Below are 138,685 nucleotides of genomic sequence, written 5' to 3'. Positions count from 1 at the left end.
AAGAGATAGATAGATAGGTAGATAGATATAGATAGATACGTAGGTAAATAGATACTCTATGAATAAAACAGTTCTGTACAGTTAGGGGGCAAGGAAGAGGGAGATGTCAAGTACGAAATGTATCTCCAGCCTGATAATAACTGGCAATCCTTGGGAGTGTGGTTTATAAATATAGGTACCCAATGACTAGAAATGCCTCTGAACATAGAGGTTCCTCAATACATATTTTTTGTTTGACTGAATGATCTTGTATAGCAGCGGTCCCCAACCTTTTTGGCGCCAGGGACCGGTTTCGTGTAAGAGAATTTTTCCACGGACGCGGTGGGCGGGGGGGCGGGGGTGATGGTTTCGGATGATTCAAGCGCATTACATTTATTGTGCCCTTTATTTCTATTATTATTACATTGTAATATATAATGAAATAATTATACAACTCACCGTAATGCTGACAGGAGGCGGAGCTCAGGCGGTAATGCGAGCGACGGGAAGCCGCTGTAAATACAGATGAAGCTATGCACGCTCACCTGCCGCTCACCTCCTGCTGTGCGGCCCGGTTCCTAACAAGCCGATGGCTGGTACTGGGAGGTTGGGGATCCCTGTCGTATAGGACACATTTTAATTGTTTCACTTACTCTCCATCCATCTTTTTACTCCAGCTATTACTGTGGCAACCAACTGCTTGTCCATGTCACCTGACAGTACCTACTCACAGGCACAGTTCCTACCTTTTTGGCCTCTTGCCCAGGGGCTTCTTTGCTGCAGCCTTGTGCGACACCTACCGTTTTCTGACCCTTGTGTAAAACTGGAAGAGTGAGGGAATTAACACACAAGGGGCAACTCTTGACAATTGGGGGTGAGGGCAAGTAGGCAAATATCCCATCTCTTGAATCACATTCTGTATGGCTCCACAGAAGGTGCCCAGGGGGACAATGTTCCAGTTGCTCAGGGTGGTAACCAGCTCCACATCACACCCTTGGATGGCTTTCCTTCTTTCCCATTTCACTCTTTCCAGTCCCCCACTTTTGCCCCTTGTGATTGCTCTCCGCAATAAACTACCTGCATCTCATTCTTTTTTCAGGCTCTGATTTTTGGGGGAAAGCCCACCCTAAGACAGATTCCTACGTATAATGTGGTATAGTGGAATTAGTACTGGACAAGGACCCAGGAAACCTGTGTTGCAGACCTAGCTCTGTCACTAACCTCAAATAAAGAGATGGACACTTTTATTACTATTTTCAGATGCACATGTATTGACAGGAAAAGCTCTCCAAGCCATTTGTTAACTGAGAAAAAACCAAAAAGCAAGTCAAGAAATATGCTTGCAGCATGGTCTGCAGTACACAGAAAGAGCAGGGATATGTACATATATAGGTTAACAAATTTGTACAAAATGGCGGAGTAGCAATCGAAGCTTACTATATATTTTTGTATGACTTGAATCGTTTACAAGGAGAGTGTATTTTGTGTAACTGAAAAGAAAAAAAAAACAAATAAAAAGAAAGTCCACCTCCAAGGCGTTGTTCAATCATCCTTGTGAAAGTGGAGAGCATAAGTCAAAGCGCTCCACAAACACAAGGTGAGAAAGAGGAGCTGTGTTCAGGTGTGTGCGCTAGGGGGCAGCCGAGTGAGGACGACGGCTTGGCCGGCGAGAAATCGGACCTGCGGGAGGGAGGGCGGCTGAGTCTTTGTGGTCGCCAGAGGGCAGATGTGTAGGGCAACCTAAACTTACAACTAATCCACTCTTCCCCTGGCAGGACGTTGCAGAAGTCATAAATTCCATCCCTCTGCTGCAGCCGAGACAGATACGAGGGTTTTCAGAGTCGAGGGGATCCCCCTTCCACTCCCCACCGAGGGAAGCTTGGCGCTCTGAGCAGCCTGCAAGCTCTTTGATACCACATTTACGCTCAACAACTCTTTTCTCCGCCCGCACCCCCTGGCCCCCACCGGCAGAGGGGAAATTGAGTCACTGGAAGGCGAGGCCAGAGTCGCCAGGGGAATGTGCGCCAACGCCAGCCTTCAGGGCCTTCCAGATGCTGGGAGGACGGGGAGGGACCTCCAGGAAAATACACAAAGTGGGGTGAGAGGGGGGAGCGGCAGGCTGGGCAGGAGCTGAGCCAGACACATGGAGAAACGCTGCCCAGGATCAAAGGAAATATGACATTTGAAAAGAATGTGCACGTCTGCTTGTGCTGCGGAGGCGGGCAGGGCGGGGGCGGTGTGTGTGGGATCAGGGGCTGGAGCGGGGTCGAGGTCTCTACCCCTGCCCTTCTCGCCTCCGCTTCCCAAGTTCCTCTGCCCGCCTTTTAGGTGGAGGCTGGCCGGACGTTTCAGGATGTTCCTCGCTCTCCCTCCCCGTGGGTCTCTCCTTCCTTTATTTCCGAGATGAAGCTGGAAGGGAAATGTAACCTGAGGAGACCAACCGAGAGGGAAAAAAAAGAAAAGAAAAAAAAAAAATCAAACCAGGCCGCCTCCCCGCTCGGCCTCGGAACATTCTTCCCTCCCCGCCCGCCTGGCTTCTTCTCCCCTCCCCTCCGGCGTCTGGGCCCTGGGCTCGCCGCCGGGGCAGCTCCGCACGTCACTGGGGTCCCCCGGGGCTGGGGGGGTCCCCAGGGCGGGCCAGAGGAAGGGTGGGAGGGGTGGGAGGGAAGGGAGGGAAGGGAGGGGAGCCGCATCGGCCGCAGCGGAGCTCGGGCCGGCCGGGCCGGGCCAGCCCTCCCCTCTTTCCCGGCCCCGCCGAGCCTGTTTCTCATTAGAGTAACGGGCGCGGTCCCACCCCGGCTGCGGAGTGTTTGTAAACGTCTGACCCGAGGGCCGTCGCTTAACCCTTTAGATGCGGGGCTGGGGGCGCGGCCCTGAGCCGGAGGGATTTAGATTAAAGATAGCTGCGGCTTGTTAGACAGGTTTGTAGCCTACGGTCTGCTAGGGGGAATGGTACCCGCCTCCCACCTCCCACCCCCCACTCCAGTCTGGCGTCCAAGTAACTAATCTCGATCTAAATCCCTCTCACACGACAGGGCCCCACCATGCCTGCCCTTCCTAGAAACTCCAGCCCGAGTCTTTCTTCCTCCTCCCGCACAGGTGACAGGTGTCCAACTCTGGGGCCCACAAGGTCGCTGGGCTGCGGGGCTCTGGTAAACCTGGTCAGGATTATCAGGAGAGCTGGAGCGGGTTGCCATCGGATCTGAGATTCACTCCAGACTAAGGTTCTAGGGAGGAGGGAGCCGACTTTCCTAAGGGGCTAATTAATGGCCCCTCTGGGCGGCTGAGACTAGGGCAGCGGTAAAGTCCGGCCTGGATCCTCGCCCATCAGGAGCCGTGGACCTTTGAACAGTGACCCGAGACCGCTAAATGTTCTTCATTTTGGGGGGAGGGGGAGAGATGACCGGTGGAGGGCCTGATTCGGCAGGTCAAAGGCTTCCAGAAGGCCTCGGCAGAGCGGCCTTAGGCTAGGGTCTTCAAAGGAATGGCTTTCTCCTCTTCAGAGCAGCCTGGAGCCATTCTCTAACCCCAGAGCCTGGCTGGCCTTAGGCTTGGAGGAAAAGGGGAGAAGAGGTGGTCCTTCCTTGCTAGTTGCTGGCTGCACAATTCTTCAGAAAGTGTCTTCCCCGGGCCCTCTACACTGTGGGCCCAGGATGTGGCCCCTTTAAGGCGCTCGGACCCGGAGCCCCTGAACTTAGACTAAGTTGGGGATTGTGGTGGTAGTGCTCCCTGCGGGGAAATGATTGTCACAACTGAGGGCCAATAGGCATCATTATGGTCCTACCACGCTTGAGAGACCGTTTTCCAATTCAGTTTTGTTCTTTTTTTTTTTTTTTTTTGAGGGGGAGGGACTGGAGAGAGGAGAGAGAGAGAGAGAGAGAGAGGGAGGGAGGGAGGGAGGGAGGGACGGGGGGGACAAGGGGCGCGTGGTTTTCCCATCTCATCCCTGGAGGAGGGGCTGGAGCATCCCGGGCAGCCAATCAGAGAGAGGCTGGGGGGGCACTTTGAAGAAGTTTGGGGAAAAAAGTTTGGAAAAGTTTCTATAATAACGAGGGGGCGTCCGGAGGGAGGCGGCGGCGGCGGAGGAGGGGGCGTCTCAGAGAAGGGAGGGCGGGAGCCACGGGTCAAGATACTGCAGCCTCCTGAGATCCCCCCTCCCACCCAGACCGGGACCTGGGGGCTCTGGCCGGATCCATGGGGGCGGCAAGCTGCGAGGATGAGGAGCTGGAATTTAAGCTGGTGTTCGGGGAGGAAAAGGAGGCCCCCCCGCTGGGCGCGGGGGGGTCGGGGGAAGGTCAGTGCGGGGCTGGGGAGGGGTCTTGGGGTCCGTGAGGGAAGGGCGCAGGGATCCTGAGTCTGGGGACTTTCGGGCAGAGAGCCTGGGGTGAGAGATGAGGGGCTCAGAGGTTGAGGGGAGGTGCGGGGCTCGGGGGTCTGCGGAGGTGAGGCTGGGGACCCGGCACCACTTTCTCCTTTTTAGGTCGTGACTGGGGTGGGGGTGGGGGGTGCCGTTGGCTGCGCGCCGCCTCTCGGCTGGGCTGTCACTGGGATGCGGGGCGGGCGGGAACAGCGGTCCCGAGAGCCCCGGGCGCTGCCAGGGAAAGGGGAGATTGGGCTCCGGAGCTTGCCCCTTGGGGACCGAGCCCTGGGCCCGCAGACGGGACGCCAGGGGCTGGGGGCGCTCTCAGGCCCAGCCGGGGCGCCCCTCCCCCTCCCCCGTCTGGCCGCAATGAGAGGCAGATGGCGGGGATTGAGCCGGGGGCGGCGGCCGCCGCTCGCACGGAATCCGCGCAGCCCGCGCCACCCCCTCCCTCGCCCGGCCGGCGCGCGGCACCCCTCCGCTGCACCCCCACCCCCAGATTGGGGGGAGTGAGGGAGGAGCCACCTTCCCTTGTCATCACAGCCCTGGAGCCCCCCTTCCCCTGGCCACCGTTGCGATGGCAACTGGGGCTCCTGCCAGCGCCGTTTGGGGGTTTGGGAACCGCTGCTAATTGGGTTCATGTGTGAGTCGCCCCCAGCTCAGCCCAATGCTTCCTTAAACACGCCTCCAGGCCCAGCTCCAGCCCCTCTCGACCCGCCTCCCTTACCTTGAGACCCGCCCCGTCTGGTACCCCAGGTCCCAGGGCCAGGAGCTCAGAGTGTGATGTTCTCTGCGTAGGAAAAGACCTGACACGTCTGGCTCCATCCATCTCCTCCACCTTCCCAAGGCCAACTTTGCTTTTGTCTTTGTGGCTCTGAAGGGCATCTCAGAGACCTCTCTTTACTGAGGAGGGGGCAGCATACCAGACTTGGGAGGCTGCCCGCTCAAGGAACCTAGACATCTCACCTGCTTCTCTCTCTCCCCATCTCCTGTGACGTCCCTCTCTCTGTCTCCTTCCCTTCCCATTTTGACAGAACTGGACTCAGAGGACACCCCACCATGCTGCCGTCTGGGCCTGGGGGAGCCCCCTCCCTATGGTGCTGCCCCTATTGGCATTCCCCGGCCCCCACCCCCTCGGCCTGGCATGCACTCCCCACCACCCCGCCCGGCCTCCTCACCTGGCACTTGGGAGAGCCAGCCAGCCCGGTCAGTGAGGCTGGGGGGGCCGGGAGGGGGCTCCGGGGGGGCTGGGGGAGGCCGTGTTCTTGAGTGTCCCAGCATCCGCATCACCTCTATCTCTCCCACTCCCGACCCGCCAGCTACGCTGGAGGACAACCCAGATGCCTGGGGGGAAGGATCCCCCAGGGATTACCCCCCACCAGAAGGCTTTGGAGGCTACCGAGAGGCGGGGGGCCAGGGCGGGGGTCCCTTCTTCAGCCCGAGCCCTGGCAGCAGCAGCCTGTCTTCCTGGAGCTTCTTCTCAGATGCCTCTGACGAGGCAGCCTTGTACGCAGCCTGTGACGAGGTGGAGTCTGAGCTAAATGAGGCGGCCTCCCGTTTTGGCCTAGGCTCCCCACTGCCCTCACCCCGGGCCTCCCCTAGGCCGTGGACCCCCGATGACCCCTGGAGCCTGTATGGTCCGAGCCCTGGAGGCCGGGGTCCAGACGATAGCTGGCTACTCCTCAGCGCTCCTGGGCCCACCCCAGCTTCCCCACGACCTGCCTCTCCATGTGGCAAGCGGCGCTATTCCAGCTCAGGAACCCCATCTTCGGCCTCCCCAGCTCTGTCCCGCCGAGGCAGCCTAGGGGAGGAGGGGCCTGAGCCACCTCCAGCACCCCCATTGCCTCTGGTCCGGGACCCGGGCTCCCCTGGCCCCTTTGACTACACGGGGGCCCCACCAGCCGAGAGCATCCCTCAGAAGACCCGGAGGACTTCCAGCGAGCAGGCGGTGGCCCTGCCTCGGTCTGAGGAGCCTGCCCCGTGCAATGGGAAGCTGCCTTCGGGAGTAGAGGAGGCTGGGGCTCCTCCCGGGGGTCCTCGGAAGGAGGTTGCCGGCATGGACTACCTGGCGGTGCCTTCCCCACTGGCTTGGTCCAAGGCCCGGACTGGGGGACACAGCCCCATCTTCAGGTGAGGGTTGTGTCTGACACCACTGCAGTCTCCAGTCATCTCACCCAGGAAGCAGGAGGGCCAAGGGATGGGTTTGAAGAAAGGTCCTAGTTCTGTGTCCTTGGCATTTCAAAAGAGAATCTGCTACCAGCTTGGCTGCTGGTAAACTACTCAGTTTTAGGGAGAATTTAAAAAACGCACCCCCTTTGGACAGATGATTTGCAAAAGGACAGTCACTCCCTGTGGATCAATTAGAAAAAGCGCCTCCAGCCCCAGAAGGACCATGTGGGTAAAGGAGGAATTCCTCTAGGGTGTCCTCCACCCCCAGCTCGGTGCTGGAACGTGGGCTGGATTTCAGCCCTACATTGGGCAGCAGCAAGTCTCCCTTCTCTAACTCAGTTTCTAGGGCCTGACTTGTGGCTTAAAAGTGTACCTGCTAGATTTGAATAAAGTAGCATGTATTTGCAAGTCAAAGGATTCATATTAAACCAAGCAGTTCTTGCTGTTCTTCTACACCTTCCACCCTCAAAGAACCTTGTCCATTTCAATAATCCTAAACCTTTGATGTCAGATCAAGCTGGCTCCATCCAGAAAAGTTTCCCTTAGTTGTTTCCAGACATTGCCAAGTATCACCTGGGGGCAATTACCGGTTGAGACTCCCTGGCCTAGGGTATCTGGGCGCTCACTACAGGAAAGTTGCAGATCCGTAACCCCCAGCTTTCTGGAACCCACCTGTCCAGCCCCAGCTAGTGGAAAGGGCGCTGGCCTGGGAACGGATGTGCTCAGTCCCGGCTCTGTCAGTTGCTGGCTTGCTTAGCCCTCTACGTTCCACCCTCAGTTTCTTTATTTGGGCTTAACAAATTAACAAAGGGGTTAATTTCTGAGACCTTTTCTGGTCTGAAGTTGTGCTTCTTTTTTTTTTAAATGTGGGATCTTAGTTCCCCGACCAGGGATCAAACCCATGACCCCTGCAGTGGAAGGGCAGAGTCCGAACCACTGGACCACCAGGGAAGTCCCTGAAGTTGTGCTTCTTTACTTGACTCTTCCTATCCAGGCTTGGGGGTTAAACTGGGCTTGGGGTTCCTCTGTATCCAGACCCTGTGTTCAGAGCTGGGAAGAAGGGGGTCTCAGTCCTGGTGGCCATTTACATACCCTCAACTCAAGGGGCTCTGAGGGGTCTGTCCCCCATCTCCCCTGCTTCTGGACTTGTGGACTGTTTTACTTCGGCTATAATTTTCTTTCTCCCATACCCACTGCCGCTTCCTCCTTCACATCCTGGGGAGCTGGGACCCAGGGCTGCCCTGATTGGGGTGTGAGGCTGCGGATGATCAGTGCTCTTCTCTCTGTCTCTGTCCAGGACCTCTGCCCTCCCCCCGCTGGACTGGCCTCTGCCCAGCCAGTATGAGCAGCTGGAGCTGAGGATCGAGGTGCAGCCCAGAGCCCACCACCGGGCCCACTATGAGACAGAGGGCAGCCGGGGAGCTGTCAAAGCTGCCCCTGGTGGTCACCCCATTGTCAAGGTAAGGGGCAGAAGCCAGGCCTGGTAGCCTTTCTCCTCTCCAGTCCCAGATCCCTGCAGATGGGCTCCAGCTGTGCAGACCCATGGCACTGCCCTTTCCCACACTCCCTCTCAGCAATGACCCTGCAGGCGGCCTGGGGGAGGGACTGGTGTTAGGGGAGGAAGGGTGCACTTCAAGGACCCGGATGTACTTTCTACTCCTCTGTCCCTCCACCCCCGCTCCACGCATCCCATGGGACACCAGCCTTATGTCTACTCTGGAAAATGGTGGCCTGCCAGATGTGGGGGAGGGGTCAGGCTGAGGCCAAAGTTCACTGGGAGTTAGGTTGTCTCTGTTGAGTTGAGCCAGTCTCCCTTGGAAGATTTTCCCCTTTGCCCAGCCCAGTTTGGGCCTCATTCCAAGAATAACACTGAACTCCAGGCCACGTTTTCGCCACAACTGGTGGAGAAACTAGTGCCCAATCTCCCCCTGGAAATCCCTTCCAGGATATCCTTTATCTTTCACTCCTCTCCAGGGGTGGACTGAAAACTTAGGGATGGATGAAGGATGAGACAGTGGGGATTTCAACTGGGTGGCCTTTGTCTCCCTCTGCCAGCTCCTAGGCTACAGTGAGAAGCCACTGACCCTACAGATGTTCATCGGCACCGCAGATGAGAGGAACCTGCGACCTCACGCTTTCTATCAGGTGCACCGTATCACAGGCAAGATGGTGGCCACGGCCAGCTACGAAGCTGTAGTCAGTGGTACCAAGGTGTTGGAGATGACTCTGCTCCCTGAGAACAACATGGCAGCCAAGTAGGTTCCAGATCCCCTTCCCTTTATTCTGCGGGCTTGAGGACTAGCCTTTTCCATGGGGTCTAAGCTAGGTCCACTCTTCCTCTCTCCAGAAGAGTTAGACGTCATCCCTAGGAGGTGTCAGGCATTCTCACCATCTAGAAGAGGACTTTGGGGCTGGGGAGAGGCCACCTCTGGGTTCTGATAGCCCCCCATCGTCTCCCAGAGAAGGTCATTTAGGGCTTTGGATGGAGGGTGATTCTGGCATCAGCTGGGAGGGCTTGCCTTCCGTTCTTGGCTTCAGCATTGACTGTGCCGGAATCCTGAAGCTTCGGAATTCAGACATTGAGCTGCGGAAGGGTGAGACTGACATCGGGCGCAAGAACACACGCGTGCGGCTGGTATTCAGGGTACACGTGCCCCAAGGCAGCGGGAAGGTCATCTCGGTGCAGACAGCATCGGTGCCCATCGAGTGCTGTGAGCAAAGAAGCCCTGTAGCATCTCTCTGTCTCTGGCTAACTTCTTGTCTGTGTGTCTGTCTGCCCATCTCCTCTGCAGAATGTGCGGTGCCCTGCTGGTCCTGGGGACACCTGTAAAGGACCCAGCCCTTATTTCTATCATGGATGGGCTGGGGGAAGTGTTCTACTTTGCCCCTGCTCCAGATTGTGCCTCTGGGTTGGACCAGAGCAACCCTGTCCTCCATCTGCCCCTGGGTATCCCCCATGTATTTGTTTGCATAGCTCTTAGGCCTACCCTGTTCATCTCTGTCTTTCTGCCCAGGAGTGGTTCCTTACATGGTCTGTGTGACCCCAGAGAGACCATTGTTTTTCTTGTGTGTCTGCTTCTGAGGAGGGCTCCTCCAGGGCCCTGTGACAGTTATTCTAGGGAGGGTTGGGGCACAGGAGGCTGTCCTCTCCATACCAGCCAGCCAGGCCTTTCCTGCACTGCTCTGCAGCCCAGCGCTCAGCTCAGGAGCTGCCCCAGGTGGAGGCCTACAGCCCCAGTGCCTGCTCCGTGACGGGAGGGGAGGAACTAGTGCTGACTGGCTCCAACTTCCTGCCTGACTCCAAGGTGGTGTTCATCGAGAGGGGCCCTGGTGAGTATCTATGGGGAGGCGGGGAGGGCAGGCAGGAAGAGCTTGGAACGGGAGGGTGAATGATTTCTGGCACTGTCTCTAAACTAGCAAGTTGAGCCTCAATTTCCTTATCTGTAAAATGGGGCAGATAGACTGCCCGTCCTGTTATACTGTCTCTTCCCCATGTGTACTCTAGGCATCTGAAATGCTCAGGATGGCAAATAAATGTAAGAAATACACATTCTTTTATTGAGGAGTCAGCTTTGAGCTAATTTACCCCCATGTGGCTGGGGAAGATGAGAAGGAAAGAGGTGACTTGGACCCTGAGCCCCTCCTGAGTTATGGGACTGGCAGCACAGCTGTGATTACAGGAGGCTCTGAGGTGCCCCAGAATAGAGCTGCCGGGGTGGAGAAGGGAAGACTGAGGGGCCCAGGTATACTCACCAACCTGAGGCCTCTGCTCTCCCCAACCCTGCCCACCCAAAGCCCCAGCCCTATCCTCAAGTTTAGCGCCCTAGGACCATATCAGAGCAGAGTCAGAGGTTCTGGGTCATGAGACTTGGGGTCTCATAGCCTCCCTTCAAGCTGAGACCCTTTCCTACCCTTGAACTTCTTTCCGGCTCTGTCATGGGAGGGGATGTTTAGAGCTGCATGAGAGGGTTCCAGAGTTGTTTCTGGTCCCTGGACTGGCCCTGCCATTTCTCTTGGCCCCAGCTTGTGGCTCTAGATCTTGGAGACCGCTTTAAACCCTGCCTGTCCTATTGGGTTGAGTAAACATGCAGCGGGCTCCCTGTGAGCTAGGCCTTGTCAGGACCTTCTGAGTCTGGCCGTGGCTGCAGCAGGAGGGGAAATGGCGGAGGCCTGGGCACGGGGCAAGGGGTAGGGGCCGTGCGGCTGGGCTGGAGCTCCCTGTTCTTCCTGCACAGACGGAAAGCTGCAATGGGAGGAGGAGGCCACAGTGAACCGGTTGCAGAGCAATGAGGTACGCGTGTTACTAGGGTCCCCCCTGTGGGTGGGAGTAGGGTGGGAGAAGTCAGGAGATTCTCAGCCGGCTCCCTTGTGCTTGGGAGTGGACTCCAGCAGCTACCTGTCCTTTTCTAGAGGAAGCAACCTGGCCACTCTGGAAGCAGGGACACCTCTAGGGAATGAACTTTGCTCCTTTGTAAATGGAAAAAGCCAGGAGTTAGGGAGTTAGGGTACTTGGAAGGGCTGGGCTGAGCCTAGATCCCTGAGGGCCCCCTGCCTCATCCTCTGCTCTTCCCCAGGTGACGCTGACCCTGACCATCCCTGAGTACAGCAACAAGCGGGTGTCCCGGCCAGTCCAGGTCTACTTTTACGTCTCCAACGGGCGGAGGAAGCGCAGTCCTACCCAGAGTTTCAAGTTCCTGCCTGGTGCGCTCCGGAACAGCCCATGGTGGGGGGATGCGGACGTGGGGACTGATGCAGGGGCACAGGGATGCAGTGAGGGGTCAAGGGAGGGATGAGACCTAGGGATAGAAGAGACCTAGGGTTGGAGAGTGCGCTTCGGGGAGACTGCCAGCCCTCTCACCAGCGTGTCCTCCTTCCCATCCATCCAGTGATCTTCAAGGAGGAGCCTCTACCGGACGCATCTCTCCGGGGCTTCCCTTCAGCATCGGGCCCCCACTTTGGCTCTGACATGGACTTCTCACCACCCAGGCCCCCCTACCCCTCCTATCCCCATGAAGACCCTGCTTATGAAACTCCTTACCTGTCAGAAGGCTTCAGCTATGGCACGCCCCCTCTGTACCCCCAGACGGGGCCCCCGCCATCCTACAGACCTGGCCCGCGGATGTTCCCTGAGACTGGGGGTACCACAGGTTGCGCCCGCCCACCTCCAGTCTCATTCCTTCCCCGGCCCTTCCCTAGCGACCCCTATGGAGGACGGGGCTCCCCCTTTCCCCTGGGGCTGCCGTTCCCTCCTCCAGCCCCCTTCCGGCCTCCACTACCTGCATCCCCACCACTTGAAGGCCCCTTCGCTCCCCAGAGCAGTGTTCACCCCCCACCTGCTGAGGGTTACAGTGAGGTAGGGCCGAGCTATGGCCCTGGGGAGGGGGCTCCGGAGCAGGAGAAGTCCAGGGGTGGCTACGGCGGCAGCTTCCGAGACAGTGTCCCTATCCAGGGTATCACGCTGGAGGAAGGTGGGTGTGGGACCAGGGGCTGCGAGTGTGAGTGTGTGCAAGAGATTGCTCTGCATGTTTGCTGAGGGCTGGAGCTTGGCCTCGCAGAGGCTGGGCCTCCGTGGTCCCTCAGGGCCAGCTGGAGGGCCTCAGGAGGCCAGTGCGTGGTGCGTGTGGCCAGTTGAATCCAGTTGAATTCTGAGGGGGGCACGGAGTACCTGCCTAACCTTTCTGCTGCCTCGGCCCTTGGCCCCAGATCACTGAATCTCAGGGCTAGAAGTACTTGCAAGATCATTCAGTCTAGCTCCCTCATCTGCAGACCCAGGCAGTGAATTTCAGAGAGGGGCAGTGGCTTGCTGGTGCCCCAGCCGAGCACGTTTTCCCTTGCCTCAGCTTCTCCCCCTAAACCTGGTGACAGTGGTCTGGATTGGTGATGAGGGGCCTTCCTATTTCGCCTCTCTTTCCTCCCACTGGCTACACCCACCTCCGGCCCTGCTGACAGCGACTGCCCTGACGCTGCAGGCCAAGCCAGCAGGAAGGGGGCCTGAGAACCCACGTGGATGGAGTTCAGCAAGATTTGATTGAGAGCAGGGGTCAGGACACAGTGGGGAAACTGAGGCCCAGTGGTAGAGAAGCCAGTGCAGGAGGAGCCTGGAGGCGTCCTAGACGGAGGCCTGCCTGGAATGGATTGGGGGTCTCTGGAAAAGGAGGCGACCTGACCCTTGCCCAGTCTCTCAACTGCCCCTCCTTTACAGTGAGTGAGATCATTGGCCGAGACCTGAGTGGCTTCCCTGCACCTCCTGGAGAAGAGCCTCCCGCCTGAACCATCGCCTGGCCCCCGCTCCCCCCTGCCCTGCCCACTTTCCCTTCATCCTGGGATGGCGGTTCCAGAGGCTTGGGGGCCAATCTGGTTCCTCTTTCCCCAGTTTCTTGCCTGCTCTCCCCTACCCTCCCTTCCCTCCCCTAGCTGAGGTGTGGCCCCCGGGGCCTGGTGCTGCCTTGGAGGGCTGGGGGCGGGGGAATGTGGAGGCCTGGGATGGGGGTGGACCCTGGGGGGGTACTGGGAGCGAGGACTGGAGGACTGCCAGGAGTGAAGGCCGTGTCTAGATTGTGTACAGCCCACGGTGCTGGGAGGCTGGGGCCAGGTTGATGGGTAATAAACTGCTCGCTGACTAGTGTTTCAGGCTCCAAAACTCTTTGGAGAGAGACATGGGGCAGCTTACTCTAGCCCTGGCCAGAGGAGGCTTAGAACCTGGGAAGGGATGGGATGTGGCTGGGAAGATTGCATCCCAAAGAGTATCAGTGCGAGGGGGTGGGGAGGGTTTGAAGGGTCGCAGAGGCTCCCTAACCCGGGTGAGGTCGGGAGCCAGGGTTTGTAGACCTCTCCTCCCTGGGGATTCAGTTTCCTTTAGGAGCTTTGGGAAGATCTGTGTATTTTCAAGTTACTTTCTCTTGCTACCACCGAGATGATTCTGATTCATAGTCAAGGTCAGGAAACACCAGTCTAGTCCCTCTCCCTCATTTACAAAGGAGGCGTCTATGGCTCAGAGAGGGAAGGGGGCTTGCCCTATGTCACACAGCTAATCAATAGCAGGTTGAACGCTGCACTTCTGGGCTCCTGCCCCCAGCCCACCCTCAGATATCCTAACCCATGGAGGTCAGGCCCCTGAAGCTTATCTCCTTGGAGCAGGGTAGGAGATGAGGGAGGGCTGGCATGGGTCCATCCACACTCTGGATTCTCCACCCTTTGGGGTCTGTGAAGACATTCTGGAAAGATCTATGTTTCAGAGGTAGACTGCAGGAAGCCAAGCAGCTCCCCAGATGCCCTGACATTGCCTGAGCTCCGGCCTTTCCCACAGGTATACCCACATATCACCACTGACAGGCCCGGCCTGGAAACCTGGTTTGCCCCATGTCTTGACAGCCTAGGGGGCCAAGTCCCCAGTGGGTTGGGGAGAGCCTGGCATACAGGAGGCACTGAGGACCACTGGCCCAGCTGCAGGGGGCCGTACCCCAAAGATATTCCGGGTGTTAGCACTCGGGAGACTTGCCTCCCCTCAAGGCTGGTATGTCCAGTGCGTCTAGACAGGCCTGGCAAGTGCCCATGTGTTCAGCTGTGGGTGTGACAGAAGCTGGCTCTGGAATGGAGGACAGGAGAACGAGGATGACCCCTGGTCTTGTCACTGCTGCTTTGCAATGAATTTCCTTTATCTTCCTGAACACAAACTGCTGCGAACCAGACTGATATCAGGTGATTGGCTCACTGGGCCATGGCTGCTTCTCAAAGGTACCCTCCAGCAGGACTAGAGTCATCACCCACAGCAGGAGGGACCCAGGGCACACATGTCCTGGCCAGCACCCTTCAGCTCCCCCTCCAAGATCTCTGACAGGCGGCGAGTCAGCCTCCGTGAATGAAAAGCTATAGTGATGGGGACTCGCTGCCTCCCAGGGCAGACCGTTTCACTCTCTGCAATAGCACTGCCACTCATTCATTGCCAGGCATTTATTGAGCAGCTACTAAGTGCCAGCCAATGCGTCCTGGAGGACCTCATAGCCTCATGGGGCGACAGTAAGTAAACACACATTATAACTCAACACTTCAACTCAGTAAATGTTTCTTGTACAGAAAATATGTCAGGTCTTGGGCGGGGGGAGTAAACAATTTTAATATGGGGAAGGAGCAGAGCACAGGGGCACTCCATCCAGCTGTGGGGGTCAGAGGGAACTTCAGGGGTGACTTCTAGACTGGGATCTGAAGCATGACTGGGAACTGACTGGGCTGAGAGTAGGGGAAGGGCAGGCCAGGCAGAGCCACCAGATGGGCCATGTCTTGGAGGAGAGAGGCAAACAGGGAGGGCCAGCAGATGGAGGGCTTGGCACGCTCGTGGGACTGGTGAAGTTCTGGAAGTGGGGGCGCTGTGAGTGGGGACCAGAGAGGGAAGCAGGGGCTGGGTTCTGCGGAGCCTTGTAGCCATGCTAGGAAGCTTAGTTATCCAAGGATAATGGGCGCTTTCCCACTAGATGGTAGGGCTTAAGCTGGGGTTGATACAATAGATTTGCCTCACAGCTCTTCCTTGGGTAGAGCTTCCATCTGCTTCCCTGTGACTGCTCTTCCAGCACAGTGTTCTGCCCTGTGGGCCCATACTTCACACGCCTAATCCCTCTTCCCATTAGAATCCTGAGGTGGGCAGGTCAACTCCCAAGGTCATTGTCTCTTCCCAGGTTCCTACAGACATCCAGCTCCCTGAGGCTGGAGTTGGGAGAGGGAAGAGAAGGAGGCTGGATCTTCGGTCGGTGCCAGAAAAGACTTTCTTGGCCACGGTTTCTCAAAGTGTGGTCTGAAGATAACTTGCATTTGAGTCATTAGGGAGGTTTTTTGGTTTTATTTTATTTTATTGTTTGTTTTTGTTTTTAATACAGATTTCTAGGCAACCCCTGACCCACTCAATTGTATTCTCTGGGGGCAGGCATAGGTTTCTGCATTTTAAACAGCACCCTAGGTCAGGGGTCCCCAACCCCCGGGCCGTGGACCGCTACCAGTTCATGTCCTATTAGGAACCAGGCCACACAGCAGGAGGTGAGCAGTGGGCGGGCGGGCGAGCGAGCGAAGCTTCAGCTGCCGCTCCCCATTGCTCCCCATCACTTGCTCACTGCCTGAACCACCCGCTTCCGCCCCCAGCCATTGAAAAATTGTCTTCCATGAAACTGGTCCCTGGTGCCAAAAAGGTTGCGAACCGCTGCCTTAGGTGATTCTCCGGCACAGGAAAGTTTGAGAACTAGAGTCATCTGTCAATTAAGGGTCTTTCCTTCCCACTCCAGACTCTAAAACAGCTCCCTGCCCCCTTCTCATAGATCTAGTCTGGGCTGCTCTGGGTGGAAGGTCACCTGCAAAAGTGCACTTAAGGGAGGGGAAAGGCACACACATTCCTGACATTGCAGCTCACCTCTCCCCTCTCCTTGGCTCGGTCTTGCTCCATGGACAATCTGAGATGGTCTCGGGGCAGCCTGGAGCTCTGGTGCAGCAGCAGCTGCCCCAGAACTTTTGAGTCTCCTTCTCTGGCTGGGTCTCTGACCTCTGAGACACCTGGGGAGGGCACACTGGGTAGCCTTCCAGGTGAATCTGGGCTCTGCCTGGAGCAGTTCTGTGATGCCTTGGTGCACCCCCTGCCAGACTTTCTAAGTGTCGGGAAGAAGGCTGCAGAGGAGTGGCATCTCACGGACCTCCTGGAAACTCCAGATGTGGGAAGCGCGCAGGGGTTTGGTGTTTTTTTGGGAGCTGGTTTTAGTGGCCTCAGCATCTGGTTGCTTCCACAAAACATCCCAAGAAAAGAAAAGGGGAAAAAAAAGGAGATGGGGAAGGAACCTCTAAACTATAAGAGACTTAAGGACATATCAACAGTTTGGCTATTCCTTACCACATTAAGCATAGACTTGCCATGTGATACCACCAGCAATCTCTCCCCTACGTATTGACCCTGGTGAATAAAAAATTATGTCCACACAAAAACCTGTTCCCAAATGTTTATAGCAGTTTTATTCATAATCAACCCAAACTGGAAACAACCAAGATGTTCTTCAGTAGGTGAACAGATTAACTGTAGTACATCCAAGCAGTGGAATACTACATAGCAATAAAAATTAATGAAATATTGATGCATGCAAAAATATAAATAAATATGAAATGCACTTTGTTAAGTGAAAGAAGCTAGACTCAAGTGGCTACATTTTGTGTGATTCTATTTACATGACATTCTGGAAGAGGCACTGTGGTAGAGACGCAAAACAGATCAGTGGCTGCGGGGGGAATGCTTAGAGAACAAGGAGTAGTTGACTGCAAAGGGATAGCACATGGGAATGTTCAGGGTGACGGGACTGTTTTGTGTGATCTCACGGTGGTGAACACGTGACTCTGTGACACTGTCAAAATCTATAGAACTCTACACAGATGGAAATTAATTATATACAAAAATTTAAAGAGTCATTCAATCCTAGGATAGAATGTAAAGTGTGATATATGAATCTAAATGTATTATGAATATATATGGAAAAGGTGGTGGTGGGTGGGAAGGAGCTAAAATCAGTAATTTGGGGAAACAATGTTTTGACTGGGTACTGTAAGGCTAAAGACAAAAGGAATCATACGTACAGATTATAGTTGGTAAATTTGTTACAGGTTAATGATTCTGAAGCTACTTAACCTATATACTAGTGTTGAACAGTAAGTAAATACATTGTAGTGAGGTAGGTTTCTCACTGTCAGAGAAAGCAGGGGTTGGTTATCATGGTGTGGGCTGGAAGGCTAGGAGAAACCCTGTGGTGCCGGATTCAGATTGGAGATCAGTATGAACTCATGCTCGTTTTACATATATCTATATCCATGTCTATATCTACATAATATTATATATAGAATATTATAGAATATATACTAGAGCTATATAAATATCTATATAGATAGATCTATAATCCATAGATATCTGTTTTATATAAGTATATATAAAATACATGCACATACACACAAATAGATACAGAGACAAATATAGATATGGTGTGTATAGGGGTTAATATACATACATATATTTGTTAATATACATACATATACATATATTTGGCATATATTTGCTTTTTCTACTAAGAGAGCCTAAAATGAGTGGCACCCCATTATCAATGAAGACACCTAGCATCCAGATGTTGGCTTCTAAAAACCATTCTCCAATAAAAAGAACCAGGGTTCCTTGGAAAAATGGCTAATTCTAGAGCTAGGGCAGGGAAAATACAAGGTAATCCTGGAGCAACTTGCATTACCAGAAAGTAAGTGCAAAAAAAGGGGAGGGGTGCATATCAAAAAGACACAAGAGACAACTCAAAAGATGTTCCAATGGCCAAAGCTGAAACAATATGAGCAATGTAATAAATAATGATAATATTAGACTGTAATTCAAAGAATAAAATAAATCTCTGTTAAGTCCACACTGCTGCAAATAAATGATTGAATAAATAACTAACTGGGGGAGAAGGACAGATCTTTACAGAAGAATTCCTGTTAATAAATGTAGAAGGAATGAGGGAACTAGAAAATCTACTATGGTAGATGGTCTACTATAAGACCATCATAGTAATAATTGCTACAGGCAAGATGCATTGATGAATGCTAAAATCAGTAGGTAAAACTTTAAGGAAGAACAGGATATTTGCAAAGCCTCAAAGTATCTGCTCCAAAATTAGCCCTACTAATTACTGCGAGGGTTTTAATGAACTGTCCCAAATTCTTTGCTACCCCTTGCTCTAGAAGATGGAGGGAGCTTAATTCCTTTTGTCTTGAATGTGGTCTGGACTTAGAGACTTGCTTCTAACAAATGGAGTACGGAAACGGGAAAATTAGCAACTTTACAGTAGAGAAACAGGCAAACACCACCTTAACCAAGCGATCAAGGTTAACATCACCAGCAATAAGTCATTTGCTATCAGGTGTTCCCTGATATGGTGCATTAAGAATCTCACATAAGCTCTGTGATATTCTTCCCCCAAACCCATAACCTCAGTTTATTCATAAGAAAGCAACAAACAACACTTGGCAAACATTCTACAAAATACAGACCACGAATCTTGAAAAGGGTTGAGGTGTTTATTTTTGTTATAAGGAAAAACACAAGCAAATTTAGGTACTGATGCCAGTGAGGGAGTGAAGCTGAAGCTAGTAGGGGGAGGGGCAATCCGTGCTAAAGCTCCGTGATCTTGTAACTTTTGGAGACACAGCCTCTGCATCTGCTGCTCTCAGGCCCTGCATCCATTTGGATGTGTCACAGGCACTTTGGATGCACTTTCCACCGTACAATAAATTCCTGGTTTTTTCCCTTCCTTCCATCTAGGCAGTTGCTGTTTGTGTCCTTGTCCAGGCTGCAGAATCTGAAGAAAAGAGACCCCTTCCTTCCCAGCAGGACCTAGCTGAGTTTCAATCACGCTTGGCAGTGTCCTGGGGTAGGTGGGAGCCCCTCCCTCCAGAGTGCCCCAGGAGTGAACAGCGCCTGGGTTATCACCCAGGAGTGCTAGGAAGGTGACAGACACCAGGGGGCAGCAGTAACAAGGTGAAGGGTGGGGTGGGCAGGTGGGAGGAGGAAGAAGGTTAAGAAAAGCAAGACCCTGTTCCTGCTCCTGTGAGCTGTACATCCCATATCCTCTTCTGCAATTTCACACACCACCCCTTGAAGATCAGTTCCCCCTTCTCAGGATTATCAGTCATGTGGCCTCTAGTAATCATAGATTTATTTTTAGGGAGCTTTCCCTGTCTCCTCTACTAGATTCTAAGATCCTAAAGACAAGGGTCAGTGTTTATAACTCTTTGTCTCTCCTTGTGCAGTGAATGATAAAAGCTGCCAGTTTTTTGTGTGATGTGTATTAGGGGCATGCTTTATGTGTTTTAACTCCAAGTTTTCTGCAACCCCAAACCAAGGCTCAGAAATATGTGCTAAGAACAGCAGCAACAGAAGTAGATAACACTTGGGTCCAGCTCACCTTGATCCAAGCGCCTCATCAAGCCCTTCGCAAAGCCCATCTCATTTAATCCTCTCCCGACAATCCTGGGAAATTGTTCCTGTTACTCTTTCCCTTTTCATAGATGAGGAAACTGAAGCACAGAGGGCTTAAGTAATGCCAGGAGTCACACAGCTCCCCAGGGACAGAGCTGGGATTCTAAGGCTATCTCCTAACTCCAGGTCAAGCAATCTTTTCCACGGTACTGCAGCCAATTCCTTATCACATGGGTGAAATCAGACAAAAAGTAAACATGCAGGGTTGCCTTCAAATGAGGCAGAGAGACAGTCCGGAGATTGAACTTCAGACTTGGAATCGAAGGCCCTGGGATTCATGCTCCCGTTTGGATATCGCTCACTTCTTAAGTAGTAAAATGCAGGGGTTGGGCTGGTCCAAACAGTGTCTGAGGTCGCTTCCAATTCTAACGTGCCAGGGGGTTATGTAACAAATGGCAGCATAAAGAGGAGACTGCAGAAGGTGACCTTCCTTCTCAAGGTTGCTAGATAAAATACGGGATACAAGGGTCCAAGCCCTCAGTCCCTCCCTGATAGGGTGGCGTGGAGATGCGATACGGGCTGGGTGTCTGTACAGACTAGGGGTAGAACTTGTTTTGAGCTCCCACTGTGCCCCCTCCCCCTCCATTCTTAGGCCCTTTAAGGACGTTGCTCAGTCTCAGAGAAGTCTCCTTTGTACCTTGTCCCTCATGGTGGCAACAGACAGAGGAAGAAGGCTGGCCAAGGCCTTGGCCTGCCCTCGTACTTGGCCAGCCCCCCATGCCCTGGCTGTGCAGAAGAAGCCATAGTACTTAGATTCAACCAGGCGCTGAAACGTTTTATTACCCTTGACGTGAGTCAAGATATAGAGCATGAAATGTTTTTCCAAGGCAGAGGAGATTAAGTTCCAATTCCATTTTGGGTTGTTTTGGTATTATTTTCTCCATCCTGAAAATTTTAGCCCTTCCTAACTTAGCATCCCATTGGCTACTGACCACAGTCTCACCTGGTTTTGGGGTCTCCCAGTTTTGGGTGGCTCTGGCTATGCTCCATCTCCTGTCTCCATCAAGACTCCTCATTTTTTTCTCTAAGGTTGTAGTCGGTCAGGGTGACCTCTTGTTGTCCCATATGTAACACTGTCACCAAAATCTGCTCTGGCTTCATTGCTCATCAGCCATCCCAAATTCCATTCTATTATGCAATTTGCATTACTAATTCATTATCTAACAATCACTCTTTTTGTAAGGAATATAGAACTGCAGGGGAAAGTGTTGGTCTCTGCTGGGATTGAAAAAGCATGTACAGGGACTTCCCTGGTGGCGCAGTGGTTGAGAGTTCGCCTGCCGATGCAGGGGACACGGGTTCGTGCCCCGGTCCGGGAAGATCCCACATGCCGCAGAGCGGCTGGGCCCATGAGCCATGGCCACTGAACCTGCGCGTCCGGAGCCTGTGCTCCGCAACGGGAGAGGCCACAACAGTGACAGGCCCGCGTACCTCAAGGAAGAAGGAAAAAAAAAGAAAAGGCATGTACAGCAAAGACCTATCCTCACAGATACTGCAGCTGTGCAGGAGTTTGCCACATAGCTGTATTTATTGTTCTCAAAGCAGTGATTAAATAGTATCAGGTAATGGTAGGCACTGAGGACATCGAGATGGTTAAGATACGATTTCTGTCTTCCACGGGTTCACGTTTAAGAGATCATTAACTGGTGACGGAGGTATTTGTTTGGTTGGCATGGTGCTTTAATAATCCTGCCTGTTTAATATAGGGATGAGAGGAATGTGTGGCCATTGCAGTCTACCAGAGTTGCCAAAATAAAAAAAATTCTATTTCACATAAAGATCAGCTTTACTATTTTTTTTTTCTTGAAAAATAGGCAGATTTGGGCTTCCCTGGTGGTCCAGTGGTTAAGACTCTGCCCTTCCACTGCAGGGGATGCGGGTTCGATCCTTGGTCAGGGAACTAAGATCCCACACGCCGCACGGCAAAAAGGGGAGATTTGGCAGCAAGCCGCGAGAGCTGAGTACCTACTGGCCCATTTAGACTAGACATTCCATCTCCAGCTCATCAGAGCCCCCACCACTCTCTATTGCTTATCCCAGCCTCTGCTCAGCCAGTAGGTCTCCTGCTGACCACTGTTTGTGACTGCTGTCTTCTAGAATTTTAGGCGATAACCCTGGAAGACGGTATGTGATGAGGTCAAATGCATCCTATAGATCATTCGACCACTTGCCACGGTGGGGAGACCTGAGGCCTTATAAAGGGGCACACAAATTTTTTTTTTTACTAAAAGTAGTTTAAATGTTGAAGCTAGTTGCATTAGTTAGTTCCCTGTGGCTGCCTTGACAAATTACCACCAACCGAGTGGCTTAAAACAACACAGATGTATTCTTTTACAGTTCTGGAGGCCAGAATTTCAGGGTGTCAGCAGGGCCATGCTCTTCTGAAGGCTCTAGGGAAGAATCTTCTCCTCCACGTGTCTCCTCTGTGTCTCTGTGTGTCCTCTCCTCTTCTTACAAGGACACCAGCCGTTGGATTCAGAGCCCACTCTAATCCAGTAAGACCTCATCTTAATTGATGATGTCTGCAAATAATTTCAGACGTCATTTCCAAATAATATCATATTCTGAGGCTCCAGGTAGGCATGAATTTTGGTGGGACACTATTCAACCCACTACACGAGTGAATAATGCTTCTTGATGAAACAGAGCATCTTTACGTGTATGCCTGTAAAAACTGCCACTCCCACTCACTTGCATTCTAATATACCTTACTGAGTGAGAGACCAGTAGCAGTGAGAGACCAGTGAGAGACCAGACCATTCCTATCGTAACTAGGAATTTTGCACAACTGTGGTCATACTCAGAGTGTATATCTGGCATGTGAATTCTCCAGGGTGGGAGGAAGAAGAACAAGAAGGGAAAGGTTGGAAACAGCTGGTGAAGATAGTGAGTGCTACTTGGTCAAAGAAGAGGTTGGAATGGCCAAGAGAGTCTTCAGAAGGAAGTGGGAAGTAGTATTTGATTGAGACCTCAGATTGTAGATAGGGTTTTGATGGGTAGAGAGGAAGTGAAAGAACAGCATGGACCAAAGTTCAAAGAGTCTATGACATAACTGTGCAAAGTGAATGGATCAGTATGGTATGAATGTTGTAAAGGCGAACAGTGAATTTGGGGGTGGAGGGGTATCAGACTGGGCTGAGAGATTAGTCCTGCAGGCTGGGTAGAACCATGGTGTTCAAATCATATGCACCGATTTTTATATCTCATATTTTAGACTTCCTTTAAGATTTCCTATGAGCAATAGTAATAACAACAACACTAAGAGCTAATATTATCAAGTGTTTATTTCATACTGTAGTAAGCACTTTGTGTTTTTTTTTTTTTTTTTTTTTTTGCGGTATGTGGGCCTCACTGTTGTGGCCTCTCCCGTTGCGGAGCACAGGCTCCGGACGCGCAGGCTCAGCGGCCATGGCTCATGGGCCCAGCCGCTCCGCGGCATGTGGGATCTTCCCGGACCGGGGCACGAACCCGTGTCCCCTGCATCGGCAGGCGGACTCTCAACCACTGCGCCACCAGGGAAGCCCACTTTGCGTGTTTTATCTCACTTAATGCCCCACAATCTCCCCTCTCCTTGACCAGGTAGTATTATAATCCTCTCTTTAAAGATGAAGAAATTGGGATTCTTCAAGCTAGAATGTCATCTCTGGGCTACAGATATCAGAGCCTAGGCTTTTAATCACTATATTCTACTGTCACCGCCAAATGGGTTCCACAGATAAGAATATTGGAAAACCACTGGTAAAGAGTTATTGAAAACGTCTGAGCAAACTCACGCCACACAGAAAGTGGTATTCTTCTGTTACCTGGGGAATCTGGATTCTGAGTCAAATCAGGGGTGAAGGTCGGGGGGATGGTCTGGTGACCGGCGGACTACTTTAAAAGTCCTTGCAGTAGCCTGGGCAAATGTAGTCTGCGGCATCTAAACCAAATAAATCTCAGAAGATAAGGACACATTCATGGGTGAGACAAGAAGAAGCAGTGAAAGAATTGTTCGTGCAAAACAGTAATCTAAGCATACCACTTCCTTCTTAGAAAGTGCTTAGGCTTCCTACTGCCTGCAGCTGTGAGTCTCAGTGTTATTGCATTGTTATATATATATTTTAAAATAGGGCCCTAATGTAAACTATGGACTTTGGTTGGCAGTGATGTGTCCATGTTGATTCATCTATTGTTACAAAAGAACCATGTGGGATGTTGACAGTGAGGCAGGCAGTGCCTATGTGAAGAGAGGTGACGTGGGAACTCTGTACTTTCCACTCAACTTTGCTGAGAGCCTAAAACTGCTCTAAAAATAAAGTCTATATGTACAAAATAAGGGGAAGTGGTAATTTCTGAGGTCAGTTTAGGAAACACAGGCAAATAAGTTAATTAAAGAAAACCTGCAGGACTTTTAGTACTCCTTTAGTTTCATAACACTTTATACAGTTACAATGAAATCATTATGTCTTTTTGTTGTTGTTGTTGTTCATCTCTAGAAACAGGTTCCATGAGAGCAGGGACCACGACCACTGATGTACCTCTAGCACCCAGAACACAGTTTGGCACACGGTAGGCACTCAATACTTACTGGTTGAAGAAAAGAGAAATCAATCTACAAGACTTGATGATTGATTGGTTGGGAGAGGCCAGGGACTGGGAGGTGGTCATAGCTTCAGAGTGGTTTTAATTAGTCATAGCCTTGTTAGAGACCCTGCCTCAAAGCTCCCCACAGCCTATCCTGTTTTGCTTGACTTGTGATGGCCTCTGACCACTGGAGTCCCACTTGACCAGCTGTGCCCCCCGCCATCAGTGGCCTCCAGGCAAGTCTGCATTTGCCCCAGCACGCACTGTGCTGTTTCCCCCGCCAGACCTCCAGCCTCTCTATAGCTGCTCACCCTAAAAATCCTTCCACCCAGCCTCAAAGCCATAGCCTCACACCCACAGAGCTCTTGGTATTTTGCAACAATTACCAAAAGTGCACCAGTGTCTCATGGCCATAAATATGGGGAAAACGTGGTAGCCACCAGGGTCCACCCGTGTCCCTGGGAAGCTAGGGAGCAGATCCCCAGGAGCCCCGCCCCGACCTTGTTGTAGGAAGGGCTGGAAACATGCCAGGATCGAGGCAGGCCGAAATTGCCGTATCTGGAATGATGTCGGGGACAGAGACTCTCTTTGCCAGCTCAAGCCAAGATAAACAGTAATCCTAAAATCTTAAGGATGATCTCTGTTTCAGAAGTGAGTTTGAGAGCGAGATGTCCTTTAGAACATTCTTAATAACAGAAGGAAGATTCTCCTCCTTAGGGAGTGATATATTTATATAACAACAGATATGCCTTCATCCAGTTAATATTTTAAAAATTATAAAGGCAGTACCTGCTCATTAAAAAATATTTTAAAATATTGAAAAGAGGTAATGGACTCTGAAGCAGAAAGTGGACATTTTCTGCCTGCCTGCCCTCACCCACCCTCATTTTAAAATCATGCTCTATGTTTTGTTTCGCAGCCTGTGCCCTGCTTCCCGACTTTGAGGAATTGGTCAATCATCTACCTCATTATTTTTCTTGGCCACATAATTTTCCATGGTTTGAGTGCACCATAATTCTGGAGAACAATGTAAGCAAGCACAGCCTTTAGTGTAGCAATTCTGTTTCTAGGAATCTGTCCCACAGAAATACCAGCACCCGCTGAAGGGTTGTATTACCTGAGTGTTTGCCAACAGTGAAACACGGGAGATAGTCTGTTAATTTGTAATGTAATTGAGGAGAGACAGGGAGCAAATGCTTTAGGTATGAGAAGCTTGGCTTTGGGGAATCTGCAGGGGAGACAAAGGGCTGTTATCAAATAGAGGACATATGTTTCCTGCTGATAGAAGTTTCCTTTTGGGGGGTCCAAACAGGTGGTATCAGGCTACCTGGACTCCTGAGGTCTAAGCCAATAGAAAGGACACTCCGGACAGTAGACTTTTTCCCCCTAAAAATAGAGGTTAGCAAGGGATTCAGCATTTTGTTTTTAATTTTGGTACAAAACATAGAAAAATCAAGCTAAATTGCACATTTTAAAAAACATAAATATCACAGATGCTGTAATATTCAGAAAAATATGGTATTTTAAAATTCTTACTAATTGCTTGATGTGCAGTTTGTGTGACCTATACCTTGGTGTGACCATCCTAGATGAGGTGACATAGCGGGAAATAGGAATACTTCTGGAGGCCATTTCAACACAGGGACAGCAAGCAATAACTTGACTCTGTGGGGAAGTTACTGCAAGCCACATAAATCTGTCCCATCAACCTGAAATTAATGTGTCTCCAGCCGACATTCCCCTTAGCCAGATCCCCCAAATACGCTTGGCTGTACCAATGTCACCTGACTCAAGGGGAAGTGTGACAGAGGGAAGTGTGAAAGGAAAGACACAGTGGTCTTATCAGCTTGGGTTAAAATATTTTTGCAGGTTTTACAAAAACACAGAACTGTGTGAGCACGTGGCCAGGGCCCCTCCCAGGGCCTTGGCAGGGGCCTACGTGAGGGAAGAGCCCAGAAGCCTCAGCTTCCTTAGGGACACGGTGAATGTACGTCTGGGTGTGGGTGCTGGCTGGTAGACTGGGGCAGCCAGCATCTGATGGTTCCCTCAGCCCTCCTTCCCTTGCACTTGGCTTTATAAGTTCACCCTTATACGTCTTAGACATAGTTCCATATTAGGACAAATAGAGGAACTTAATTCTACCCCCTGCTTTTTCTGAATGACAGTATTCCATTGTGTGAGTCCACATTTAGATTATTTCTGATCTGCCATGACACTGCTGCAAAGAGTATCTTTGCACATATATATATTTTTAAGCACATGTGAGCGTATATTTGTAAAATACGATCTTAGAGTGCGATTGTTTGGCCACAGAGTATAAAATATTGCCAATTGGGCTTCCCTGGTGGCGCAGTGGTTGAGAGTCCGCCTGCCGATGCAGGGGACATGGGTTCGTGCCCTGGTCTGGGAAGATCCCACATGCTGTGGAGCGGCTGGGCCCGTGAGCCATGGCCGCTGAGCCTGCGTGTCCGGAGCCTGTGCTCCACAACGGGAGAGGCCACAACAGTGAGAGGCCCGCACACCGCAAAAAAAAAAAAAAAAATTGCCAATTGATGGATTTTACCAATTGTTCTCTCTGGGGGTTGCGTGGACATGCCAGCAGGATAAGAGAGTGGCTAACACCGCGTGTTAGCAAACACTGCTGATCCTTGCCACCCTGTATGTGAAAAATGCTGTCTTGCTATAGTTTTAATTTGCATTTCTCTTGTTAAGAGTGAAGAGAAGCATCTTTTTATATGTTTAAGAACCATTTATATTTCCTCTTTTGTGAACTGTTTACAGCCTTTTCCACTTTTCTGTTGAATTAGTCTTTTTCTTATTAATTTGTGGGAGCTGTTTTAATATTAAGGGAATTAGCTCTTGGTCTGTGATATAATTGACAGATATATTATCCCAGCTTCTCATTTGTCTGTTGATTCTGCTTATGGTGTTTATTTTCCCATGGGAAAAAAAATTCTATATTTATGTAACTGAACATATTAAGCAAGTTTTTAATGACTTCTGCTATGGTGTCATTCTTAGAAAGGCCTGCCTCTCCCAAATATAACAATAAAAAATTCTCCCATGGTTTGTTGTAGTAGTTTCACGATGTCATTTTTAATATTTAAATATTTGATTCTTCAGGAATTTGTTTTGCCATATGGGGTGAAATATGCATATTTTATTTTATCCCAGAAGGCTGTCCCATTGTCTCAAGATTATTTATTGAAAAATACACGGTATTCTCCACTGACTGAGAGGCTATCTTTGTCATATACTAAATTCCAGTATATGCAGCTGCTCTTCTTTTCTAGGTTTTTAGTCTGTTCCATTGAACAGCTTGTCTTTTCATACACCAGTTACATATAGTCAGTTGCATATAGTAGCTTTGTGTATATATATATATATATATATATATATATATATATATATATATATTTTTTTTTTTTTTTTTTGCGGTACGCGGGTCTCGCGATGTTGTGGCCTCTCGCGTTGCAGAGCACAGACTCCGGACGCGCAGGCTCAGCAGCCATGGCTCACGGGCCCAGCTGCTCCGCGGCATCGGCAGGCGGACTCTCAACCACTGCGCCACCAGGGAAGCCCAGCTTTGTATATTTTGATTCGAGACTTCTAGCTTACAGAACTTTTTTCTTTTTTTAAAATATTTATTTATTTATTTGGCCTCACCGGGTCTTAGGTGTGGCATGTGGGATCTTCGTCGTGCCCGCGGGATCTAGCTAACGGACCAGGGATCGAACCCTGGCCCCTTGCATTGGGAGCGGGGAGTCTTAACCACTGGACCACCAGGGAAGTCCCTAGCTTCCAGAACTTTGAGAGAATACATTTCTGTTGTTTTAAGCCTGCAGGTGGTGTAACTTGTAACAGCAGCCCCCCAGAAACTGATGCAGTGACAGACCTGGGGTTTGCATTTTAGTCTTTGTAAGTCCTGTGTTCTGAATAGGAGTGCAAGGATATTCATCCCTGTTCCCGAGAGAGAAAGTGTTGGTGGGGAGAAGAGTAGGGGAGATTAGTATCATTGCAGTTTCCTGACACCTCATCAGCCTGTGGTTGCTAAGAGACGAAGGGGTATGCCGACTATTCTGTGTCCCTTCCAGTCTCCCTCTTCGCTCTTCTCCACGCTGCCCTGTGTCCTGGAGGCTGACCTCAGTGGCTGGCCTTGACCCCACTGCCCTTTGGCTTCTGATGGGGTTTGGCCAGGGCTAGGCACTGACAGGAAGTTGGAAGGCAGCTCCCTCCCACTGGCCCAGCTTGTCAGTGGTTGTGCATCTTTCCCTAAGGCCTTCGACAGCTCCAGCTCTGGCCCATTGGTTGGCTCCAGTAACCACTTCCTCCCTGTTCCCTTTTCGGCTTCCAGGTGTTAACAGCTTCCCCTAAACTAGCCCGAGAGTACTACATCAGTCTCTTATAGGTTTTCCTTAATCCTGCTCACATCCCCATAAAAGATCCATTCTTTTTTTTTTTTTAATTTATTTATTTTTGGCTGTGTTGGGTCTTTGTTGCAGCGCGCGGGCTTTCTCTAGTTGCGGTGAGTGGGGGCTACTCTTCCTTGCGGTGCGCGGGCTTCTCATTGCGGTGGCTTCTCTTGTTGTGGAGCACAGGCTCTAGGCGTGCGGGCTTCAGTAGCTGCAGCGCGTGGGCTCAGTAGTTGTGGCTTGCGGGCTCTAGAGCGCAGGCTCAGTAGTTGTGGTGCATGGGCTTAGCTGCTCCACAGCATGTGGGATCTTCCCAGACCAGGGCTTGAACCCGTGTCCCCTGCATTGGCAGGCGGATTCTTAACCACTGCGCCATCAGGGAAGCCCTAAAAGATCCATTCTTTAAACTTCCTTGAGCCACCACTTTTGAGAGGATCGTGTGTTTCCTACCCAGATCCTGACCAATGTGGGGAGTCCCCCGCTTAACTTCAGTTTCCTTGGCTGTTGTCTCCACCTGCTCATTTGTACCACCTTAAGTCCTGACCATTTCATGTGCCTTTGGGAAGCCATTTCTGCTCTGATGGGAGCCTTCCAGGAATGCAAGCTGCTCAGGCACTCTGGCAAAGTCAAGGAGAAGTCTGTCTCCCCTCTGGGTCACTCCCTCACAAAGGTCCCAAGCAGTCCAGCTGGGTACCAGGGCTCCCCACTCTCTATCCCAGGAACTGGGCTAGTTGTGTATCTGGGCTAGGCGGGGAGGTATTTGAGAGACAAAACCTCCTCTTCCAGTAGAGCCTTGGAGGGATAAGAATCTATTACTCTGTCAGTCTCACAGGGAAGGCCCCTCCTTTAATGAAGATGAGCTTTCTCCTTGGAGGCTTCTCATTCCTTAGACAAACAGGCTCCTGGCAGGGTGTGCTACCCTGTTGCCAGACATGCCTAGACAGATCTAATTCTACTTAGACTTGAGCTGGGATCCTTTTGTACAAGGTTGAGAAGGTAGATTAGGACCTGGGAGAGGAAGGCCTCCAACACAAGTTTTAACCTAATATTCCAGGCAAGGATTCACTAAATGTATCTGAGTTGGGGAGAGAGTTGGATAAAAAATTGTGAAGAGCTTAGTGCGTTGCCATCTCAGTGGCCATGTTCTTGCGCTCCCTCTAGCTGAAATATCACCTCACCAGAGAGGCCCCCTCAGGGAACTCTCCATCACCACACCTTGTTTTATTTCCAGCAGAGAATTTCTCATTCCCTGAAATCAGAGCTGTTTTCTTCTTTCTTCACCCATTCCATGAGGGCAGGGAGATATCTTTCTTAGTCAGTGCTATACTCCCAGGGCCTGGGTCATAGTAGACACTCAATAAATATGTGTTGAATTTGTTGAGTGAGTAAATGAATTTGGCCCTATGAATGAATTTAGATGAGGAAGACTGGAGAGGTCAAGGGAATTAGTTACCTGCTTAGGGCACACAACTCATCAGGGGCAAAGCTGGGACTGGAACCAGGGTATCTAACTAAATCTGCTATATCCCGGTGAGAGGAAGGAGTAGGGGGGATGGGTTAGCAGGAAGGGTGAGGAGAGGCTGATCTAGGAGCTGGGCTGGTGACAGTGAGATGTAAAAGGATGGGAAAGAGGGGATCTCTGGGAAGGTATTGTGATGTACTGGCCAGAGGTGAGGTGGGGAGAAGAGACAAGATCAAGGAAGGGAAAATGAAATGAATTGGGTGCCTACTCTGTTCCACGTGGTGTGCCAGGTGTGATACCTGGGTGGTCTGATTTGTAACCTGTGTTATAGGCACCATCATCCCCATTTTTATGAGCTAAGGAAATGGAGGCACAAGAGTTCAAATAAATTACCCTCTTTTGCCCACTTACCAAGTACCTGATGCCTAAGCTTGACCTCTTCCCACCCTCCACGCTGCCTCTTTGAACATAGGGTTAAACCTGAGAGTTTTCAAGATGCCACTGCACATGGAGTCCACCGTCAGTTGGAAGAGGGCAACAAGACATAAGTGCTTATTCAGGGAAGGAGTGGGGAGCACAGGTACGAGACTCTCATTTGCTTCAGAGGAGAAACTGAGGCACAATAAGGCAATAAGGAAAGAGCTTCTTCTGATAAAGGGAGAACAGCTAGATGTGGGAAGACTGGAGACAGATGGAAGCTCCTCCAGAGGGTCGTCTTCTTCAAGGCGCTATGGAGGGGCAGCACAGGGACACCAGAGTGGGCAGACCTTGGAGCCAGAGGTGACACAGATACCCTTTTCTTTTTCTGGACTTCAATCTATGGAGAAGAAGCAGGAGTGGAGGTGGGTGGCACAGGAGGGGCTGAGTCCAGGCCAGACTAGGACTCAGTGTGAGCCCCTCTCCCCTGCCCCAGTTGGACCCTTTCCTTGCAGTGGGGTGCTCCTGGCTTTCTGCCTGCACCTGCACACAAACATGCCACGGCCCCTGCAGCCCAGAGGTGCCAGGGCGGAACGAATTTGAAGTCCACTGCCCTTTGTCCCCATAGGTACACTTGTCCCTGTCAGACAGCAGCTCTGGGTTTGGGTTTGGAAAAGAAAGCTCACCGAGGCCCAGGATGCAGACTCTGCCCTCCACAGAGCCAGGTTCTGTTCAGGCCACAGGGCTGCAAAACGTGTTCTTTGTGCTGGGGATGCCTCCAGGGCAGGGTGTTGGAGGCGGTCCCCCAGTCCAGGGCTGGTGTCTGACCACCGATGCCAAGCAGCGGACTGGCTGTGGGTCGGGGGTTGAGGGAACCCTTATAGGTTGTCACCAACCAGACCCTTACTCCTATCCTAAAGCTTTCCCTCTTGGCTTAGCTCAAACTTGCTCAAAAAGGCTTTCATAAACAACGCAAGTCTGAAAACTCGGGCGCTCTCCCCGCCCCTCCAGCCCTGGGGGCTTCGGGAGGGTCTGGGCAGCCTGCCAGCCCCGGGCTGTCCCCAGACTTGGGGATGGGGAGTGGGGAGGCGGTGCTGTTACCCTCTCCTTCCTGCTCGGTCTCCGGCCCAGAGTTTCAACAGGCCCCAGCCTCCCAGGCTCCCCACCCTGCTCTCCCTTAACCCTTTCCTCAGAGGGAAGGAGGGGCGCAGGTCTCTGTTCTCCAGGGAGGCCTGGGAGGCGTCAGGGTGGGCAGGAGGAACGGAGAGAAAGGCCGGGTCCCTGAAACCATACCCCCTCTCCCCCCACCCGACTGCCCCTCCTTCCCTTTCCCTCCCACTGGGGAAAGGGGAATGTGGAAGGAGATTAACTTTGACCCCCGGATTCTGGCTCTGGGCCCAAAACTCGACTGGGAGGCAGAGGTTTCCAAGACCCTCCCCACCCCCATCCCCGCCGCCTCCCTCCTCCTTCCGCGCCCCTTGAAGCTACCCAGCCGACTCAGCTAAAGTTCATCCTGGAGGGGCTGGCGCAGTGGTGAAGGGGGAAGGCTGGGGGCGGAGGGAAGGGAGCCCGACTGGTCCCACCCCCGGCTGTAACCCCTGGCAGGAAGAGATTGTAGCGGGAGCCGCCGCTGAAAGGCTCGGAGCGCTGGAGGAAGGGCGCCCGAGCCGCGGCGGGTGGGTCCGCGAGCCGGGAGGACCCGCGCCAAGGCGGGGGCGCGCCGCCGGGAGGCGGGGGCGTGGCCTAGGCGCCTTCGGCCGGGGGACCCCGGTGGCACTGTCGGCTCCCTCCTTCCTGGGGCGGGCGAGCCAGCCATGCTCCTGTCCGGGGGCGACCCTCCGGCGCAGGAATGGTTCATGGTGCAGACCAAGTCGAAGCCCCGGGTGCAGCGGCAGCGGCTGCAAGTGCAGCGCATCTTCAGGGTCAAGCTGAACGCTTTCCAGAGCCGCCCGGACACCCCCTACTTCTGGCTGCAGCTCGAGGGGCCCAGGGAGAACATGGGCAGAGCCAAGGTAAACAGCTTCTCCCCACCTATCGCTTCCAGCCAGACCCTTCTCTCGCTCCTCGCCCCCCCGCCCCCTCAGGGGTCCCCTGAGGTCCCCCGACCTGGATTCGGCAGTATGGCGGGCAGGTACTGGGCCATCCTCTTGCCTTTACAGATCTGCAGCCTTGGGTCCTTCCCTCTGGTTCCTTCTTTCTTTTCTGCCCCACCCCTCTCCTGCGTGTCACTTCTGTCCCTCAAGTGCGCTGAGAGAGGCTCGGCGTCGTGTGACACCCACCCCCCCCCACCCCCCCGCCCCGTGAGCCTTCCCTGGCCAGGGCCCCGCACTTACAGCCTGCTCCTCCATCTGGGGAGCAACTTAAGGTCCTGTATTTCTGTAGTCTGTGCAACATACCTCTTTGTTCTCCACCAAGAGCCTGGAAGGCCCAGGTCTTTCTGCCGCCTTTTAAGTCTTCTTAAATCCTGGGCTGCCCCTTGGAGCCTCTCAGAGTGCTGGGACTGGAAGGGCCATTAAAGATGCTTCTAGGTTAATGCGGGCACTTTACAGATGAGGAATTGGGGGCTGGAGAGGGTAAGGGGCCTCCCTGAGCACTCAGGGTCGGGTAGGTGGGGCGTGGCAGGGGCTGGGACCAGAACCCAGGGCTCTGGGCTCCGCACCCCCCACTCTTGATGCTCTAGGCAGCCTCTTGCAGGGGCTCAGAGGTGGGGCTGCAGCAGCCCTGGAAGGCAGCAACCCTAGGGGATGGGTGGGAGTCTGGGAGGAGGGCTGTGGGCTTTCAGATGAAAGGGCTTGCTGTGTGGGGCTGGACGCTGGACAGGCCAGGTCACAGTGTGCCTCTATCGCATGTGCCCTCGCTTCTCTCATAAGCTTCTCCTCCGCTTGGGCCTCTCAGGTTCCCTCTGACTCCCCAGTCATGGCCAAGGTCTCCCTCTTCCCCTAGATTCCCTTATCTTATCATTTCCTGGTAGGAATGCTATAGCCTCCCTCAGCCCCAGACCACCTGCTCCCCCATGCACCCACCCACCCCAACACACACCCCTTCCCTAGCGGGGTCTCTATCAATCTCCTAATTTTGGTCAAGGCCATGGGTGGGGGAGGCCCAGAACACGCTGGCCAGTGGGCAGGCAGGCTGGAAAGTTCCTCCCTCAGCCCCTCTGTTAGGCTGCTTCGTCAGCAGTTTTTCCAGTTCTGACAGAGGTACTGGGGGAGGGGAGGGGTTCCTGCCTGGAGAGCAGATGTGCAGGAACCCTTGAGATGGAGACTTTTCAGTAGCTGGCATAGGGTAGGTTAACAAGAGGAGCCTTTGGATTGTTTTGGGTTCTTAATCTTTTTTTTTTTTTAAGTAAGAGTGATTTTGTTTATTATTTATTTATTTATTTTTGGCTGCGTTGGGTCTTTGTTGCTGCACGCGGGCTTTCTCTAGTTGTGGCGAGCGGGGGCTGCTCTTCGTTGTGGTGCACGTACTTCTCACTGCAGTGGCTTCTCTTGTTGCGGAGCATGGGCTCTAGGCATGAGGGCTTCAGTAGTTGTGGCACACAGGCTCAGTAGTTGTGGCGCACGGGCTTAGTTGCTCCGCGGCATGTGGGATCTTCCCGGACCAGGGATTGAACCCATGTGCCCTGCGTTGGCAGGCGGATTCTTAACCACCGCACCACCAGGGAAGTCCCGGGTTCTTAATCTTTTTGTTAATTTGAAATACACCTGCTCACCCTTTTATGGGACTGGTGCTTTCTGAAGTGTCTAGCTCGCCTGTGCCCCGCTTACATCCTCCATCAGCTTCTCCAGGCTTGGCTACTCCTGCTACCACTGCTGCCTCAGAGTTCCTGGGCCCACCGGCTTTCCCTCACACCTCAGGCCCTGCTAGTGTAACCAGTGGCTTTCTCCATTCCCTCCATCTTTTTTTTTTTTTTTTTTCCGGTACACGGGCCTCTCACTGTTGTGGCCTCTCCCGTTGTGGAGCACAGGCTCCGGACGCACAGGCTCAGCGGCCATGGCTCACGGGCCCAGCCGCTCTGCGGCATGTGGGATCCTCCCGGACCAGGGCACGAACCCATGTCCCCTGCATCGGCAGGCGGACTCTCAACCACTGCGCCACCAGGGAAGCCCCATTCCCCCCATCTTATCATCTCTTTCCCCTCTGTCTTCCCCCGGGGAAAAGCATGATTTAAGATGGAAACAACATGAGGGGTTCTGGGTAACTCCCTCCCTTATTGCACAGAATGAGCAGAAAGAAGAGATTTTTGGAGCTTTGGAGCAGGAGAGCAGGGAAGGTGGGGAGGATCAGGTTTTGTTCCAGAAGTTAGGAGATCTGGGTGCAATTTGCTGTCACCAAGTTACTGCTGGGACAGAGGGTTGTGGTGGAGAGAGTTGGAGGTTGGGGTTTGCTACCTTCTAACTGGCTGACCTTGGTCAAATCATTGACCTTCTCTTAAGCCTATTTCCTCATCTATAAAACAATATAATAATACCCACTTCATGGCAGAGTTGTGAGAGTCAATTGAAATAAGGCGTTCTTATGGACTTGCACAAACGTGGAGAGTTACGGAGTAGAGATATCAGTTATTGTTTCTGTAACTAGCTGTATAACTTAGAATGAGCTCTTTTCCCTCTCTGAGTCTTGGTCTCCTTGTTTGCAAAGTGAGAAGCTTGGATTAAATGCTTTCTAAGGCCCAACAATCTGATACAGGAAAATTTCCCATGTATAAGGATGTCTTGTGGTTTCCATGTGGAGGTGCTGTGGCTGACCCCAATCCCAGCTGTAGGGGCACAGAATCACACACCTGGATAATGGCCTAATATACACAGGCCAGCTGGCAGAGGGGGCTCAGTGAGACTGGAGGTTGTAGGATGGGGAAGGGGTGATGGATGGGGGGAGGAGGGGTCAAGAAGGATACAGGCTTCTCTGGAGAAGAGCCTGGGTGTTTTCTACATTATATGCACTGGTTTTCCAGGAAAAACTCTGTAGAACTCGGAAGTGCCTTTAAGTAGTTTTCTTGTGGTGGGATTTAAAAAATAATGAGGACATTGCTGGAAATCACATTCCTAGGCAGCAAAAAGAAACACTGGGGAGGCCTGGCCTTTCTGAGGTGAAATCAGCCCCATCTCAGGGTGGAAAGGAGGGTTTTTACTAATGATCAAAGTTGCCCAGAGACGAGCCCTGCTCAGCTCTTCTGTCCTCCTTGGCAACGATGTAAAGAATGGTCCGGTGCAGAGAGGACAGGTGACAGCTTGATTCTCCCCTTTTTGGACACGATGGAGGGAGGGAGGTGATGGGGAGCCAGAGGTTGGGGTGGGGAGCTGTGGGACAGGGTGTGGTTTGCTGACTTTGGGCTTTGCTGTCAGGTGGAAGTTGATCTGTCCCTGGCCCACAATGACTGAGCAGTACCACGGAAGCTGGTAGTGGCCAGGGTTGTGCAGGAACCAACTCCTGCTGACCCATCGTTGAAAATTCAGGAAGTTTTTGAGCCAATGGAGTCCTGTTGGTAGTTTGAAATCAACCATGGAAGGAGTATTTACACCACAGAAATTGGCAAATGCTACAAATCGGGACTATTTCCCCCATAACTGGATGATTGTTAAACACTTACCAGCACATCTAATTGTGTTGTGGGCACCTTATACTTCTCCTTTATTTTAAACTTAATTTTTCTTTTATCAAAATAATACATAATTTAAAAGTCCAATAATTTTTAAAAAGCTTACAGTATAACGCAGTGATTCCTTGCCTTGCCCCTGCCAACTCCCTCTTCAGTGCTCTTCCCCGTAGAAAATATCTGCTCTGGCATTTCTACACCTCCACATTCCTAAAAAAATATGTAGCTACTATATCTTTTGATTAATCAATTTTAGATATCATTTTACTTTCTATTAATTATAGATGAGGATTTATCTCCCTTATATTGCCATCCCTTTTTTCTTCCCAGTATAGTTATATTTCATTTTTCTGTTAAATCTGTATTTAGTATTTGCAACATTATGCCCTTGCAAATATCATTTACATCTAAGTGTTGAAGTGCACTATGATTAGGTCTTTTTTTTTGTTGTTTTTTTTTTTGCGGTGCGCGGGCCTCTCACCGTTGTGGCCTCTCCCGTTGTAGAGCACAGGCTCCAGACGTGCAGGCTTAGCGGCCATGGCTCACTGGCCCAGCCGCTCCGCGGCATGTGGGATCTTCCTGGACCGGGGCACGAACCCGCGTCCCCTGCATTGGCAGGCGGACCCTCAACCACTGTGCCACCGGGGAAGCCCCTATGATTAGGTTTTCTCTCTTACTTTTCGAGTTCCCTGAGGTAAAGAACTCAACTCCTTTCCAGTTTGCTTGTTTTCCTTCGTACCCATTGCTAATTCTTATAACTTTCAGTAGCTTCTCACTACAGTTTTCTACAAGGACAATCTATCGATTCAAGATGGTCTGTGAGTTCCAGATTTTTTCCTGGGGGCAGCCTTCTTTCTGTCTGGTCAGGACTGCACAGCTGTCATCCCGAGACTCCCGTTTGCTGTCATTCTTGGCATCCTCTTGCCTTTTTTCCGTGTTAGATACCTCGTTTCCTGGACCCTGTGTCTTTGTCTTGAGTTGGTGGAGCACGTCCTTCAGTAGCGTCATCAAGTTAGAAAGATGGTGCCGAAACAAGCATGTTGCTTCTGGAGTCCCACTCTCCAATCTGAACTAGTCGTCCTCTGTGCCTCCTAGAACAGTGCCTGACAGGTAGTAGGTGCTCAGTAGTGTTTATTGAATGGATGAGTACATTCTGAGATTTTTCTCCACAGTCTTCCTGGAGATTGTCTTTGCTTTTTTTTTTATGTTGGGTCTCCTTTCTTGGTTTCTTTCATTGATTTGCTGGAAAATGCTCTCTGGTAGCTTCCTGAGAAAGGTTTTATAGGAGGTAAACTCTTGGGGTTGCATACATGCATATCTACATTGCATATCTGATGGTCATTTGATTGACAATTTGGCTGGTATCAAATTATACATGGAAAATTATTTTCCTTCAGAAATGAGAAGGCATTGGGCTTCCCTGGTGGCGCAGTGGTTGGGCGTCCGCCTGCCGATGCAGGGGACGCGGGTTCGTGCCCCGGTCCGGGAGGGTCCCACGTGCCGCAGAACGGCTGGGCCGGTGAGCCATGGCCGCTGGGCCTGTGCGTCCGGTGAGAGGCCCGCGTACCACAAAAAAAAAAAAAAAAAAAAAAAAGAAATGAGAAGGCATGAATCCATTGACTTCTTGCTTTAGGGATATCTGAAGCTATTCTTGGTCCCTGGTCCTTTGTATGAGAAGTTTTTTTTCTCTCTGGAAGCTTGTAGTTTCCCCCACTGCTCTGAGGTGCCCCAGTGAGCCCCCTCTGTGTGAGTATCTGTCTTCATCCATCATCAGTTACTATTGCGGAGTCTCTATATGGGAAGAATGAGTTTCTCTGCACTCAGCACTCACTGTAGACCTCACTACTGGCCTTCCTCTCTTCCTTCATGATTTTTATGGTACCCACACCCTCAGGTATGCTGATCAACCTCTGATCCTAAGACCTTGTCTTTTACTTTCTACAGAACAGACTCCAGTGGGTAGGGAGGTACTTGCTCAGCCTTTGTGTAGAGGGGTGGGTGGGCTCCCAGATCTAACTGCTCCTCAAACAACTTTATCTTAGTTCACCTTTTAAAAAATGTTCTCTTTCATTCCCAATTCCAGAGTTTCTTGGTGCTGCCGTTTTTTTGAGCTTTTTGAGTATTCTGCAGGTGGTTCTGGAAAGCAGACTATGTATAGCAACCGACTTATGAGAAGGGAGAATCCTAAGTCAGGATTGATCGAGTATAGAGCAGTAGTAAACCACCTGGTGGTATTTTTTTATTTAACTTACAAGTTGAAAAATGACTTGCGGGACATTGGGCAACATATTTTAACAAATGCACATTCTTCTGTGCTTATTTTGTTCCTGCCTCTTCTCTATTTTTTCTCCTTTTGGAGAAAAAGGTCTGGGTGGGCTTTAAGCAGGAAAATGGCTTCAGATATTTTCTGGATGTAAATGCCTGTTGTTTCCATATCGGTTTTTGCTCTAAAGTATAGACAGCATCATGGTTAAGACCCCAGACTTCGGAGTCAGAGGGCCTAAGTGTCCCAGCCTACGACCTGTGTGACCTCGGACATGTGCCCTCCCTTGCTCACCTAAAATGGGGATAATAGTAATTTCCTTATAGGGCTGAGAGAGGAATCAATGAGCTGATGTATGTAAAGAGCCTGGCACATAGTAAGTATTCAATAAATAGCAGTTTTGAAAATTATCTCATTTCCAATATATCCTTTTGTTTAAAAATATGGACGGTTCATGGAGCAATGAATATTTTAAGGTCTTTGCAGAAGGAGAAAGAAACCACCCACCATCTTCTTCCCGAGCACATCTCTTCATTTTTACATATTGTTTTCATGTAGTTAGAACGTGGGGTGCATGGGGTGGGGGAGTTTGTTCAGGTCTATGAGAGTTATTCCACCTGGTCAGTTCACCCTTGCCAGGCAGTGCAGACCAGCTGAGGTTCTGGGTGAGAGGGGTGGGCTTGGGATGTCTATCAGGGTTTGAGCTGATTTTGGACTGACTGAAAAGGGGTTAGACATGGGCCTAAGTGCCTGGGTGTACCTTAGCCCCTTTGGGGAAGGTGTTGGAGGTCCATAGCCTGGCCGTGTGGCAGAGATGAGCTTAAGCCTGAGTAGGGAGGGATGGTCTGGGTACCGAGCAGAGGGGCCAGAACGGTCTTTGGGCTGGCTGCTGGAGATCCAAAATGGAGCATTTGTTCCATAATGGAACTGTCATGGGGAAGCGGGAAGAGGGATGACTATCACTGACACAGGCATGAGGAGGGACTTGAGGGCTAATACAGTCATCAAGTGTTGGCTGATTAAGAGGCAGTGCCCATGGCTCCTTGGAGCTCATGGGGTCATGCTGGTGGAACTCAGCCATAGGGTGGAGGAACCCAACCTCTCCTGTCCCAGTGACTGCTAAAGACTGAGTGTGTGAGCCCTGGAAACACAAGGACCTGGTGCCCAGAGGGCCAGAGGCTTCCCTTCTGGTTCAGCCATTGTGCGTATCTGTGGGGATCCCCTGGATACTGGCCCAGCGACTTACCTTTTCCTCTGTCCCCTCCGGGCAGCAGAGTTACCATGGTTACAGGTACAGGTTGTGCTGGAGACCTTCTGCAGGGGGATTAACCAGAATCTCAGTGGATTACCCTGGAGTCACTGTGTAGTCAGCCCAAGGACGTGCAAAGAGCTCTGCTTTCAGAGTCAGATGGATGTGGGCTCTGGTCCTTACCCAGTCACCCTAGCTGTGTGTCCTTGGGTCAGCAAGAGAGCCTTTCTGAGCCTGCAAAATGGGAATAGGCTGTGCCAGGCATAAGCTAAGCACTTCTTTTGTATTATCTCACTGAAGCTTCATAATAGCCTAATGAGGTGGGAACCATTATCCCCATTTTACAGATGAGGAAACATAGGCATAAGGACGGTAGATAACCTGCTCCAGGTCACATAAGCTCCTGGCACGTGGAGGGTACTCAGTAATGTGCCACCCCCCTCCCCCCAGCTAGTTCACAATTCTAGAACGCCAGGGTAGGACTGGACCTTAGGAGTATCTAATTTAATCCGTCATCTTATAGGTGAGGAGACTGAGGCCCTGAGAAGATGACAAATTTCCCACAGTAACCTTAACGTACTGAGGTCAGGTTGGAACTAGAACCAGGGCCCTTGACTCTAAGCCCAGGTGCTCGCCCTCCCTCCGGCCCCCCACACCTGTCAGAGCTCCCTGGAAAGAGATGAGTGTGTGAGGAGTCAGGACCAGGGAGAGAGTGTCGGGCCGGGCCGGGGGCGTCATTTGGCTTATGGTGGGCGGGGGCAGGGCATGTGCTTGTGAGGGGAGTGAGTGCCAGTGGCAGGCCCGTAACGGCTGGCTTCCTTTGTGCTCTCCCCACCGGCTTCAGGAGTATCTGAAGGGCCTGTGCAGCCCGGAGCTGTGGAAGGAGGTCCGCTACCCGGCGGCCCTGCACTGCGCCTTCCTTGGGGCCCAGGGCCTCTTCTTGGACTGCCTGTGCTGGAGCACGCTGGCCTACCTGGTGCCTGGTCCGCCGGGCTCCCTGATGGTGGGCGGGCTGACCGAGTCTTTCATCATGACCCAGAACTGGCTGGAGGAGCTGGTAGGGCGGCTGCGCTGGGGCCCTGCCCCTCTGCTCACCCCCCGGGGCATCTGGGAAGCCGAGGTGACCCGGGCTTTTGGGGCTCTGGTCTGGATCCGTGGTGACCAGTATGCAGGGGACCTGCTGCAGCTGCCCGCGGCAGTCCAGGAACTGCTGCTGAGCCTGGTGCGGGACGCTGCGGGCAAGGAGGACATCATCCAGTGGCTTGGCGGCATTGGCACCTCCGACTCCCGCTCGGACCCCGAGCTCCTGATCTGCCCAGCCCACCAGCAGAAGGAAGGTCCAGCCATGGTGTCCATGGGAGACGGTCCCGGGCCTTTTCTGGAGATGGGGAGCCCAGAAAATTCAAAGAGGTTAACCAGCCTAGGCGCCATGGGGGCCCTCATCCCAGGCCAGAACGCTCAGCTGGAGACAGCAAACCAGCTGGTACGGTAAGTTCTGGAGAATCCGTTTGGCTTCTCTGCCCAACCCCAGGGAAAGAGTTTGGGACCTAACTGGCCTTACCACCTTTCCAACAAACTTGGGTTTCCTCCAGGGTTGGTTCCAACAACCAAGGTGGTACGGACAGTGCTTGTGAGGAAGGGTCAGTACAAGCCAGCGGCAGCCAGGACCCTGCGGACCGCACACAAGCCTCGTCCCAGCAGCGGCAGGCCCGGAGTGGGGAAGACAAGCTCCCTCTCCAGCCTCCAGTGTCAGCCCTGAGTGTGTGCTCGCCCTGGAAGTCCTGGACCCCGGGGCCAGCCTTCGGGCCCTTGTGGCCGGGGACTATTGCTGCAACCTTCTGGAGGATCAATGAACTGCATTCTCTCCACCTGGCCTGGCTCCTGTCCCAGGCTTGCTTCAGTTTCCCTTTCTGGCAGAGGCCACTGGGCCCCATTCAGTTCAAGCTGCCAGGGCAGAATCCTTTGCCCTTAAATCTGGGATGGAAACAGAAGGAGCTGGTTCCTTTGCCCAGTGTGGAAAGCCCAGATTGTAGACCAGATGGGGGGCCAGGAGGAGAGGCAGCCCTACGGAATTGCCCAAGGCCAGAGACCCCTAAAAAAGTAATGAGTTTATTGGTGGTCTCAGGAGGCTCAGGGGTAACGGACAAGGCTAGCCCAGGACTTCCACAGATAGGGCCACCTTTGACCTCTACACCCCAACTCCAAGCTGGAAGTGAGCCGGGGGATCGAGGAAATATGCAGTGGAATTGTAAGGAACCCGAAGAGAGGCCGTTTCCAGGGCCCTCCACAGGGCAAGGGGTGCCTACTGCTCAGGGGAGGCCCGCCACTCAAGGGGGGCTGACAGCTCCTTCAGGACCTGAACCTCAAACAGTGCCTGAAACTCTCAAAGTGCCCATGGCTGCAGCAGTGCCCACAGCTCAAACCCCACCCACAAATCCCGTGCTGCCTGAAGCCCGCAAAGTGCCTGAAACCCAGATTATGCCGGCAGTCCGTGAAGAACCTGCAGCCCCCAAAGTGCCTTTGGCTCCCACAAAGCCAGCCGCTCAGATGGGGCCTGCAGCTCCCCAAACTCCCACAACTCAGAAAAGGCATGCAGCAAAAACATCGCCTGCAGGTCCCCAAACGCCCAGAGCCCAGACCGGGACTACAGCTAAAACAGGGTCTACAGCTCCCAGAACTTGCCGAGCTCCGAAGATGCCTGCAGCTCAGAAGGCACCCACAGATCCAGGGCCAGCCCCGGACGCAGCCAAATTCCCAAGTGAGGGCCAGCCTTCGTCAAGGGGCAGTGCTTCCCTCCTGAAGGGCCAGGGGGAAGCTGGAAGGCAGGGGCCCCAGTCCAGCGGCACTTTGGCTCCCAGTCGTAAGCGCCAACCTCAGGTGGAGGGGCTCCTAGGGGCTCGGGAGGGGGTTCCGAGGCAGCCGCCTCGTCACCCACAGGCGAACAGCACAGTAACCAGCTTCCAGAGGTACCACGAGGCCCTGAATACACCCTTTGAGCTGAACCTGTCAGAAGAACCGGGGAACCAGGGGTTGAGGCGAGTGGTCATTGACGGCAGCAGCGTGGCCATGGTGTGAGTAGCCACGGACGTGGGGTGGGGTGGGGATACTGGGGGGCTCGGGCAGGGTGTCCCTGAGGTGATAGACTGTGGGCGTCCTTTCTTGATCGCTGTATACAGGTGACATGGGGTTCAAATGGGGGAAAGATGGGAGGGAAGTTGTACATGTTGAGGGGCTACTGCATGCTGGGTGGTGGTCATGGCATCATCCCAGCAGCCTTCAAAAGTAGGTTTCTGTTCTCCTTCCCTCATAGAAGCAGAAACAGGCTCAGAGAAACGATTAATCTTGACCAAGGTCCCAGAGCCAGTAAGGGGCCCAGCTGGCCTTTGGGTTCAGATCTGCTCACTGCCCAGGCCCATGCTCTTCCCATTTCAGCCTGCCTCACATAGCATGGGGTCTGTCAACCTCAGGCCAGTTTTCAAATGTTTAGCCCAACCCTTAAGGTCCAGCACTGATCTCCCCTGTGAAGCTTTTCCCAACCATGCCAACTCTCAGAGATCACTCTCTCTGCACAGCACTTACTGCTGTATATGTGCTAGCAGAAATACATGCAGGATGTCTTCATTTGCCCACACAGTAGAATAGTTATCTGTGCTGAGCACACTCCCAGCACACAGTTGGTCAGCAAATGTTTGTTTGCTTCCAGTCCTAAACTGAGCTCTTCTCCTTCCTTTTGCCCCGGAGGCCCCTACACACACACACACACGCTCACACACACACACGCACACACACACACATGCACACAGCAGGTGAGTGGACCCAGTAGGTGCTCACTGTTTGATGATGGTGAGAGGGGAGGGGGCATTGTTGGTGCCCGTGGTGCTGATGCCCTGACATTGCCAGATGTGCTGCCCTAGGCTGGCTCTGAGGGAGGGGTAGAGAGGCAGGGCCATTCCTAGGGCAGAAAATTGCTACCTCACTAATTCCCCCCATCTCCCCACCCACCACCCCCCAACCCCAGGCATGGCCTCCAGCACTTCTTCTCCTGCCGGGGCATTGCCATGGCAGTGCAGTACTTCTGGAACCGGGGACACCGAGAGGTCACTGTGTTTGTACCCACCTGGCAGCTTAAGAAGAACCGGAGGGTGAGAGGTGAGCTGTCCCCAGCTGCCCAGCCCCTCCAGTGGGCTTACTCTCTATGCCTTACTTTTCCTTGCCTTTCTGTCCCCACCATGGCCTTTTCCACTTAGCCCTTCCTCTGACCGTCGCTGTCTTCTGCCTTTCACCTCCAGAGAGCCACTTCCTGACAAAGCTACACTCCCTCAAGATGCTTTCAATCACCCCGTCTCAGCTCGAGAACGGCAAGAAGATCACTACCTACGATTATAGGTGTGCTGGCCTGCAGGCCTTCTCTTGTGGGTCCCTGGGGCTTGGGCTGGGCTGGTGTGTCAGGTGGAGTCTTGCCGCATTTGCTCTGGGGAGATGGAAGCAAATAAGTCAGAGGGTCATGTCAGAGAGGGTGGTGTGGTGCACCGGCCCTCTGTAGGCAGAGGGAGAGACACAGAGAGGAGAGGGCTCCAAGGTCGGCTCTGTTCAAACCCAAGAGGTGTTCCTGAATTTGGGACTCCGCAGCCCAATTTACCTGAGCTAAGAGGCTTTCTCCCCCATGAAGTATGGGGTGCTCTGCTTTCTTTGGATGGGACTAGCCCAGGTGACTCCTGGTGCTTCAAGCGAGCTGCTTCCCCCAGCAGCTGATTTGGGTGCCAGTTTGGGTTGAAGCTCAGGTTTTCTCAAGGAATTGCTGCAGTCTTTTCCTCCCACCCGCCCTGGCCCTGGGAGGAGGTATGTGTGTGGCTGTATGTGACTGGAGCCCTGGCTGGGCTCTGAAAATGGAGTCAGATTGGCCCTGTCTCCTAGCTAAAGCCTGAATGCCTCCCTACTTGCCAGTGCTCAGCACCCACTCCCCAGCGTGGCTGCAGGACCAGTGCGCATACGGGTGCCTGTGATGCTGCCTCTGATGGGGCCGAGAAGGCCCTGTCCAGGTCACTGACCCTGTGCTGGACTCGATGTCCAGCAGGCCAGGTCTTGCCTCCACTTAGGCACCTCCCATGCCAGGCAGGGAGAAGTTCTGTTCCTCCCCAAGACCTGGCGCCCACTCAGCCTTCAAGCCTGGGAAGGTCTGGGCAGGGCAGCTCAGGCATCCTTCCTTCAAGAGCTGGCCCCCCTGGGTAAGGTCTTTCAGAGCCTTTAAATTCAGGCCTGGGTTTGAGGGAAGGTAGCTTTCCTGCAGAAGGCCCCTCTGCTGGTCACTTGTGGAATTGCATGCTCGTGGCTGCCAGAATGGCACTCTGCAGGGAATGCCGAGAAGTGGGTGGCCTTTGCTTTCTTTCCTGGTCACAGCCCTCTTTCGAGAAGTGATCCTTGGAAAAATGGATTTGTTTATTCAGGTATGTGTTTTTATACGTGTATACACATATCCATATGTATGTATGTGTGTCTTGGCATGTACCTGAATGTTGTGCATTGGTGAAGAGTAATCATGGAATGCTTGATACACGCTGTGTGGCAGGCACTGAACTAGACTCTTCAGTGTCTAGTGTACTGTCTCATTCAGTTTAATCCTCACAGCAATAGAGGGTAGGTATTTTATGTTAGTTTGACAGATGTGGAAACCGAAGAAGTAAAAATGCATGTATGGATGTGGACAAGTGCATGGCTTTCTGTGTGCGTGTCTGAGCCTGTGTATGTGAATGCCTATGTGTAAAATAGTGGTCTGTGTTTGCATATACGGTTGGGGGATGTGCATCCCAGTTCACCCTCCCAGGGGAGAGTGGACATCCCAGTCGGCTGCATAGACGAGGATGGGCTCTAGAGTCTTGGCTCCCCGGCTATCGAGGGCAGCGTTTTTGTCCAACACACCTCAACAGGAAGCTGCAAGTTCATTTTCTCAGAGGACTGGGGAGGTGAGGGTCTGGGTACTGGGTCGTTAGCGACTTCCCCTCTCCCTGCAGGTTCATGGTAAAGCTGGCAGAAGAGACAGATGGCATCATCGTCACCAACGAGCAGCTCCATGTCCTGATGAATAATTCCAAGAAACTTATGGTCAAAGATCGGTGAGGCAGCTCCCAGGGGATTGGGCTGTTCCTTCCTCTCGGGTGCTGGGCAGTCCCTGGCAGCAGGGGTTTGGGCAGGGGGAAGGGCCTTGGAGCGGTGCTCATCAGCACCTGCTGGGAGGAGATGTGGGTCTCAGCCCCTGTGGAGCTACCAGGTGGCAGTGGGGTGTGGGTGGGTCAAGGGCCCCTCTGTGACGTTTCCTCCTCCATCCCGGGTCCAGCCTGCTGCCCTTCACTTTTGCGGGGAATCTCTTCATGGTGCCCGACGATCCTCTGGGCCGTGATGGCCCCACTCTGGATGAGTTTCTGAAGAAGCCAAACAGGTAATGGGCCAGGCACCCCCCTCCATACCCCGCCTCCCAGCCGCTCCTGGGGCTGACTGGAAGCTTCCCCTTGGTGCTAGCCAACGTTTGTCTCGTGCTTAATAGTGAGCAGAGTGATTTGAGTTTTTCAGGTCTTTGTACTTCCACCCACATCTGCACATCCGTAAACCACTTACAATATGGTTTTACAGTTTCACAGTCTTGCACACATGCTTCAATACTATATGTAACATTCCACAACTGGCATTTGTCGCCATGTTTTTCCCAGATGTATGCCATGTTAGTTCCTGTGGCTGGCTTTAATGTCCATGCTCTGTTCCATTATGTGAGTACCCAACAGGTTTATGGGGTCTTTTGTGGAGGGCCATTCGACAGTTTCCATGTTATGCTGTTGGTACCAGTGCTGCGGTGAACCGCCTTGTTCTTGTTTCATTGTGTGCAGGGGGAGCTGTGTCTGGAGTATATACCAAGCAGAACTTTTTCCACATTTCTTACCCACTTTGATCCTCACAGCTCGAGTTAGACATACGTGACCACTGTCCTCGTTTTACAAATGAGGAATCTGAGACTCAAGTACTTTCCCAAGGTCATTGTGCTGCTGCCGGCAGAACTGATTTGCAGTAACTCAGTTCCTCTGGCTTCCACTTACTCTGGGCCGCCTTGCTGCTCACCTCCCAGTTCCCTGGGCCTGGCAGGGACCTTCTGGGCAGGGCACTGCTTCCCGGGCCAGGTCCCCCAGTCCCATCTCTCCAATTCGAAGAAAAGTGATGTGGCCGAGGTTTGTGTGCTGTGTGCTCCCAAGCCCCATGTCAGGCCTCCTTTCCTCTCTGGACCTCCCCTGGCTGGCTCATCCTGGAGTCCGACTGGAAGTACCAGTCATCTAATTCTTATCAAACCATTGGCTTAAAACTGGTTGGACATGTCACTTGGTCAATGAGGTTTTGATTGGATAAGCCTTCAAAGCCCAGATTAACCTCTAACACTGCCGTCCGGCACATGCTGGGAGTGGAGGGAATATCTGCGGGCAGGTCCTCTCTGAGGCTGTGCCGTGTTGGAGGCGGGCCCTCGGCCCAGCCTCAGGGAAACTCAGCAATGGGGTGAGGCTCTGTGGGCTTCCACAGATGTGGTTTCGCCTTGGATGGCCTCTGGGGGCGGGCTGTCCCCCACCTCCTCCATCAGACTCCTCTGTCCTGCTGTTTTGGTGTAGGTTGGACACTGACATTGGCAACTTCCTGAAGGTGTGGAAGACCCTTCCTCCCAGCTCTGCCAGTGTCTCTGAGCTGAGTGAGGAGGCTGACCCTGGGCCCCCGGAGAGTCTGCAGAATGTGGAAGAAGTCAGGGAGGAGAAGGAGGAGAGGCAGGGAGAAGAGCAGGAGATGCAGAAGCCGGCCGAGAAGGAGGAGGACCTGGACTCTTCGCTGATGTCTGTGTTCAGGGCTGAGTGCTCTTCCCTCTCAGAGGAAATACTCCGGTGCCTCAGCCTGCACGACCCCCAGGATGAAGCCCTCGACATCGATCTCCTGCCGGCGGTACCTTCTCCCTCCCTGGGCATCCCCTGGGATGGGAAGGCTCCCTGCCAGCAGGTTCTTGCCCAGCTGGCCCAGCTCACCATCCCCAGCAACTTCACCGCGCTCTCCTTCTTTGTGGGATTCATGGACTCCCACCGGGACGTCATCCCTGACTATGAAGCCCTTGTGGGGCCCCTGCACAGGCTCCTCAAGCAGAAGCCGGACTGGCAGTGGGACTGGGAGCATGAGAAGGCCTTTCTGGCCCTGAAGCGAGGTCTGGTGTCCGCCCTCTGCCTGACGGCCCCCAACCCCCAGCTGCCCTTCCGCCTGGAGGTGACGGTGAGCCAAGTGGCCCTGACGGCTGTCGTGTACCAGGAGCGCTCAGGGAGAAAGCACCCCGTAGCCTATACCTCGAAACCCCTCCTCCCCGACGAGGAGAGCGAGGGCCCGCAGTCAGGGGGAGACAGTCCCTATGCCATGGCCTGGGCCCTCAAGCATTTTTCCCGCTGCATTGGAGACACCCCAGTGGTCCTGGGCCTTTCCTATGCCTCCCGGACCACTGTAGACCCTGGGGCAGGGGACGGCCGCAGGGTTGCCAAAGCATGGTTGATCAGATGGTCCCTCTTGGTACAGGACAAGGGTAAGAGAGCACTGGAATTGACCCTCCTCCAGGGCCTGCTGGGGGAGAACCGGCTGCTGACTCCTGCGGCTTCCATGCCTCGTTTTTTCCAGGTTCTGCCTCCTTTCTCCGACCTGTCCACTTTTGTCTGCATCCACATGTCGGGGTATTGCTTTTACCGGGAGGATGAGTGGTGTGCTGGCTTCGGTCTCTACATTCTATCTCCCACCAGCCCCCCTGTCTCCCTTTCCTTCTCTTGCTCCCCTTACACCCCGACCTATGCCCACCTGGCGGCCGTGGCCTGTGGCCTGGAGCGCTTTGGCCAGTCCCACCTGCCCGTGGTTTTCCTCACGCACTGCAACTGGATCTTCAGCCTCCTCTGGGAGCTCCTTCCCCTCTGGAGGGCTCGGGGCTTCCTCTCCTCCGACGGGGCTCCGCTACCTCACCCAAGCCTGCTCTCCTACATCATAGCCCTCACCTCCGGCCTCTCATCCCTTCCGTTCATCTACCGAACCTCCTACCGGGGCTCCCTGTTTGCTGTGACGGTGGACACCCTGGCCAAGCAGGGAGCCCAGGGGGGCGGCCAGTGGTGGAATTTGCCAAATGATGTGCCAGTCCCTGTGGTGTCTCCCCGTACCACGGGCAAGAGGCTCAACTTGCTGGCGTTACAGCTGAGCGACGGCACCCTGGCTGATATCATTGCCAAGCTGCAGGCCGGGCAGAAATTATCCAGCTCCTCACCCTTCAGTTCTGCCTTTAACTCCCTCAGTCTCGACAAAGAGAGTGGCTTGCTTATGTTCAAGGGAGACAAGAGGCCCCGGGTCTGGGTAGTCCCGAGGCAGCTCCGGAGGGATCTGATTTTTGCTGTGCACGACCTCCCCATGGGGGCCCACCAGAGGCCCGAGGAGACCTACAAGAAGCTGCGGTTGCTGGGATGGTGGCCGGGCATGCAGGAGCACGTGAGAGATTACTGTAGGAGCTGCTTGTTCTGTATCCCCCGGAATCTCACAGGCAGTGAGTTGAAGGTTATTGAGTCCCTGTGGCCGCTCAGGTCCACCGCTCCCTGGTCCAACCTGCAGATAGAGGTGGTGGGCCCGGTCACTGTCAGCGAGGAGGGCCACAAGCACGTGCTGATTGTGGCGGACCCCAACACCAGGTGGGTAGAGGCATTCCCGCTGAAGCCCTACACACACATGGCTGTGGCCCAGGTGCTGCTTCAGCACTTGTTCGCGAGGTGGGGTGTTCCGGTGAGGCTGGAGGCCGCCCAGGGCCCCCAGTTTGCCCGCCATGTCCTGGTAAGCTGTGGGCTGGCCCTGGGAGCCCAGGTGGCCTCCTTGAGTAGGGACCTCCAGTTCCCCTGCCTGACGAGCTCCGGGGCCTACTGGGAATTCAAGAGGGCCCTCAAGGAGTTCATCTTCCTGCATGGCAAGAAGTGGGCAGCTTCCCTGCCCTTGCTGCATCTGGCCTTCAGGGCCTCCTCCAGCCAGGCCACGCCGTTCCAGATCCTGACGGGGGGCGAGGAGAGGCTGACCGAGCCCCTGTGGTGGGAGATGAGCAGTGCAAACATCGAAGGGCTCAAGATGGATGTCTTCCTGCTACAGCTGATGGGGGAGCTGCTGGAGCTCCACTGGAGGGTGGCTGAGAAGACGAGTGAAAAGGCTGAGAATAGGCGTTTCAAGCGGGAGAGCCAGGAGAAGGAGTGGAATGTGGGTGACCAGGTCCTCTTGCTGTCCCTCCCCAGGAACGGCAGCAGCGCCAAGTGGGTGGGTCCCTTCTATATCGGGGACCGGCTAAGCCTGTCCCTCTACAGGGTCTGGGGCTTCCCCACCCCAGAGAAGCTTGGGTGCATCTATCCTAGCAGTCTGATGAAGACCTTTGCCAAGAGTGGCACCCCGCTGTCCTTCAAGGTCTTGGAGCAGTGAGCTGGAGCTGTGGGGGAGCCCCCCGCCCCAGGGTCCTGGGCTTCTGCTGCTAGGCCTCCCCTTAACCCCAGCAATGCTCTCACAGCCCCCTGGGGGCCCTTCATTGTGCCTTTTGTAGAGAAGTTACTTCATAAAGCTTTGCTGAACTGTCTTGAACTGGGGACCAGCGTCCCTATGGAAACATGCCCAGTATGGGGTATTGGGAGAATCTGCTAAAGGCTGTCAGATGTGGGCCTCTGACAATTTTACCCTGGCAGGTATCCCTTCCTGGGGCAGGCCAGGTTCAATGTCTCTCCCCAGGTGAAAGTGTACATATACACACGTAGCCCAGAATCTTATTTCTGGCTGTCTTTACCATGAAATAGTGTGGCTCTGGACCTCAGAATCAAAACCACATTCCCCTCTCAAACAGAAACCTCGATTGTGGGCTCCTCCCCCGATTGCTGTCCCTGACTGGGGACCCTTTGCCCGTGAATCTGTCACAGCTGACCCAAATCCACGCGGGCTGCGGAGAGGCAGCCCGTCCCTTATCTCATGGTTCGCTTTCTCAGGCCAGGCTAGGCCTGCCCAGCTGTTAAGGAAAGGCTGGCAGTCCTGGGCCTCAAGACTCGGAACCGGGGTGGGAGGACGGCCGGCCAGCCATCCTGTAGGTGCATCCTGCCCGTCAGCATGGGAGGGGCAAGGGGGAGACGGAGTCAGCCTACCTCATTTGACTCCAGCCAATGGAGATGCTCCCTGACCCCGGCTTCGATGATCTCGAGCCCACAGGAGTCAAGGATCTCGATGCCAAGTGTGGCATCTCTACCTGAAGAGCTGCTTCGACTAGACCGAGGGGCCCAGGCCTCGGCTTCAGGGGGAGGGTGACTGAAATGAGTGGTCTGGCACCGGGTGAGGTGCTGGCATGACTCTACCTCCCAATCCCACCCCGCAGCCCGCAGCCCGCTCCTCTCACTGCCACTGTACCCTGCATCCCCAGACCCTATAGTGTACGACTGCTCTGTTTGGATTCCCCAGACCCCACCCTATAGTCCCCTGGACCCTGCCTTCTGGGTAGAGAGAATCCCGGCCTCCCCCAGAGCCGCTCTGCAAAGATCACTCGCTGCAAGAGTGCGTTTCTCACGGGTGTGTGTTCCTTCACTCTCCCTCCGAATGGCTGCTGCCGCCGACAGAGGGGGGTCCAGGTGGAGACCAGCACTGGGTCACTCTGGCTGGGCCTCTAAGTAGTTTTATTTCTCCAAAACTGAGCCAGTCTCCTGGCCTAGCTCCAGTTGCAAAAACGTTTGACATGGCTAGAGCCAGAGTAGAGCCTGCCACTGAGTCCAATTAGCTTGTTTTACAGCCGAGGAAAGAGGCCCAGAGAGGGCAAGTGACTTGCCCGAAGTCACAGAGATAGTTGGTGGCTGAGCTGGGACCAGGATTAAGCTTCCTGATTCTCTGTTCACCACAGATGGGGTTCAAGTGAGAGAAGGTCTCAAAATCTTATACCCATCTTCCCTCCAGCTCATCTCCCAGATCTTGCAGATAAACCACTTAGGTGTTGCCCTCAAACCATTTCTAGCTGTTAATTCTGTCCAGGAAAGAATGATTGGGTGACAGCTGACAAATTGAAAGGTGAGTGTGGGGTTTTTAGCAGATACCTCTTTCCCCCTCCTCCCTCTGATGGTCTGTTCAACCTCATTCTCCCTCCTCAGTGCTGTATCCATTCCCCGTTAACCACATTTATGACCTTATACCCCTTTTGGTGACCTTTTTCCCCCATTTGATTTGTCAATAAACGGATCAAAATGGAGCTAATATCCAGTTTAAAAAAATTTTTTTTTTTCTTTTAGCTGTAGCCTCAATTATGAGGAGGGTGGGAGGCAGTTGTGGGGCACAGGTGCTGCATGTTTTCCAAGCAGGCTTGCAGATTTGACAGCCTGGATAGTAACTTTCCAAGTACATCTGACCTGAGCTCTTATTTATTTTTATTATTATTTTTTTGCGGTACGCGGGCTTCTCTCGTTGCGGAGCACAGGCTCCGGACTCGCAGGCTCAGCGGCCATGGCTCATGGGCCCAGCCGCTCCGCGGCATGTGGGATCTTCCCGGACCGGGGCACGAACCCGCGTCCCCCGCATCGGCAGGCGGACTCTCAACCACTGCGCCACCAGGGAAGCCCCTGAGCTCTTATTTTACCGAGGAGACCAGCGCCCAGGTAGTGATACAGCTCAACCTCTCTCTCCCTACTGGTTCATGGCAGGGCTGTGAGGAGAGCCCAGGCTGAGGGCTTCCATGCTAGTGCTCTTTCCGTTCACGCCTTAGAAGTGGGCAGGGTGGGAATGAAGATGAATGAAGGCTGGTGTAAGAATGGCATCAGTGCTGGACCAGCTTGGCTGTATCGGAAACACAATAGAACTAGGTTTGAATACTGAATCCATGGCTGCTACCTATGAAGCCTTTTCCTGGGGCCTTGGTCTCCCCACCTATCAGGTGCAGGGTAACAATTCGCGCCAAGAGGCTACTGTGGTGCCGGCTATGGAGTAAGCCTTCATCACTGTGATGGACTGCATGTTTGTGTCCTTCCAAATTCATACGTTGAAACCCTACCCCCTAGTGGGATGGTATTAGGAGGTGGGGCTTTGGGGGGGGTTAATCAGTTTAGGTAAGGTCGTGAGGGTGGAGCATCTAAGATGAGATTAGTGTCCTTATAAGAGAAAGAAACTAGAGCTGCCTCTCTCTCCACCACTTGAGGGTACAATGAGAAGATGGCCATCTGCAAGTGAGGAAGTGGGCTCTTAACAGACACTTGATTTGCTGGTACCTTGATCTTGAATGCCCAGCCTCCGGAACTAAGTTTCTGTTGTTTAAGCCACCCAATCTATGGGGTTTTTGTTACAGCAGCCCGAACCGATAAAGACCATCACATACTAGCTAATGTTGCTTTTCTTCCTGCCCCTGGAGTGCTTGCTGTTATTGCCCCCTAGGCTCAGAAACCTTCCTAACCCTGGCCAAGCTTCCAGACTTCGGGTGTCTGCTACTTGCTGTTTTCTTACCTGACGGAATGTCTGTTCAGCACTGGCAGGGAGATGGAGTGGCGGGAAGGAACTGTCCTTCCTGAGAACTCCCCGGCTCACGTGCACATGGTCACTTAGTATTTATAGAGCACCTACTGTGTGCCAGGCCCTGTCTAGTGTGGAGTGGATGGCAGGTAATGGGAATGGCATGGTGCCGCTCTGGGGCCCACTGTTAGGTGAGGGAGGCAATTCAACAAGCAAATACAGTGCAGGGTGGTAAGGGAAGGAACACGGCATAGGAGCCCACAGCACAGGGGTCTGAAGCCTCCGCTCACGTGCAGTCCAGCGAGGTCTGTCTTCCTGACCCCCTTCACTGAAAACAATGCACATGCTCTTAGGACAGGGCAGCAAGTGAAAGGTTCGGAACTCCTAAGTGAAAGATTGATCAGGAAGGTGGCTTAGCAAAACCTCTACTTTCTACTCAAGAGAACTTTAAGCAATACTCAGAATTTATCCACATTGGCTTCTGAGCCCTCTGTTGGTGAGATTTCTCTTCTTCACGGCTGAACAATTTACAAGGTCTGATTTGACATATTTTTAGCGGAGTGAATAAAGATGTGTCCACAGTTGAGCACCATGGGCAGTGCAGCCTACTAGTCACTGCTTCTCTCCTTTATACCATCACGATTTCCCCTTCTCATTTGGGGCACTGGCAGGTGAGCTTCCCAAGTCTCTGACAGAGAAATTATAAAGTCACCAGTAGGCAGACAGTCCCAGACATAAGCAAAAATATTATATAAAGAACGTCCTGCAGTGTATCTCATTCTCATGTTAAAAAGTACATAAACTACTAACACAATCTTGTAAATCAACTACGCTCAAATAAAAATTTAAAAAAAATGTACATTAACTATCTGGTGAGATGGGGACCCCCTAAGCTTTGCTATATCATGTTTTCCTAGGGACCGTTTATGATGTCCTTGTGTTTCTGGGTAGAAGTGAACACACCTGAAAGAAAGCAGCATTATAACAGGTAAATGGCTACAATAAAACAAAAAAATCCTACTCACTTTTTTTTTTAACATCTTTATTGGAGTACAATTGCTTTGCAGTGTTATGTTAGTTACTGCTGTATAACAAAGTGAATCAGCTATATGCATATATATATATATATATATATATATATCTCCCCATATCCCCTCCCTCTTGTGTCTCCCTCCCACCCTCCCTATCCCACCACTCTAGGTGGTTGCAAAACACCGAGCTGATCTCCCTGTGCTATGCAGCTGCTTCCCACGAGCTATTTTACATTTGGTAGTGTATATGTCCATGTTACTCTCTCACTTCGTCCCAGGTTACCCTTCCCCCTCCCCGTGTCCTCAAGTTAGAGGTGATACAAACAGATGGAGAGATATACCATGTCCTTGGGTTGGAAGAATCAACATTGTGAAAATGACTATACTACCCAAAGCAATCTACAGATTCAATGCAATCCCTATCAAACTACCACTGGCATTTTTCACAGAACTAGAACAAAAAATTGTACAATTTGTATGGAAACACAAAAGACCCCGAATAGCCAGAGCAATCTTGAGAAAGAAAAACGGAGCTGGTGGAATCAGGCTCCCGGACTTCAGACTATACTACCAAGCTACAGTAATCAAGACAGTATGGTACTGACACAGGAACAGAAATATAGATCAATGGAACAGGATAGAAAGCCCAGAGATAAACCCATGCACATATGGTCACTTTATCTTTGATAAAGGAGGCAAGAGTATACAGTGGAGAAAAGACAGCCTCTTCAATAGTGGTGCCGGGAAAACTGGACAGCTGCATGTAAAAGAATGAAATTAGAACACTTCCTAGCACCATACACAAAAATAAACTCAAAATGGATTAAAGACCTACCCACGTTTTAAAGATTGTCCAAGAATCCTTGGGACATGTACCAGTTTTAACTTGTTTCCTAATTCATATGGTAACAGTAACTTACATATAGTGGGTACTTGCTCTGTGCTTTCCAACGCTGTGGGATATATACCATGTTTCTCTTCATTGTCTAGAGGAAGAAAATGAGGCAGGGGGAGTTTGAGTTATTTGCTGAAGGTCACGTGCAGCTACTAAGTGAGAGGCTCCAGTGCCCACCACCTTCACCGCTATGCTCACTCCTTCTCATGCAAGTATATTCACTTTGTTGCTAGAGTTACTTTCTCCCCACTAATCTATGGCCTCTCTATCCTTTATTAATGTATGATATTAATATACATTAGTATACTGTATATTAAGATTTCTCCATTTCAGCTTGGTCCAGATTAAGATGATTTACAAACTAAAACAGAGCCTGGTTTACCTCAGTTGGGTCCAAGAACAATTCTGTTGGCCCTGATAAATTTTGACGCGAATGCCATGCCCTCGTTTTCTGAGCTATAATGAGAAAATCTCTATTTTGAGTTGCCGCTTAGGCATTTTACAGTACAATGACCCTGCTCACACCCAGAGTCTGGACATTTAGATAAGGACCTGAGTTTAGGACTCCTGCCCCAAATTCTCACTTGCTTTTCCTGGGGCGCCCTTTGAAATGACCACGTATAGTTGAGTCCGGGTAAAGTTAGTGACCTGCACCCCAACTACCTTACACATAATAGGTTCTTGCTATCCTGCTCACACGTGAACTGGGACAGAGGACTGCCCTTCTCCTGGCTCACTGCTTCCCTTTCCCCCCTTCTGGTTTCTGGGGTCTGTAAGTAATAAATCTTTAAACTTTACTTCCTTTGTGTGAGTGTGCTACACCTTCAATCAAAATGACTACAGGGTTCTTACTTCCCCAGATGGGGAACCGACGGAGCTACCTCCTGACCCCATGTGGTGGCCTGTGCTTCCGCATTCAGCAGATCATAATCTGCATATCCTTAAGTTAATACACCAGCTATGGGTCCCGCAACACACAAGGGGGTACCATTTTCCCTCAGCTAATAAATAGTGCTATTTTGTAAGTTTTCATGTTCCCATAGATGGTGAAAAATGAATCAGGGGAGATCTCAGCAGCTGGATTGCAAAGGACCTAAAAAAAAAAACCACGTTAAGCCATACGGATTTAATCCTAGACCCTCTGCCTTCCCCACAATACCCTAAAGGGCTTTAGGCAGTGAAGTTGCCACTCTGGCAACCCCTGTGTGGAGAATGGACTCAGAGAAGCAAAACTGGAGGCCAAGGGGCCAATTAGGAAGCTTTCGTAGAACTCTGAGATATTGGCAGCCAGATGGGTGGAAAACAATGGATGGAACTGATTTATGGGGGTTATGGGAGAGGGAGGAATCGAGGAACATGGCTGGTGTTTGGTTAGGGCAACAGGGACGTTCCACTTTTAGACACAGAGAATAAGGGAGAAAAGAGATTTCGGGAGGAAAGACTCTAATTATTTAGCAGGTTGACTTTAAGGTGGGCTAGGCAAAGTAGGAATCTGACATTTGGGAGGGAGGTCCTGGATAGAGATAAAAAATGTGGAAGTTGTCAGCATATGGATGGAGATTCAGGCTTTTGAGAGTGTGTCAGGATGAAAGGAATCCTAGGGCAGAACCTTGAGGGAAACTGACATTTAGGAGATGGGCAGAGGTACAGGAGGCTGAAAAAGAAAGTGGCCTCAGCAGACAGGTGGAAGCAGAGCCCAGAGCATGTGCACAGTCAGGGAAATGAGGGCAGGGAGGGCTTCTAGAAGGAGGGTGTGGCCGACAGGGTCAAATGTTAGGGAGAGCCTGAGTGACAGAGAACTAGATGATAGTGACATTAGTGACGAAGAAGTTGTGAGTGATTAGCTTGAGGGCAGTTTAGGTGGGGTAGCAGAGGCTGCAGTTGACTTAAGGGGTGAGCAACTGGTAAGCATAGATATTTGGCTCTAAAGGGGAGGAGAGGTGACGCTAACTAGCATATAAAGCTGAGGGTAACCATATATCTACCACTGTTTCCATATCCATCTGTTTTTTGTTTTAGACGTAAGAGACTTGAGTCTATTTAACTGCTAAACAGAAGGAGTGAGTAGGGAGGGAGACACTGAACATACAGGAGGGAGGAGAGGCAAAGAAAAGAGTATGTTTCCAGGAAATGGAATCCAAGACTGGTGGATGAAGATAGCTGCCTTGACAGAAAGAAGGACACGACTTCTACTGAGCCAGACAGGAAGGAGAGATAAGGAAGGTGAGTTTTTGGATGCGCTGGTGGGAAGGGTTCCTCCTGGGGTTTCTGCTTTCTCAGTGAAGTAGAAGGTGAAGAGTCTGCTGCTGGCAGCGGGGGGCAGTTGGAGGAGTAAAAGTTTTAAGGAGAGAACAGAAGCCTTCAGTTGGATTCGGGGGAAGATGAGGAAAGAAGCTGACAAAGGAAACCACAGAATTGCTTGGAGAACTGCTCCAGGGGTGGCTGGAGACCCTGGATTTAGACGCACGGCATATCCTTCAGCAGGACTTTTCTCTGTAGCAATCAGCTACCAGGGCGTGGGTGTAGGGAAGGCAGACAGTTGGATTCTATTCTTAGGATCCTTAGAGTCCTAGGAGATTTTCGTGCCTGAAGAGGAACACTAGCCACCATCTGTGCTTTATTTATTGTTTAATTTATTTACTTCATAAATCTACTTAAGCAAAAAACTGTCTCAACGTTTAAACACTCTATAACCAAGTCAAAATCTACACATTTTACAAATCAGATTATTTAAACATTGATTGCAAACTTAAATCTTCCTATACATTTCAATCAAATCATGAGTATCATATGTCAGCTCCTCTAAAAGCATCAAGCATTTTGGTAAAGCACACATGTCTTACAAGGATTATAAAATTTTTCACACACGTCTTACAAGGATTATAAAATTTTTTACACCTACTCTTATACTCATTATAAAAATGGGTTTGTAGACCCAAGAGAAGGACACTATCTCAGTTCAGACCAATTTTTGAATTTGGATATCCAAAAGAAGAATATATCTCAGTGCAGATGACGTTTTGAATTATTAATCAATGAATTCTTGGTTGGGACCTGGGAAATACTTTACCTTCTAAGATGATGAAAATCTGAGCCAGTGCTTACCTTACATATCACTGGAACTTTTCAAGTCCACACTTTTCCCATGGATTAGTGTATTGTAACTGGATGCCTTTTCTTTAAACGATGTCATCTTTAAGTTTAATGACTATGATATGCAGATGTCCCAGAGATATCCATGCCCAAACCTTTTATGTTTAACGGTAAAGGGACATTTTCTACGTAATTAAAGTTATGGGCCCTAAAATAGAGAGCTTATCCTGGATTATCTGTGTGGGCCCAATCTAATCACAAGAACCCTTAAAATCAGAGAATTTTTAAGGTCAGAGACGTGACAGAAGGGTAGGTCAGAGAGGTTCAAACTGTGAGAAGGACTTGGCCTGACGTTTTTGGCCCGGAGATTGATGGCAAGGAACCTCAGTCCTACAACCATAAGGAACTGAATTCTGAATGAGCTTGGGAGTGGATTCTTCTACTTCAGTAAGGAAGGCAGCCCTTCCTACACCTTTCTTTTGACCTAATGAAACCCTGAGGAGAGAATCCAGTCATGCTCTGCTGGACTTCAGACCTACAGAAACTGAGATAATAAATAGGTCAAAGTTGTGTTAAGACACTACTTTGTGGTAATTATTACACAGCAATAGAAAAACTAATACAATAATTTTACTGACATTATTTACACATTTATCTAGCTCATTTTCATTTTTACAAACTTCCCCAATATCCCCAATATTGTTGTTTTCCCCAGTATCCTCTTCTTCCTTATTATATAACTCCTGACTTTTAGCTGGGCATAGCTGCCTGGAATAAAGACTCTATTTCCTAGCCTCTCTCCCTTGCCTGGTGTGGCTAGATATGACTAAATTCTAGCCAATGAGATGCAAACAGAACTGTTGGAGGTGCCTCTCAGAAAGCTTCTTTAAAAGGAAATGGGTGTGCCCTTCCTTCCTCCTTCCTGGGACTGTAAGGGTGAAGTAATGGCTGGAGCTCAAGGAGCTATCTTGGGTCAGGAGGTGATATGCTAAAGGTGGTAGAACAGCAAGAAAGAAAACTGGGCTGTGGCGATCATAAAACTGCCATCCAACCCTGCAGTCTTTATTTGCAGATTCTTCTATGTGAGACAGAAATAATCTGCCACCTTGTTTAAGCCATTATTATTTTGGGTTTTACTGTTCCTGTAATCTCATTATAATTAGTAGGGTAGTAGAGGGGCCCCCTTTCCCAAGAAATGAAGGATCATGTTTGAGCAGTGAGCAGTTATCTTTTGGACGTTTGCCTAATTCATGTTCATGTAACACACTGTGGGAGCTTCTTTCTTCCTAGTTGTAATATATGACCAGATGGTGCCAATCAGTCTCTTTCATTTTTGGTACAGTTCCAACGTTTTCTGGAATTACTGAGAGCTCTCTGGATCCACCCCTCCCTACTTATGCAGATAAAGAAAAATAAATGCACCTTATGAATAGATATAATATCTGCTCTACTTATACTCTTCTACTTATCAAAATTACCTAAAAATATCCTATTATAGTCATACTTCTTCGCTCAGTAGACTAACTACATTTTTGTACATTGTATAGTTACTTCTTCCTTTTTGAAAATCACAACAGAGTTGTGGATTTTAAAAATTCACCTTGTTCCAATTAACAATATTATTTTCCTTCTGATTATCAAATTGTCACAGAATGTCAATTTGTGGAAGCCTATTAAGATTGGTTCCTTTGCCTTCTCAGCTCTACCCTACATTTAAGAAAGCACCTTTGCTTTTTGTCTTCACCAATAGGTTCCAGGCCTAGAGTTATTTATGACATGGAGCTATTCTCAAGGGACCTTGAGTCCTTTTAAAGGAGAATAATATCTGAGGCAAAGCTTCAGGTGCTAAGAATGCATATCAGATTTTTTCCTGATGTTGTTTCTATGCCGCTTTAGTGACAAAATTTGAAAAAGTTATTTCTTTTGAAAACCACAAATTCACAACTGGTATTTCCTATTTAACTCAGGCACTACCAAATTCTTTTTTATTTGACTCTGACATACAGTTTTACATTTATTTTCCCTACAGCATACCTGCTTGTATCCTGTAACCCCTGAACCCAGTTGTAATGTCGTGTTCTCTCTTTAGTGATCCTATAGGGTCTCACTGAGCATCATTCTCTAATTACTTTATTGATAGATTCATCCATGCTGGGCCAATGGGGCAGAGAGGTGAGACACAGTTTATAATACTGGCAGGAGAGTGGTTGAAAGGATGAATTATGGAATCCAAGGAATTTTAAGGAGGAGGATAAGACAGCACAAATCAGGAGAAAGAAGAGAGGTTGTGGGATAGTGTGGGACAGGTACAGTGAAGGTCCCTGAGAGAGCTGGGAGGAAGGAGGTGGTGGTCAGAGCATGAAGTGATTGAACTTGAGACTACAAAGGTGGAGCAGTTCTAGGAGGGGGCCACGGTCATTGATGTGTTCCATGCCTGGAGATCTACAATTGCCCACATGTGACCTACCTCCACCTCCAGCTGCCAAAGGAACCTTTGTATACCCACTTTCGGCCAAAGCAAACATACACACCCATGTCTTGGGTGGGGAGATGAGGGCCAGAGTCCATCTGGGATCTTCCACAAATAGATGCTGGGTTCACCGTCGGCTGGCTGCCCCAATGTACGTGAAAAATGTATACCGTGTTCAGGTGGGTGCATGCCCCCTTCCTGCCGCACCAGCCACAGGCTCTGGGCTGCTCTGTGGCCCTCCCCACAGTTCTGCTACTGGCTGAGTCTCCCTCCTGCTCTAGTCCACACAGTGCTGGCTCAGCTTCTGACTGTGCTGGCCGAGATCTGTGATGCTGGCACTCCTCACAGGAAGGAGCCTGCTGGGTATGCTGAGGCTGGTCCATCTGGTCCCCTGTAGGGGCCTGTCAGGCTCACCTGTACCACCTGTTCCCCAATAGCACTGAGCAGGAAGCTGGGTTGGAGTTGGGGGGACAGGAGGAGCAGAGTCTGCAAAGTAGCACAGGCCTCCCTACCTGCCAAACCCTGCCCTGATCCTAGGGCTGCAGGCAGAAAGAGATGCAGTGAGAGGCAACTGTGAGGGGCAGGTTAAGAGGGGCAGGTCCCGAGACACCAGAGCTCTACTCTTCACCTTGGATGTTTGGTACAGGGTCCCATGCAAGGACGTGGAATAATAAAGGCAGCCAGAGGGAGTCTCTCTCCTGCCCTGAAGATGCTACTTCTGGGGCAGGAGAGGGCAGAGGGCAGGGGTCAGGGGCTAGATTTCCTTCCTTGAAAGGCTTGAGTCCTCAGAGTGGGAAAATGAGGAAGCCAGAGAAGCTTGAATATTTCCAGCCACCCAGCAGGTTCCCTCGACGCAGGCGCAGAGATACCCGGTCCCCAGGGTCCAGGGGCAGTAGCACAGAGCTGGTGGCTGCCTCCCGGGTCACGTCTGGGTCGTTGGCAAAGGCCGAGATGACAGGCCATGTGTTCAGCATCAGGCTTACCTGGGAAGGGGAGCCCAGTTAGCACCTCTCCCTAGTCCTTGTCCCGGGACCCCCACTTTCCTGAGGGCTTCCTTCCTTCTCTGCAGCCCCAGAGGGACACTCTGGAACCTGGGAACCTGAGGCTCAGAGCACCCTCCTGGGAGGGCTGAGAGGTGGCCGGTGTTGCACTCTGTGCCTCCTTCACAGTCTCTGCTAGGCGGGCCCTTTCCCGCCTTGCTCCTGGCCCCCCAGGATGCAGGCCAATGGAGGTCTGCCTGCGGATCCCCTGGGCTCCACTTATTTCCCCCTTCCCTTCCCCTCCTGAGCTGGGGATGGGACAGGGCCTAGGGTTCAGGTCACCTGGACAGTCTGGCGGTTGTACACCTTCACCACATGGAACCGGAAGCTGTAGACGCCCCGGACAGGGGCCACGAAGGAGCCTGAGGCCCGGTCAAAGCCACCGCCCTCGTTCACCAGGACCTGTGAGAAGCGACCCTACTGAGTGGGGCTTGGGGATGCCTGGGGCTAGGGGAAACCAGGATTGGGGGGAAGGGGCAGTGAGTAAGGAAAGGAAGGGGTGGCAAGTAGACCAAACAGGAGGGATGCACGGATTCAAAAGCAATGGTGAGAAAGGGCAAGGAGGGTGTGGTGGGAATGAAGGGAAGGGAGACGGGAAGAAGGCTTGGGGGCAACTGGCCACAGCAGGGCTGTTTCCTTAGCAGCAGAGTGGGTTTGGACAGTGATTCCAGGTCTTTGCAGGGTAGAGGGATTACCTGGTCGAAGTATATGGCTCCACTGGTGCCATTGCCGATCTCTCCTGCTGGCTCGTGGTGGTGGCTTCGGACTGCAGCAAATGCCACTCTTCCAGGGGGTGCCTCTCCCAGGGCTGCTCCCCCTGGCCCCCCTGCCGCAGCTCGGCTGGGCTCACAGACCACCAGGCACTCACCTTCCAGGAGGACTGGCTCTGTCCCCTCCTGGGCCCACCCTGTCCTCAGGGCCATAAGTGTCAGGGCCAAGGTCAGCCAAGGGCTGAGTGAGGGACCTGGTGGCCAGTGTCGCTTTGCTCCCAGCATGGTTGAGTGGCTCTGTGACCCACAAGCCTTCTCTGTTTGCTCCTTGGTTTTGTCCACCTCTCCTCCAGGCTCTCACCACCCCTCACGCTGCTTCTCAGCCCTCTCTGGGACTCATGGTCACCTGGTCTTGGCATCTCCCTCTCCATCCCTCTCTGTGCCCCACGACTCTGTCCTGCCTCTCACTCCTGCTGTCACTGCAGTTCCTGCCTCCTACTTATGCTGTCACTGCAGTTCCTGCCTCCTCGGCAGGGCACAAAATGACAGCAGCTGGGCTCTGGGAGGGAGAGGAGAAATGAGGCAGCCATACAGGAGGGCTACAGCCAAAACCCCAGGGCAGCCCCTCCCGAGAGCACTGAAGGCTGGAACTGGGACGACAGAGAACATGGGTGTCTGTGTGAGACTGTGAATTCTTGTATGTGTATGTGTGTGAGTGTGTGCGTATGTGTGAGACAGCTCCTACAGCTCCTCCCCTCACTCCTCCCCTCTTCAAAATCCGTCGCAAGTCAGCAGCCCTCTTAGCAGCATCTTTTCCACCGTTGGAAAAAAGGGAGTGTCCTTGTGTTTTCCCTGCAATTGTTTTGGTGGAAAGTGCTTGGCCCAACAGTGTCACTGTCCTGTGACCCTGGGCCCGTCTCTTTCTTTCCTTGGTCTTCTATATCTTCATCCGAAGGGACTGCATTAGTCCGTTTAAGGCGCTCTTCACCTCCATCTCTCCATGAAGTGGTTCCTCATTCCTGAGAAACAACTGTGTGGAGCGATTGAAAACTCAGAAGAGCGCGGAGACGTGACCCACAGGCTTGGAGCAAGAGCGGGCGAGAGGGCGGGGGCGGGGTGGGGGGACGAGTAGGCTGTGGGCGGGGCCGGGGGCGGGGACCCGGCTGGGGCCTGGGCCCGGGCCGAGGCTCCGGCCGCCGGCGGAGAGCAGCCTGCAGCTGGCGGGGGCGGGCGCGCGCCGGGGCTCGGTGCAGGCCCAGCCCCGGGAGGGGCCCAGCTGACTCCGCCCCCGGCCAGGAAGTGACTCAAAAAACTGTTCGTGATGTGGGGAAGAGAGGTCCCCGTTGGGTGAGGAATCGGGAAGGCCCGCCCAGATTCGGGCCCCCCGCCTTTCTTCCCTGGGCCGGGGGCGCGGGCGAAGCTGGGGCCGGCGGGCACCGAGCGGCGCCGGCGGGACTGAGGCCGCAGCGGGCGGCGAGGCGGGTAGGCGCGCTCTCCCCCGCGCCCGGGCCGCGGGAGCCAGAGGCCGCAGTGCAGAGCGCAGTCGGAGGGCGGCAGCCGCCAGCGGCTATGGGCGGGGCCCGGTCCGACCCCTGGGCCCCGCGTGGGGCTCGTGGCCCGACCGAGGGGTGTAGCAGACTGCGGAGGAAGGGGGAGGGGTGGGAGTGGCTAGAACCTTGGAAATGGCTGACAAGGGACCCAGAGGACAGCCCAGTTCAAGCCCTGGTGAGGATTCATCTTTAAGAGGCCGTCTTGGACTCGGAGATTGCAGAGACCCGGAGGAGAGGGACTCTTTCGTCACCTGTCCCCTCCTTCTGGCCTCCAGACCCAGCTGGATCTCCCCCCCCCCCGCCGCCCCGCCCCCGCTTCCTGCTCAGGGCTGTGGTCATTTTCCAAAGGCCACACACCCATCCCAGAGAGACAGCCTTCCTTGTTTATCCATGACTTGTCTCCGGAGAGAAGGCCCTTGTGTCCAGATAATCTGACATTCCCTCCCTATCCCCAGGCTGGACTGAAGTGCTGGTTACCTCTTGGGTTTACCAGTTTGGTAACTAGGTGCGACCTGTTGATAGCTGGTGTAGGCCAGGAGACCAAATTTGGGTTGAGGGGACATTGAGGCTCTGAACTGCTTTCCCTCCTTCCAGGGCTGGGCGGCCAAGGAGCCATGCCTACCTGGGGGGCTGGCTCCCCGTCCCCTGACCGTTTTGCGGTGTCTGCGGAGGCTGAGGACAAGGTGCGGGAACAGCAACCCTATGTGGAGCGCATCTTCAGGGTGGGGATGAGCGTCCTCCCGAAGGACTGTCCTGAGAACCCTCACATCTGGCTGCAGCTGGAGGGCCCCAAGGAGAACGCCAGCAGAGCCAAGGTGAACACCTCTCCCTGACCCTTCTGGGAAAACAATGACTCCCTCCCCCGAGGAGGCAGAAGAGAGGAGGGGCTGGGGAGGATCTCCACTCTTTGCTTGTCTCACTGGCCCTGAGCTTTGAGGAACTTCCAAACTCTCTATTTGTCAAGAGTTTTGGTTTCATTTCTGCTGCGATGACCCAGATTCTGCCAGGGCTTGGAGATTAGTGACTCAGTTCAAATCAGTTTTTACTCTTTGGGGGAGAAGAGATAATTTGGTTGGGCAGGCAGGCTCCACCAAGGAATTCACTGTGGGGTGGGAGGCCACACTGATTCCTTTGGAGTTAGTCAGGACTTACAGTAAGGCACGACCAAATACCATCCTTGTGGTCCTAGTTTGTTTCCTTATCTATAAAATGTGAATAATAACAGTACCCACCTCACTGAACTTATTGTGACTTAGATAAAGCATGTAAAGCGTGAGTTCGGTAAAAGTTGTCAATGATGATTGTTATGATGGAAATATACAACACGCATACACACACATAAATGTTTAGAAGAGACAGCCTTTTAACCAATTAATTATAACAGTTTCTTAAGTTGAGGCAAGTTCTAAATGGAAATTCAGCCACGGGCTGTCAACTGAAAAGGCAAAGAAGTGAGTTTCTCGCTCCCCTCTTAACCACCACGTTTTTCAGGATCTGTAGGGCTCCATAGCTCTCCTCAGGCATCCTGGAGCTCAGAGGAGAGCAGCGGCCCCGAAGGAGCTATTGGGCCACTTAGGATTCCAGCAGTCTCTTTTTTTTTTTCCTACCTCCCCTCCCCACCTTTTCCCCCAGGAGTACCTGAAGGGTCTCTGCAGCCCAGAGCTACAGAATGAAATTCATTACCCACCCAAACTGCACTGCATCTTTCTGGGAGCCCAGGGCTTCTTCCTTGATTGCCTGACTTGGAGCACATCAGCCCACCTGGTGCCGGGGGCGCCCGGCTCGCTGATGGTCAGCGGCCTGACCGAGGCCTTTGTCATGGTCCAGAGCCGAGTGGAGGAGCTGGTGGAGCGGCTGAGCTGGGACTTTCGGCTGGGGCCATCCCCTGGAGCCTCCCAGTGTGCTGGAGTGCTGAGAGAATTCTCTTCTCTGCTGCAGTCCCGGGGGGATGCCCACACAGAGGCCCTGCTGCAGCTGCCCCTTGCTGTCCAGGAAGAACTGCTGAGCCTGGTGCAAGAGGCATCCAGGGGGCAGGGGCCCCAAGCATTCCCGTCCTGGGAGTGGGGGAGCCCAGGTCTGCTGGGTGCTCAGCACCAGGGAGTCAGGAGTCCCCTGAGTGACAGCAGGGAGTCTCTGGACACAGGACCTGCAGGGTGGCAGGAGTCACGGGGAGAGAGATGTGCTATGGAGAAGGAGGGGACAAAGCACGGTGGTCCCAGGGAGATGGATTTGGGGTGGAAGGAGTGGCCCGGGGAAGAGGCCTCGGAGAGACAAGTGGCCTTCAGGCCACAGTCAGGAGGAGGAGAGGCAGGGCAGGCAGTGCCTCTGAAAGGGAAGGCCCTGGGGAAGGAGGGGGTGCCTCAGGAAAGAGGAAGGTTCTGGGTCCAGGGCGCCCCTCCTGGCACCCAGGGCCCCTGTCAGAAGGCAGCCCAGCCCCGGGGAGCCTCCCTCCTGCAGCGGCTCCATAATGGGGAAGCCTCACCTCCAAGAGTGCCCAGCCCCCCACCGGCGCCTGAACCCCCTTGGCACTGCGGAGATCGAGGGGACAGAGGAGACAGGGCAGACAAGCAGCAGGTCGTGGCTCGAGGTCGGGGGTCTCCGTGGAAACGAGGCACCCGGGGGGGTAATTTGGTGACTGGCACACAGCGTTTCCAGGAGGCCCTCCAGGACCCTTTCACCCTGTGCCTTGCCAATGTGCCAGGCAAGCCAGACCTTCGCCATATTGTCATCGATGGCAGCAACGTGGCCATGGTGTGAGTACCTGGTGGGGCTGAGCGTCCTGGGGAGGGGGATGAGACGACGAGATGGGCAGTTGCATTCACCTTGGGGATATGTGCGAAGTGGGGGGCAGTACAGCCAGGCTGCCAGGCCCCCCTGGGGGTCCCAGAATGCTGACCCCTTTCCACTGCAGGCATGGCCTCCAGCACTACTTCTCCAGCCGGGGCATTGCCATTGCTGTGCAGTACTTCTGGGACCGTGGCCACCGCGACATAACTGTCTTTGTGCCTCAGTGGCGTTTCAGTAGGGACTCCAAGGTCAGAGGTGAGTTGGGACTGGTCTTTTGTGTCCGGGGATGGGCCCTGCTTCCACCTTGAGGATAACCCCATTCTGCTCCTCTTTCTCTAGAGAGTCACTTCCTGCACAAGCTGCATTCCCTCAGCCTGCTCTCCCTCACTCCCTCCCGGGTCTTGGATGGCAAGAGGATCTCTTCCTATGACGACAGGTATTTGCTTCTTTCTTGGTCACAGGCTGGACATTCAAGGAGCCAAGTGGGAGACTGAGGGAGAGACAGAAGCTCCTGACCCTTCACACTGTCTGTAAGCCTGAGTCGTGGGACAAGGGTCAGTTCTCCTCCGCGTGCCCCTATGACTGGGGAGGTAAACCTGCCCCGCAGGCAGGATGAGATGGATGGTGGACAGCTCTGTTTGTCCACTCATCCTTCACTTTTCACTCATCAAACTAAAGGATGCCTCATATTTATACAGTGCCTTACTGTCTAGAAAATACTGGTTTAATGGAAAGATGGGAAAGCCAATGACGTGAATAGCTGACAAATGCCTCTTACAACCTAGATGTCCAAACACATAGAGAAATTCCCCAACCTTCTGGAAAAACCAGAATCAATGTTCAAAATAACGATAAATGAAAAAACACATTCCATGCATAGTAAGACTGTACAAAACATGGTATAATAAAAGACAGTGAAAGATCACTGGTCTTAGAATTTGCAGGTCTGGATTTGAGTCCCAGGTTGCACAGTCATTGACTGTGGAGTCTCTTAGTGGATTAATCTCTTTGTCTCAAGGTCCTCTTCCATTTATTCATCCTCCTTGTGAATGTCAAAAAAAGCTAAGGTATGTGTTTGTCTCACTCAAGGTGCTGGGCAGGAGGGCAGTGATGTTCCTTAGTTTTTCATGGATCCAATCAAGTGTGGCAGAGGGCCTACCTCTTGTACAGAAGTGGAGACGGAGGGTCAGAGTAGTTAATTTTCTTGGCAAAGGCTATGAAGTAGCAAAGGGAAAATGAGAACTTAAAGCTGCTAGCTGGTTTAACTGAAAAACACGGGGCACATTCCCTCCCCAGTGTGCACACAGTGTGGGAGATGGGCGGATTTTAAAAGCTAACTAACCGATTTAAAAAAACTAGTGACAAGTTCTTTATTCTCTAGGATTTTCGGTTTTAAATTAAAAACAAGTTTCCAAACTGAAGTGATTATATATTTTGTTTTTTCAAATACTTAGCTCTTACTCCCTAACAGGAAAATGGTATTCTACAAAAAGTTCACGTTCTCCCGATGCTATTCTGTTTTATGTCTAGATTTCACAGGTTATCTGCGCTATGGAATCTTCTTTACACGCCAGCACTGACACAGTTAAAACTGAAGGTTGAGTCAGTTGTAATAAATTTTGAAGGCACATGTCTGTACAGTGGTGTACGTCCTGATAGGCAGACAGCACAATATGAATTTGGAATTTTGCCTAGTTACAGTGAAAAACACAGTGGCACGTAGCACAGGCCTACTGAATACTGCGGAACAACGTATGATGTAATGTGATAATAGTAAAATATGCTTAACTTGAAAATACCTTTTGTACCTTATATGATACCATATACATTTTTATGTCATCTTCTTAATTTGTTTCCCGGACAGAAATTCAGAACCAGACACCTGTCACACCGAATCCTGATTACTAGTCCCCTCTATACCACAATGTCTTTCAAATACTGACTGCCTGCTTAGTACTAGGTGCGTGGCCTGCCGAAGGAAGCAGGAATGCAGGGAATCAGGGAAGACCTGATTCTCGACTTCAAAGAGCCCAAAGAAAATGTAAACCAACAGTACAGAATGGAGAGGAAAGGGATCCCCCTTCTGGCTGGGGTTTTGTGGGAAGAGAAAGCTTTGAGAGCTTCTGTTGATTGATCGACAAGGACATGGGATGCGTTGGAGCTCTAGATTTTAAACCTGTTAAAAAGGACTCACCTCATGAGTCCTACCCCAGTCCTGTGGAATCAGAATTACTAAAGTGGGGCCCAGGCATCTATTTTTTTAAAGTTCCCCTGGTGGTTCCGTTCATCAGTGAGGTTGGGGAAGCACCTTCCAGATGGAAGGAAAAATTTGAGAAAGATGGAAGTCGGACAGCACGGGGCATGTTTGAAGAACAGGGTGTAATCTGATCATTGATTTTGGCAGGAGCTGAGTACAGCAGGGAGTATGGGGTGAGATAAGGCCATAAGAGTGGCTTGGAGCTGGGTTCTAGATGGCCTTGGCTGCCAGGCCTGGGCATGTGGAAATATTCGGTAGATAAAGGGCAAGTTTGGAAGACTTTTGTGTAGGAAGAGCATATTCTCTTGGGGGAGGTCAGGAGAGACTGGAGGGTGGTAAGTGGCTTGGGGCAGGGGACCCCCTCATCAGGAGGCTATGCAGTAGTACCATGCTTGTAATGTCCAGGTAGCTCAGATGGTAATGGTGGGACTGGAAAAGAAGGAAGCAGAGTGGAAAGCCTTTCAGAGGAGAAGCATGATGGATCTGTGACTGATTCATGGGGGCACGGTGGAAGAAGACAGAGCCAGAGCCAGATCTTTCTATTTCACGCTAATGAGGCACAAAGTGTTGAGTGGAGGATTGTGGTGACTTGAGGGGATGCTATTGGGGAACCACGATGGATTCATCTTTCATGAGTTTCCTTTCTAACCCGTGGCACCTATATGCAGTCAGTCACATGGGGGCTGGATCAAGGTGAGGGGGCCAGAACTCCATCACCGGAAGTGGGTCACGGGAGTCGATAACGCTCTTTGGGGTTGGGACCTTGGAGAGTCCCAATATGGCGGCCGTGGTTTTCGTGACAGGTTCATGGTGAAGCTGGCTGAAGAGACCGATGGGATCATTGTCTCCAATGACCAGTTCCGGGACCTGGCAGAGGAGTCTGAGAAGTGGATGGCAATCATTAGAGAGCGGTGAGGGAGCCCTCCCCTGAGCACAGGGCACGGACTCAGACCTTTCTCTAAAACCAGCTCTGCTCTGCCACCGGGTGAGGACTCTGGGAAGGGGCTGACGTTGCTTTGCGAAGGATGGTAGCTGGCAGCTTCTGATGGTGTTGGTCTTAACTGTCCGGGAGGTGGGCAAAGGCCCCTCTGTGACCACACATTCTCTGTGCCCATCCAGCCTGCTGCCCTTCACCTTCGTGGGAAACCTCTTCATGGTGCCTGATGACCCACTGGGGCGAAATGGCCCTACACTGGATGAGTTCCTGAAGAAGCCGGTCAGGTAATGCCTCAGACTCTCCTAGGCAGCCCTAGCTTTTGCTCTGCAGGAGCCTTGCAGGCCTGGAGAATTGGGGGAAGAATGACCTCAATCTGGGCCAGCTTTATTCTGTAGTAGTTCAAGTTGCCTTGGGCTTGGCCCAAGGAATCCTGACTCAGACCCTCCTGGCTGGGAGGGAAGCTCCTGTTTCCTGTTTTCCCTAATCAGTGTGTTGGACGGAGTTATTTGGAAGGTGCTTGCTTTTACTTATAGCCAGCTGCATTGAGCATGCCCTCTGTTGGACATAAAGTGATTAATTTATTAGACTAGAAGTAGATAGTGGCAGGTTCACCTTCCAGGTTCCAAAGGAACAGGCCATCTTCCCTTCAGAAGTGGGTTGATACTGCCCCTCAGTGGTCAGTTTCTGGAACTTCAGGGTCACTCCCCAGAGCCCAGACTAGGCAGGGCAGTTGACTGGGAGCGGAGAGCAGGGAGGCCCACTGGGCTCTCACCTCCCTCGAGGATGCTCATCAGTTCTTCCTGTTCCCTCTGCTTCTTCCCAGGGCACAGGGGTCTTCTAAGGCGCAGCATTCTGCCAGGGGCTTCACAGAACACAGTAATCAGCAGCAGGGGAGAAAAGAAGAGGAGAAAGGCAGTGGTGGCATTCGGAAGACGCGGGAGACAGAGCGGCTCCGGCGCCAACTGCTGGAGGTGTTTTGGGGCCAGGATCACAAGGTGGACTTCATCCTGCAGCGGGAGCCGTACTGCCGGGACATCAACCAGCTCTCTGAGGCCCTGCTCAGTCTCAACTTTTGAGCCTCACCTGTCTGAGTGACAGCCACCCCGTCAGCTCCAGCCTCATCCAGCTCAGCTCATTCTGTGAGGGTCCCTCTGCTGCTCAGACCCTGACCCAGTCTCACCCTGAGTTGGTGCTTTGTGTCAGGGAAGCACCAAGGAAGTGCATTCGTGTGTGGGGAATGCTCTTGCCTGGGGCACTTTGGGGACAGGTCTGTAAGGTGACCTGATCTCACCTTGAGTCAGGACCTCAACCAGCTCTCAGGAGGTTCTGCTCAGCCTTAACTTCTTAACCTTGCTTTATGCAGGGTTTCTGTAGGGAATGGGGGCTGCTGGGAAGGGTGGGTCACGGAGATGGGGACTGTCGGCCCCTCCTCCACGCTGAGCTGGGGATGGAGGCTAGGGTGGGTGGGAGGGGAATGTAGAACAGGTGGCCAGGAAGCTAAGCCTTTCCTCCTCCTGGCTGCTGCTCTGATGGCCAGAGGACAGGACGAGTCCCAGGCCTGGCTGGGCTCCTGGGCGCATCAAAGGGAATGCTGGGCCCTGGAAAGGCTAATGTTATGGGGTCTGGGTCACAGTGGGGCAGCGGGGAGCTGGTGGAGAAGGCAGAGGGAGACTTGGCTTCTGGTCTCAGCTATGCCTGCCTGTGACCTTGATTGATCTTGGTCTTTACTTCCGCCTACAAGTCAGGGGTAAAAAAGCCTGTTGGGAGGAGAGATGAGAACGTGGAGGAAAGCTCCTTGGAGGAAAGGTACTTGGACCAAGCCTCAGGTGTGTCTGTCTGTGGTTGCACAGGCTTCCTAACCAAAACCTCACTTTTAGAGAGCTGAGGGTCCTCTGTCCCCAGGACCTGTGCCCTAGATGTTTTAACACTGCATCCTCAGTATAATGAGCCCTATAATGGCTGCGTCCCTTTTGGGCAACCCCCCTCCCCCGCCAAATCCACATTTACAAAACGGTTAATTAGGGGTGACTGTTTGCATTACCAGAAAACTCTCAGGGTTCCTTCCTATCAATGGCAGCTCTCCTGTTGCATTCAGGTGTTTGTTTACAGTTGAACGAATGTGTCAGAAAGTCCGCAGTCCCCAGTTGATGCACTTGCTCGAGCGTTGAGTAGTCACCAAACCAGTGAAGCCATGTTCTGCGAGCAAAACGTTCATGTGACCTGACCCTAGCATCTTCTTTACAGAACATATATGTTGCATAAAGCGAGACCCACTTCTGCTCCGTGTGTGCGTGTATGCGGATGGGAGGGTTTATAGAGTTTGTATCTAGAGGAACCAATCTGGAAAACGAAAATTGAAGAATCAGAGTCAGAAGGTACTTGACTGGCCACCAGACCAGCTGCTGTCACCTCAGGACATTCTCTTTCCTCCTTGATTCCTACACGTCATTGTCCTGTGTCTGCTTGAAATCCTCCTGTACCAGGGAATTTACTACCTCCGAGGCAGCACATCCATCCGTGGACAGTACTAGGCAGTCCTTCCTTTAGTGCATCCCCAAATATGCTTTTCTGTTACTTCTACCTTTGAGGCCAGTCATTCCATCGGGAACAGTACAGAGCCAGTCAACTTCCTAAAGAGTCCAAAACCAGATAAAGAAGTGAGAGAGGTGTTCCTGGATTCTGTGCTGTCTGGGCCCTGCAGCAAGTCCCTGGACATGGCCCTCTTTTTAGGCTGACTTCTGTTCCCTGAGTGGCACAGGGAGTTGAAATCACCCCAGATCCTTGTATCAGCAACTAGCACGTGGAGCTGAATGATGATGGAGAGGGTCCTAGGGTCCCAGGGTCTTTGCCCCTCCCCATTGGTGAGGTCCACCACTACACTGCACTGAGCTGGGCTGGGGGCAGGCGGGTTGGAGAGGCTAGTCGGGGTGGTAACAGTGATTCAAGGACAACCCGTAGTCTCCTCAGGAGAAAGGAGATTGGTTAATATGGCCTGAATTGGGGGCTAGGGGAACTGCTTCTGGTTAAACTGTGGCAGAAACCAGGGTCGAGAAAAAGGGGGAGGCTCCTTGATGAATACTTGGGACGCTTTTTCCCTGAAAGGATTGAGTTTGTAACTTTTGATAGGTTCCTTGTACCTTTCACTTTCAATGCTGGTGGGTATGCAGTGGGCTCGAGGTATCTTCTGCCCTTTTGTGCTAGGGATCCTGGTTGACTTAAGTGGTCCCAGTCAGATGAGAGGCAAGTCCTTATCTTTTGACAGTCCTAAGCTTTGCACAGCTTTGTCCTGCTGCAGCCTGATGAACTGGGGCCAGTGTGTGATTGCTTTATCAATTCACTGCTGTTCAGTGACAGACTGAAGGCTGTCCTGGACTTGGACCTTGTCCCTTCCTCTGCTGGCATCCTGATGGCACTGCGTGAAACAAGTATGCAGGGTGACCACAGAGCCCACTGGAAATGGATCACCATTCTTCTTGCCTCTACCTTTGTCATAACCTCGTGCCTCAAATTTGTTGCCAACTCTTTTGGCAATGGAGGGACCAAGAAGGGAGATGTTGCACATTATAACTTTCAAAACCCCATGTAAAGTAAAGGGTCTCCTAGGATGGCACTCCTTGAAATAAATTTCAGAACCTAGGCCAAAGAGATGAGCTGAAGCTAGTGAGATAATTTACCTTTATTGCCTAAGCTGCGGAACATTCTCTACACAGCAAAAAGGAGAAATGGGCCAGGAACAGGACATGCAGGGAAACCAAACTTGGGAATTTATTTAGGAGCAGTTGAAGAGGTTAAGGTCCCAACTCGATGAGACTGCAGCCTTGAAACAGCGGACAGTCTCTCAGTTAAATAAGGTGAGGCAACAGGACAATGAGAAAGAAAGAGGACTCCCTAAGAACCAGATGGTTCAGGTTTTAAGCAGAGGAGAACCTGAGCTCATAGTTTCTCATTAGGAAAGCCCCCCGCTGAGGGACAGGCCTCAGGCCCTTCCTTGAGCCTCCCCCACCTAGGCTATGACTTCCTTCAAGGCGGCCCCCAGCTCTGGGAAGGAATACTGGTAGCCAGCAGCCAGTGTCCGCCTTGGGACTACCTTCTGGCCCTCCAGCAGCATGACGGCACGTTCTCGCCCAAAGACAGCTTGTACCACCGTGCTGGGGAGAGGGATGAGGGCTGGGCGGCCCAGGGCTGCGCCCAAGGCCCGGGCAAACTCAGCGTTGGTAGTGGAGGAGGCTGGAGCCACTCCGTTCAGGACCCCTTGCACATGGCTTGCTTCAAGGGCGTGGGCTAGGATTCCTGCCAAGTCTCTGATGTGAATCCAGGGGAAGAACTGGTGGCCTGAGCCGATGGGGCCCCCCAGGCCCAGGCGGAAGGGCAGCAGCATGTGACCAATGGCACCGCCTCCACGGCCCAGCACAACCCCTAGAGCGGGCAAGAAGGACGGTACAGGAAGGCCCCTTAGCCTCCAGGCAGTCCCACTGTTCCTCCCTGCTTCCCCTTCCTCACCTTTTCCCCATGCTGACTGCTCTGTGGCAGGCAAGGGGTGTGGCTCTCTTTGGGATGTCCCGCCCTCCCACCTGTAGGTTAGCTAGAAGTGGAGGCATCCTCTGTAAGCCCAGCTCCCCTTATCCCCCCACCCTCCCAGCCCAGAGAAGGCATTCCAACCCTGTCTGATACCCAGGGCCCTGGTTCTCACCGGAGCGCACCACCACTTGGCGTGTAGAATCTCCAGGAAGCCTCGCTGCAGCTTCCCATTTGGTTACAAGGTTGGAGAAAAAGTCAAAATCCCCTCCTGGGCTGTCCTCATCGTACTCGGCAGTCAGGCTGGGCTGGTAGTAAGCTGCCGGTGGAACAGCACTTGTTTGCTCTGCGTGTCCTTGGTCCTGTCTGGCCCTTTGCAGTCAAGGCTCCCCTTGGCCTCACCCTCCTTGGCCCTTGGGATCTCCCCACGGGAACTCAGAGCCATGGATATTTTCCCCTTGATCTTCTCCATGAGCTGACCTGTTCCGGCCCTGGAGTCATTCTTATTTTTCGTTATGGGGCTAAGCTGAGGTGCTAGAGTGAGAAGCTAAGAATAAAGACTTGGGTGCCAGACTGCCTGAGTTTTAATCTCAGCTCCACCATTTATTAACTCTGACTAAAGGCAAGTTACATAACGTCTCTGTGCAGAATTTTTGCATCTTTAAAATGGGAATAATAGTACCTACTGCATAGGTTTCTTGTAAGGATTAAATGTAATATGTGCAAATCACTTAGAATAGTGGCGTGTGTGTGTGTGTGTATTTGTTATTTGGTCCCAAAGGTAAAATACAAGAATCAAGAATTCTGTTCCTAAAGAACTGTGCTATAAGAAATAAGGGACCTGGAAGTAGGTGGGACTTTCCCTGGCACTGGGAGCAGTGCCACTGCCTTCACTTTCTCTGAGGTCCCCATTTCTCAGTGAAAGTACACAAAAGTCAGGAGAAATATGCATGGAATGAGGGCCTAGGTAGATCCCGTGCTTGGAAAAGACCAGCACTCTGGGGCCTGAGCTGCTCCTCACTGTGCTCCCTCCTTTCCCTGGCTAGTCTAAGGGTTGGTGGTGTGGGACATACCTACACCTGTGACTAAGACCCAGACCTGGGGGGATTGTGGGGCTTTGGCAATGGCTCTAGCCAGCATTTGGGTGGTCTCCAGGCGGCTGCTGAGAACCTCTTTTTGGAAGGCTTCATTCCACCTGCAGGAGAAACGGGGGAAATAAAATGCCACTAAATACATGTACATACCCTTCCTTTCCTCTCTTTCCCTGGGGCCCATCCATATCCGTTTCTAATAAAACCCTGCATTGCAGCTTAGAGGAATGGTCCATCTCTTCTGTAGAAGGAAAAGGCACATCTACTTTGGGCACCCTGAGTGGGGAGCAAGGTCCACCAGCTGAGCGGGAAGAAGGGCAAGTGGCTGTGGAGGAGTGGGGGTGGGGGAACGAGCAGTCCGGTATACGGGCTGAGTTCTCAATCTGGCAGTCCCATTCTCCACAGCTCACAGTAATCCTCAGAGTCGGCCCTTTCCTCCCTCTGCTCTGAAGGATGTCAGCTTCAGGGCCCGGCTGACCTGCGGAGAGGGTTGAGGATGTTCTCTCCCGCCAGATTGACGGCGGCATCGCAGCGGGGCAGCCCCGACGTAGCGAGCTCATCCTGTTGGAGAAAGCACACAGTGCCCGCGAGCCCTCGCCCTGCGCCACCAAACTAGGCCCCACCCCCACCCCCCATGCTTCCAGAATTTGGACATACCCACGTGATCCGACCGGCCCCTGGCTTTCGGGAGACCAGCGTCACTTCGTGGCCCCTGGCCTTCAGCAGCTGGGTTAGGGCTGTCCCAATGAAGCCCGTTCCGCCACCTGATCAGAAAATGAGAGGTGTTTATCCTCCCGGGGGCGCCTTCCGTCCCCACGTGGCCCCCTCTTCCGGTGCCCTCCCATCTGACGCCAGACTTCTCCCCTCCTCGCCCCCTCCCCGCGTTGCAGAGGTGACACAGGTCACAGAGTTTAGGGAGATTCGGCTTCTAGGGCTCTGAGGCCAAGGCCAGGTTGCCTGTGCACGAGACGGTGCCCTCTCTCAGAAACGGCCTCCTAGCCCTCAATTTCTGGCTATGTTTTCTTCGTATAAACCGGCCTCCTCCCACTCCCCCTTCCTGCCCTCCCTCACCCACAAGAACCCTCATAGCGACCAGGACCTAACGCGCCTGCGCAAGATTTAGAGTCCACCTCTAGGACGACTGCAGCCTTTCTGCGCATGCGTCTTTCGGGAAGCGCCCTCCACTTGTGGGGCGGGCAGGACTGGGCGTGGTCCTGCCTGGCGACCCGGAAGAATTCGTAGCGAAGGCTGTATATTTCACTGCAAGGAGAGGCGGGGATCTTGGCAAGGAGGCCGGGGGGTGGGGAAATAGACTGAGGGGGCGGGGGAAGAAGGGGAGGAGGCGGAAGAGGGAAGGTTTTAGTGTAGAAAAAACCTTTGACCTAAAGCCCGAAGTTGCTCAGTCCTCCGAATTATGGCTGTCACTTCAGTTTGGTGGATACGTAGTACAAGAGAATCCGTCCAGAGGTACAATGGATTTCTCTCTACCCGGCCTATTATTTCACCTTTTCTTCTCCCTGTTCCGGCTCCTTCCTGTCGGCATTTAAACGTTCTCAAGTTCCCCTCGACTTAAAATAACCCTTCTCCAGCCCTCTTCCTCCGCTAATGTCCTATCTTTCTCTTCACCTTCATAGCCAAACTTCTTAAAAGAGTGGTGTCCATTTTCTACTTCTACTTCACATCCATCTGGCTTTGCCTTTATCATTCATTGTCCCTCTCGCCAATATCACTAATTTCCCACGTGTCACCAAAACTAACGCCTAGTTTTCAGTCGTTTTTCTTGACCTCTGTATCACTGGACACTTGCTGACTCCTCCCTTCCTTTGGAAATGCTCTTTTCTCGGCCTCAAGGAAAGCCACACTCTCTTCTGGGTCTTTCGCCCAACTTTATTCAGTCTGTGTTGCTTGCTCCACCTCCTCTAAGGTCTTACAATGTTGATATTCCTCAAAGCTGGGTCCTACGGATCTTCCTTTCTTCCCATTGTGCACTTTCTCCCAAGAATCTACCTCGGTGAATTCGGTTACCAGTTTTTTCAAAGAAGACTTCCCGAATCGCCTATGAACTATAGGAGAGCCTCCGAGCTCCTGAATCCTATAAAAACTTCCCACTGGATATATCTTCTTGGATATCTAAAACACTTTTGATTTTACTTACTAAATATCTCCCAGATCCATGTATTTCTATCTCTGCCACCATGACTGTTCTTCAAGTTATTATCCTCTTTGGTCTATTTTCTGCAGTAGTCTCTTTAATAGATTTCTGCTTCAGCATGTTTTTCTCTCTCCAAACTGTTCCACACACTGCAAGTGGAATGGTCTTTTAAAAATATGTGGGGAAAATTCCCTGGTGGTCCAGTGGTTAAGACTCTGTGCTCCCAGTGCAGGGGGCCTGGGTTTGATCCCTGGTTAGGGAACTAGATCCCACATGCATGCTGCAACTAAGAGTTAGCATGCCGCAAATAAAGAATCTGCATGCTGCTACTAAAGATCCCGCATGCCTCAACGAAGATACTGCACACAGCAACGAAGATCCCACATGCCGCAACTAAGACCCAGCGCAGCCAAATAAATAAATATTTAAAAAATATATATATATAAAGAAATATGTGGAAGGAACACTTTGTGGCATATGTATCCTGAAACACTCCCGTTACAAATGGATATGCTGGATAGAATTGAACACATCTTCACTTAAATGCATTGTCGAGTTAGCTAGAAAATAAAAGAACTCTCCAGAGACCAAAAACAAAGTGTGCTTTGGGACTGAGGTTATCTTGTGCTTTGTCAGTCAGTCTTTGTAACCCAGAGGCCTGGTTGACAGGAGACAATACCTGGGACAGTGCGGGGGTGGGGAGTTGTGGGGAGAGGGGGAGGAGAGTCTGCTAAATCAGATGCCTTTAGACCACAGATTCAGGAGGGTGGAGGTCCATCAGTATCCTCATGGAAGTGAGGTGGGAATCCCTTCCAGAGCTTTGTGCCCCTTGTAAGAGGGGACATACATAGGGACAGCGCTTTGATCCCAGCAACCACTCCTCCTCCCCTGGGAGGCTGATGGAGAGCAGGTTTGTAATGCCTTAGAGTCTTTTTGCTCTGGGGTTTTGGAGATGGGTGGGTCAGCTTCTCCCTCCTCCTCAGCCTCTCCTTTGACAACTAATCTAGTTAAGTTAAACCGTTCGCAGATCTCAAAGTCCATCTTACACTTTGGGGTTTTTTTTTTGGTTTTTTTTTTTTTGCGGTACGCGGGCCTCTCGCTGTCGTGGCCTCTCCGGTTGCGGAGCACAGGCTCCGGACATGCAGGCTTAGCGGCCATGGCTCACGGGCCCAGCCGCTCCGCGGCATGTGGGACCTTCCCGGACCGGGGCACGAACCCGTGTCCCCTGCATCGGCAGGCGGACTTCTCAACCACTGCGCCAGCAGGGAAGCCCCCATCTGACACTTAGGCAGTTAAAACGTTCAAATCCGAGCCAGGCAACAAGACCTGAGAAATTTCTGTCTGCACATCTGGTTGTAGGGCCAAGTGCAGCTGGTGCCCTTCAGGAAGACAAGGGTTCCTCCTGAGTCTATAGCAATCGCAAGGACTTCTTTCATTGAAATGGGACAGTTTCCTCCACAGCTGCTTCCTGAAACAGCAAAAGGAGTTGAGCACAGTCCCTCTGGGTGGTCAGGCCATCACTGTGGGGCGGGACAGGAAGCCAGGACTCAGGGAGGGATCTTCCTCTCAGCGTGGGCTGGGGCAGGGCAGGATGAGGGGTTTGCTGGCAACTCTGCACCTTCCCCTATGCCAGCTCTGTGTGAATGCCCCCTGCTTCATTTTGCTTGGGCAGCTTTTTACAACTTCTTTCAGGCTCTGGCATGTAATTTGCTAAATGCTATTCACATCATCATTTCACATAGTTTCTAATTAAAGTATGATAGGACCAACCAACCAATCAACCAATCAACCAAGATCCTAACATGGAGATCCAACAGATAAAGGAGCCTAGAACCCCTCTGGTCCCCCTTTTTAACATAGTCTCCTTAGACCCCAGAGTTTGTGGACATAGAAGTGAACTTGGGACTTGAACCCACGTGCTGGGACTCGAACCTGGCCAAAACCTAGATTGGGACTTGAACCCATAGACTTTTTAAAAAAATTAATTAATTTTTATTTATTTTATTTTTGGCTGCGTTGGGTCTTCATTGCTGTGCGCAGGCTTTCTCTAGCTGCCATGAGCGGGGGCTACTTTTCATTGCGGTGCGCAGGCTTCTCACTGTGGTGGCTTCTCTTGTTGTGGAGCACGAGCTCTAGGCGCCCAGGCTTCAGTAGTTGTGGTGCGCGGGCTCAGTAGTTGTGGCACATGGAGCTTAGTTGCTCCGCGGCATGTGGGATCTTCCCGGACCAGGGCTCGGACCCGTGTCCCCTGCATTGGCAGGCGGATTCTTAACCACTGTCCCACCAGGGAAGTCCCGGTTGCATTGTAGTTTAAATTTGTATTTTCCTGATTACTAATAAGGTTGGGTACCTTTCATATGTTTATTGGCCATTTGGATGAATATTTTATTTTGTGAATTTCCTGTTCAAGTCTCTTGTCAGTGTTTCTTTAGGGTTGTCTTATTTTTTTTCTTATTGATCGACAGGCATTATGTATAAATTCTGCATGTGAGCCCTTTGTTGGCATATGTGCTGTAAGGATCTTCCTCCACGGGGTGGTTTGCCTTTTCACTCTCTTAAAGATGTCTTTTGATGAGAAGTCCTTCTTGTAATCCAATTTATCAAATCATTTTTCCTTTAAGACAGTAATTCTCAACTGGGGGTGAATTTCAGATAAAATACAGGACCTCTAGTTAAATCTGAATATCAGATAAACAATGAAAAAATTTAATTATTTCCCAGGAAATTTTTGGGACACACACTATTTTTGTTGTTGTTGTTGAATCTGAGATTCAATTCTAACTGTGTGTCTGTCCCCCCTCACCAAACATGGCAACATTTCCCCCAGGGAACATTTGGCAATGTTCTGGAGACATTTTTCGTCGTCATAACTGGGGCACTGGTGGTGGTGCTACTGGCATCAGTGGGTAGAAGCCAGGGATGCTTTTAAACATCCTACAATGCACGGGACATTCCTCCACAACAAAAATTTATCCTGTTCAAAATATCAATAGTGCAAGGTTGAGAAACTTGTTTTAAGGTTAGTGATTTTTTTTTTTTTTTCAGTACACGGGCCTCTCAGTGTTGTGGCCTCTCCCGTTGCGGAGCACAGGCTCCGGACGCGCAGGCTCAGCGGCCATGACTTACGGGTCCAGCTGCTCTGCGGCATGTGGGATCTTCCCGGACAGGGGCACGAACCCGTGTCCGCTGCATTGGCAGGCGGAGTCTCAACCACTGCGCCACCAGGGAAGCCCAAGGTTAGTGATTTTTGTGTGCCTTGAAGAAATCTTTCTAAACCCCAAGGTGATAAAGATACTCCTGTCATATTGTCTAGAAGTTTTATTATTTTACTTTTAATGTGTGGGACACCTGGAACTGATGTTTGTGTGTGTGTGAGATAGGGGTCAAATTTCATTTTTCCCCATGGATATTCACTTGACCCAGCAATATGCACTGAAATGAGTGTCCTTTCCCACTGCCCTGTATTTCCTCCTTTGTCATAAACCACGTGTCCATAGATGAATGTGTCTTTTTCTGGACTCCTTCTGTTTAATTGCTCTAATTGATTGTCTTTGCATCAACATCACATTGTACTAATTATAGTAGATTTAATAAATCTTGATTTCGGGGGGTATCTTAGTTTGGGTTTTCCCAGAAACAGACCCTGATAACAAAGACTTGAGTGCGAGTAATTTATTTGTGATGTGATTCCTGGAAGGGGTGTGGCTTTAGGACTGTCAACCAAAGACGTGAGAGACAGAACAGGCCAAAGGACTCAATGGAAGGTTCTCTTAGGGATTGGGTGCAGACAGGAAAAAGGCCCTATTCTCCACTCACCTCTTCAGATCCACCCTCCTCCCTGCTCTGTTACCTGCCTTTTGCTTCATTTTTTTTTTAGATTCCACGTATAAGCTGTATCATATGATATTTGTCTTTCTCCGTCTGACTTCACTTAGTATGATAATCTCTAGATCCATCCATGTTGCTGCAAATGGCATTATTTCATTCTTTTTAATGGCTGAGTAATATTCCATTGTATATAAGTACCACATCTTCTTTATCCATTCCTCTGTCGATGGACATTGCTTCCATGTCTTGGCTACTGTAAACAGCACTGCAATGAACATTGGGGTGCATGTATCCTTTTGTACCATGTTTGCAAAGAGCAGATTTTAGTTCAAGAACTTTCTTATCTGAATGGTTAGAAAGTGGAGTAGCCACCTTGCTTGGTGATCACCAGATGAGGATGAGGTAGGAGGATTTAAGCATTTGGTTAGAGTGGCGGATGGGAAAGTTAAGTTCCTTTGAGTGAATTTTCTAGTTCCTAAGAAGATCAGTGCCAGAGAGAATAGAACCTTGGTTAAGGGTCAGAAACTTTGTATGACTGTAGAAGTCCTTTTACCTTTCTGGGTTCTAATTACACAATTAGGAATTTGGATTAGGTGATAGCAATGATAGCTAACTTATATTGAGCTCTTCTGTGTTTTAAGCAGAATATTGGTTCATTTAATGCTAACAACAACTGTATGATTTGGGAACTATAATTACCTGTATTTCAGACATGAAGAAACCGAGGCGTAAAGACATTATTTTGCCTGTGGTCGGTACATAGCTACTAAGTGGTGGAGCTGGGATTTGAACCTAGGCAGTCAGTTCCAGAGCTGGCATGCTTAACCACGAAACCATACAGCTTTTCAGCGATAAGTCTTAGTGTTCCAGCTCTAATCATACTCTGATTTTGGGGTTAAACGAAATCATATTTGTGAACTTTGCATTATTCTATACAAATGATACTTCACATCTTGTAATTTTTCAAAATGAGATTATTACATGAATCAGGCAAAGCCTCATAGACTGTGAGCTCTGATAGGGCAGGCACTGAACCTGTCTTATTTGCTCTTGTCTCCCTGTGCCTGGGACACTGTAGGTGCACAGCACAATTTGTTTATGGATTGAGGGCAGGACCATGGCAGAGAGGCACATTTTTGCTCAAAAGGTGGCCAGCTGGGGGTGTCCTAGCCCCAAGTCCAGGGCAGGCTGAAGGAAGCCAAGGCTGCCTAGTGACTGGACTTCCAGTGGGCTCTGAGTCCAGCGGAAGGCTGGGCTGGATGTGAAGGGTTGGGCTGCTTTTGAGAAGAGGCCCTGTCTAAATCAGGGGTCTGATCCCCTCTCAGCCAGGCTAGGGGACATTGCCCTACTAGTGCCCTACTGCCTCTCTCCTCTGTGCCTCCCCACAAGTGCTGGGCATTGTTGAGATCACACAGACTTGGGCTTGCGGGATGAGTGTCAGTGCTTCCCTTGGGACCTGGGCTGGACTCTGATGCACCTGGGGACCTTGAGGACTGCCTGCCCAGCCCTGCCTGACACTGAGCCTGCTTTTCCTTGGCTTAGGGCTGACATTTTTTTTTTTTTGTCACAGATAGAGAAACTTTATTCAATATTTTATAACAATCACCATGACAACAATCAGTAATAATAACAGTAACAACCACAGTAATGATGACTAACAACATTGATGATGCTCGATATGATGATAAATCATCATAATAATATAATTTGATATTATAATATCAATACTTACAGGCAGATAGGCCAATCACACATTCCGCTGTGAGTGAATGACCAAGTGCCCTTATTGAGACTCATGGGTTGGTTTGGCGTCCGAATCATATTTTTTACCTTGAATTGGGTTCTGTGACGACAAAGGCCAAGCAGCAGAAGGAAAAAAGCGGGAGGAAAGGAAAAGCACTGTAAGTTGAGTGTTGAGCAAGGCGGGGACTTTTGGGACGACATAGGAGGTGAAGCCTGGCAGGGAGAGGAGACCAGGTCAAACAAAACCTGCCTGCTTGCACCCCCCCATCCTCTGCCCTGAGCTTGGACATCTGGCTCTCCAAGCCAGGTGGTGCTGGCCTCCCTGGAAGAAGGTGGGACAACCCTCCGCCCCGCCCAGGTTGACTTCTGTGGAGGGATAAAGTAGCCTTCCAGCCGCTCTTGGTTTGCAGCTCTGTGCAAAGGCCATTGGCTGCTGACGGCACTGCTTACAACAATCATTACCCGCGTCTCTGCTGGTGATGCACAGACATGTCTTCCCACCAGATCTAAAATGAGAACCAGGTAACCTTGCAGTGCCTGGAATGCCTGTCTTCTATCACCATCCACCCAACATACAAGCTCTTTGGTTGTCTCCCACGCTGTCTTGCCTGCTGCTCAGTGGTGCCATCTGCCGGACATGTACCCCTTCCTAGCCCTCTTCATTTGGAATGCTCTGTTCCCCAGTAAATAGCTACTCGACACCTGCCTTTTGCGTGCTTTATTATTATCAAATGTGCACGCAGATAGTTAAATCGTTAAGTGATTCTGCAAGAACGTTTATGAAAATACTAGCCCCATTCCCCACTTTTGATTTTTCCCCACACCAAAGGCTGTCATGCTGGGATCTCTCTTCACTTCTTGGTTTATTCTCTTGTGTTGGTGGAGCACATCCTCCAGTGCTGAGAAAGGGGGCTGGGAAGTAAACTATTTGAAAATGTTTTAATTTTATGCTGACACAAACTTCTGTCATTCAGGTGTTGAATTTCCTAGACTGGTGCTCCAATATTCTTTTTATTTCTCTAGTTTTTGTCAGTCTTTTTTTTGCTCTAATATCTGGGAGATTTCCGTAGGTTTATCCACCAATTCTCTATATCAGGCTGGATGGCGAGGGCGCCACGGTAACCAGGGGAATGATGGGAGGCAGAGAGGGAGGGAGACAGCTCCCATTGCCTTAGGTGAAGGCTCAGCTCTGGGTGGAGGTACACTGTTTAGCCTCCTCACTTCTTTTTTAAAAATTTAATTAATTAATTAATGTTTTGGCTGCGCCTCCTGGCACGCGGGATCTTAGTTCCCTGGCCAGGGATTGAACCCACGCCCCCTGCAGTGGAAGTGTGGAGGCTGAACCACTGGACCGTCAGGGAAATCCCTAGCCTCTTCACTTCTGTCCCTGCCTTTTTGGTAGAACCCAGGGAAGCTGTCTGCTTTGGACTGTAATTGTGTAGTGTTTGTGCTGGGCAGGTCCTAGGCTCTTCTTTTCCATGGCATGGGGAAATCCTCTTATATTTGGGCTAATTCTCCTGCAGATGTTGTAAAGTTTTCCTTCCTCTTATCAAACCCCAGCATCTGACAGCTGGAGCCATGACTTTCTCTGCATCTCCGAATCAAATCTGCACTGGTGGTTGATCTTGTCTTTTCTGGGTGAGCTGGTTGAAGAGATCAGTGTGGCATCAACAGCTTTTTTCACACTCTGTGTCCAAGAAGAGCTTCTTATTTTCTGGGCTCATGGCCCGGGGCAGACCCAGACACTGCCTTCAGGGCATCCTTAAAGTTCTCCCATAGGTGGTCCCTCCCAGCACAGCCTCTGGACAATCCTGAGGAAGTCTGCCCTCCCCCATCTTCTTTCCTGGACAGCATGGCACTGTGTCATGTGGTTTCCCTGCTCCCTGGGGACTCTGCTGTGTATGGGAGTAACAGGGATAAGATCATTCGCTGAGCATCTAAGCAGTTTCAGAAAGCACTTTTGTTTCTCTGCATTTTTCATGTTTATGGTCATTTGTAAAAATATAGAAATAATTTTATAGAGACTGGATAAGCCATTTATTTAATTATAATTCTGACACAATTATCTCCATTTTTGAAGAATTCTGTCCAGTTTTCTCCCCAAACGTACAGTATTCCACACTGTCGCAGTCAGAGTGAATACACATTTTTGATTCTGCTTTCTCCAATTCACATTGTATTGCATTTCTAACTAGATTTGGAGTTAGGACTCCCAAGCCGTGAGGCAGGAGCAAGCGGGAGATGTTGGCAGTCCCTCAGTGTAGGCAGCCTAGGTGTGGGAGGCTATGGAGACAGGAGAGTCACTTCAGAAGGAGGAGCCAGGCAGGAAGGCCTGTCCTCCTGTCTCCTGTAAATTAGAGTGAAGTCTGTTTGATGATCCCAGAACTGTGGCCCGGCATTCGCCGTAGGCTCTTGTCAGGTATCCTGGGACTGGAGGGCTTCTGTGCTGGTTTCCCAGTCCTGGTTCCAGCAGTAGGTGGTGATAAGCATCAAGTATGTGGCAAAGAATGTTAAGAAAAGGCTTGGCTTAATTTCAAAAATTCTGCCTAGAATTCTCTAGAAATTTGGGGTCACTCTGGTGTTAGTGACAGGCTGGATTTCAGGTGCACTCAGAGTTGGCTCTAGGGCCAGGTTTGGCTGAAGCCTAAGCATCCCTTTCCTGGGTTGGAGATATCCTACCCTGTACTGGCCTCTCATTCATTGGCCTGATACCTTTCATTTACTGTGGATGACTTAATTAGACCTGAGATTCCAGAGACCTGTAGGCCCATGATGCTTCCCACTTTGTCCTAAGGCCTTGGGCTCAGGAGACTTCTCTGTTTTTTTTGTCACAAACATGATTTTGGTGTAGATGAGAGGGTATAAGGGATAGAGACTGCCAGAAGCCATGGGACTGAGGATCACCTTTAGGGACACTTCTGATGAATTGATTTTGGCTTATCTGTGACCTGGCCTGGTTTGGGTAGGTGTGGGGATGGTGGAAGAGATGGAAGGAAAGGAGAAGGTGGACGAAAAGTTAGAAAAGGAGTAGGAGAATGAGAGAGGGCACTCACTTCCATAAAGCATGGCTTTTTTAGTTACTGCAGCTTTCACTGGAGCTACGTGGAGTGAGTGAAGTTAAAAGCCATGTTGCTGTGAGTCCGAATTTTTAGGAAGAAAATGCTTTCACCAGGGGAGGTGGTAAAGGCTCCATGAACTGGAAGTTGTGACTCTCACCTGGCCATTTTGGGCTCCTCATATCAGTGGACCAGCAGGCAAAGAAAGGAGGTACGATACTGGCTGGAGTAATTGACCACGCTGCCTGTGAGAAGCTAGGGTTGCTGCTGTACAAAGGGTGAAGAGAAGAGTATGACTTGAACCCAGGGGATTCGCTGGGGACACCCCTTGTACTTTAGTGCTCAGTGATCATTACAAATGGGCAACAGCAACTAGTCAAACCTGTCAAATATAAGGCAGCTAAAGACTCAGCCCCCTCAGGGTTAGAAGTCTGGGTAACCCCAGCAGACATATAACCCAGGCCAACTCAAGTGTTGGCCAAAGGGGAGGGAAATCTAGAATGGGTGGTAGAGGGGTGAGATGAGAAATATCAATTAAGACCCGGGAGCAGCTGCAGCACAGGACCCTGTATCTTGATTTGCCAACCCTCTTTAAGTCTTTTTAGGAGACTGTGATTGGCTATTAAACTGAAGGTTTGAACTTGTACCTTCCCTCTCAGGAAAGAAGGATGGGCATCTTGGTCTCAGGCAAGGTCCAGATACTGTAAGAAGGTGCAAGTGGATTTGGGTGGCATAGGGAAGGCTTCGTCAGGACCATTTTATCCACTACCTCTGATCAGCTCAATCAGCTATACTTCCCAGCTCACACCATTCCCATGGGTATAAATCCCTAGCCACCACTACCTTTGCTAAAGGCAAAAGAACGTCCATGCGAGGCACTAATTGGCAAGGAGAGACCACCATGCCTGTGCACTGACCCAAGGGATCCCATGAAGGCTTAGCTTCTTTAGCCACATCCTGGATATGGGCTGAGTGATGCGATCTGGAAGTGCAAGGATATTTACCCCCAACAGAGCAAACCTTGACCAGCGGAAGAATGAATGGGTGTATGTGCTTATGCATAGGTAGGTCCGTGTATGGTACTGAGTCAGCAGTAGTTAGAATACCAGGGGTTTGGAGCCAGCATATAAAGGAAATAAAGATAGTTATTAATCCTAGCCTCTAGAGTAACCACCGTAATGATTTTGATGTTAATTTCTTCTAGTTTTCTTTCTATGCACACATATAATATATAATTACAAAAATTGAGATTCTACTACAGGGAGATATTTATGTTGCTTTTAAAAAGCATTCTGTTATATTGCATTTTCCTACATGATTCAATGTTTTGAAATAAATTTTTAATAACTTCAAAATATTCAATCATATGAATTTATTATTTAAACTTTGTTCCATGGCTGGGAATCTAGTTTTTCTACTACTGAAAATGCTGAGATTAAAATTTTTATTCATAAACTTTTGTGTATATCTCTGATTCTTTATTAAAGATGAATTTCTGGAAAGAGTTCACTTAATTGAAGGGAATCACCATGCCCTCAGAAGCGAGGAGTGGTATCAGCCACAGGCTCCGGTTGTGTCTGTCCCTGTCCCGCCCTTTTTCTCTCCTCCGGCCAGTCCCTCAACTGGCAAGAGTTGGAGGCCAAGCAGGCTCTAGGCCTTCACCTTCCTGCTGGTTACGGAGCAGCCGTTTGTGGCTGTCGTTCGTGCAGAACTTGTGATGCTGTCCCTCCTCTTATCTGTTCCATGTATTTGTTTTGCAGAAGTGAGTGACAGATGGTCTTCTCTGCGTCTCAGATCAAAGCTCCACAGATGGGGGCTTCCCTGGTGGCGCAGTGGTTGAGAGTCCGCCTGCCGATGCAGGGAACACGGGTTCGTGCCCCGGTCCGGGAAGATCCCACATGCCGCGGAGCGGCTGGGCCCGTGAGCCATGGCCACTGAGCCTGCGCGTCCAGAGCCTCTGCTCCGCAACGTGAGAGGCCTGCGTATCGCAAAAAAAAAAAAGCTCCACAGATGGTAGATCTTTTCTTATCGAGGTGGACTGTGAGGAGGGCCCAGCGCGCTGCCAAATGCATCTAACCTGGGGGTTCTCAACGGAGGGTGATTCCTGCCCGGCTCCCTCACCCCTCCCCAGCCACACCCCCAGGGGACATATAGCAAAGCCTGGAGATGGTTTTGATTCATAAGTTGGTTGAGACGAGACTCTTGCTACTGACATCTAGTGGGGAGAGGTCAGGGGTGCTCTAAACATCTACAATTCAAAATGTTCTTAGTGATTCTGAATATCCCTAAAGATAAATCAGAGTTGGTGTTGAGTTGATGATGAAGGCAAGGAAGGATCTGGTGTAGTTTCTTCTTTCTGTTGGAAATATGGGTCCTGCCTCTTCAGGGAATCCCTTTCTTTTCTTTCTTTCCCTATTTTTCTTTTTTTTTTTTTAAATTAATTTATTTATTTACTTTTGGCTGTGTTGGGTCTTCGTTTCTGTGTGAGGGCTTTCTCTAGTTGCAGTGAGCGGGGGCCACTCTTCATCGCAGTGCACGGGCCTCTCACTGTCGTGGCCTCTCTTGTTGCGGAGCACAGGCTCCAGACGCACAGGCTCAGTAGTTGTGGCTCACAGGCCCAGTTGCTCCGTGGCATGTGGGATCTTCCCAGACCAGGGCTCGAACCCGTGTCCCCTGCATTGGCAGGCAGATTCTCAACCACTGCGCCACCAGGGAAGCCCTTTCCCTATTTTTCTTCGCCGTTTCCTCTCTGTGTCTGTCTCTCTCACACACACATCACACACCCACCCCTTTCAAGGCTTACGGAATGCCTGACGCTGGCAGGAGACAGCAGCAGAGAGAGGAGACACACACTCAGTTCTGGAAGTGGGGGTTTATTGGGAATTACTGGGAATTCTGTGATCTGGAGGAGCCTTCCTGAGGCTTAGGGGTGTGGTGGGACTTGAGCAGGAACCAGAGGCAGATCCAGAGTGAGTGGCACAGAGAACCTGCTTGGGTCCAGTTCCAGATTTCCCTTCAGGCTGGCCCAGGTTCCAGGTTAATTCTCTTTCAGGACCTTATTGATCCAGGGCCAGTAATGGGAGATCCGGGTGAAGATGGCAGGGGGCTTTGCATCCGACTGTCCATAGGAGACAATGCCCTGGGCCACCCCAGCGCAGAGAAGAGGGCCCCCTGAGTCTCCCTGTGGGACAGAGAGGGAAAGGGAGAGAGAGAGAGGAAAGGTGAGCCAGGGAACCACCCACTCCTCCCCATGGACCAACTCTGAGTTGGTCAGACCTATTGGGTTAGCCAAAAAGTTCGTTCAGATTTTTCCATAATATCTATGGAAAATCCCGAATGAACTTTTTGGCCAACCCAATAGCATCAGCGGCGAGAACCCTGGTTCCTCATGAGGTTCTATGTCTCTGTCTATGCTGCTTCTTGCTTTCCTTCCTGGCACCCCATGACCCTGTGTAGCGGCCTGGGAGGGATAGTCAGAGACTGCCTGGGGCCACGGGAGGATGATCAGCCCAGGGACAGTTCAGCTCCTCAGTCCTGTGATCTCAAACTTTGTCACTGGCTGACACTTTTCTGACTCCATCTCCTTCCAGGAGATGTCCGGACCCTGAACAGTGATTGTGGAGAAGACCCTAGTTTGAGGATCACCTTAAGTGCAGATTTTGTCTTCTGGGGATTGCCCATGCACAGCGGGAGATTGTGGTCAAAGTAGTGAGGTGTCTGCAGGCCTGGGGCTCCATGAGTCTCAGCTTCACCTCTTGCAGAGTGTTGGAGCCCGGCTCCTGAACATTTGTTCTTCCCCAGCCAGCCACCCGGCACATTCTCCCGGGTGGGATGAAGTTGAATTGGGGTGGAAGGGGGAGTGTCCCCACGGCCAGGGTCAGGTTGGCTTTCCCCTTCAGCTGTGAAGGAAACGAGGGCTGTCAGAACTAGAAATGGGCTTGGGGGCAACTGGAGACAATCAGGGAGGGATAGGGCGACTTGCTTCACATTACAGCCACTTCCAAGGGGGGAGTTGAGGGGTAGAGGCAGGTTAGGGAAATGTCAGGGCAATGGGACCTGAAGGAGAAGCCCTGGAGAACAGGAAGTGGAGAAGGGGAAGAAGAATTTCCACCTTCAGTAACATGATGTCATGGCGAACAATAGAGTCATTGTATTTTGGGTGAGGGAACTGTTGTACGACTTCAAGCTTCTGCCATGTGTCTTCTTTCTTTTTTATGTTATGGGCTCCAAGGGTGACCATTATAGACCTTTGTGAGGGAGAAGAAGGACGAGGTAAAACAGTGACAGTGTGATTTTCTCCTGAGATATGCCCATTCTGAGAAAAGGGGACAGAGTCTCTCCCAGGGTCAATGGTTTCTTCCCAGCCTCCTTTATCTGGGCCACTTGTGGTATTGGAGGGGCTCAGGTTTTACTCAGGGAAGAGCTTTCCCAGGGAACAGAGACAATTTCCAAGACCCTTGGGACTTGCTGGGGACTGAGCGGGCCATGGAGGACCCAGGGGACAGGATTGGCATTTCCCAATCAGGGCCAGCCCTTTGGAGCCAGAGGTGTCAGAGGGAAGGGGGAAGTGCTGGTGTCTCAGGTGGACGCTGTTCTCTGTCTCCCATGGAAAGGATGGGTTCAGGTCCCTGGGAACTGAAGGCCAGTGTTCCTGAAAAGGACATAGAGGAAGTGGCCCAGAGAACTGGGTGGGACCCTGAAGAGTGAGTCCATATCTCATGTGCTGGGGTCGGGGAGAGGGAGCTACTTTTGGAAGAGGGGTGCTGGGATGGGGTCTCCTTTCCTTTGAGGAGAGCTGAGCTCACAGTGACTGAGTGTCAGGGGAGCTATTCAATTATGAGACCGATTTCCTTAAGCCCAAGTCTTGCCTCTCCTTAAAGAGACCCAGACCCAGGAGGTCCCCCTCAGGGCCCCCAGGGGGTGTCCCTGGTTGCCCCTCTGGCTGTTTACCTCCCATTCGGAGATAAACAGGACCCTGTTGTCTCACTTTCCTGCACAGTGAGCAGCCGTCAGGGCAAAGTCCCTTCTCATCAGGAAACCACCACAAGCCACCAGCACGTCCTGGGGAGTGACAAGTTCCAGGTGGGCCATGTAGGGGCGGGAGTGTGGCTTGCTCTCTGTGCCCCCGATGATGTCCCCTGGAACAGAGAACCCCAGGGCTTGAACACAGAAAATGCACAAGCTGGGTTAAAGTTGGGAGAGGCTTCTTTCTAATGCATCCTCCTCCTGTGATCTGCCCACCCTCCCTCTCTGGTGCCTCTGGTACCTGCTCTTCTTCCTCCAGGCACAGCAGCCAGCTCGGCCTCAGATGCCATGCCGTCGTGTTTCACCTCGGATTTCCCCCACTCCCATTCTGCACCTGCTCGACTCTCCTCTGTCACCGTGCAGGACAAGCTCTCCAGGTTCCTGTCTCAACCGTCTCCATATCCCATGAGTGCTCACAGATCGGCCAAATTACAAGGCCGGAAGGCGAAGGCAACACAGGACTTTAAGCACAGTGTCACACGTTATATAAAGAGAAGACACCCTCTTCATCCTGCCTGCTCTGGGCTTTCCCCCGATCAAAGTGGGGTTCCTCGTTCCTGGGAACTACCACAGGCTGCAGAGAATGGGTGACCACAACCCCAGTGGAAATTCACTCTGGGCTCTTGGGGAGAGATCTGGGGTTCTGTTTAAGAGTCAGCTACTTTCAGACTAAAATCTTATTTAGTCTTGATGCTGCAGCTTCCAGATGGAATGACCCAACACTCACCAGCTTCAGCTCTGGAGCAGAGGAGGAAGAGCAGCGAGGGGAGAGGAGGATGATGCATCTTCTCAGAGAGGCTGTCCAGGACAGGTGCCTCTTCTATTTTCCAGTCTTGGGTTTATAACTCCCAGCAAGTGAAGGCAGGGCAGGGCTGGTACCCACAGGAACTGCATGGTCACCTTTTCTTCTCTCATTCTGAGCTGGTTATCTTTCTAATCAGAAGTTTCCCCAGAGATGCCCTCTGTTTTGCTGGAGACAAGGTTGAGTCCTGAACTCCTGAGTCTTGGCTTCAGGGATGAGCTCTCGAGCCTGGTGCCTCATCTGTGGTGGGAGATGGAAGGATCATGTCTCTCCCAGGTAGGGAAGCTCATGAAAGCCCCATCAGAGACATGGGTGGGGGAAAGGCTTTACACTGCGCATTCAGAAAGCACGTGCGCTTTTATGGCCATGACCCACAGCAGGAAATACATTTTGCAGAACGACCCAATGCGTATACTATATTTATGTGTGAGTACATGAACATAAACTTACACACGTGTGAATGAATCAAGAGTTTCAGGAAACAGTATTTATCCTTATGTGCAATGCTCTCCATTAGTTCCCACTCCATTCCATTCCATTTTATTCCACTCCATAGTAAAACAGAAGCTGCACCCCGCTTAAAGGATGACTACCTGCCATTTGAAAAAATATTGATGTGGATCTCTCTCTTCCTCCAAATCAAAACTTCACTGGAAGAAGAGAATGATACAAGAAGATTAGATGCGGGAAGTGGTCAAACCCTACGACTGGACTTTACATACCTTATCACAAGAGCAAAGGGGATTGGAATTAGCATTTCTTGAGAGAGTATGCATATCATTCATTGTCATAATCTTAGATATATTATTATTTTCATAACAACCCTGTGAAGTAGGTAGTATTATCTCAATTTTATGAATCTGTCTATCAAGGCTTACGGTTCAGAATCAGACTTTCCTCATTTCAAATGAAGGGCCCTTTCTGTTCTACCACCAAAGACAAATAGAGAAATAGAGTCCTGCTAATGGGAATATAGATATAGAAGGATGGTTTGCTCCTGGGGTGCTGGGGTTTCCTACTCTCACATTAGGAATCAAGCTTGTTTTATTGAAATAGAATATACACAGATGTCAGTATCTGAGGTTTGACTCTTTTTTTCCCCACCACAACCTTGGGAATTACCATTACTGTCACTTTACAAATGTAGAATTGAGAGTCAGACACATTAACGTGATCCATATCACACAACTCGTAGCTCTCATAACTGGGTTTCAAGCACTTCTGTTGTTTTCCCCAGACTTCGAGAAGCAGCGAGTCCAGGGAAGAGTGGGATAACTTGGTGGAGTGTCATTTCTCTTGGAAATTTATAGGGTATTTAGTTCAGAGATGGTGAAGCACAGGGGATGAATACTTTCCCCAAATCATTCTGTCATGCCCTTGGTCTCATCTTGGGCTTGTGGCTGAGGTGATCCATTCCTTAGTATGTACTGGCTGGGTGCTCTGTTGCCCTCAGCTCTGACCATCTCTAGAGTACAACATTTACACATATTCCCAAAGTCTGAGGAGCCTCTGCACCAATTCTTTCACTCTCTAGAGTTGCCAGATAAAATAAAGAGTGCCAGTTGAATTTATATTTCAGATGAACAAGAAATCATTTTTCAGTACACGTATGTCCCAGTATTGAATGGGACATACTTATAATAAAATAAACTGTTGTCTCTCTAATATTCAACTTTAATTGTGGGTCCTGTATTCTTATTTGCTGAAGCTGTCAGTATTACTCTGGCATCAGCGGAACAGAGGAGAATCTGGATGTGGAAAAGTTCTGTTCCGTGGCCATGCACCCCATAGACCAAAAAGTGGAGGTGTAAACAAATGAAGGATTCCTGTTTTTCACTCATGCAATTAGAAATTGAGAGGTAGGTAGTCCAGGGCTAGTCAGATAGCTTCATAGCATCATTAAGGTTCAGGTCCACCTATACTCAAGTTTTGTTTCACCTGCACTGGCTGAGGGCAAGGGAATGGAAAAGATAGAGCTTCAGAAATGAAGTCTGCACTATTCGCCCGTATCTTCTTCCTGCTCTGTCCTGGTTGTTTTTGCATACTTTAACAGATTTCCTTTTTCTCTCTCCTCTGTCGTCCTTCTGCTATTTTATATGTGGTATGTTGTTGGTGGTGAACTTTACATTTAGTCTATGGTTTAGGGATATCAGTTTGGGAGTGTGACTAAGTTAGAGGTGGAATGGCTATCACCTAGAGATCCTGAACTTGGAGTTGAAAATGGTAACTTAAGAGTCTGGGTCATTTCAGCTCTAGGGAGAGTTAAGCCTCATTTTCCTTTGTACCAAAGGTAGTGAAAATTATGTTCAATGGGAGAATTTTTGTTTTTAGGAGGATTAGGTGTGAAAAAATAGTGCACATTCATGTTGGGCAGCCAGTGATGGATTGTAGTGGACATTTACCATGTACGTGGTGGATCCTTAGTGTCTTTTGAGCACCTTCCTCTAGTAGAGGAATTCCCAGTTATGATTCTTGCCTTCCTAAGGTAGAATCCACAACCTCCTTCCTCAGATTCTTTTGCATCTAGGGCCCAATCATGTGACCGAGATTCTGCCAATCAGATGAATGGGTATAAAATTTGATTTAGGAGGGGGTAACATGAGGGAGGAGACATCGTGTGGGATTAACTTATTTATTTATTTATGGCTGTGTTGGGTCTTCGTTTCTGTGTGAGGGCTTTCTCTAGTTGTGGCAAGTGGGGGCCACTCATCGCGGTGTGTGGGCCTCTCACTGCCGTGGCCTCCCCTGTTGCGGAGCACAGGCTCCAGACGCGCAGGCTCAGCAATTGTGGCTCACGGGCTAGCCGCTCCGCGGCATGTGGGATCTTCCCAGACCAGGGCTCAAACCCGCGTCCCCTGCATTGGCAGGCAGACTCTCAACCACTGCGCCACCAGGGAAGCCCTGGGATTAACTTTTGGAGTGAGGATGAGTGGTAGAAAGTCTGACTTGGGGGGAAGAATTGGTTATGGTTCAGTTGTCTGGTGTTTCCTACAATGCCTGGGTCAAGCCAACAGTCCTGTGGTGGAGTTGGGACATTGTTTCTGGCTAGGTAGCCTCCAAATCCAATTCTGCAACATCTTAGGAAGCAGATACTGACTCTATAGGAGGGAGACTATACTAATAATGAACTGTTACAACATGAATGTGTGGTCAGGGGAGGTAATTTCCCCATTGATGGAGATATTCAAGTAGAGGTTGGATGGAGTCTTGTTTAAGATTCACACTTAGTGGAAAGGAAAGAGTGGACTTGATGTAAAAGCAATGGCATTTTAATTATGGCAGTGATTCTTCAGCTACTAAATGCAGAGGGATCATCCCTTCTCTGAATTTCTGAAACATTTATTATCTGTGCTGTTATTCACTTTGACATTTAAGTCATGAGGCTGGCTTTGCAGTTAGACGGGGTGAGCTTGAATCTTGCTTCTGCCACTTAACGATCTATTGATCTTAGGAGAGTTCCTTAGGTTCTCAGCCTTAGTTACTGCATCTGTAAAATACGAAGAATGATATGAAGCAGGTTTTTTGTTTTGTTTTGTTTTGTTTTAGAATTAAATGTGGTGCTAAGTATAAAATGCCACATGGTTGGTCCTTAATAAATGCTGGTTTGTTCTTTTAATGGTGTCATACCTTGTGCTGCCATATAACCGTTTGATGCATATATGATGCATATGTCCTCAATGAGGCTATATATTTATTTGTGTAAAGAATAAATATTATACTTCATTTGAATTCCCCTAAACACCTTACGATTAGTCAGATTTACAGATTTCAGTTATGGTATGTTTTGCACAGCATCTTGTTTCTATTCATTGAACTTCAGGCTGCCAGGTTGTTTCTTAACCTTGTTCTTTGAGTAATGGCTTGTCTTTTTCAATTGAGCACATGTCTTAAAAGTGGTTTTACCCCTAGTTTGCCATGTAGGGATTTAACACCTATAAAGTTTCATATATGTTGAAGTGTCTTTTAAGAAATACAACGCATAAAGGAAAATTGGCAGGGACTTGTGCCACCTTGCGTTAGATTGAGACAGCAGTGCAGTGGAGCCGGAACAGCACATGGGCCGCATTTTCCTAAGTGGACTGGAGCTCACTCTGTGCTTTCCCTTACAATAAGCTCTATATGCTTCTGTAGTTGATGTTTCCAAATGAGTATGTTTTCCTAAATTTAAAGTCTAAATTTAACAGCTTACGTTCAACATCTGTAAAGTAATTTGCAAGGATAAAGCTGATTCGTTTTACGATATTCTTTTTTTTTACCCCCCTTTGGACTTTCTTTTATTATGCTAAAATAGTGGTACTTTTAGGATTTACATTATTGTACTCTCCAATACAAAGTATGCAGTGTGTTAAAGTATACAGTACACCATTTTCATACATGTACAACAATGGTGGATGAAAAATGTCTCTTAGCAGTAATACTGGATTGTAGCCTCTGGTTTTATCAGCTGCATACTCTAGGACTATTATATAAGTAAAAATCTCCCTTGTGAAACTGGAGAGTGATTAGACTGTGCAAATTGATGTAGTAGCTTTCATCCGCCTCTTAAAGGGTGCCACCACGGAAAGTCCATTTAAGGTGTTGGTAGGTTTAACAAAGTTGGAATGCTGGCACTGTTGAATTGAGCAGCAGTTCTTCAGACCTGGCTCAGAGCTACAATGCATTTAATATATTAAAGCAGCTCACATGAGGACTTTTTGCGGGCCTTCCCAGGCACTGGAGTTTTTCTGCTAATTCGCCGCACTAGGTCATAAAAGATCTCATTAACATTTATTTTTGATTTTGCAGAGGATTCTAAGAATGCACAGTTGTTTCATTGTCTTGCTAAATTTTGACCTTGTTCCTTTCCTACAACTCTTTCATCTTCCAAGTCACACTTATTACCAACCAGAATCATTGGAACATCATCAGTGTCTTTAACTCAAAGAATCTGTTCTCTCGGATCTTGTAAATCATTAAATGTGGACTGTGCTGTGACGGAATAAACTAATGCAAAGCCTTGTCCGTTTTTCAATCCCTCTTTGCTATAAATTGTTCCGTTCCTGCAGTATCCAAGATTTCAAGCATACACTGTTGTGCATCTACTTCAACTTGCTTTCTATAAGAATCTTCTATCGTAGGATCATATTCTTCAACAAAAATTCCTTGAACAAATTGTACAGTCAGAGCAGATTTTCCAACTCCTCCCGAGCCAAGAACGACTAGCTTTATACTCACACATGGTGCAAACTTGTAAATTCTAGTACCTCTCGCGCTGTCACCGGGTCCCCGCAGCCAGCGTCGCCTCGTGCTCCCTCCGGCTCGCCGCTACCCGCTGGCGCTGCTCCGGCTGGCTTACACGCCTGACTCTGGGCGAGGTTTGGCGGTGTCGCCTTGACATCAAGCGTTCAGCCTCGGGGCGCGCGGGTGCGCCTGTTTTACTATATTCGTGCTTTAACTCCTAACACAGTAGTTCCTTTTAGAATTCCTGCACTCTGCACATTTGTTTTTTTAAAGTAGACAGAGTATCCAAGAGAATGATGAATAGAGAGGTCCTCTGAGATGATCCCAAGTTTTGGATCGGGAGGAAGATATGTCATGGTTGTGTGTCCTTATTTCTGTCCCAGCCTCTTCAGCAAGAAACCCCCAAATCATGCTTTTTTGGAGTTTCTTTCTGATATTTCTCTTTTCCATTCACCATTCCTGCAATAGGCTCTTATTTGAGGAGGGAAAGTCGGAGGGTGCCCCTTCTCATGAGTTTGAGCAAAGATCTTTTACCTGGACAGTTTCTCCTATAGACTCTGTGATGCTACCACTCAATGTTCGCACTGTCAGTCAGACAGGCCCACTTCATGGGCCATCACCTTCTGCATCTCAAAATTAACACTGTAGCTATGATGATCTGATCTTTTTTGCATGGGCTGTAGGGGAGACTGGTGAGGCAACAACTGTTACTTCCAATCCAGGAATCCACATGATTTTTTAAAATCTATGGTTGTTGCCAGTGGTAGAATCAGCACTTTCAGGTTCAGTGCTGCTCGTCACAGTCTACACCCCTGCTTTACACGGGTCATACTATCAGGGAATAGTTCCTGGATTGGGAGAGACTTGTCTTCTAGGTGGTCCTAGAATGGCCTGTTATTCTCCTTCTACTGGGATTGTTGTACTCTGTTGAGGGCTTATAAGGATGTCTCCTTTGTCTAGTCATTTCTCCACATCCTACATTCTTGGTTGCAAGGATATTCTTTTGTTTCTAGAATGGCAAATGCTGTCCAGCTGCAGATATGATTTTGGTAAGGCAGTTGGGAAAGTGTGAAGGGGCAAGTTATGTGAGACGAATGAGACAGATAGTGTACATTTTCCACAGTCAGAGGGTTGGACCAACCCTCCACGTGTCATTTAGGGATTTTTTTCAGTAGAACTCTTTTCAGTAGAGCTTCCCCAAACCACATTTGGGGAAGGGTAGAGGGAGGAAATCAGGACCACGGACAGCGTTAATGCTTCTTTTCCTGGGGACCAAAGCCAGGTTGTTCAGAGAGAAGAGAAAATGAATGGGTTGGCATCTGGAGGAAGTGTGGTGGGTGGTCAGGGAGAGATGTATACATAACCTTGTATCTCAATTGTATATTACTCTGAATTACCGCTAGGAAAATCTCTCTCTGAATCTCTCTCTTTCCCCCTCTTCCTTTCTTTCTTCCTCTCTCTTTTACTCTCCCTCTCTCTCCTTCCTTCCATTACTTCCTTTCTCCATCCTCAACCTGAAGTTCTTTTACACAAGGGTTGAGTGTAGGGAGATGTGACTATAAAAGAATAGCGTGAGGGAGTTTGGGGAGGTGATGAGACTGTTGAGTATTTCAATATTGGTGGCGGTTACATGAATCTATATGTGTGTTAAAATTCATAGCACTGTATACCAAAAGAAGTCATGATGATTTAAAAATAAAAAATTTCTTACCATAGTTCACTGTCGCCACTGTTCCTCAGATGAGGAAACTGGGCTTAAAGAGGCACAAAGTCAGAAAATGGAAGAGCATGGATTCAAACACAGGCTCATCTAATTTTTTTTTTTTTTTTTTGCGGTACGCGGGCCTCTCACTGTTGTGGCCTCTCCCGCTGCGGAGCACAGGCGCCGGACGCGCAGGCTCAGCGGCCATGGCTCACGGGCCCAGCCACTCCACGGCATGTGGGATCTTCCCGGACCGGGGCACGAACCCTTGTCCCCTGCATCGGCAGGCGGACTCTCAACCACTGTGCCACCAGGGAAGCCCCAGGCTCATCTAATTTTAAAGTTCAAAATCTTTGCACTCTTTTTTTTTTGGGGGGGGTGCTGTGTTGGGTCTTTGTTGCTGCACGTGGGCTTTCTCTAGTTGCGGCGAGTGGGGGCTACTCTTGGTTGCAGTGCACGGGCTTCTCATTGCGGTGGCTTCTCGTTGCGGAGCACAGGCTCTAGGCGCGCGGGCTTCAGTAGTTGCAGCACGTGGGCTTCTGTAGTTGCGGCATGCGGACTCAGTAGTTGCGGCTCGCAGGCTCAGTAGTTGTGGTGCATGGGCTCAGCAGTTGTGGCTCGTGGGCTCTAGAGCGCAGACTCAGTAGTTGTGGCACACGGGCTTAGTTGCTCCATGGCATGTGGGGTCTTCCTGGACCAGGGATAGAACCTGTGTCCCCTGCGTTGGCAGGTGGATTCTTAACCACTGCGCCATCAGGGAAGTCCAAAATCTTTGCACTCTTTATTGCTGCATGCCTTGAATGTTCAAATGAATAGTCCAGAAAGCATAGGCAGGATCTGTTATCCATCACTATAGTTTTGCCTTTTTGGGAATGCCATATAAATGGAATCATACAATGTGTGACTTACTGAGGCTGGCTTCTTAAACTCAACATAATGCCTTTAAGGTTCATCCAAGTTGTTGCATGAGCAATAGTTTGCTTCTGTTTATTGCCGAGTAGTATTGCATTGTATGCATGCATCACAGGTTGTTTATTCATTCACCTGTTGAAAGACATTTGGTTTGTTCCCAGATTTTTATAATTATGAATAGAGCTGCTATAAACATTTGTGTACAGATTTTAGCATGAACTTAAGTTTTCATTTCTAGAAGGTAAACATCTAGGGGTAGGATTCTAGGTCGTATAATAAGTGTATATTTAATTTTGTAAGAAACTGCTAAACTATTTTCTAAAGTGACTGTATTTTGCATTTCCCCCAGCAATGTATGAGAGTTCTAGTTGGTCTGCATCCATGCAATCCCTTGGTACTTTTGGTACTTTTATTTTTAGCCATTCTAATATATGTGTAGTGGTAGTTCATTGTGTTTTTAATTTGCAATTTCCTAATGACTAATGAAGTTGACATCTTTTCATGTGCTTATTTTCCACCTGTAAATCCTCTTTGGTGAAGTGTCTATGTCTTTTGTCCATATTTTAATGGAGTTGGGTTTGTCAGTACTTAATATATTCTGGATACAAGTAATTTGTCAGCTTTGTGATTTGTAAATCACACCCAGGGGTCTTTCCTGACTCACTCTGAGGCAAGTTTCCAGCAGGGTGGCAGTTTCTTACAGGGAAAGGTCTTAGAGATGGAGCAGCCCATGGGGTGGGCTCAGGAGCAGGGAGCAGTGGATTATGAGGACAAGGCAAGAGTAAAGTCCTGGGCCTGTTATTCTAATTACAGTAAAAAAATTTTTTTCTCAAGCAAGCTGGAGTTACACCCTATAAATGTGGTTTTAATGACCTCTTCACCCCACTCATCATAGATCTTTTCCTTGATGATGTTTGAATGGCAAAGCTTTTTATGAATTTAAAGCCTACTCAATATAAATCACTTATTAAAATAAATAGCAATTTTTGGAGAAAACCTTAAATTCCCAAAACTCTGCCTTGACTCTCGTATAAGACTCCAAAAGTCACTATAACAAAGTACCACAAACGAGGTGATTTAAAACAACAGAAATTTATCCTCTCACAGTTCTGGCGGCTAGTCTGAGATCAAGGTGCTGGCAGGATTGGTTCCTCTGAGGGCTATGAGGAAGAATCTGTCCCACACCTCTCCCGTATATTTTGTTTACACCTGTCAATCCTTGGTGTTCCTTGGCTCATAGATGCATCACTCAATCTCTGCCTCTGTCTTCACATGGCCTTCTCCTCGTGTGTCTCTCTCCTCTTCTCTTTTTTTTTTGGCTGTGCCATGCGGCTTGTGGGGTCTTAGTTCCCTGACCAGGGATTGAACCCGGGCCCTTGGCAGTGTAAGTGCTGAGTTCTAACCACTGGACAGCCAGAGAATTCCCTCTTTCCTCTTCTTTTTTTTTAAAAAAATTAATTAACTAATTTGGCTGCATCAGGTCTTTGTTGTGGCGCGTGGGATCTTCACTGCGGTACATGGGCTTCTCTAGTTGCGGCGTGTGGGCTCTATAGCACAGGGGCTCAATAGTTGCGACATGCGGGCTTAGTTGCCCCACGGCATGTGGGATCTTAGTTCCCTGACCAGGGATCAAATCCACGTCCCCTGCATTGGAAGGCGGATTCTTTTTTTTTTTGCAGTACGTGGGCCTCTCACTGCTGTGGCCTCTCCCATTGTGGAGCACAGGCTCTGGACACGCAGGCCCAGCGGCCATGGCTCACGGGCCCAGCCGCTCTGCGGCATGCGGGATCCTCCCAGACTGGGGCACGAACCCGTGTCCCCTGCATCGGCAGGCGGACTCTCAACCACTGCGCCACCAGGGAAGCCCTGGAAGGTGGATTCTTAACCACTGGACCACCAGGGAAGTCCCCCCTCTCCTCTTCTTATAAGGACAGCTATATGGATTAAGGGCCCATCCTACTCCAGTATGACCTCATCTTAAGTAATTACATTTGCAATGACTCTATTTCCATATAAGGTCACATTCTGTGGTACTGAGGGTTAGGACTTCATTATATAGTTTCTAAAGGATGCAGTACAACCATAACTATTCCGTCATTATACCCACATGCCAAGCCACTACACAGGGTATGACTATGTGAGGGTAAAAGTTGTCAGAGGAGCTGTGGGTGTGGGAGACACAATCACCAGGTTCCTGGGGAAGGAATGAACATTGGGGTGGGGTGGGAAGAGCAGATATTTTCCTGTTGGGCTTTATGACCTCGGCCCCGACAACTGTGACCCCAGGAGGAACTGGCTGTGTAGCACTTCCCTATGTGCTGGCATCAGCTGTACAGAGGCCCTCTTCCCATGAGTTTGAGCAAAGCCCTCTTATCTAGACCGTTTCTCCTTCTGACCCTGTGGTGCTGAGACTCTCTTATTGCTCTCAGTGTTGGTTAGGCGGGCCCACTCCTTGGACCCTACCCTCTGCATCACAGAATAAACATTGCAGTGATGCTGATGTGCTTATCTTTTTTTGGGAGGTTGGGCCAGCAACTGCTATTTCCGTGTCAGGGGTCCATGTGATGCTTGTTTGGTCTGCAGTGTTGGCCAAGCTAGAGTCAGTGCTTGTCAGCCCCTTGGGGTCCAGTTCATCCTGTGGGTTCAGTCCAGCTCCTTGCAGTCTCCACCAGCCCTACCACTTCTTGGGGGCCAGGCTGGCAGGGTGGGCTGACTGTTCTCCCCATGTCTCCAGTTGTCCAGCTTCCTGGAAAGAAGGGCTGCCCTGTGGATGTGCTGTCCTCAGGATCTGGGGGTCAACAGTGGGTGGGGCCCAAGCTACAGCTCAGTATGTGTGCTGGTTTCCCAAGCAAACATTACCCATAGGGCTTCTGCTCCTTGTATTTCACATTTAAAAACTCTTATTTAATTACATAAATATAAAACAAGAGTTAGGGCGTAAAAATTGTTTATTGTCATTCCAGCATAAGTTCTTTCATTTCTGAGATCCTGCCAAGATTTTTCTTTTTTAAAAAAATTTATGTACATATATCTGTTTTCTACATAGGGTTAGTGTTTATAATCAGATGTTTATGTTTATCACGATTTCTTTATCTTACGTCTACATTGATCAGTGGCAGAGCTGGAAGCCCAGATCTGTGGGCTGACAGGCAGTGGGGAAGATGGAGCTATGGGTCCCTGGTCTGGGCCAGGAGTAGCAGCTCCTTCTTGCACAGGCCAGGCCTATCTTCTTAGGCCTCTTCGGGACCATGGTGAAACCTGTATGAGGGCCCTTTAATGGCAGGCTTCTGAGAGTTAGCTGGAGTTTATGCTCCATTTGCCTTGTATTCGGGTATGTATGGCTGTGAGTGCACTCTTCCATCTCAGATGCTGGCGGGTCCGGCATTCAGAGCATTGCAGTTCACTTGCAGGAGGAAATTTTGGAGAACTTGACCTAACTCAGATTTCTCTTTTGAAAGACTGGAGACACCGTGTCATTTCCAAAGGAAGATGACAGTTGAATTGGGTGACTCTGATGTAGTTCAGGGGCCAGACTCACTCTGACATTCTAGGGGAACTTTCTTCTGGACTGGCATGGCCCTACTTCGTGGTGACTGTTGCAGTTGACAAACCCGTCCTGAAGACTTCCAGGGCTCATCCCTCCCCGCTGTCCTGAGCTCTTGTACTTGGGAAATTTTCCTTTTTCACTTGACAGATGCTTCTCTGGCTGCAGACACATTATTATTATTTTTTAAATTAATCAATCAATCAATTAATTATTTAAATCCTGAGAGCAACAGGAAGGTGCTCTAGGGTTACCTGTTGGTAATGAACATACTCAGATTTGCATTTTTATAAAGTATTATTTATTTATTTATTTTTGGCTGTGTTGGGTCGTCGTTTCTGTGCGAGGGCTTTCTCTAGTTGCGGCAAGCGGGAGCCACTCTTCATCGCGGTGAGCGGGCCTCTCACTATCGCGGCCTCTCTTGTTGCGGAGCACAGGCTCCAGATGCGCAGGCTCAGTAGTTGTGGCTCACGGGCCCAGTTGCTCCGCGGCATGTGGGATCCTCCCAGACCAGGGCTCGAACCCGTGTCCCCTGCATTGGCAGGCAGACTCTCAACCACTGCACCACCAGGGAAGCCCCAGACACATTATTGAGAGGGATGAATGCAAGGTATCAACAGCCCAAGCCTGGGACCGTCTCCAGAAATAGTTATGGAGAGTTTGCTACGGCACATCTATGCCCTGAATTGTACTGGCTGAGGCACAAGATTTGTGGGAAGAGAAGGGAGAGGAGGAGAAGGAGGGAGGAACAGGAGAAGGAGGAAGAGGTGGTGGTGGAGGAAGAAGGTAAGTCAGTGCTAGTATTACTCTGGATGGTAAATCCTGTTGTGCAGGTGAAAATGTTTTCTTTAATAATTCTTAACACCACACAATGGACAAGGGAATTGGTAGGAAAGATTATTACTTAGCAAGAAGGGAGCCCAGTGCTAGTGTTCATTCAAGCTAGAAAGGCGGAGCTGGACTCCTCCTTGCAGAGCAGAGCAGCTCTGGGGGGAGAGAGGAGAGTCCCACAGACACACTGCAGGCTGCATCCTGATTGAAGTTTGCTGGGGATACAACCAGCAGGGGCTTTGTTGTTCTTGGAGAGCCTTCCTGGGCACAGGCGGGGCCAGGCTCCTGTGGAATGCAGGGACTACCAGGGAGGGCTCTGGCTTTGGGGTTCTCCTGCAGACTGGCCAGGCTTCTGTGGCTAACTGCCATTTAGGACTTCGTTAATCCAGGACACATATGGGGAGATTCGAGTGAAGACACCAGGAGGCTTTGTGTCTGTACTTCCATAAGACTCAGTACCTGGGCCACTCCAGCACACAGAAGGGGGCCCCCAGAATTGCCCTGTGGGTTAGAGAAAGCAGATCCTGAGCAGCAGGCATTCTTCTCTCCTTTCTGTCACGTCATCCTGGTTCTCTCAGCACCCCAGTCAAGATACCCCAGAATCTGGCTAGGGATCCTGGCTCCTCACGGAGTCCTTAGACAGGGGTTTCCTGTCTTCATTCTCTCTCTGGCATAGAACCACAACTCTAGTCCTGTCCCTTCCATCTTCTTCACTTCTCTCCTGGAGCCCTGTACGGCAGGATAGACGGGAGGGTTAGAAGCAGGACGTGGCTATAGAAGGATGGCACCCGGAAGGAGGAGTCCAGTTCCACAGTCCTAGAAACCCATGAACTCAGACATGTTCACTGTACTCGGGACTTCCTGACCCCATCGCCGCCCAGGAGGACGCTGTCTCCCAAGTACTGAGTTGGGAGACGGAGGTGTAGGTATGTGGTTACCTTGTATGCTGATCTTCTCTTCCTGGGATTGCCTGCACAGATTTGGAGGTTATGACTGGGCAAAAGAAAGTGGTTGCAGGTCTTGTCATCCAGGAGTCTGAGCTTCACCTCCCTCAGAGTATGTGACACTGGCTCTGTCACCCTTGTCTTCCCCTAGCCAGCTGCCTGGCGCATCCTCCTGGGTGGAATGAAGGTAGATGGGTAGGCAGGGGGATTGTCCCTGTGGTGTGGGTCAGCTCGGCTCTTGTTCGTAGCCGTGAGGGAGGAAGAGCAGGTGGATTGCCAGTCCCAGGGAGAGTGGAGGGAGTGGTGTGGTAGAAGGTCCCCAGGTAGGGCCTAGAGCTTCTCCCCAGTGGGGTGGTGATGACATGGAGTGGAGGGGGCCCCAAGGAAATGGGTTGGCATAGAATGAGAAATGCACAGCTCAGGAGAATGGGTAAAGGAGGGGCTGAGAAGTGAAAGAACGATGGCACCTTCAGTAACATGTCACTGAGGTTGCTGAAAAAGCTGTTCTTCGACCTCCAGCTACTGCCATGTGGATTCTTTCTATTTCGTGTCATGAGCTCCAAGAGTGACCCTAACATGCCTGCAGGGAGGGAGGAGAGAGGCAGGAAAAGGTGCTGGTCTCTGGAGGAGGGACCATTGTGAGCAAAGAGACCCCAGGCCCACTTGTGCCCCAGTGCAGGGCCACCTGAGGAACGCAGATCTTGCTCAGGGCAGAAGCTCCCCCCAGAGATCATAGCCGTTTCAGGAAGGCCCAGGCCCAGGCAGCTACATGGACTGCGAGAGCTCTGCCAGCACCAGGATAAGGAGGCAGGGTTGGCCTGCCTTGACCCGGGCTGCCCTGAATGATGCCCTGGCCTCTGGAAATGGACATGACAAATGAAACTGGCCTGGCTCCTCCCAGTGTGCATTGCTGATCATCCTGAGATGAGCAGGCACAAGAATCCCTGCCTTGGTGTGTATAACTCTGGTTCTTACAGCTCCTCACACGAGAAGAGAGCTATTCAAAGTTTTCTTACCTTCCTTAACAGTGAGCACCTGTCAGCACAAATTTTTTTTTTTTTAAGATTTTATTTTATTTATTTGGCTGCATTGGGTCTTTGCTGCTGCATGTGGGTTTTCTCTAGTTGCAGCGAGAGGGGGCTACTCTTCGTTGTGGTGCGTGGGCTTCTCATTGTGGTAGCTTCTCTTGTTGTGGAGCACAGGCTCTAGGAGCATGGGCTTCAGTAGTTGCGGCACTTGGGCTCGGTAGTTGTGACTTGCAGGTTCTAAAGTGCAGGCTCAGTAGTTATGGCGCACAGGCTTAGTTGCTCTGCGGCACGTGGGATCTTCCTGGACCAGGGATTGAATCCGTGTCTCCTGCATTGGCAGACGGATTCTTAAGCACTGCACCACCAGGGAAGTCCCAGCACAAATTCTTTTTTTTTTTTAAATTAATTAATTAATTTTTGGCTGCATTGGGTCTTCGTTGCTGCGCATGGGCTTTCTCTAGTTGTGGCAAGTGGGGACTACTCTTGGTTGTGGTGCGCAGGCTTCTTGTTGCAGTGGCTTCTCTTGTTGTGGAGCACAGGCTCTAGGAGCGTGGTCTTCAGTAGTTGTGGCTTGCGGGCTCTAGAGCGCAGGCTCAGTAGCTGTGGTGCATGGGCTTAGTTGCTCCGTGGCATGTGGGGTCTTCCCAGACCAGGGCTCGAACCCATGACCCCTGTATTGGCAGGCGGATTCTTAACCACTGCGGCACCAGGGAAGTCCCCAGTACAAATTCTTGACTTATGAGAAACCCACCACAGGTGGCAACGTATTCCTGGTCAGGGATTATTTCCAGATGGGCCTTATAGGGGCGGGAGTGTGGCTTGGACTCAATGCCACTGATAATCTCCTCTGAAACAGAGAATCCAAATCCTCAAACACAGGCTCACCGAACTGTCAGACAGAGCATTAGGTGAGAAAAATGAGATGAATGATGTGCGACAATCCCCTGCATCCTCACCCTCACCTCTAAAGTAGCTCAGACCTCTCCACGTGTCATTCTGTTGGCTTCCCCTTCTCCAATGCACCCTGTCAGTCCTCATCATACTTTTGAGAACACAGTGGCTAGTCTTGATTCTGAGTTGTTGTGAAACATTTCTTCATCCCCATCCTGACGTCCACATGAGAGCAAGGCCAGAGAAGGACCATGAATCAGAATCATGGATATTTTGAGGAAAGGTAGAGAGGAACTTCCAAAGCCATTTTCCTGTTCTTCCTCCACCCAAGACTTCCCGTCCCTGGGACACTGTCATCATCTGCAGGGAAAGGGTATGACTCTTCCAGATAGAGGTTCCCCCCCTGGAACACTTGCAATGGGATCTTGCAGGGTCAATTTAGGGTCCTCTTTGATTCAGCTTAGTAAGTTAAGAGTACCCAGAGGACAGAAAAGTTCCACCCTGGACTCACCAGCTCTAGCTTCAGGAGGCAAGAGAAAGAGCAGTAGAAGGAGTAGGACCTGCATTTTCCCAGGGATGCTGCCCATTGTAAGCTGCTTCTGTCACTCCCTCCCTCGCTCCTGCTTTTATAACTCCAGAATTAAAAGAAAAAGGGAGGGTAAACAACAAGGTCCTACTGTATAGCACAGGGAACTATATTCAATATCCCGTGATACACCATAATGGAAAAGAATATAAAGAAGAATGTCTCTGTGTGTGTAACTGAGTCACTTTGCTGTAAGCAGAGATTGCCACAAACTGCACTTCAATTAAAGAAAAATAAGAGTGTTAAAAAAAAAAAAAGGAGGGAGGACTGCAAACCACAGAAACAACATAATCACATCTTTGCCTTTCACTCTGGCCTGGCTGTTTTCCTCATCAAAAATTCTCTCAACTATCCTCTCTGCTCTGCTGGTATTGAAGCTTCAGTCAGAGCCCAAGAGTCCTGACTCCTCGGATGAGGCATTCACTTTCTCATCTAATGAAACTCTCTTGAGCCAGAGAAGTAACACAAATGGAGGGGAGGTGGGGATTTTTAGATGCTGTAAGAATCTAAATAAGGATGAGCAAACTTTTTTCTGTAAATAGCCAGATAGTAAGTATTTTTAGCTTTGCAAGCCATACTGTCTCTCTGGCAACTATTCCACTCTGTTGTCATAGCACAAAAGCAGTCATACACAATATGTAAACAAGCAAGTGTGACTGTGTTCTAGAAGATCCATCCTTCCTTCAGTCCAAAGATTCAGTAGAAGAATAGAATGTGGCAGTGAGAGAAGGAAGGAAAAAGGGAGAATTTGTTGACTGCCCACAATATGTTTGGCACTGATAGGACTTAACACACATCATCTCATTTAATCTTTTTAACAGTCCTTTTGGGTTAATAGTATTATACAAAATTATGGAACACACAACTGAAGCTCAGAATGTCACATAGCAGCAAGATCTAACATTTAATATGTCAGATTCTGAAACTCATATTTTCCATTTCACTAATCTGAATAATGAGAAATGGGAGTTGAAGGGTTAGTCCAATGACTGGGGAAAGGAATGCAATGTATGAAGGAAAACGTGTGTTCTCTAGGGGGTGCTGGGGTTTCCGCTTGTGCACTGAGGGTCATTTTTAGTTGCATAATAAAATGATACCTGCACCTGCATCATTTGAGTTGTTACTCTGGGCTTTCATTATTTTATTTGACACTGAGAAAGGGAAAAACTGTTCTCAATTAGACGATAACATGCCATTGATTACAAGATTCATTACTGTTGTAAAGAGGTTAAGATGTGAAATATTGTGCATCTTGGAATCAATGAAATATGGTATACTATAGGTGGAAGCTTTGTCCCATTCACCCTAACATCAACCCTGAGAAATATTATTGTTTCCATTGTACAGAAGAGGAAACTGAGGCTCAGAGAATTTGAGTCACTTGACAAGATTTCATAGCCATGACTCCAATCACATGATCTTTCCATATAACATCTGGCTTTCCTGGACTGTAAAAATAAATCAAAAGAAGGATCAAGGATATCAAGAAGGATCTAGAGAGGATTTCTTCACCAGTTCCCATAATTTTATAAGATACAATTTTTATAATAAATCCCTTATTGTACATCACTCATAGTGCTTCTGCTTCCCTAATTGAACTCTAAATAATAGAGATATTTGTTTTGAAGAGGACGCAGGGAAACCTAAACTTAGCTTTTGAAAATTGGCCCGGGTTATCTATTAGTTCTCTAATTTGATAAATTTAAAGGTACTACTTACCCTGTTGTAAGTGGTTAAAAATATTAGTTATAAGTTGTAAATGCTTATTTATGGCAAACAGCAGCAAATCTGTTACTTAAATTATTACCTACTGTAGATATCTGTAATCAATGGGAAGACTTTAGATGACCAAGTACTCTCTTCAATAGAACATATTAGTGGAAATAAGGAGTATAATGGGGTTGATTGATTGATTCTGAGAGTTCTCCCCAGAGTCAGGATTGGAACCTTGCTCTCCCAACTGCCAGGCCAGTACTCTCCAAGATGTAACCCCTAAGAGCAGCAAGAGGGTTTAAGTTCACCTAGCCAACTTCTTCACCAGCAGCTTGCATCCCAACATCCCTGGCCAAGTGGCCATGACTACTCAGATGGCAATGTGGACAGAAAGTACATAGAATTCAACCTCTTCCCTTTTCTGCCCTACATATAAAACCACATGCACAAAGAAAATACATACCGTATGATAGTTCATATAATGCTTAAAGACAGCTGTCATGCACAGCTGCTTTGTTGCAACCCAGGGAAATTCCACTGTAAGTTAAGTCCCTTCACCCCTGACCCTGGTTAGTTCTTCATTTGTTCCCCATGAGATAGCTGGTAGTCTATTCACCACACAAGACCCTATCCTCTGTGAACTGTACTCAGAGCCTGGGGCTGGGATCCTCTGTGGACCAGGTTCTCCTGAATTCTGTCCAGCCAGTGCTGAGATAACCAGATAAGGCAATGAAGCAAAGAAGCTCAATGGGAGAAGGGCCCATTCTGTGTCCCAGAGGGAAGCTTAAGTAAAGATCAGGTCCAAGAGTGAGCTAAGGGACCCATCTTCCTAACGCAGCCACCATTCTTCTCAGACAGTGAGTTTTGAACAAAGGGTCGATGAGGGAGTCACAGGCCTGTGGTGTCATCCTTATCTTGAGACTGTTTTATGTTTCCTTTAGGAAGAAATGTGACCTTTATCAGCTCTCCAAAACAGCTGATTGAGAGGATGGAGAAAAGAATACTTCTGTCCAAGTCAGAAACTTCCACGGCCTTGATGAGGCTCGTGATGAGAAAGGGATGAAATTGGAGCAACCAACATCCCTATCTGGGTTTCATTTCATTCTAAGTTACTCCCAGGATTCCCCACAGTTCAAGAAGGAGTCTAGAGAAGGCTGGCCACTCCCACCCTGCAGTTTGTTAAATGCAAATTGTTAGGCTAGTCAGTACTTCCCCAGTCTCCACCAGGACTAAAAATTCCCTCAAAACAAGGGAACAAGGGCAGCCTTATTTCTTTTACTCTAAAAAAGTGGCAGGTAGGAATGTCATTGCACACATTCAGATGGTAGGAAAACCCATATGATGTATTTGCTTGAAGGCAATTAGAATCTGAGTCTAAATGCTCATCTAGCTGGACGGGGCAGAAACACGATCCCTTTCATGACTACAAGCTGCTGCCTGTGCAGAATCAAACTGGAATCAAAGAGGCCCACGTGGTCTGGACAAATGGAGAAACGTCTCTGCTATTTGAGCTGTCAGGGTTACTGCTGCCTCCACTTGGTCCAAGACGACCTAGACTTTTCAACCTTAGAGAGGTCTTGGCTGAGAGGCCACATGTAGAGTGTGTGATTTTTTGCTGAGCAAGGACCGCCCTGTGCTGGGCTCACCTCACCAGACACTCCCAGCAGCCATCCCTCCAAGGTCTTGCACTGCTATGCAGCACTGCCTGGGAGCTGAGTGTGAGTTCCAGCTCTGTGCAGGTGCCATCCTGCCCCAAACACACAGCACCATGTTCTTCTGTGGCACGGGGTCCATACTCTGGGATCATGTAACTCTCAGAAGCACGCCTTTTCACATCTTGTTGTGCAGAAATCATGCAGCGGCACAATCTCCTAGTGACTTGGGGCACTTTTCCAAAGGAAGAGCGATGATGTCACACAGCTTCTGATTTAGAGCTGAAAAAAACCCTAAGACATACTAAGGACCTGGCTCCTTGATTGAAAAAGACAAAAAGGAAAATACAGAAACAAAACAAAAATAGCATTTAAAAAAGTTGTCCAGCCACATACATGTTCAGTGTAAGTATAACATTTATTTTGAGGAAATGGTTCTGTGGCTTGAAACAGGTTTAAGAATCTTTGTTGCAGACCCTCATCCTCCTTTGAGTGATGAGGGAGACAAAGTCCCAGGAGGCTGTAGTGACCGACGGGAGGCACCACAGAGTTAGGACAGAGCCTGGACTGAGCCAGGCTCCCTGACAGCCAAGCCAGCAAGAGGCCTTCCATGTTTCTTTCTTTCTTATTTTTTTTTTTAAAGATTTTATTTATTTAAAATTTATTTTATTGAAAAATAGTTGATTTACAATGTTTTATTAATTTCTACTGTATAGCAAAGTGATTCAGTTTTATATATATATACATATATGTATATATTCTTCCACTCTCTCTCTCTCTATGTGTGTATATATATATATATATATATATATATATATATATACACACACACATACACATTTTTTTCATATTCTTTTCCATTATGGTTTATCACAGGATACTGAATATAGTTCCCTGTGCTATACAGTAGGACCTTGTTGTTCATCCATTCTATATGTAATAGTTTGTATCTGCTAATCCCAAACTTCCAGTCCATCCCTCCCCCACTACCCTTCCCCTTGGCAGCCACAAGTCTGTTCTCTATGTTTGTAAGTCTGTTTCTGTTTCATAGATAAGTTCGTTTGTGTCATATTTTAGATTCCACATATAAGTGATATCATATGGTATTTGTCTTTCTCTGTCTGACTTACCTCACTTAGTAAGATAATCTCTAGGTCCATCCATGTTGCTGCAAATGGAATTATTTCATTCTTTTTTTATGACTGAGTAGTATTCCTTTGTATATATGTACCACATCTTCTTTATCCATTCATCTGTTGATGGACATTTTGGTTGTTTCCATATCTTGGCTATTGTAAATAGTCCTTCAGTGAACATTGGGGTGCATGCATCCTTTTGAATTATGGTTTTCTCCAGATATATGCCCAGGAATGGGGTTTCAGGGTTATATGGCAACTCTATTTTTAGTTTTTTGGGGAACCTCCATACTGTTTTCCATAGTGGCTGCACCAATATACATTCCCACCAACAGTGTCAGAGGGGTTCCTTTTTCTCTACACCCTCTCCAGCATTTGCTATTTGTAGACTTCTTAATAATGGCCGTTCTGACCGGTATGAGGTGGTACCTCACTGCAGTTTTGATTTGCATTTCTCTAATAATTAGTGATGTTGAGCCCTTTTTCATTGCCTGTAACCATCTTTCTTTTCTTTTTTTTTTTAAATAAATTTATTTATTTATTTTTGGCTGCATTGGGTCTTCATTGCTGTATGCAGGCTTTCTCTAGTTGTGGTGAGCGGGGGCTACTCTTCGTTGTGGTGCTCAGGCTTCTCACTGCGGTGGCTTCTCTTGTTGTGGAGCACAGGCTCTAGGTGCACAGGCTTCAGTAGTTGCAGCACGCGGGCTTCAGTAGTTGTGGCACGCAGGCTCTAGAGCACAGGCTCAGTAGTTGTGGTGCACGGGCTTAGTTGCTTCACAGCATGTGGGATCTTCCCGGACCAGGGCTTGAACCCATGTCCCCTGCATTGGCAGGCAGATTCTTAACCACTGTGCCACCACGGAAGCCCATATTTTCTTTTTTTTAAATATTTATTTATTTGGCTCTGCTGGGTCTTAGTTGTGGCACCCGGGATATTTGTTGCCATGTGTGAGATCTTCGTTGCAGCATGCAGGATCTTTAGTTGGGGCATGCAGGGCCTTTAGATGTGGCATGTGGGATCTTTTAGTTGTGTCATGCGGGCTCTTAGTTGTGGCATGCGAGATCTAGTTCCCTGACCAGGAATTGAACCCGGGCCCCCTGCATTGGGAGCACAGAGTCTTAACCATTGGTCCCCCAGGGAAGTCCCTGCCCATCTTTCAATGTGTTATTTTTTTTGTTGTTGTGTTGTATGAGCTGTTTGTATGTTTTGGAAATTAAGCCCCTTTTCGGTTGCATCATTTGCAAATACTTCCTCCCAGTCTGTGGTTTGTCTTTTCATTTGTTATGGTTTCCTTTGCTGTACAAAAGCTTTTAAGTTTGATTAGGTCCCATTTGTTTTTTGTTTTTTTTTTTTGCTTTTATTTCTATTGCCTTGGGAGACTGACCTAAGAACATTTTGGGTCGATTCATGTCAGAGAATGATTTGCCTATGTTCTCTTCTAAGAGTTTTATGGTGTCATGTCATATATGTAAGTCTTTAAGTCATTTTTTAAATAAATATTTACAAATGTTATATCCTCTTATTGGATTGACCCCTTTATTGTTTTTTTTTAAATTTATTTATTTATTTATTTGGTTGTGCTGGGTCTTAGTTGTGGCAGGCAGGCTCCTTAGTTGTGGCTCATGGGCTCCTTAGTTGTGGCTCACTGGCTCCTTAGTTGCAGCATGTGGGCTCCTTAGTAGTGGCATGCAAACTCTTAGTTGTGGCATGAATGTGGGATCTAGTTTCCTGACCAGGGATCGAATCTGGGCTCCCTGCATTGGGAGCACAGAGTCATAGCCACGGCGCCACCAAGGAAGTCCCAAGTCTTTAAGTCATTTTGAGTTTACTGTTGTTTATGGTGTGAAGGTGTCTTCCATGTTTTCTAACCCCTGCCTTTGTGAGTATTTCCTGGCATCCCTGAACAAGACTTGAGCCTCTAATCAGACACCTACCTCCCCAGAGAGAAAACCTCTGGGCTCCTGTGGCAGGCATTCTCTGACAAGTATTCAAAACACTGTCCTGGTGAGCTGGTCTGTCGGCTCATGGGCATATTTGGATGGAAGCAGGTACGCACCTTAAACATGCTGATTCCTTCAAATTTTCTTGTCCATAGACATATCCTCCATCTCCTACCTTCAAGGAAACGATCCTTCCCTTGTTTAAAGATCTCTGTAATGGAAATAAAAAAATAAAATAAAACATCTCTGTAATGACCACCAAGGAAATGCCTCTACTCATCAAATGCCTCTCCCACCACCCCTTCTTCCCTCAAGACTCATAAGAAGAGACAGGTCCCAGGGTGGCTAGGGAGGGAATTGCCCAAAGGACTCAAGTTCTTGCTAATTTGTTTCAAGAATGTGTATTGGGATGACTCTGCCTTCCCTGCCCACCACCATACTTCTGCCAGTACCACTCCTTGTAGACTTGCAGACCTTCCAGTGTTTATTTCCTGTCTGGGTAGCCCACACAATACTGCTATAAACTTTCCTCTGAGAAATGCTTTTGCTGCATTCCATAGTTTTTGGATCATTGTCCTTTCATTTTCAGTGTTTCATGGCATTTTAAAATTTCCTCTTTGATTTCTTCAGTGACTCATTTGTTGTTTATAGAATATTGTGTAGCCTCCATGTGTTTGCATTTTTTGCAGTTTTTTTCCTTGTAATTGATATCTAGTCTCATAGTGTTGTGGTTGGAAATGATGCTTGAAATGGTTTCTATTTCCTTAAATTAACTGACACTTGTTTTTTGGCCTAGCATGTGATATATCCTGGGGAATTTTCCATGTGCAGTTGAAAAGAATGTGTATTCTGCTGCTTTTGGATGAAACGATCTATCTATCTGTCTATGAAGTTCATCTGATTTAATGTGTTATTTAAGGCCAGTGTTTCCTTATTTATTTTCTGTCTGGACGATTTGTCCATTGATGTAAGTGGGGTGTTAAACTCCCCTACTATTGTGCTACTATCGATTTCTCCCTTTATGTTTGTTAATATTTGCTTTATGTACTTAGGTGCTCCTATGTTGGGTGCATATATATTTACAATTGTTATATCTTCTTGGATTGATCCCATGATCATTAAGTAATGTCCTTATTTATCTCTTTGTTTTAAAGTCTGTTTTATAAGTAGTGTTTATTTTAAAGTCTATTACATCTGATATAAGTATTGCTATCCTGGCTTTCTTTTTGTTTCATTGGCTTGGAGTACTTTTTCTATCCCCTCACTTTCAATCTGTGCGTATCTTTAGAGTTGAAGTGAGTCTCTTGTAGGTAGCATATAGATGGATCTTGTTTTTCTATCCATTCAGCCACTCTGTGTCTTTTGATTGGAGCATTTAGTCCATTTATGTTTAAAGTAGTTATTGATAGGTATGTACTTATTGCCATTTTGTTCATTGTTTTTGGTTTTTTTTCATGTTTCTTTTTTGCTCCTTTCTTCTTTTACTCCCTTCCCTTGTGATTTGATGACTGTCTTTAGTGTTATCTTTGGATTCTTTTCTTTTTTTTTGTGTGTCTATCTATTATAGATCTTTGATGTGTGTCTCTTTTTTTGTGTGTATCTATTATTGATCTTTGATGTGTGGTTACCATCAAGCTTATATCTGTCTATCTATCTGTCTATCTATCTATCTATCTATGGTTATTTTAAGGTGCTGGTCTCTTAAGTTCGAACACATTTTTACAACCTGCATTTTTACTGTCCTCCCGTATTTATTTTTGACATCTTTTTGTTTTGTGTATCCCTTAACTACTTATTGTGGATAGAGATGATTTTACTACTTTTGTCTTTTAGCCTTCCTACTAGCTTTATAAGTGGTTGATTTACTACCTTTACTGTATATTTACCTTTACTAATGAGACTTTTCCTCTTGTAATTTTCATACTTCTAGTTGTGGCCTTTTCTTTTCAACTTAGAGTAGTCCCTTTAACATTTGTTATAAAGCTGGCTTTGTGATGCTGGAGTCTTAGCTTTTTGTTTGTCCGTAAAACTTTAGATTTCTCCATCAAATATGAATGATAACCTGCTCGGTAGAGTATTCTTGGTTGTATGTTTTTCCCTTTCATCACTTTAAATATATCATGCCACTCCCTTCTGGCTTGCAAAGTTTCTGTTGAAAAGTCAGTGGATAGCTGGGAGTTCCCCTTGTTGCTTTTCCTTTGCTACTTTTAATATTAATATAAAACTAATATTTAGTTATTGGCATTTTAATTACAGTGTGTCTTGGTGTGGTCAACTTTGTGTTGATCCTGTTTGAGACTGCCTGTGCTTCCTGCACATGGATATGTGTTTCATTTCTCAGGTTAGGAAAATTTTCAGCTATTATGTCTTCAAATATGTTCTCTGGTCTTTTTTCTCTCTCTTTTCTTTCTGCGATCCCTATACTGTGAATGTTAGTATGCTTGATGTTGTCCCAGTGTTCTCTTAAACTATCCTCATTGAAAAAATTCCTTTATCTTTTTTTCTGTTCTGGTTGAGTGATATTCACTATTCTCTCTTCCAGTTTGCTGATCTGCTCCTTTGTATCATCTAATCTACTGTTGATTCCTTCTACCGTGTTTTAAAATTTCAGTTATTGTGTTCTTTAGTTCTATTTGGTTCTTTTTTACATTTTCTAACTCTTTGTTTTATATATTACATAGAGCTCTTTGATTGTGATATGTTGCAGTGATTTTTTTCCAAGTTGTTGTCTGTATTTTGACTTTTCTTACACTTTTTTGACATACAAACTTAAAAAAATTGTATTTTACATATCAAAATTTATTTATCAGTCTCTTCTTTTAATGTTCCTGGATTTAGCTAGAAGGGCTTTCTCTACTCTAACTTTATAAAGGTATTTATTGACATTTATTTATTACTATGTTTTTACTTCATACGTTTGTGTCTGTTATCTATTTTGAGTCTGTTCTGGCGGTTTACGTGATATATGACTCCAGTTTAACAAATGACTAACGAATTGCTCCAATATCATTTATTAAAAAGTCCATCTTTTCCCCAGTGATTTGTAATGCCACCTTAGTATAAACTGCATTTCCATATGTAGTTGGGTATGCTTGTGAATTTTCTATTCTGTTTAATTGGTCTCTCTGTCTACTCAGGAGTGGACATTACACTGTTTTCAGAAAAGAAGTTTTACAGGATGTTTGTAATATCTGACTAGCTATTCTTTCATGCTTATTTTCCACATAAATTTAAGAAAGTATCTAGAACTTGTATAACACTAGGAGAAAAAAATAATATTTTTATTGGACACATTAAAATTTTATATTGACTTTGGGAGAATCAGTGCCTTTTTGGTATAGATCCACCCTATTCAAGAATTAAGAATATCCTGCTATTTCTCAGGTCCGTTTTTGTATTTTTCAGGAGTACTTTAACGTTTTGCTTGAATAGGTTTTTCACAGTTCTGATTAAGTTTTTCTTAAGAATCTTATGTTTTTTGTTGCTACTGCAACAGATATTTCTTTACAGTTCGTATCTTCAAACTGGTTGTTCTTTATATATGTGAAGGCTATGGAGTTCCTTCTAATTTTGAAACAATCTCAAGAATAAAGAAAAGTTGCAATTATAATACAAAAAACTTTTGTTTTCCTGAACTATTTGAGACTAAAGTTACTGACATGGTACTCCATCAACTTCCCAAATACTTTAGAGTGTAATCCCTACAAACAAGGACACTCTTACATAACCACAGTCCAATGATCAAACCTAGGGAATTAACATTGATGCCACCAATACCATCTAATCCTCAGACAGTGAGAAACCTGGCTCACTAGCCTTAATATGTTTACATATTTGATTAATCCCCACAGAGATTTATATAACAGATCTCTCACTCATCTTCTCCAAGTGTGTTCCCTGCTGCCCACAGCCAGGCTCTGGTGATCCACATTAGGCAGCCCCCTTGTGCCACCCACCTGACCCTATTTGGCCTGCTCTGACAAATCCCACCAGGTCATTCACTTCCGATGGGCCCAGGGATGGTTTGTTTTGGTCCAGTGAACATCAAGCCCAGGACTTTCATTCAAAATTGTGGGATAAGAAAAACTCTTTGTTGCAGAATATTTACATTTAAAGAGGCGATTCTAAGCACTTTAAAAATACAACACTGAAATGGTGACAACATAGGAAATGAGGTTGCCGTTTGGGGTACTTGGGTGTGTCCAGGTCTATCCGCCCCTAAAGCAAGTCCAGCCTCTACCTCACAATGGCACCAAGCAGACTCCCTCCCCGAAGTTCTTACCATCCTGTTCTCTTACCACAGATTCTAGGTCTAGTCCAGCAACTGTCAGCTTCTCAAGGGCAAGAGCTGTGTCTTTCATATCCCTGGACCTAGCCTTTAAAATATTTATTCATGATTTCATCACAATGAAAAAACAGCCAAAAATGGAGAAATGGAGATATTCTTGATTCAGTCACTGAGGGGCTTCTGGGGATCCAGCCCCTCTGCTGGTGTAATAGGGAAGAACCCTTGTATTCTATTAAGTTAGTCACTAAAGGGATGTTACCTGTAAAGCTTTAATTATACATAATGGCCTATGTCTGGGGATGCTGCCTCTCAGGAAATGAGCATTAAGCTAAAATACCTTTGTTTAGCTCACCGGAAACATCCTGACCAGGCCCACCTGTGAAAGATTGCAGAACGGAAGATATTAACACATCCCCTCCAGAGGCTGACTGGAACCAAGAAATGCTTGACTTCACTCCCTCCCGTTTTAGTATAAAAGAAACCTGAATTCTAACTCAGGCCAGATGGGTCTTTGGGACATGAGTCCACCATCTTCTCAGTCTGCTGGCTTTTCAACTAAACTTGCTATTCCTTGCCTCAACAACTCATCTCTATATTTATTGGCCTGTTGTGCAGTGAGCAGTATGAGCTTGGACTCGGTAACACTGGCTGCATCACAGCCTTCACTTTGTTGTTCTTTCTTCTTACTTTGTGACTCGGCAGTGGGAATACAAGTGTGGTGCAGTGCCATTCTCACCTAACCCATGGCAGAGAATGTGGATGACCACATTGCATGCTGACACCCTGCTCGGGGGAGCACCAGTGTGGGAGGTCTGTGTGGGCACTGAGCCTCCCCTACTTCCTTCCCCTGTGTTTTGTGTCTGGAAAGACAGCAGCTCTGACATGGGCAGAACTTTGGGGATGTTGCAGCCACTCCTGCTGCTGATGGCCTTTCTTCTTTCCCCTGGGCTGGAATAGGTGAGTGACAGTCCCTATTCCTGAGCCCATCTCACTTAACCCCCTGTACTCTAACCCTTCTGCCCAGCTCAAATTTCTGAACCTCAGCTCCCTTCCCAAACCCAGACTAACAAGTTCGATGCTGCATAGACACTCAGCAAAGATGGATGGCAGGAAGGAAGGGTGTTCACTAAAAGCTCTCGTGGGTCTTAGCCTCTCTCTTACCACTGGGAAAGTGCGTTGTGCATTTGGCAGAGGATGTGAAGCTACAAAACACAAGGAATTAAAATCCCTCACTCCATCCCAGGAAAGGGCAACTCAGACAAACAGTCTGCAGTATGGGAGTTGTCAGTGGACCCAGCTTAAGAACCAGTGAAATTTCTCAGTGCCCTCTACCCCTCACTCCTGCCCAGGAGCAGAGCTCAGGGTGCGATTGTTCAGAAGTGGCTAGATGACAGCACCCAAAGCTCTCTGCGTGCCTTGACTCTGCCCCAGTCCCCAAGCAGCCCATTTTCTGCCCAATCTCCCCTGCCTCCCAGGCCCTCGACTGCCCCACTGCCTTTGGCAGTGCCATTCCCCCATCCTTGTGGCCTTGAATCCCACCTGCACTATCCCCACCAAACCTTAGCCAAAAGCTAATTGGAGGCTATTCACTCTTGCAGGCAAAAAATCATTTACTGAGATCCTAGGTTGTGTTAGGCCCTAGGACAGGAGGATTTCAGAAGATCCAACTCTACATGCTCCTAATGCAAACTCAGGTTAATTTCACGACATTGCTGAGAAAGCTCCCAGGAGCTCTGCCCTCATGTCATTGAAGAGCACAGGGAACAGTGTCACTCAGCCCCAGGACCATGTGTCACCTCAGTTTGCCCTCAGCTGCAGCCCTGCCTTGTGTCACCTGCCTGTCACAGCTCCTGGTCTGTATCTCCCGTGACTCCATGCTCCCCACACCCCTACTCTGCTCTCTGTGCAGCTCAATCATTGTCACCTTGGGGACCCACAACATCAAGAGGCAGGAGAGGACACAACAACAACAGGGTCAAGTTTTTTTCCATGTAGAAAAAATGTGTCCTTATAGGACACCATAGAGACATTTATTGTCCTTGCACCACTTATTGAGAAGAAAAAAGAAAATAGTCTTTCCCCTAATTTCTGCCGTGAAACTTCCATCATAAATCAAGTGTTCATATATGTATGTATCAGTGTCCAAATGTGTGTGGGATCTCTACTTCTTATCCAGTAGTCTATGTCTCTATGCCCCCATCAATACCACACTGTCTTCATTACTATGACTTAATTTGCTAAAGCAAGACCTCCCATCTTCTTCTCATTCTTCATGACTACTTGGCTAATGTTCGCCATTGTTTTTTCCACATCTATTTAGAACCAATTAAGTTCTGTTAAGTAACTCTTGGGTGCAATGAATCTGTAGATCAGTTTTTGGAGAATTGACATTTGAAAAGTATTTTCTCTTCCAAATTTGAACATGGAATATCTTTATGTTTAGGTCTTCTTAGTGTCTCTTAATACAATTCAGTAGTTTTCACCAGAGGTCATGCACATCTTTTTTTAGATTTATGTTTAGTTATTTGATACCTTTCATGATTTAAATGTTAACGTTTTCAAAATTTCATTTTAAATTAATGTGTTATGTTACATCAATTGTGTTTTGAATGAAAAGCCACTCATCCTAGGATAAACCCAAATTAAAATGATATAACATTTTTGCTTATTGACTGATTTGACTTACATCAATATTCAAATAACATTAGCCTGTAATGTTCATTTCCCAAATTTTTTTTTTTCTTTTTTTAAAATCTTTTTGAAGGCACGGAAGATGGCGAAAGAAGGCACGGAAGATGGTGGAAGAGCAAGACACGGAGATCACCTTCCTCCCCACAGATACACCAGAAATACATCTACACGTGGAACAACTCCTACAGAACACCTACTGAACGCTGGCAGAAGACCTCAGACCTCCCAAAAGGCAAGAAACCCCCCACGTACCTGGGTAGGGCAAAAGAAAAAACAGACAAAAGGATAGGGACAGGACCTGCACCAGTGGGAGGGAGCTGTGAAGGAGGAAAGGTTTCCACACACTAGAAGCCCCTTCGCAAGCAGAGGCTGGGGGTGGCGGAGCGGGGAAGCTTCGGAGCCACAGAGGAGAGCGCAGCAACAGGGGTGCGGAGGGCAAAGCAGGGAGATTCCCTCACAGAGGATTGGTGCCGACCAGCACTCACCAGCCCGAGAGGCTTGTCTGCTCACCCACCAGGACGGGCGTGGGCTGGGAGCTGAGGCTTGGGCTTCGGTTGGATGCAGGGAGAGGAGTGGGGTTGGCGGCGTGAACACAGCCTGAAGGGGCCTAGTACACCACAGCTAGCCAGGAGGGAGTCCGGGAAAAAGTCTGGAGCTGCCGAAGAGACAAGAGACGTTTTCTTGCCTTGTTGTTTCCTGGTGCGCGAGGAGAGGGGATTAAGAGCGCTGCTTAAAGGAGCTCCAGAGGGCTTCCCTGGTGGCGCAGTGGTTGAGAGTCCGCCTGCCGATGCAGGGGACATGGGTTTGTGCCCTGGTCCGGGAGGATCCCACATGCCGCGGAGCGGCTGGGCCCATGAGCCATGGCTGCTGAGCCTGCGTATCTGGAGCCTGTGCTCCGCAACGGGAGAGGCCACAACAGTGATAGGCCTGCGTACCGCAAAAAAAAAAAAAAGGAGCTCCAGAGACGGGTGTGAGCCGTGGCTATCAGCACAGATCCCAGAGATGGGCATGAGACGCTAAGGCTGCTGCTGCCGCCACCAAGAAGCCTGTGTGCAAGCACAGGTCACTCTCCTCACTGCTCCTCCCGGGAGCCTGTGCAGCCCACCACTGCCAGGGTCCCGTGATCCCGTGATCCAGGGACAACTTCCCCGGGAGAACGCATGGCGCGCCTCAGGCTGCTGCAACGTCACGCCGGCCTCTGCCGCTGCAGGCTCGCCCCGCATCCATACCCCTCCCTCCCTCCGGCCTGAGTGAGCCAGAGCCCCCGAATCAGTGTGCTCCTTTAACCCCGTCCTGTCTGAGCCAGCGACCTATGCAGAGGCGGGGCCAAATCCAAAGCTGAACCCCGGGAGCTGTGCGAACAAAGAAGAGAAAAGGAAATTTCTCCCAGCAGCCTCAGAAGCAGCGGATTAAAGCTCCACAATCAAATTGATGTACCGTGCATCTGTGGAATACCTGAATAGACAGCGAATCATCCCAAATTGAGGAGGTGGACTTTGAGAGCAAAATAGATTATTTTTTCCCCTTTTCGTCTTTTTGTGAGTGTGTATGTGTATGCTTCTGTGTGAGATTTTGTCTGTATAGCTTTGCTTCCACCATTTGTCCTAGGGTTCTGTCTGTCCAGTTTTTTCTTTACTACTTTTAAAAATTGTTTTCTTAATAATTATTTTTATTTTAATAACTTTATTTTATTTTATCTTACTTCATTTTGTTTTCTTTTATCCTCTTTCTTTCTTTCTACTTTTTCTTCGGTTTATTCTGAGCCGTGTGGATGAAAGGCTCTTGGTGCTGGAGAGTCCCATACAGGATAAATCCAAAGAGAAACACACCAGGATACATATTAATCAAACTATAAAAAATTAAACACAAAGAAAACATATTAAAAGGAAAAAGAACAAATAACACATAAGGGAATCCCCATAAGGATAACAGCTGATCTTTCAGCAGAAACTCTGCAAGCCAGAAGGGAGTGGCAGGACATATTTAAAGTGAAGAAGGAGAAAAAAATACAACAAAGATTACTCTACCCAGCAAGGATCTCATTCGGATTTGATGGAGAAATTAAAACCTTTACAGACAAGCAAAAGCTGAGAGAGTTCAGTACCATCAAACCCGCTTTACAACAAATGCTAAAGGAACTTCTCTAGGCAAGAAACACAAGAGAAGGAAAAGACCTACAAATAACGAACCCAAAACAATTAAGAAAATGGGAATAGGAACATACATATCGATAATTACCTTAAATGTAAATGGATTAAATGCTCCCACCAAAAGACACAGACTGGCTGAATGGATACAAAAACAAGACCCATATATATGCTGTCTAAAAGAGACCTACTTCAGACCTAGGGACACATACAGACTGAAACTGAGGGGATGGAAAAAGATATTCCATGCAAATGGAAATCAGAGGAAAGCTGGAGTAGCAATTCTCATATCAGACAAAATAGACTTTAAAATAAAGACTATTACAAGAGACAAAGAAGGACACTACATAATGATCAAGGGATCAATCCAAGAAGAAGATATAACAATTGTAAATATTTATGCACCCAACGGAGGAGCACCTCAATACATAAGGCAAATACTAACAGCCATAAAACGGGAAATCGACAGTAACACAAGCATTGTAGGGGACTTTAGGAACTGTAACACCCCACTTTCAACAATGGACAGATCATCCAAAATGAAAATAAATAAGGAAACACAAGCTTTAAATGATATATTAAAGAAGATGGACTTAATTGATATTTATAGGATATTCCATCCAAAAACAACAGAATACACATTTTTCTCAAGTGCTCATGGAACATTATCCAGGATAGATCATATCTTGGGTCACAAATCTAGCCTTGGTAAATTTAAGAAAATTGAAATCATATCAAGTATCTTTTCCGAGCACAATGCTATGAGACTAGATATCAATTACAGGAAAAGATCTGTAAACACAAACACATGGAGGCTAAACAATACACTACTTAATAACGAAGTGATCACTGAAGAAATCAAAGAGGAAATCAAAAAATATCTAGAAACAAATGACAATGGAGACACGACGACCCAAAACCTATGGGATGCAGCAAAAGCAGTTCTAAGAGGGAAGTTTATAGCAATACAATCCTACCTTAAGGAACAGGAAACATCTCAAATAAACAACCTAACCTTGCACATAAAGCAATTAGAGAAAGAAGAACACAAACCCCCAAAGTTAGCAGAAGGAAAGAAATCATAAAGATCAGATCAGAAATAAATGAAAAAGAAATGAAGGAAACGATAGCAAAGATCAATAAAACTAAAAGCTGGTTCTTTGAGAAGATAAACAAAATTGATAAAGCATTAGCCAGACTCATCAAGAAAAAAAGGGAGAAGACTCAAATCAATAGAATTAGAAATGAAAAAGGAGAAGTAACAACTGACACTGCAGATATACAAAGGGTCATGAGAGATTACTACAAGCAACTCTATGCCAATAAAATGGACAACCTGGAAGAAATGGACAAATTCTTAGAAATGCACAACCTGCCAAGACTGAATCAGGAAGAAATAGAAAATATGAACAGACCAATCACAAGCACTGCAATTGAAACTGTGATTAAAAATCTTCCAACAAACAAAAGCCCAGGACCAGATGGCTTCACAGGCGAATTCTATCAAACACTTAGAGAAGAGCTAACACCTATCCTTCTCAAACTCTTCCAAAATATAGCAGAGGGGGGAACACTCCCAAACTCATTCTACGAGGCCACCATGACCCTGATACCAAAACCAGACAAAGATGTCACATAGAAAGAAAACTACAGGCCAATATCACTGATGAGCATAGATCCAAAAATCCTCAACAAAATACTAGGAAACAGAACCCAACAGCACATTAAAAGGATCATGCACCATGATCAAGTGGGGTTTATTCCAGGAATGCAAGGATTCTCCAATATACACAAATCAATCAACGTGGTACACCATATTAACGAATTGAAGGAGAAAAACCATATGATCATCTCAATAGATGCAGATAAAGCTTTCAACAAAATACAACACCCAATTATGATAAAAACCCTTCAGAAAGTAGGCATAGAGGGAACTTTCCTCAACATAATAAAGGCCATATATGAAAAACACACAGCCAACATCGTCCTCATTGGTGAAAAAATGAAACCATTTCCACTAAGATCAGGAACAAGACAAGGTTGCCCACTCTCACCACTCTTATTCAACATAGTTTTGGAAGTTTTAGCCACAGCCATCAGAGAAGAAAAATAAGTAAAAGGAATCCAAATCGGAAAAGAAGAAGTAAAGCTGTCACTGTTTGCAGATGACATGATACTATACATAGAGAATCCTAAAGATGCTACCAGAAAACTACTGGAGCTAATCAATGAATTAGGTAAAGTAGCAGGATACAAAATGAATGCACAGAAATCTTTGGCGTTCTTATATGCTAATGATGAAAAATCTGAAAGTGAAATTAAGAAAACACTCCCATTTACCACTGCAACAAAAAGAATAAAATATCTAGGAATAAACCCACCTAAGGAGACAAAAGACCTGTATGCAGAAAATTATAAGACACTGATGAAAGTAATTAAGGATGATACAAATAGATCGAGAGATATATCATGTTCTTGGATTGGAAGAATCAACATTGTGAAAATGACTATACTACCCAAAGCAGTCTACAGATTCAATGCAATCCCTATCAAACTACCACTGGCATTTTTCACAGAACTAGAACAAAAAATTTCCCAATTTGTATGGAAACACAAAAGACCCCGAATAGCCAAAGCAATATTGAGAACGAAAAACGGAGCTGGAGGAGTCAGGCTCCCTGTCTTCAGACTATACTACAGAGCTACAGTAATCCAGACAGTATGGTACTGGCACAAAAACAGAAATATAGATCCATGGAACAGGATAGAAAGCCCAGAGATAAACCCATGCACATATGGTCACCTTATCTTTGCTAAAGGAGGCAGGAATGTACAGTGGAGAAAGGACAGCCTCTTCAATAAGTGGTGCTGGGAAAACTGGACAGGTACATGTAAAAGTATGAGATTAGAACACTCCCTAACACCATACACACAAATAAGCTCAAAATGGATTAAAGAACTAAATGTAAGGCCAGAAACTATCAAACTCTTAGAGGAAAACATAGGCAGAACACTCTATGACATAAATTGCAGCAAGATCCTTTTTGACCCACCTCCTAGAGAAATGGAAATAAAAACAAAAATAAACAAATGGGACCTAATGAAACTTCCAAGCTTTTGCACAGCAAAGGAAACCATAAACAAGACCAAAAGACAACCCTCAGAATGGGAGAAAATATTTTCAAATGAAGCAACTGACAAAGGATTAATCTCCAAAATTTACAAGCAGCTCATGCAGCTGAATAACAAAAAGACAAACAACCCAATCCAAAAATGGGCAGAAGGCCTAAATAAACATTTCTCCAAAGAAGATATACAGATTGCCAACAAACACATGGAAGAATGCTCAACATCATTAATCATTAGAGAAATGCCAACAAAACTACAATGAGGGGCTACTCTGGTGGCGCAGTTGTTGAGAGTACACGTGCCGATGCAGGGGATGCAGGTTCATGCTCCGGTCTGGGAAGATCCCACATGCCGCAGAGCGGCTGGGCCCATGAGCCATGGCCGCTGAGCCTGTGCGTCCAGAGCCTGTGCTCTGCAATGGGAGAAGCCACAGCAGTGAGAGGCCTGTGTACCACAAAAAAAGAAAAACAAAAACAAAACTACAATGAGATACCATCTCACACCGGTCAGAATGGCCATCATCAAAAAATCGAGAAACAATAAATGCTGGAGAGGGTGTGGAGAAAAATGAACCCTCCTTCACTGTTGGTGGGAATGTAAATTGATACAGCCACTATGGAGAACAGTATGGATGTTCCTTAAAAAACTACAGGTAGAACTACCATACGACCCAGCAATCCCACTACTGGGCATATACCCTGAGCAAATCATAAATCAAAAAGAGTCATGTACCAAAATGTTCATTGCAGCTCTGTTTATAATAGCCAGGACATGGAAGCAACCTAAGTGTCCATCAACAGATGAATGGATAAAGAAGATATGGTACATATATACAATGGAATATTACTCAGCCATAAAAAGAAACAAAATTGAGTTATTTGTAGTGAGGTGGATGGACCTAGAGTCTGTCATACAGAGTGAAGTAAGTCAGAAAGAGAAAAACAAATACTGTATGCTAACACATATATATGGAACCTAAGGGAAAAAAAAAAGGTCATGAAGAACCTAGGGGTAAGACGGGAATAAAGACACAGACCTACTAGAGCATGGACTTGAGGATATGGGGAGGGGGAAGGGTAAGCTGTGACAAAGTGAGAGAGTGGCATGGACATATATACACTACCAAATGTAAAATAGATAGCTAGTGAGAAGTAGCCGCATAGCACAGGGAGATCAGCTTGGTGCTTTCTGACCACCTAGAGGGGTGGGATAGGGAGGGTGGGAGGGAGGGAGACACAAGAGGGAAGAGATATGGGAACATATGTATATGTATAACTGATTCACTTTGTTATAAAGCAGAAACTAACACACCATTGTAAAGCAATTATACTCCAATAAAGAGGTTAAAAAAAACTTTTCAGTTTTTATTGGAATATAGGTCAGCAACAATGCTGTGTTAGTTTCAGATGTACAGCAAAGTGATTCAGTTATACACATACATGTATCTGTTCTTTTTCCAATTCTTCTCCCATTCAGGTTGTCACGTAATATTGAGCAGAGTTCCCTGTGCTATACAGTAGATCCCTGTTGGTTATCCACCCTAAGCATAGCAGTTGTACATGTCAATCCCAAACTCCCTAACCATCCCTCCCCCCACCCTTCCCTCCTGGTAGCCATAAGTTCCTTCTCTAAGTTTGTGAGTGTGTTTCTGTTTTGTAAATAAGTTCATTTGTATCACTTTTTAAGAGTCTGCATACAGGTGATACCTGTCCTTCCTGTTTGATTTACTTCTCTCAGTTTGACAATCCCTAGGTCCATCCATGTTGCTGCAAATGGCACTATCTCATTCCTTTTAATGGCTAATATTCCATTGTATATATATACCACATCTTTATCCATTCTTCTGTCAATGGACACTTAGTTTGATTCCATGTCTTGGCTATTGTAAACAGTGCTGTAATGAACATTGGGGTGAATGTATATTTTCAGATTATGGTTTTCTCCTGATATATGCCCAGGAGTGGGATTGCAGAATCATATGGTAGCTCTATTTTTAGTTTTTTAAGGAACCTCCACACTGTTTTTCATAGTGGCTGTAGAAATGTACATTCCCACTTACAGTGTAGGACATTCCCTTTCCTCGACACCCTCTCCAGCATTTATTGTTTGTAGATTTTTTGATGATAGCCTTTCTGACAAGGGTGAGGAGATACCTCATGGTAGTTTTGATTTGCATTGCTCTAATAATTACTGATGGTGAGCATCTTTTAATGTGTTTGTGCCCATCTATGTGTCTTCTTTGAGAAATGTCTATTTAGGTCTTCTGCCCATTTTCTGATTGGGTTGTTTGTTTTTTTGATATTGAGCTGCATGAGCTGTTTGTATATTTTGGAGATTAATCCTTTGTCAGTTGCTTCATTTTCAAATATTTTCTCCTATTCTGAGGTTGTCTTTTCATTTTCTTTATGGATTCCTTTGCTGTGCAAAAGCTTTTAAGTTTAATTAGGTCCCATTTGGTTTTTTTTTGTTTCTTTGTTTTTATTTTCATTACTCTAGGAGGTGGTCAAAAAAATCTTGCTGTGATGTATGTCAAAAAGTGTTCTGCCTATGTTTTCCTCTAAGAGGTTTATAGTATCTGGTCTTACATTTAGGTTTATTCCATTTTGTGTTTATTTTTGTGTATGGTGTTAAGGAGTATTCTAATATCATTCTTTTACATGTAGCTCTCCTGTTTTCCCGGTACCACTTATTGAAGAGACTGTCTTTTCTCCATTGTATATTCTTGCCTCCTTTGTCATAGATTAGGTGACCATAGGTGCGTGGGTTCTCTGCACTTTCTATCCGGTTTCATTGATCTATATTTCTATTTTGTGCCAGTACCATACTGTTTTGATGACTACAGCTTTGTAGTATAGTCTGAAGTCAGGGAGCCTAATTCCTCCAGCTCCATTTTTCTTTCTCAAGATTGCTTTGGACTCACTTGGAAGATGGTGGAAGGGTAAGATGCGGAGATCACCTTCCTCCCCACAGATACATCAGAAATACATCTACATGTGGAACAACTCCTACAGAACACCTACTGAATGCTGGCAGAAGACCTCAGACCTCCCAAAAGGCAAGAAACTCCCCACCTACCTGGGTAGGGCAAAAGAAAAAAGAATAAACAGAGACAAAAGAATAGGGACGGGACCTGCACCAGTGGGAGGGAGCTGTGAAGGCGGAAAGATTTCCACACACTAGGAAGCCCCTTTGTGGGCGGAGACTGCGGGTGGTGGAGGGGGAAGTTTTGGAGGTGCGGAGGAGAGCACAGCAACGGGGGGAAGAGGGCAAGGTGGAGAGATTCCCGCACAGAGGATCGGTGCTGACCAGCACTCACCAGCCCGAGAGGCTTGTCTGCTCACCCGCCGGGGTGGGCAGGGCTGGGAGCTGAGGCTCAGGCTTCTGTTGGAGCGCAGGGAGAGGACTGGGGTTGGTGGTGTGTACACAGGCTGCAGGGGGTTAGTGCACCATGCCTAGCTGGGAGGGAGTCCGGGGAAAAGTCTGGACCTGCCGAAGAGGCAAGAAACCTTTTCTTCCCTCTTTGTTTCCTGGTGCTCGAGGAGAGGGGGTTAAGAGCGCTGCTTAAAGAAGCTCCAGAGACGGGTGTGAGCCGCAGGTAACAGCGCGGACCCCAGAGACGGGCATGAGACGCTAAGACTGCTGCTGCCACCACCAAGAAGCCTGTGTGCGAGCACAGGTCACTCTCCACACCCCCCTTCCGGGGAGCCTGTGCAGCCCGCCACTGCCAGGGTCCCGGGATCCAGGGACAACTCCCCCGGGAGAACACATGGCGCGCCTCAGGCAGGCGCAACGTCACGCAGACCTCTGCCACCGCAGGCTCGCCCTGTACTCCATACCCCTCCCTCCTCACAGCCTGAGTGAGCCAGAGTCCCCGAATCAGCAGTTCCTTTAACCCTGTCCTGTCTGAGTGAAGAACAGACACCCTCCAGCGACCTACACGCAGAGGCGGGGCCAAATCCAAAGCTGAACCCCGGGAGCTGTGCGAACAAAGAAGAGAAAGGGAAAGGTCTCCCAGAGGCCTCAGGAGCAGCGGATTAAATCTCCACAATCAACTTGATGTACCCTGCATCTGTGGAATACCTGAATAGACAACGAATCATCTCAAATTGAGGAGGTGGACTTTGAGAGCAAGATTTATTATTTTTTCCCCTTTTCGTCTTTTTGTGAGTGTGTATGTGTATGCTTCTGTGTGAGATTTTTTCTGTATAGCTTTGCTTTCACCATTTGTCCTACGGTTCCATCCATCTGTTTTTTTTTTTTTAACTTAAAAAAAAGTTTTTTTCTTAATAATTCTTTTTTTATTTTAATAACTTTATTTTACCTTACTATATTTTATTTTCTTTTATCCTCTTTCTTTCTTTCTACTTTACTCCCTTTTATTCTAAGCCGTGTGGATGAAAGGCTCTTGGTGCTACAGCCAGGAGTCAGTGCTGTGCCTCTGAGGTGGGAGAGCCAACTTCAGGACACTGGTCCGCAAGAGACCTCTGAGCTCCACGTAATATCAAATGGTGAAAATCTCCCAGAGATTTCCATCTCAACACCAACACCCAGCTTCACTCAACGACCAGCAAGATACAGTGCTGGACACCCTATGCCAAACAACTAGCAGGACAGGAACACAATGCCACCCATTAGCAGAGAGGCTGCCTAAAATTATAATAAGTCAACAGACACCAAAAAACACACCACCAGACGTGGACCTGCCCACCACAAAGACAAGATCCAGCCTCATCCACCAGAACACAGGCACCAGTCCCCTCCACCAGGAAGCCTACACAACCCACTGAACCAACTTTAGCCACTGGAGACAGACACCAAAAACAACGGGAACTACGAACCTGCAGCCTGCAAAAAGGAGACCCCAAACACAGTAAGATAAGCAAAATGAGAAGATAGAAAAACACAGCAGATGAAGGAGCAAGATAAAAACCCACCAGACCTACCAAATGAAGAGGAAATAGGCAGTCTACCTGAAAAAGAATTCAGAATAATGATAGTAAAGATGATCCAAAATCTTGGAAATAGAATAGAGAAAATGCAAGAAACATTTAACAAGGACCTAGAAGAACTAAAGATGAAACAAGCAATGATGAACAACACAATGAAATTAATTAATATATGAAATTAGCAATACTCTGGAAGGGATCAATAGCAGAATAACTGAGGCAGAAGAATGGTTAAGTGATCTGGAAGATAAAAGAGTGGAAATAACTACTGCAGAGCAGAATAAAGAAAAAAGAATGAAAAGAAATGAGGACAGTCTAAGAGACCTCTGGGACAACATCAAATGCACCAACATTCGAATTATAAGGGTTCCAGAAGAAGAAGAGAAAAAGAGACTGAGAAAATACTTGAAGAGATTATAGTTGAAATCTTCCCTAATATAGGAAAGGAAATAGTTAATCAAGTTCAGGAAGCACAGAGTCCCATACAGGATAAATCCAAGGAGAAACACGCAAAGACACATGTTAATCAAACTGTCAAAAATTAAATACAAAGAAAACATATTAAAAACAGCAAGGGAAAAACAACAAATAACACACAAGGGAATCCCCATAAGGTTAACAGCTGATCTTACAGCAGAAACTCTGCAAGCCAGAAGGGAGTGGCAGGACATATTTAAAGTGTTGAAGGAGAAAAACCTGCAACCAAGATTACTCTACCCAGCAAGGATCTCATTCAGATTTGATGGAGAAATTAAAACCTTTACAGCCAAGCAAAAGCTGACAGAGTTCAGCACCACCAAACCAGATTTACAACAAATGCAAAAGGATCTTCTCTAGGCAAGAAACACAAGAGAAGGAAAAGATCTATAATAACAAACCCAAAACAATTAAGAAAATGGGAACAGGAACATACATATCGATAATTACCTTAAATGTAAATGGATTAAATGCTCCCACCAAAAGACACAGACTGGCTGAATGGATACAAAAAGAAGACCCATATATATGCTGTCTACAAGAGACCCACTTCAGACATAGAGACACATACAGACTGAAAGTGAGGCGATAGAAAAAGATATTCCATGCAAATGGAAACTAAAAGAAAGCTGGAGTAGCAACTCTCATATTTGTCAATTCCATGTATAATTTCAAAATTATTGGCTTCCCAGTGACCTGTAATGTAACATAGATATGATTTATATATAAACATATATCTCCCAGGTATAAACCCTTTCTTAATTCTCCCACCCTGTGGCTTTACTTTTCACTATGTCAATAGTGTCTTGGATAGTCTCATCCACCAGAGGGCAGACAGCAGAAGCAAGAAGAACTACAGTTCTGCAGCCTGTGGGAAAAAACCCACAACCACAGGAAGATAGACAAGATGAAAAACCAGAGGGCTATGTATCAGATGAAGAAACAAAACCAAACCTCAGGAAAAAAACTAAATGAAGTGGAGATAGGCAATCTTCCAGAAAAAGAATTCAGAATAATGATAGTGAAGATGATCCAGGACCTTGGAAAAAGAATGGAGGCAAAGATCAAGAAGATGAAAGAAATGTTTAACAAAGACCTAGAAGAATTAAAGAAAAAATAAACAGAGATGAACAATACAATAACTGAAATGAAAACTACACTAGAAGGAATCAATAGCAGAATAACTGAGGCAGAAGAATGGATAAGTGACCTGGAAGACAGAATGGTGGAATTCACGGCTGCAGAACAGAATAAAGAAAAAAGAATGAAAAGAAATGAAGACAGCCTAAGAGACCTCTAGGACAATGTTATGTTAAACACAAAAACATTCACATTATAGGGGTGCCAGAAGGAGTAGAGAGAGAGAAAGGACCCGAGAAAATATGTGAAGAGATTATAGTCGAAAACTTCCCTAACTTGGGAAAGGAAATAGCCACCCAAGTCCAGGAAGTGCAGAGAGTCCCATACAGGATAAACCCAAGGAGAAACATGCTAAGACACATAGTAATCAAATTGACAAAAATTAAAGACAAAGAAAAATTATTGAAAGAAGCAAGGGAAAAATGACAAATAACATACAAGGGAACTCCCATAAGGTTAACAGCTGATTTCTCAGTAGAAACTCTACAAGTCAGAAGGGAGTGGCATGACATACTGTGATGAAAGTGATGAAAGGGAAGAACCTACAACCAAGATTACTCTACCCAGCAGGGATCTCATTCAGAATTGATGGAGAAATCAAAAGCTTTACAGACAAGCAAAAGCTAAGAGAATTTGCACCACCAAACCAGCTCTACAACAAATGCTAAAAGAATTTCTGTAAGTGGGAAACACAGAGAAGAAAAGGACCTACAAAAACAAACCCAAAACAATTAAGAAAATGGTAATAGGAACATACATATTGATAATTACCCTAAACGTGAATGGATTAAACGCTCCAACCAAAAGACACAGGCTTGCTGAATGCATACAAAAACAAGACCCATATACATGCTGTCTACAAGAGACCCACTTCAGACCTAGGGACACATTCAGACTGAAAGTGAGGGGATGGAAAAAGATATTCCATGCAAATGGAAATCAAAAGAAAGCTGGAGTAGCAATACTCATATCAGATAAAATAGACTTTAAAATAAAGAATGTTACAAGAGACAACAAAGGACACTACATAATGTTCAAGGGATCAATCCAAAAAGAAGATATAACAATTATAAATATATATGCACGCAACATAGGAGCACTTCAATACCTAAGGCAACTGCTAACAGCTATAAAAGAGGAAATTGACAGTAACGCAATAATAGTGGGGGACTTAAACACCTCACTGACACCACTGGACAGATCATCCAAATAGAAAATTAATAAGGAAACACAAGCTTTAAATGAAACAATAGACCAGATAAATTTAATTAATATGTATAGGACATTCCATCCAATAACAACAGATTACACTTTTTTCTCAAGTGCACATGGAACATTCTCCAGGATAGACCACATCTTGGGTCACTAAATAAAAAAAACTGAAATCATATCAAGCATCGTTTCTGACCACAATGCTTTGAGATTAGAAATCAAGTACAGGGGAAAAAAAAGTAAAAAACACAAACACATAGAGGCTATACAATACGTTACTAAATAACCAAGAGATCACTGAAGAAATCAAAGAGGAAATCAAAAAATACCTAAAGACAAATGACAATGAAAACACGACAATCCAAAACCTATGGCATGCAGCAAAAGCAGTTCTAAGAGGGAAGTTTACAGCGATACAAGCCTACCTCAAGAAATAAGAAAAATCTCAAATGAACAATCTAACCTTACACCTAAAGGAATTAGAGAAAGAAGAACAAACAAAACCCAAAGTCAGCAGAAGGAAAGAAATCATAAAGATCAGAGCAGAAATAAATGAAACAGAAACCAAGAAAATAGCAAAGATCAATAAAACTAAAAGCTGGTTCTTTGAGAAGATAAACAAAATTGATAAACCATTAGCCAGACTCATCAAGAAAAAGAGGGAGAGGACTCAAATCAATAAAATTAGAAATGAAAAAGGAGAAGTTACAACAGACACTGCAGAAATACAGAGCATCCTAAGAGACTATTACAAGCAATGCTATGCCAATAAAATTGACAACCTGGAAGAAATGGACAAATCCTTAGAAAGTATAACCTTCCAAAACGGAACCAGGAAAAAATAGAAAATATGAACAGACCAATCACAAGTAATGAAATTGACACTGTGATTAAAATTCTTCCAACAAACAAAAGCCCAGGCCCAGATGGCTTCACAGGTGAATTACATCAGATATTTACAGAAGAGCTAATACCCATCCTTCCCAAACTCTTCCAAAAAATTGCAGAGGAAGGAACACTCCCAAACTCATTCTCTGAGGCCACCATCACCTGACACCAAAACCAGACAGAGATACTACAAAAAAAGAAAATTACAGACCAATATCACTGATGAATATTGAAGTAAAAATCCTCAACAAAATACTAGCAAACTGAATCAACAACACATTAAAAGGATCATACACCATGATCAAGTGGGATTTATCCCAGGAATGCAAGGATTCTTCCATATACACAAATCAATCAATGTGATACACCACGTTAACAAATTGAAGAATAAAAACCATATGATCATCTCAATAGATGCAGAAAAAGCTTTTGACACAATTCAACACCCTTTTATGATAAAAACTCTCCAGAAATTGGGCATAGAGGGAACCTACCTCAACATAATAAAGACCATATATGACAAACCCACAGCAAACATCATTCTCAATGGTGAAAAACTGAAAGTATTTCCTCTAAGATCAGAAACAAGACAAGGATGTTCACTCTCACCACTATTACTCAACATAGTTTTGGAAGTCCTAGCCATGGCAATCAGAGAAGAAGAAGAAATAAAAGGAATACAAATTGGAAAAGGAGAAGTAAAACTGTCACTGTTTGTAGATGACATGAGACTATACATAGAGAACCCTAAAGATGCCTCCAGAAAACTACTAGAGCTAATCAATGAATTTGGTAAGTTGCAGGTTACAAAATTAATGCACAGAAATCTCTTGCATTCCTATACACTAATGATGAAAAATCTGAAGGAGAAATTAAGGAAACACTCTTATTTACCATTGCAACAAAAAGAATAAAATACCTAGGAATAAACCTACCTAAGGAGACAAAAGACCTGTATGCAGAAAAGTATAAGACAGTGATGAAAGAAATTAAAGATGATACAAACAGATGGAGAGATATACCATGTTCTTGGACTGAACGAATCAATATTGTGAAAATGACTATACTACCCAAGCAATCTACAGATTCAATGCAATCTCTATCAAATTATCAATAGCATTTTTTACAGAACTATAACAAAAACCTTATAATTTGTATAGAGACACAAAAGACACCCAATAGCCAAAGCAGTCTTGAGAGAAAAATACGGAGCTGGAGGAATCAGACTTCCTGACTTCAGACTATACTACAAAGCTACAGTAATCAAGACAATATGGTACTGGCACAAAAACAGAACCATAGATCAATGGAACAGGATAGAAAGCCCAGAGATAAACCCACGCACCTATGGTCAACTAATCTATGATAAAGGAGGCAAGGATATACAGTGGAGAAAAGCCAGCCTCTTCAGTAAGTGATGCTGGGAAAACTGGACAGCTACATATAAAAGAATGAAATTAGAACACTCTCTAACACCACACACAAAAATAAACTCAAAATGGATTAGAGACCTAAACATAAGACTGGACACTGTAAAACTCTCAGAGAGAAACATAGGAAGAACACTCTTTGACATAAATCACAGCAAGATCTTTTTTGATCCACCTCCTAGTGTAATGGAAATAAAAACAAAAATAAACAAATGGTACCTAAGGAAATTTAAAAGCTTTTGCAAAGCAAAGGAAACTACAAACAAGATGAAAAGACAACCCTCAGAATGGGAGAAAATATTTGCAAATGAATCAACGGACAAAGGATTGATCTCCAAAATATATAAACTGATCATGCAGCTCAATATTAAAAAAACAAACAACCTAATCCAAATATGGGCAAAAGACCTAAATAGACATTTCTCCAAAAGAGACATACAGATGGCCGAGAAGCACATGAAAAGCTGCTCAACATCACTAATTGTTAGGGAAATGCAAATCAAAATTACAGTAAGGTATCACCTCCTACTAGTCAGAATGGCTATCATCAGAAAATCTACAAACAACAAATAATGGAGAGGGTGTGGAGAAAAGGGAACCCTCTTGCACTGTTGGTGGGAATGTAAATTAATACAGCCACTATGGAGAACTGTATGGAGGTTTCTTAAAAAACTACAAATAGAATTACCATATGACCCAGCAATCCCACTCCTGGGCATATACCCAGAGAAAACCATAATTCAAAAAGACACATGCACCCCAACGTTCATTGCAGCACTATTTACAATAGCCAGGTCGTGGAAGCAACCTAAATGCCCATCGACAGACGAATGGATAAAGAAGATGTGGCACATATATACAATGGAATATGACTCAGCCATAAAAAGGAACGAAATTGGGTCATTTGCAGAGACGTGGATGAATCTAGATACTGTCAGAGTGAAGTAAGTCAGAAAGAGAAAAACAAATATCGTATATTAACGCATATATATGGAACCTAGAAAAATGGTACAGATGACCGGTTTGCAGGACAGAAATTCAGACACAGATGTAGAGAACAAACGTATGGACACCAAGGGGGGAAGGTGGCGGGGGTTGGTGGTGTGATGAATGGGGAGATTGGGATTGACATATATACCTTAATATGTATTAAATGGATAACTAATAACCTGCAGTATAAAAAAATAAATAAAATAAAATTCAATAATTCAAAAAAAGTGTCCTGTGTAATCAGAATTTCATCTTTATTCATATATACACAACAAACATTTAATGTAGATCAATTTATGCATTATTATTGATGGTTAGTGCTTTGTATATTTTGTATAAAATTGTTTTCCCAATGTTAAATGTATAAAGAAATTCTCCTATATCCAAAGTTTTAAGTTTTTACCTTTAAATTAATTAATTTGAGGTATAGTGTTAAATAGTCAAGTTTCATCTTTATTGACATATACTCAACAAATTTTACTATAAATTATTTTCATCATTATTAATCATTTTGAACTCATTTTTTGTTTCCATTATGTTTTTACTCATGATTCATTTGGCCCTTGAACAGCGTGGGAGTTTAGGGGCATCGGCACTTCACCTAGTGGAAAATCCAAGTATAACTTATAGTTGGTCCTCTGTTCTGTGGTTTTGCTACCAACAATGGGTAGTGTAGTACTCTAGTGTTTACTACTGAGAAAAAGCCATGCATAAGTGGAACTGTCCATTTCAAATGCCTGTTGTTCAAGGATCCTCTGTATTTAGCAGTCTATTTTGTTAGTTTTAAAAATATAAGGATTTTCTGCTCATATTCTTGTTATGAAATTCTAACTTAAACTCATTGTGGTCTATGAAAAATGATGCATCATTTTAATCCTTTAAACATTTTTGAGACCTACTCTATGGCCTAATCTATGGTCAACATCTATATGTGCTTGTAAAGTGTGTAATCTGCCTTTGTTGGGTAAGATGTTCTATATGTGTTCGTTTTTTCATCAGCTATTCATAACTTCTGTAACATTACTAATCAATTTATAAGATGTACTTTAAAATCTTCTCGAATGACTATGAAGACATTTCTTCCTGAGTAGCATCCACTCACTGCTGCTGTTGAAAATTCTCCCTTTGCTCTGCCATTCATTTGAAAGTGTGTAATCTATTTTACTCTATTCGTCCTTAAGATTTCTGCTGTTTCTTTATAATATTGATTTCTAGGTATAGATTTCTCTTCTGTATTCTGCTTGAGA

General features: G+C 48.4%; 6 protein-coding genes, 1 long non-coding RNA gene and 1 pseudogene across 11 annotated transcripts; 4 read left to right on the top strand and 4 right to left on the bottom strand.

The window, feature by feature from the left end:
• Positions 1-3,795: 3,795 nt before the first annotated feature.
• NFATC4 (nuclear factor of activated T cells 4) lies at positions 3,796-13,097 on the top strand. 2 transcript variants are annotated; one of them, XM_082648884.1, is made up of 10 exons: positions 3,796-4,273; positions 5,374-6,469; positions 7,806-7,968; positions 8,564-8,763; positions 9,047-9,219; positions 9,698-9,838; positions 10,744-10,799; positions 11,083-11,209; positions 11,395-11,655; positions 12,711-13,097. In XM_082648884.1, exons 1-10 carry the CDS (start codon positions 4,174-4,176, stop codon positions 12,776-12,778), a joined length of 2,385 nt encoding a protein of 794 aa, XP_082505010.1. In that variant the 5' UTR covers positions 3,796-4,173; the 3' UTR covers positions 12,779-13,097. The 2 variants fall into 2 exon arrangements, with proteins under 2 accessions (XP_082505010.1, XP_082505009.1); XM_082648883.1 differs by having other exon boundaries at positions 11,395-11,976.
• Positions 13,098-32,206: 19,109 nt separating this feature from the next.
• On the top strand, positions 32,207-49,982 carry NYNRIN (NYN domain and retroviral integrase containing; the record flags this gene model as incomplete). The annotated part of the gene is made up of 8 exons (XM_082649382.1): positions 32,207-32,404; positions 40,345-40,988; positions 42,359-42,571; positions 43,519-43,649; positions 43,790-43,886; positions 45,509-45,610; positions 45,832-45,933; positions 47,141-49,982. 8 exons carry the CDS (start codon positions 32,207-32,209, stop codon positions 49,980-49,982), a joined length of 4,329 nt encoding a protein of 1,442 aa, XP_082505508.1.
• Positions 49,983-61,292: 11,310 nt separating this feature from the next.
• On the bottom strand, positions 61,293-62,542 carry CBLN3 (cerebellin 3 precursor; the record flags this gene model as incomplete). The annotated part of the gene is made up of 3 exons (XM_082648757.1): positions 61,293-61,490; positions 61,830-61,949; positions 62,243-62,542. 3 exons carry the CDS (start codon positions 62,540-62,542, stop codon positions 61,293-61,295), a joined length of 618 nt encoding a protein of 205 aa, XP_082504883.1.
• A 932-nt stretch (positions 62,543-63,474) lies between these two features.
• Positions 63,475-71,252, top strand: KHNYN (KH and NYN domain containing). 3 transcript variants are annotated; one of them, XM_082647693.1, is made up of 8 exons: positions 63,475-63,604; positions 64,402-64,622; positions 65,440-66,560; positions 66,719-66,849; positions 66,934-67,030; positions 69,655-69,762; positions 69,971-70,072; positions 70,612-71,252. In XM_082647693.1, exons 2-8 carry the CDS (start codon positions 64,422-64,424, stop codon positions 70,862-70,864), a joined length of 2,013 nt encoding a protein of 670 aa, XP_082503819.1. In that variant the 5' UTR covers positions 63,475-63,604; positions 64,402-64,421; the 3' UTR covers positions 70,865-71,252. The 3 variants fall into 3 exon arrangements, with proteins under 3 accessions (XP_082503819.1, XP_082503818.1, XP_082503820.1); XM_082647692.1 differs by lacking the exon at positions 63,475-63,604 and adding an exon at positions 63,673-63,739; XM_082647694.1 differs by lacking the exon at positions 63,475-63,604 and adding an exon at positions 64,219-64,312.
• An 11-nt stretch (positions 71,253-71,263) lies between these two features.
• On the bottom strand, positions 71,264-76,492 carry SDR39U1 (short chain dehydrogenase/reductase family 39U member 1). The gene is made up of 6 exons (XM_082647695.1): positions 76,466-76,492; positions 76,052-76,158; positions 75,873-75,955; positions 75,377-75,498; positions 74,479-74,622; positions 71,264-74,204 (listed from the first exon to the last, which is right to left on the bottom strand). The coding sequence occupies exons 1-6, from the start codon at positions 76,479-76,481 to the stop codon at positions 73,792-73,794; spliced, it is 885 nt and encodes a 294-aa protein (XP_082503821.1). The 5' UTR covers positions 76,482-76,492; the 3' UTR covers positions 71,264-73,791.
• Positions 76,493-76,811: 319 nt separating this feature from the next.
• LOC309817983 lies at positions 76,812-121,223 on the top strand. The gene is made up of 3 exons (XR_014296290.1): positions 76,812-76,861; positions 80,592-80,782; positions 121,153-121,223. It is a non-coding gene; the product is annotated as an uncharacterized lncRNA (long non-coding RNA).
• Positions 89,211-91,983, bottom strand: CMA1 (chymase 1; the record flags this gene model as incomplete). The annotated part of the gene is given in 6 exon segments (XM_082647318.1): positions 89,211-89,354; positions 89,819-89,880; positions 89,883-90,072; positions 90,285-90,420; positions 91,161-91,311; positions 91,926-91,983. Coding segments are annotated over 6 exon segments (741 nt in total).
• On the bottom strand, positions 96,670-97,199 carry LOC309818577 (ras-related protein Rap-1b-like protein; annotated as a pseudogene). The gene has a single exon. The product of its transcript is annotated as a ras-related protein Rap-1b-like protein (transcript).
• Positions 121,224-138,685: the final 17,462 nt, after the last annotated feature.

Source organism: Grampus griseus (assembly GCF_964374135.1).
Source record: "Grampus griseus genome assembly, chromosome: 2".
Classification (NCBI taxonomy): domain Eukaryota; kingdom Metazoa; phylum Chordata; class Mammalia; order Artiodactyla; family Delphinidae; genus Grampus; species Grampus griseus.
Note: the sequence above shows the minus strand (reverse complement) of the source record. Positions and strands in the feature narration are given on the sequence as shown.

Excerpts from the sequence above, each read along its gene's own strand:
- NFATC4 (XM_082648883.1), top strand. The coding sequence starts at position 4,174 with ATGGGGGCGGCAAGCTGCGAGGATGAGGAGCTGGAATTTAAGCTGGTG. Across the intron at positions 6,470-7,805 it reads GGACACAGCCCCATCTTCAG|GACCTCTGCCCTCCCCCCGC; the intron begins GTGAGGGTTGTG and ends GTCTCTGTCCAG. Across the intron at positions 11,977-12,710 it reads GGGTATCACGCTGGAGGAAG|TGAGTGAGATCATTGGCCGA; the intron begins GTGGGTGTGGGA and ends CCTCCTTTACAG.
- SDR39U1 (XM_082647695.1), bottom strand. Across the intron at positions 75,956-76,051 it reads GGGCCGGTCGGATCACGTGG|GATGAGCTCGCTACGTCGGG; the intron begins GTATGTCCAAAT and ends TTTCTCCAACAG. Across the intron at positions 74,205-74,478 it reads CCAAGTGGTGGTGCGCTCCG|GGGTTGTGCTGGGCCGTGGA; the intron begins GTGAGAACCAGG and ends TGCCCGCTCTAG.
- KHNYN (XM_082647693.1), top strand. The coding sequence starts at position 64,422 with ATGCCTACCTGGGGGGCTGGCTCCCCGTCCCCTGACCGTTTTGCGGTG. Across the intron at positions 67,031-69,654 it reads ATCTCTTCCTATGACGACAG|GTTCATGGTGAAGCTGGCTG; the intron begins GTATTTGCTTCT and ends TTTTCGTGACAG. Across the intron at positions 70,073-70,611 it reads TTCCTGAAGAAGCCGGTCAG|GGCACAGGGGTCTTCTAAGG; the intron begins GTAATGCCTCAG and ends GCTTCTTCCCAG.